We start from the raw sequence: 144179 nt of genomic DNA, 5'->3' as shown, positions 1-144179 counted from the left end.
ACCTTGAGGAAGACAGTGGCACAAAAGATGGGGGAAATGTGTGTCCCTTTGCAGTCAAAGCCTAGACACTGTGTCTGTTTTGTCTAGCTCCTGCCTTGCAGGCTCACGACAATGGACAGGCATGGAATGGATTCAAAAGAAAGACATAGTCACAGACTGTACTAAAACCTGGGGTAGGCAACTCACCAGGTCTGAATGCCCCTGCTGTGAGAGGTGGGGGACAAAAGGGGTGGACAGAATTCCAGTGCCACCTTGGGACAGAATTTTCACAGTGGTTAGAGTCTCACTTTGACAATCTCCCCTACCTTAATGCTGACCCCTTCAAGCCCCCTAATAACACTTACTGCTTGGCCGGTTGTCCTTGGTCACAGGGGAGCCCTCCTCACCCCTGTTTTGCCTATCAATTCCCATGTTAGGTTGAGTTTCACTCCAAAACCAGTCTCATTTCTAGGCACATGGTTGGGGGACTGTTTTCCCTCTAGTCTGTGAAACCTGCAACCACTCTTGTTTCCTTTGGGAAGAACTTTGGGTGCTCATCTGGCTGAGAGCTTTGCCCATACTGACGCTGTTGTCGGGGTAAAGTTTGGAAACACAAGCAAAGGAAAGCAAACCTAATTTTAGGAGCTACATCAGACAACGGGCCACACTGGGTCCATTAAAACAGTTCCTGCGAAAGGGATCAGCTAACCATGTCCAAAGGAGAGATCGATGGGGAGCCACGCCTACCAGAAAATGCACCTTCTGGGCCCCACTCCTCAGGGGACTTCCAGCATTAAGGAGGCTGACCCCAAGAAGGAAACTCGTAGTCACTTAATCCTTTTTTTCAAAGATGAAGCCAAGGATGGTGTTGATGCCTGACTTTCCCCAACATGGACATTCTTCTTATGTTTCTGCCATACCCATCACTATTTGGCCAAATCTCAACCTTTCCCCTTGCCCTAGAGTGTTGCCATCAGAAACAAAGCGTAGGCTGAGCATGGTGGCACACATCTGCAATCCAGTCACATGGAAAGTGGAGAGAGGAGGATCAAGGGTTCAAGGCCAGCATCAGTCACAGAGAGTCTGAACTCAGCCTGGCTTCTATGAGATCCCATCTCAAAAAAAAAAAGAAAGAAAGAAAGAAACCAAAAGTGAGGAGATAGCAAAGCCAATATAGTGCTCGCCACACGAGCACAAGGAGCTGGGTTGAATCTCCACAGCCAATGTGAAAGTCCTACACACGGTGCTGTATGCTCATAAACTCAGTGTTGGGAGGCACAGCTAGGCGGATCCCAGGAGTTCACTGACAGTCTGACCTACTCTACCATCTGTGATCTCTAGATCAGTGAGTGTCTCTGTCTCAAAATCAAGGTAGAGGGGCTGGAGAGATGGCTCAGCGGTTAAGAGCATTGCCTGCTCTTCCAAAGGTCCTGAGTCCAATTCCCGGCAACCACATGGTGGCTCACAACCATCTGTAATGAGGTCTGGTGCTCTCTTCTGGCCTGCAGGCATACAGGCAGACAGAACACTGTATACATATGAGTAAATAAATAAATATTCAAAATCAAGGTAGATAGACCCTGAAGAAGAATGTACACAGGTACATACACCTGTACACACACACACACACACACACACACACACACACACACACACACACACACACAGAGCGGGGGTGAGGAGGTCAACAGCCCTCAGTAAAAACACCCAAACACAGAGTCAGAGGCATGTCTGGTCACACACTCTGCAGGTCAGTGACCAGACACACAAGACGCCAACGGCTCAGCCACACCAAATGAAGAAGACACTTTCTGTCTGTCCCATCAGACTTCCCCCAGCATCCTCGGTGCAATGTTAAAGAGCAATCAGAACGCAGACTGATGCTGGGTAATGATAGCCCACGCCCGATGGGAGTGAGGCCTTCTGCTCCCATCCGGAGGAGGCCAGGCAGGAAGGAGGGAACTTCCACCTACCACAGCGGAGTAGACATGCTAACCTCTCACCTACTGTAAGAGGCTCAGAGGAAACAGGAAAAGAACATCCCTGTGTGAGGAGTTAGACATAATTGTCACACACACACACACACACACACACACACACACACACACACACACCAAACCTAGCACCTTCGTGGGGTCAGGCATCAGGAGTGAGATGAAGGACCATGGTGAGGGGCAAAGGTACACAACAGCATCAAGCCCCCCCGCCCAAAGGTCCCCTCAACATCTTTGGCAAGACCTGACACAGTTCCAAGAATCTGCAGAAATGGTGTTTTATCTCTTTTGGTTCATATGGTGCTAGAGATGGAATCCTGGTCCCTGCATGTGGTAGGCAAACACCCCATGACTGAACCGCCTCTCTAGCCCTTGACGCGGCCATTTTGAGCATACGATCTAGAATGAGGCTAAGAGAGGTTTAAGTGCAAACTCATCCAATATCCAAACCTTAACTATTGACTGGGAAATAGGCTGTGAAGATGGGGCTCTAGCTCAGGGGCTATGGACCTGGACACATGTCTATATTTTCACGACGGCCTCCGCATCCATGTGACTGTTTCCTAAACCAGCAGTGTGATAATGGGCAGGTGCAGAGGGTGTGAGGGAACAAAGGTAGCCTGCAACATCAAAGGTTTCCACAAGGAAGCACCAGTCAGAGCCAAGCTCCCAGGCCTGAGCAGGGTCTATGCCACTCTGTCACATCTGTTGCCCTACAGCCAGTGTCACAAGCTAGAGTCATCTGAAAAGAGGGAACTCAACTGGGAGAATGCCTCCGTAAGATTGGACCACAATAAAAAGCCTGCAAGGCATTTTCTTAGTGATTGACGAGGGAGGGCCCAGCCCATGGTGGTCCTGGGTTCTATAAAAAAGAAAGCTGAGCAAGCCAATGAGAAACAAGTTAGTGAGCAGAACTCCTCTGTGACCTCTGCATCAGCTCCTGCCTCCAGGTTCCATCCCTACTTGAGTTCCTGTCCCAGTTTCTTTCAGTGATGAACCATGGGTGTGGAAGAGTAGAGCAAATAAATCCTCTCCTCCCCAGGTTGCTTTTGGTCACAGTGTTTCATCACAGCAATAGTAACCCTGACTAAGACAGCAAGAGTCAGCAAAGTGCTTTTCTATGAAGAACTGGACAGTATTTTCAGTGGTAAAGACCACATGGTCTTGGTCACAGCTATTCAGCTCTACCACTGTAGCACAGAAGCAGCATGTACAGTATTTGAATGGGTATGTATGACTGTGTGTCAATAAAACTTTATTTACCAAAGGAAGTGTGGTGGGACAGATTTGGCCCTAGAGGTGCTGTATGCCAGTGTTTGCTCTAGAGTTTTGGAGTTTATAAAATTTATACAGCTAGCAACTACTGAACTGGAACTAAATGAATAAGAAGTCTATGTTCTTTCTACATGCAAGCCTGCCTTCATATAATGACTGGGGTTCACTGGGTCAGGATTATATGAGTCTCACTCAGGCCCAGTGTCACTTTTGTTGCCAAAAATCTACCCCCATCTCCAAAATCCTTGATGTTCACACACACACACATATGCACACACACACTTGTGCACACACACACTCGTGTACTCATGTGCACACACACACACCATATCCTATTCACACACACACACACACACCATATCCTATACACACACACACACACACACACACACACACACACACCATATCCTATTATAGATCCTTACTACTTCATTCCAAGACACACCTTCTTCCCCTAAGCCTGACAGGAGTTACTTATGGTTGTCAACAGCTAACCAGCATCACCATCAGGGACATATCTTTTTGAGGTTACCATCACAGGCTTTAAGCATGACTCCAAAGATTTCATTCCCAGCCGGGCGATGGTGGCGCATGCCTTTAATCCCAGCACTCGGGAGGCAGAGGCAGGCGGATCTCTGTGAGTTCGAGACCAGCCTGGTCTACAGAGCTAGTTCCAGGACAGGCTCCAAAGCCACAGAGAAACCCTGTCTCGAAAAACCAAAGAACAACAATAAAAAAAAAAAAAAAGATTTCATTCCCAAATGGCGTGGCTGTGAACCTGCAGGCTACCTTGAGTGTTTCCTTTGCCTGTGGGAATTGGTTAGGTTTTTTTTTTCTTCTTTTATTATGGAAAATAGTTTTCATCAAATAGAAGGAGGGTGGCCAGGAAATTGGCATAGTTAAGAAACCAGAGTGTCTCATTTCCTCAACATAACTTATTTTTACTGCCAGCCAGACCAGCATCCCCTGAGCCAGGACAATACCTCACCCTGTAGATACTGCAAGTCTTGGCACCATGGCTAGCACACGGGGAACACCTCAAGAATATATGGGGCTGACAGCTGCTGTTCCCTGGGGAACAGCCATGACTAACCCAGCTGCCAAGCTACGGAGTCGGCAAGTCGTTCGAACATACGTTCACATTCTCTTTTATGATACTGACTACAAATGGCTGGAGAGAAGTCAGGGCTTCTCTTTATCCCTTCCACCTCCTAATTTAGTGAGCTTCTTTGACTACAGGCTAACGATTCCTTCCTGTGTTCTTTCCGGGAGAGAGTCCTCCCTAGAGAGGACTAGCCACTGTTATTTTATCTTGCAGCGCTCTCTCGACATAAGGAGGTGGGGAGTTTGGGTGGTGTTTTATTTCTCTTTTTTTTTATTTTTTATTTATTTATTTATTTATTTATTTTGTTTCACAAAGGAGACTGAGGATCTCATGGCCTGATTTAGGTCAGGGTGCTTGAGAAGGAGGAAGGATAAAGCCCCAGGGGACCCAGGCACTTTAGAAATCTAATCAGCCTTACCCCAGCAACCTCAGAGAAGCAGGACAAGTCTCAGCTCTCCTGGAAGGAAGTCACCTTCCTAGATAAAATATTCCACAGACAGATGGAGGAATGGGAGTTTCTCAATCTCTGCCGTAGGGCAGACAGGAATGTTCAGCGTTTCTATTTCCTCCCATGGAGTTCACTGAGCCCTCCCTGCAGAGCAAGAAATCCACGCAAACCTATACAACGGTGCCCACCATGGACTAACTTATTTCACCTTTGCAACGACCCCATGCGAAGCTGCCTGGTATCCTCCACCCTACAGATGAGAAGACTGGGCACGGGGATGCTAGAGATCTTGTCTGAGGACAAGCAACTTACAACTTATAAAAGCAAAGCTGGGACTCCAACCTCGGTTGTCCAGCTCGAAGCCCGCACAGGCCACAAGTTGCTTCTCTGTGCATCCTGTCTTGGAAACGAGCAGGACTTTGACACCTCTCCCAAGCAGCACTCCTGAGAGCACAGAGCCCTCGGTCTGGGCGGAACAGGAAAGCCTGAGTCTAGTTGTTAGTTTTTGTACCTAGAGTGATATATCCCAGAGATGGATCATCCCAAGGTCCTGGGATCACCCATGAAAGTGTCCACATGACTCAGCCCGACTCCTAAGACAGTGGTCTTCCCAACATCTTCCTGAGACGCAAGGCAAAATACACAAATATACTTCAAACTCAGTTCTTTCCTCAATCAAAATATAAACAAATAGAAGCAGAGGAACAAGCACACGAGTTCTGATGTCGCACCTGAAGTATCATTTGTGGGCTCCCGCTCGGGGACCATTCCACACAGAGCCATCTACCCGTGCCCGACCTGAATTTGTGACCAATGCACACCTTAACAAGGTGGCTGGCATAGCTTGTGACTTCAGTGATGGCAACTCTCCCCTTCTTCTTAAAACACCAGACAGACCTATGAGCAAAGGCAGCCCGAGAGATCCCCTAGCGGAGTCAGGCGCCAGAGAAGATGCGATGTGGGCATTGAAGCCACTCCAACAGAGCCTCAGGCATGGCTGCTGCAGCACTTGGGATCAGAGGCAAGGGACAGAAAGGCAACTCGTCCAGGACTGACTGACAGTTGTCCCCAAAAGGTGGGTGCACTCAGCGCTCTACCTTATCTCTCTGGGCACAGCTCCCCTCCAGAGAAAACAAACAAAAAGAGAAACAGGGACTCTCGCTCATCATGCCTCATGCCCCCGGGGTAGCTTCAAGTCTCAGAGTCAGGCCTAAAAAGTTAACCACTTAAAGTGACAAGTGTCAGCTATCACATCCCAGGTTAGTCTCACTCAGAATAACATGGAGAAAGATCAGACAGCTGTACATGCATGCATGTGTGTACACACACACACACACACACACACACACACACACACACTAACAGACCTCCACTACCAGAAGACTGCTTCCCATCCTCTGGCCACATCCTACCTGCTTCCATCAGCTGGCACTGCTGGCCGAAGACACGGGAGAAGGTTACCCGGCCCGTGGGGGAACTGGATGCTGTCAGCACGGTCTCCATGGCCGTAGGTCCTTGCTGTTGGTCTTGTGGCTGTGATGGGATGCTTGGTGTCCCACCAGCAGGATTTATCACAATCCCAAGAGCACTAGCAGATTTGGAGCCACTTGTCCCCTTCAAAAACAATGTCCTCCCCTCCAAAGTTTGCAAGGCGTCTTGCCCTCAGCACTCTGTTCTGTTTCTTGCAGTTTTTTTCTCAGAGCCCAGCTAGGTGAGAAATGCTGATACCCTGAAGGTTCTGCAAGCCTGGGGAGCTGCAAGGCTTAGCTGTAGAGCCCAATTTAAGGTGCCCCGACTGGAGTTACTTCCTCTGTTCAGAAAAGGAGCCTGGATATGGATGGGCCTCTCCTGTGACTCGAGACAAATTGCTGCTCAGCCCTGGGCCACGCTGGCTAAAGAGGGCTCCAGTCCGGCTGCGTCCCAGCAACCAGTTATAAGCAAAACGCTGCCCAGGCTCCCTGGGGAGCTGGCCTCACAGGCGGCAGTCCTGGGCTCCTGAGTGCTGGCTGGATCTCCGCGGCTCCAGGGTCTTCTGGGTCCCAGGGACCGCTGCAGCCTGGGAAGATAGCAAGAGGTGTGCGCTGCAGCTTGAGCGGGCGCTCGGCAGCTGGGGGCCACCGTCGTCGCTGGCTCATCCTTCACTTCCCCAGATGCCTTTGCCGTTCAGTTCTCCGCAACCTGGCCTGGCAGTGGGAAGCCGCGGAACGACACATGCTGACAGAGCTCCTGCTGCATGCGACTTACTGCAGCGGGTGTCCCTAGCCCGTTTTGCTACCCCCCTTTCCGTGATGCAAAAGGGGCTGTTGCTTGGAGAGCTCCTGAATGTGGAGGGGAAGTGCTAACTCAGCCCAGCAGGCTCCAGGGCTGGAGTAACCTCTTCATGTCCACAGCCCAGGAAGCGCCAGACCTGGGACACGAGACTGCTGGCAATGGAATTCATAGGTCCATGAGAGGAGACCTGAGACATGCCATCCATTCCCAAGGACCCCGGAGGGAGAGAACAGAAAGAGGGGTGCCTCTCAGACACCCGAAGTCTTCCTGGGCTAGGAGCGGAATGTTCAGCCCCACTACTCCAAACAGACGGGCAGTTTGGAAAGAGGGGTGGGGAGAGGGAGAATACCTTTTACAGGATCACAACCACCACCTGGGTGGGCACTGGGTCTTAAAGTTGCCATCCCGTCGACCGACCACAAAATGTTTTTAAAGACACTGCACCCACCTCACTCTGACAGTTCAGTCAACTCCAGCACTGCTGGGATTGGCGCTGGCAGTCACCTGGTTGGGCGGAGACAGGAGCACCTGGAGCGGAGAGGAGCTCCAATCAGCCCCACCCCCACCCTACCCCAGTACGCAGCCATCTCTACACTAGTATCTCTTTTCTCCCAGAGAGGGCCAAAGCCTCTTCTGGAATGAAAAGTGCAGCTGCTTTTGTATACACAGGCCCTCTGACGGGAAGGAGCCTTTCCCATGTCAGCCCTTGGTTGGCAAAGGTGACTTAGCTAGGTGTTCGGGGTTACCTGGGAGCCAGAGGAAGCAATGAAATACGAATAGCCCAGATGAAGTCTGATTTCATGCCCGTGCCTTTTTCTGTTTGTTGGTTTGGTTTTTGAGACAGGGTCTCACCGTGTAGAGCAGGCTGGCCTCTGCCTGCCAAGTGCGGGAGTAAAGGGGGGCCCCACCACTCCCAGCCTTGTCTTCAGGGGTCTTAAACGATTGACCGCCTCTTTTCCCATTATAGACGAGGCTCTCTTTCGCATTATGAAATCACAGGACAACAGAGCTCGCTCTCTGTGACAGTGAGGGAGAGAGAGGGTCCGAGACAGCCACAGGCTGGGGTCAGAGGAAGAGTTAGACTTTGGTAGGAGGGGAAAGGGGCCACTTTCCGGGGACTAGAGTAACCATGGTGCTGTCTAGTACTCAAAGACATCAGGCTGTGCACTGTCCAACTGGATAAATGGAGGCATTGTGAATAATTACCAGGGTAAGCCGCATGAGCCAGGACGCCTGGGTCTGCACGAGAGCTTCCCTAGCTGCCTGGGTCTTCCATACCGAGGCATGGGATTTCACTACCCAAATATACATACAAATTCTAGCTCATGGAACGCTTCCAGATACCGCAGAGTATCTGTGCTAGTTTGTTTTGGACTAATCCTGTGAAATTAATATTATCACACACCCATGTCTTTGACAGTAATTGCTCTTGGCACAGAGGAGCTGGGAAGTCCAACAGGTGTCATCCACGGGAGTTCATTGTTTTGCTTTGATCTTTCTTAATTACTAAACTCCCCCCCACCGAGCACTTCCCGGAAAGTGCTCAGGCCCTCTCAGCAAAGTTCCTGTTCAAGCTCTTGCCCATTCTTCTGGTCCTGTTCTGATCCTGGTTTTTCCCCTGATTTACAAGAGTTCCCTTGTGAGTGCAGCACATTAAACACTTACCTGTCCCTAGGCTTTGTCAATGTCCTCTCACTGCATTGCATCTACCTGCAGGTTTTTGCCGCTGGTATCCATTAGTGAGAAACAAGTGTGGACAGACTCACTGAGTTTTGGACTTACAGTCCAAAGACATTCTTCCTTACACCCGGGTCACAGAGCTAGCCTCTTTTGCAGTTTTACCTCTCATGATGTGATGGTCAATTTTAGTGATCATCTCAGCAAAATCTAGAAACGCCCTGGATGAGAGTCTCCCTGAGGGGCTGTCTAGATTGGGTTGGCCTTGTGGGCGTGTCTATGGGGAATTATCTTCATCACGTCAACTGAGGTGAGAAGATCCCACCCACACCATGGGTGGCGCCATTCCCTAGGCAGAAGAATCTGAACTGTATAGGAGTATGGAAAGGGTGCCATCTAGACAGCACAGTTGGTAAGGACACTTGTGCCTCAAAGCCTAACAACCCGAGTTCAGTTCCTGGGAAATGCATGGCGGGAGGAGAAAACCAAGCGCCACGAGTTGTCTTCTGATCGCATTACGCCATGGCAGGTGCACATGCACACAGAGAAAAATAAAAACGAAAGTGAAAAAGGACATTGCAAAGGGGAGCAGAGTGTAGACGCGGAATACATTGATTTGTTGCCCTCTGCACTGGGTTGTAAATGTATTGTGACTAGCGGCTTCAGTTTCTTACCACTTTGATTTCACTACCATGATGAACTGTAACCTGGGATTTAGTGCTGAACCTTTTCCCCTCCAAGGTGTTTTTTCCATGACATTTTGTCACAACAATGGGGAAAAAAAACCAAGACATATACGGAGTGTTTTTAGTCTATGGGGGGCCTACTTAGAGATCTGGTATTAAATAGTGGCAGGTTCTACCACCCCTAATACTATGAACCAATTTTCTTCAAACCATCTTTTTCTCTGCAATGGACTGAATGTGCCCTCCCTGCAGTGTTTTATATTAAAATCATAACAGCAAATATGAGGCTTCTAGAAGCTAGGGTACTGGGGAGGCCAATCAGATTCAGAGGGTGGGGTCCTTGTGAATGGGGTCAGTGCCCTTATAAAAAAGACACCAGAGATCTCCTTTGCTCTCTCCACCATGTGAACACAGTGAGAAGTAGGCCGTCTACCACCTTAGAAGAAGGGCCTCCCCGGAACCAGACCATGCTGGCACATTCAGCTCAGAGTTCCCATCGGAAGAATAGCAGGAAACAATTGTTGCCGTCTAAGCTACCCAGCCTGTGGTAGTTGACTGAGGCCCTACCGAGCCTGCCCCTCTGTGGCTTCAATATCATCATACAGCCCTATTTCAACAGATGTGGTATGACTTCTCTGCCGTTCTATGGAGTTCAATACTGTGCTATCAATGCCAGCATTTTAAACCAACATTTCTGTGTATGTGTGCACATGTGTTCATGTGTGTACACATGTATTTTGTTTTTTCGTTTTGTTTGTTTGTTTGTTTGTTTCAAGACAGGGTTTCTCAGTAGCTATGGAGCCAGTCCTGGAACTCACTCTGTTGACCAGGCTGGTCTTGAACTCACAGAGATCTGCCTGCATCTGCCTCCCAAGTGCTGGGATTAAAGGTGTGCACCACCACCACCCAGCTACATGCATGTTTGTTTATACACAGGGTTAATATCTGATGCCAGCCATTTGTTTTTTGAGACAGGATCTCTTCATTGACCCAGAATACAACTGTTCATCTGGTGTATGAATTCCATGTCTGCTGTTGCCATGATAAGATTCCCTGATAAAAGGCAACTTTGGGAAGAAGGGTCTAATTTTAGCTTACAGTCCAGAGGGGAGATAGTCCATCATAGCAGGGAAGACATGACAGCAGGAGCAGAAGACCTGCCTGTGAGTTAGGTGGTGATATTTTGTTTGTACTGGAATAAATAAAGCTTGCCTGGAGATCAGAGTGCAGAGCCAAGCCACTAGTTAGCCACAGGGCATTGGAGCTGGCTAAGAAGCAAGGAAGAGCTACCCCTATACCCCTATAGAAGGAGGAAGATTGTGTTAACAGAGAGGATCTTGGCACAATCAAGCCCTTTGTGACAAGCCAGTTTAAAATGCCATGTTACGCTGAGAAGGTTTGAAGGCCCACTTAGGACTTCTAAGGACTGTGCATTGGATCATGTCAGTGCACAGATCCACATTTTTATGCATTCCCTGGGCACCTTTTCAGTCCCATAAAATTCTAAATTGACTTTCCCTAAAGGGCTCTCTTGACCTTGCTTAGATTCAGCAACCCTTGAGAGCTAAGGACTGATTCCACAGGTCAAGGCAGGCTCAACAGGTCATCTGCTTTCATCTGCAACTCCTGGAAAGTGCGGAGAAGCAACTACAGCCCCGGAGCATGGACAGGGCAAGGTGGAGGGTCATCTACAGTAATGCGATCCTGAGATTAGAATCAGCTATTTTATGATATTTCATTTCTCATAGGCGAAGAGTACTCTGTCAGTCTGCTCCATGTGGGTAACAACACTGTGTGTTTATGGATATGTTTTAAATAAGGAAATTGTCATTGGGGATCGTGGTTCTTAGAAGACCAAGGTGGAGCGGCTTCATCTGTGGCAGCCTTCATCCTAGTAGAGTCCTGGGAGGCGTAGGTCATCACATTAAGGTTTAGATATCAAATGTGTGCCGCCCCCACAAAAAGCTCATTCGCAGATTGAAGGCCTGTCTCATGGTGTCACTGAGAGATGATTGGTTCATGAAGATGCTAATATGTTCAATGCTCAACCTACTGTTGAGTTCATAGGTTGATGGGCTCTTAGGAGGTGGGGCCTAGTTAGAGGAAGTTGGTCACTGGAGGAGTGCCTTTGAAAGATTGTCTTGCCCTTCATCCATTCACAGACCTTGTTCCCTCCTCTCCTCTCTTCTTTTCTGTTGCCAGGAGGTCAGCATCTCTCTCCATCACCCTGTCATCACCCTGTTTCGCCAGAGGCCTGAAAACAATGGGGCCAGCTGACCACACCTCCCAGCCTCTGGTAATTTGACCACAGACTAGAACCTCTAAAACCATGAGCCTAAATAGGCCTTTTCTCAAGTTGACCTGCATAGACCTGAGCCACATGTGGCAATGTATCTCTCTGGTCTCTCTCCTCTTGTAGAGTGCCCAGTATCCCATCATGGGGACTCAACCCTCAGGACCTTTTCTAATCCTAGCCACATCCCAAAGACTTTCTTTGAACACCATAGTGAAATCAGGTTTTCATCCTCTTTCTCTCTTCATGATAAGAATTAAACTCTAACACAAGTTGGGGTGAGGTCAAGGGGCACGTAGCACATTCCAGACCTTTCCAGACCTTTGTGAGCACTAAAGAGAGGCTGCTGTACAGCAAGGCAACTGTACTATGAGCTCTACATTCCCATGTGGTAACAGATGCTCATGCACCTCTTCCCAGAGAGGAGATGTGGATTTAGAAAAATGCATGCGCTTTGCCAAGATTCCCCAACTGTGTTGCATGGCTGCGAGTTGGTCATTTACCTCCACGCCACATGGCTTTCCCACAAGCAACTGCCTGTTTCATTGAGAAGCTGTGTGACAGCCTAGCCACAGAGACCCCATCATGACTCTAGTTGTCTGGAAAATCACAATGATGAATGTCCCTTCAGATGTTTTATTAGCAAAATTCATATGCCATATCATTCTTCTAGTTAAAGTATATAGTTCCGTGGTTTTAGTATATGCACAACCAAGACACAGCTAGCATTAAGACACCGTGGAGGCGGGGGAAATGGTTCAGTCATAAAGTGATTGCTGCATGAAGACCTGAATTCAATCTCCAGCCTCCATGTGACAATCCAGGCATGGTGGCTGCCCTTGTAAGCCCAGAGCTGGAAGGTGGTAGCAGGTGGATCCCTGGAGTTCACTGGCTTGCTGGTGTAGTTCAGTCAGCAAACCCCAGGTCCTACTAAGAGAACCTGTTTCCAAAAACAAGGTAGATGACTCCTGAGAAACAAAATACGAGGTTGACTTTGGCCTACACACACACACACACACACACACACACACACACACACACACCCCTGCATACACAAGCGCATCTATGCACACACAAAATATGCTCAGACAAAAAAAGAAAACAATAGTCTTCTGTTCCTGCCCCCGACCCTCAGCTCCCTCCAAGCCTGAGAAGCTCTTACTTTTCCAGGTCTATTCACTTCCCTGATATGGATTTCCACATGAACAGAATTCTGTAATATGTACAGAATAATTATAAGCTTAATAATTATTAATAATTAATAATATTAATAATGATAATGTAATCAACTTCTATCTGTTTGACTTCCTCTGCTTAGCCCAGCATCCTCAAGGCTTACCCAAACTGGAGCATAGAGAAACACCTGACTCATTTTTATGAATAACTATAATCTATGTACGTGTGATGGTTTGAATGAGATCGGCCTCCATAGGCTCATACCTGGCTTAGTCCCCGTTTGGTGAAGTGTTCTGAAGGATTAGGAGATGTGGCTTTGAGGGAGGAAGTGTGTCACTAGGAGGTCAGTTCTGAGATTTAAAAACCCACACCCCTCCCTCCCTCCCTCCATCTCTGCCTGCTGCCCAGGGATTATGAAGTAAAACTCTCAACTACTTCTCCAGCACCAAGCCTGTCTAATGCAGCCAGGCTCCCTGCCATGATGATAATGAACTAAGCCTCTGAAACTGTCGGCCAGCCCCCCACCCCCCACCCCCGCTAGATGCTTTTTTTTTTTAGAAGAGCTGCCTTGGTCATGGTGTCTCTTCACAGCAACAGAACAGTGATTAAGACGGCATGCACGAACTTCTTTCTGCGTATCCTTTTGTGTGAGGATGGACATGCGGGCATTCCACCAACTGACAGTCATGCTATTCATATAACATCATATCACTTATACATTATTCATGCTGTTGTGAACACTTACATCTACTTTTTGGCGCAGGCATTTCTTGTCATCTCCCTCGGGTATGTATCTAGGAGTGGACTCTCTAGGTCATGTGGTAATTCTATGTTTAGCTGTTTGGGGAACTGCCCACTTTCCAACGGCGTCATCGTTTTGCGTTCCTGCCAGCCGTGTGAGAGGGCTCGGATGTCTTCACAGCACTACCAAGGCAATGTCTTGATATGGGGCCAAGGACTAGGCTTAAAGGTAGCAGAGCCTGTGTGAATGGATGGATGGATGAGTGGGCGAATTAGCATGCATGTACAGACATAAATAAACACATTCATAAGCATTGAGAGAGCTGGAAGCAAGTGATTTTCTGTGTAGCAGGATGCCAAACCAGAAATGTGCACAATGCTAAGCTGGGAAGTTGGCCTTCTGACGACAAACTTCCTTAGTTCCATCTCACACAAGAACCGGCAGTACTGAAGAGCAGACGGGGGAATGGGGAGAAGCACTGTGCCTACAGTCTCCAGCAACACCCCACCAAAGGTGTAACAGTCACCAAAAGAGAAAGGAGAGCTGGGGGTGAGGCCTCAAGCCTATACTCCCCATACACATCGGGGTATTAATATGTGCCAGTGCTTACAGGCTATATAAATTATGGTTATTCTCGATTATTATTTTACTCTATGCTAGTAGTTAATGTACTGTAGTATTTTAAGTACATCTAGAAATAGAATACAGAACAAAAATAGCTTAGATATTGGAACAATGTAAATGATATCAGAATAGCCTAAGGTCCTTTCATTGTCCATTTTAAAAAGAAGGTATTAATTTATACAAACCCTTGGTAAGTCAGAGGCATACTTTAATCTCTTAGACATTGAACATTCTTTAAAAATTTGTAATCTTACCATGCTAATAGGAAAAATGAGTATAAAAAGAGTGTAAAAAATGTAAGGAAGAGAGAGAAAGCTGAATCACTAAGAAAGCTGGTATAGGGTCAGGCAGGGGTGGGCATCATTGTCAGCCAGCCTAGTGCACAGTGTTATGAAGCAGGAAGAAGAACACAAGTTCAAAGCCATCATGGGTTATGTAATAAGACCCTATTTCCAAAGATAGGATATGGGGTGGGGGTTAGAGAAGGAGAAGGAAGAAGATGGGAAGGGTAGGGAGGGGTGAGGAAAGGTGAGGAGGGAAAGAGGAGGAAGAAGAGGGGAAGAGAGGAGAGGGAGGGAAAGAGGGGAGGAGACTGAAGAGGAAAGGGGAGAGGAGAGGAGAGGAAGAGAGGACGGGGAGGGGAAGAGGGGGGGAGAGGAGACTGCAGAGGAAAGGGGAGAGGAGAGGAGGGGAAGAGAGGACGGGGAGGGGAAGAGGGGGGAGAGGAGACTGAAGAGGAAAGGGGAGAGGAGAGGAGGGGAAGAGAGGACGGGGAGGGGAAGAGGGGGGGAGAGGAGACTGAAGAGGAAAGGGGAGAGGAGTGGAGCAGGAAAGGAAAATTAGGGGAGGAGGAAGAAAGCTGTTCTATTGCTATCCGGTTGGCCAGAAGACAAACGGCAGCTGAGGCAGACTGAAGCACCTTCTTCATAAAGAAACAACCCAACGAGCCTCAAAATGTGAAGCAAAACAGGAATGTATTACAAGGAAAATAAACACACAAGTGAAAAACAGAACTAACCAAAAACTAGACGATATGCTAAAACATTGAGCACAATTAGCACGTTGACAAGGGACATAGACAGATCATTTGTGACCACCGTTTCTTTTCTACAAAGAAAATGAAGAATGACGCCAAAAAAAAAAAAAAAAAAAGAAGAAGAAAAAAAGAAAATTGCTCATGTGCCAGACTAGTTCAAGTCTCAGAAGAGTTGTCAAAGGAATAAAGTACAAATTTCTGGGTTTTTAAAAGATTTATTTATTTCACTCTTATGTGTATGTGTGTCTGGCCTGCATGAATGTCTGGGCTCTATGTGAGCACAAATGCCTGCGGAGGCCGGGAGAGGGTGTAAGATCCTCAGGAACTGGAGTTACAGATTATTACAAACCACCATGCAGGTGCTAAGAATTGAATCCTGGTTCCTCTGGAAGAGCAGCCAATGCTCTTAAACCTCTGAGTCTCTCCAGCCCCAAAGGACAACTTTCTTAACCTAATAAAGAGTTCCACTAAGGAACACATCTTGATTGGTGATAAGTCAAGAGCCTCCACACAAGGGCAGAAGGAGGGTCAGTGGGAGAGATGAGACCCAAGGCTTGAAAGAGAAAAACGACCCCCAGCATTTGTTCTTGACATAATCATTGTAGAAAACTCACAAACTGGGAAGGTGGCTCAGAGTGTAAAACACCTGATATGTCAACATGAGGTCTGAGTTCACACCCCACATGTGAAAATCTGGGGGTAGCCATGTCCGCCTGTGGCCTCGGCACCAGGAGGCCAGCCACTGAACGCATACATAAGTGCAGATTCCCACACAGATACACACACCACCAACAGCAAAGTGAAGTGGTTACCCAAAGAGGCACAGATGGTAAGATGACAATAAGGGGTCTGGCAGCTGAGTCCCCATGACATTATGACAAAGATGCTACACCCAGTAGTGGGAGGGCTCCCTGCTGCTCAATCAGCTGGAAATCCTTATAGGAAGATGCGAAATCTGACTTCTCGGCCCTCACGACATAGACAAAAGTCAAAGTGGGTGACTTAAGGGTTCCCATGTGAAATCTAAGCCAAGCCTCTTGGCGATGATGGAAAACAGTTTTATGACGATGGAGCAGGCGACGACATCTTAAATAAAATATGAAAAGCACTGACCAAACAGAAAGACTAATAAGACCTCAAAGTTAAGAACTTCCTCTGAGGCTAGGGAGATGGGCTCAGCGGATAAAATGCCTATGTTATCCATAAGATAAAATAAGTAAGAGTGTGGAACTGAGTTCAAATCTCTAGCGTGCGCACACACACACATACACACGCAATGCCAAGCATGGTTGGTACACATCTGGAATTTCAACCCCAGGTAGGCAGAGTAGGAGGCTGCACCAAGCCCACCAGCCAGCCAACCTAACTATCAGTGAGACCCAGGTTCAGAGAGACACTGTCTCAAAAAACAGAGGGGGAAAGCAATCGGGGAAGACACCCCGTGGGAATTTCTAGCCTCAAATATGTATGCTACAGATGCCTTTCTACTCTCCTAATGTGGTCCCTTGATGATGAGATAAAACCGGAAACACCTATAACCAAGAAAAGATGCTGTCTGAGCTTTCTTTCTGTTACTGTAATAAAACACCCTGGCCAGAAGCAACTAGGGAAGGAAAGGGTTTGTTTGGTCTAGAACTCCCTTCATGACACAATCCATCATCGATGGAAGCCGAGTCAGGAACTCGGGGCAAGAACCTGGATTCAGAGATCATGTAGGAAAGCTGTTTACTGGCTCTCTCAGCCTCAGCCAGCTTTCTTACACAGCCCAGGACCACATTCCCAGGGAATGGTGGAACCCACTGGGCTTGGCCCCACTACAACAATGAACAATTAAGGCAGTTTCTTGCCAACTGCTTATGGGCCAATCTGGGCAATCCTTCCATTGAGGCTGTCTTCCCCAGTGACTCTAGGCTGTGTCGAGTTAACAGTTAATGCTAACGAGGACAGATGTGTACTCTTGTTACAGAAAGAATTCCTTCTGATCAGTAGGACAGGTAACTCTTACAGCACAGAGAAGAAACCTGGACAGGCACCTTGCAGAATGATGTGCCCCATCTGGTTCTGAGATGCTCGCCAGGGCCATGTTAAAGGCTCTTTCCACCACTTGGTGCTATTGGCTGGTGATGGGACCTTGAAGAGGTGGCCTAATGTGAGGTCTTGAAGTCCCTGGCATTGTGACCATAAAGGAGACTGTGAGACCTAGGTCTATTCCCTCCCCTCTCCCCTTTGCAATCTGTCCACAAGCTGAGCAGTTTTGTTCCATCGATCTCTCCTTTCATGGCAGGCTACCTCACAATAGGTCTGAAACAATGGGGTCAACCAATCATGAAGGTGCCTCCGAAGCCACAGCCGGGATAAAAACAGTCTCCTGATAAATAATTAACTACCTCAGGTCTTTTAATATGGGGATGGTAAGCTGGCTAACACATGGGTATTTAAAACAGACACTATGAAAGCAAATTAACGTAAGAATGGACTCTAAACAGGTACCCACCAGGATAGCAAGCATTCGAGATTGACATTGCCAGGTATTTGCAAAGGCGGAACACACTGGAACTCTATGTGGCTGGTGGAAATATACAGCAATCCCCTTAGGATACCGTGTGGCATTTAATGTTCAAGTTAGGCATCCCCCTATTTTGTGACCCTGTGTCCTAGCTTTAAGTGTCAGCCTGATCATAGTCCAGGGTCATCTGAGAGCCTCCGTTAAGGGACTGACCTGTGATCACGGCTGTGAGAATTGTCTGTGACAATTAATTGATGTAGGAGGGAGAAGCCCACTCTAGGTGGCATCATTCCTGGGTGTAGCCCTGAGCTGTATAAGAAGGGGCTGAGCACATGCCTTTGGGTGAGCCAGCAAGCAGCCTTCTTCCGCGTTTTCTGCCTCAACGCCTGCCCTGGCTTCCCTCAAGCATGGACTGGGATTTATAAAGCTGAAATAAACCCTTTCCTCCCCAAGTTGCTGTTAGTGAGTGTTTTATCACAGCAACGGAATGGAAGGAGAACACCGAGCAAGCCTTCTAGGTGTGTTCAGAAGAGAGCATGAGGACATCTGCCCAAGATTCCCGGAACCATTCATTATTCAGAGCGGCCTCAAGCCGGAAATGACGCAAAATCACTAGAGGTGCCCGATTCACTCCAGGTTGCCAGGGCTGACTTCCATGAGACTGTGAGGTCAAAATCACAGCTGAGAAACAGAAGGAGTTCATCAGAATCCAGAGGAAGGGCAAGAGCATGGCAGATAAAACGCACCTCCTCATATACCATGTTCCAGATGATAGGACAGCATGGAAATCACTGTGCCACGTGAGTCCGCCGTAAGCACTCACTCAAGTCCTGCCTGAGACCCAGTTCCTCCAGCCTTTAACCCCTCAGCATCGCAGCCTGAGAGAAACAACGGGAGCAGAGTGAGGTGTTGCTTTGCATTGGTCATGATGGTGAAGCACGCCCCCAGAAAGGGTCATCTGGCACCCAGTAGCTCAAGTAGGGAAAAGCACAAAAGGCCACGGGGCTCATGAAAGATGCATCCGGTACAGGTGTCTGCTTCCGGGCTAACAGCGTTAGCTGCTGTGTAGAGAGCAAACTGAGCAATTACCACTTTAATAGCACGCCAGGCGACACAGCCTGATCCCAGGGGGAGACCGGCTTATGTTTAGAAGTTCCCGTAGAGTCAAGTTCTGAATTCTGGCAGCCCTTGCAATCTTACCTCCTTGTCTGCTTAGAGCAGCCCTGGATTATGCCCGGGTAGTTACATTAAAACCTAGCGTAGTGACGTAAAAAATTCTGCAAATGAGTACACTACCATCATTTAGGTTTTTTTCCTATAGTCTGCATGTGGAGAGGTGTGAGTGTTGGGGAATGCTTGCCATTTTGTGTGTATTATAGTCACAGGCCAAGTTTCAGGAGTTGGATCTCTCCTTCCACCACGTGAGTTCTGGGGTGGAAGTCAGGTGGTCAGGCTTGGCAGCAACTGCTTTTACTCCCTAACACCTCAGTGGTCCCAAAATCTTAATTAAAGGCTGGGGACTGAGCATGGCTTGTCAGAGTATAGAGGGTTGAGCAACACCCCAACACACACACACACACACACACACACACACACACACACACACCAGGGACTGAAGAGATGGATCAGCAGTTAAGAGTGCTGGTTGCTCTTCCAGAGGACCTGGGTTCAATTCCCAGCACCCAGTTGAGTTGGTGGCTCACAACTGTCTGTAGCTCCAGTTCCAGGGAATCCAATATCCTCTTCTGGCCTCCTCAAATACTGCACCTGTGTGTTGTTTAGACATACACACAGGCAAAAGGCTTATGCACATAAATTAAAAATAAATACAAAAAATTATAATACCAAATATGGTGGTGAACGCTTATAATCAAGCACCTGCCTTTAATAGAGCAGAGATAGGTGGATCCCAAGGACTCACCGGAAAACCAGTTCCCAGCCAGTGAGATACCCTGGCTCAGAAAACAAAGTGGGAACCGAGGAGATGGCTCTGTGGGTAAAGGCACCTCCTGCCAACCTTGATGTCCCAAGTTCCTTTCCCCAGGGCCACATGCTGAAAAGAAAGAACCAACTCCTACATGTTGTCCCGTGACCTTCACATGAGCATCCTGGCACATGTGTGCATGCACACAAGGAATAAGCAACTGCAATAAAAATAATCTTTTTTCAAATTAAGGTGGTAAAGGAAGTGGGGGGGGCATTTAATGGGAAAGACATTAGTTCCTTATACTGCAGCATACCGTGGGGACACATGTGTCTCAAAGCTCATAGCTCACTGCTACGTGAACTCTCCAAGTGGGAATGGGGCATTACTCAGTGGCTGACCTGCCCCACAGAGAGGTCAAGAACCGTCTCTTTTACTGTGTTTCCTTCAAAATTCCCTTGTGGAAACCCTAAACCCACCCTGTCTACCTTTGTGTGAGGCTATTTGGGGGGCAGGGTCTATCAGAAGACCATTAAGATTCATGAAGCCCTAAGAGTGGACCAGAGCCAACCATCTGACATCCTTATGAGAGGATGAAGAGGAGCAGAGGTGTGCCTGAACGAGACAAACATATGGAAGGGCACAGCAAGAAGGTAATGACTGGCAAGCCAGAAAGAGCACTGCTCTGCAACTAGTCTTACCAACTCGGCTTTTCCTGGACTTCAGCCTCCAGATCACAGGGAGATACAGGCCTGTGGTGTATGCTGTCCAGTTAGAGGTGTTTGTCATGGCCCCAAAGAAGACTGACTGGCACAGTCAGCCATGCAAGCCCCTGACCTTAGAAGGACAGCCATGTCACAGAGAGCCAGTAACTTATCCCAGTTAAAGCAGAGTCCAGTTATGAATGAATCCCCTCTAAGCTGGGCCTGCCTGACCCCTACCTGCCACTGAAGACGACAGTCCTGGAAGGGTATTATTGTGGGATAATCTTTTTGTACACTGTGAAGATGTGTCTGATGTGGGAGTGTCATATATCAATCTGTTGATTTCATTGGTTAAGCAATAAAGAAACTGCTTGGCCCTGATAGGTTAAAACATAGGTGGGAGGAGTAAACAGAACAGAATGCTGGGAGGAAGAGGAAGTGAGCTCAGAGACGCCATGCTCCCCTCTCCCGGGCAGACACCGATAGCTCTGCTCTCTGAGGCAGACGGCGGCGATGCAGCCAGCCACCAGGTCAGACATGCTGAATCTTTCCTGGTAAGCGCACCTCATGGTGCTGCATAGATTATCAGAAATGGGTTAAGAGGCTGAAACTAATGGGCCAGGCAGTATTTAAAAGAATACAGTTTGTGTGTTGTTATTTCGGGGCATAAGCTAGCCAGGCGGCCTGGGTGCCAGGGACGCAGCCCCGCGGCTCATATTACTACATGTGTCTCCACCAAAGAAATTTCTGATTGGTTTAATAAAGAGCTGAGTGGCCAATAGTTAGGCAGGAGAGAATGGGTGGGACTTCCAGGCAGAGATAGAAACTCTGGGAAGATTCACCAGCTAGGCATGGAGGAAGTGGGACATAGAGTATGGAAGAGAGGTAATGAGCCACAGATTAATATAAATGGGTTAATTTAAGTTTTAAGAGGTAGTTGGAATCAAGCTTAAGATAAGGCCAAGCTTTCATAATTATTAAGTCTCTGTGTCATGATTTAGGAGCTGGCTGTCCAAAGTCTGGTTACAGAATCTTATGCCACTCACTGTAGACTGCTATATGTCTCCTGACCTGAGCTGGAATCACAGCAGCCTCAGATTCCCTCCTGGGCCTGTTTCCTCTAGACTTGGACTGTAAAGCAGCAAGGAGCCCATTGCCTCCCTGAAAGGAGACAGGACTTTCATATGCCTCAGTGTGGAGGGAAGGACCTCATGGAGACAAGGGAATCTGGGTGGGAGGAACACTGCATTAAAGGGAACGTTCATCCATCAGTGTCCACCCTTGAAGCAGAGGTATTGGCACTGCTCTCATTAGCCCAACCAGGGGCGACCTAGCTTGAGGCAATGAGGAATTCTTCCTTCCAAAGAGCTCCAGGCCGGTGCAGATTTTTACATGACACGCCAGAGCCGCCTGCCATCCCTTGAGGCACCCACAAGATCTACACTTGAAAGCGCTTTTTCCTCTTTCCCAATTTGAGCCCCCTCTTCCATCAGGATGACAAGTGACAAGGGCGGATTTTTCATGAGGCAGCGGCCTGGCCATCTTGGTCTTACTTCTTTTCCTAAATAATCAATCTACTGGGATCTCAGCTGCAATAAATGTCAGGTCATGATTTGTGACTAACGTCACTGCCAATTGGTTCTGGTGGCTCACGGCTGAGGCTGCTCCCACCTCGCTGCAGCAGAGAGAAATAAAATTCTCAAGGCCCTGGGGACATTTTTCTTCCTGTCACATCTCCACGGAGGAGGTTTGTGATTCCATTTAATCCCACTCCCTCATAGGAGAGAGCAGGTTAGTCAGGGCTGAGGATTTCCACGATGCTCAGTTGACCTTGAGATGTTCAAGGTCTCCAAACGGATGGAGAACACAGGGGCTCTGGTCTTAAGAAGGATAAATCCCTGGGGGAATGCTCTGTCGCTCTTAGAGACCACCAGGGAAGAGTTGGCAGTGTGGAGAAAGAGGAATTATGATGCCTTGGGGCCCCTGAACCTGCAGATGTCTTGTTTGTTTCCTCTTACTCCTTGGCACAGATAACCATGTTCCTCTTTATGTCATTCCGGCTTTTGCATTCTTTGTATAGTGCAGAGATCTGAACACAAGGCCTCCCCCACACCAGGCAAGCGCCCTCTAAGCTGAGCTACAGTCTCACCTACAGTCAATTTGTTTGTTTTGTTTTGAGGTGTCTTCTCTGACCCTTGACTGGGGTGTGAACATTTCTCTGTGTCCTCACAGTTAATAGGATCTTGGGGCCTCACCCAACAGCATGTATGTCTGTTGGAGTCAGAGCAACTATTGGGTAGCTTTAACAAAGCGAGGACCAACGTCTACATAGACTCCAGAGCCCCACTGGAGACCCAGCTCTCTGTTCATGCACCTCTCTGTCACTTCAGCTCGACAAGATGCCTCAGAATATCTGTCCTGCAGACAGAGTTGTCCCATCTGCAGGTTTGTAAGTTGAAATCTTATTTGTCGAAACCCTGTATTTTAGTTAGTGATAAAAAACACCATGACCAAAAGCAACTTGGGGAGGAAAGGGTGTATTTCACCCACAGGTCCTTATAATATTTCATCAAAAGCAGTGAGGGCAGGAACTCAAGCAGGGCAGGAACCTGGAGGCAGCAACTGATGCAGAGGCCATGGAGGGGTGCTGCTAACTGGCTTGCTCCTTATCACTTGCTCAACCTGCTTTCTTATAGCACCCAGGACCAGCAATTCAGTAACAGCCCCACTCACAATGGGCTGGATCCTCTCACATGAATCACTAATTAATAAGATGCCCCACAGGCTTCCCTGCAGTCTGAGCTATGGAAGCATTTTCTTAATTGAGGCTCCCTCTTCTCGGATGACTTTAGCTTGTGTCAAGTTGACATAAAACTGGCAGCACCCCCTGCAAATTTTGACTCTATTTGGAGAGCAGGCATTTAAGGATGTCAGTAGGGCTGAAGGAGGCGATATGGATGGGTGTACCCTGACCCACAGGACTAGCGTATCCATGAGAAAAGACCAACCGCATTGTGATCACACACAGAGGTGACCATACAAGGATATGGGACCTAGGCAGTCATCTGCAAGGCCAAGGAGAGAAACCACAGGAGGACTCTACTCGCCATCACCTTGATGCTGGAATTCCAGCCAGCAGAACTGTGAAGCTTGTCACTTGGCAACCCACAGACTCCAGGGTCCAGGGTAAAAGCGGTCCACTAAAGCACCAGAAGTGGATGCTGAGGTAGAAGGAATTGGCTGGGCCATCTGGCAAAGCATCTTCTGAAGACTCGGGAGCTGACGTGCCTCATAGTAACAGGACAGGGTGAGGAGAAACAGGAAGCTTAGAACAAGTACCAAGAAGAAGAAGCAGGGGCAAGAGCAGGGTTTCGCCTGGTGGCAGAAATTCTAAGAACAGGAACAAGCGCAGGTTCCAGCATGTTTGTTCCAATCAGTAAAGACCACTTCTTTCTTCCCTCCCCCCAAGAGCCGTCTTCACCAGCTCAGCTGTGCCTTCTTGCAGCAGACCACCAGGAACGGGACTGTGGACCGTTAACATCCCATCCTAGAAGCAGGGGGTGGGTCATTGGACCCTTGCTTGAGATTCCAGCCACTCCTCCCCAGCCATTTGTTTAACTCTGTGAAGCTGTGATTCTTTGCCTGTCCAAAACACCTGATGGTCTAATAAAGACCTGAATGGCCAATAGCAAGGCAGGAGCAAGGATAGGTGGGGCTGGCAGGCAGAGAGTATAAATAGGAGAAGAACTCTGAGAATAAAGAGGAGCAAGAGAACAAGGAGAGGAGGACATCCGGGGCAGCCACACAGTCAGCCACAGAGTAAGAATGAACTAAGATATACAGAAGTGACAGAAAGGCAAAAGGCCAGAGGCAAAAGGTAGATGGGTTAATGAGTTAAGAAAAGCCGGAAAGAAACAAGCCAAGCTAAAGCTAAAGCCAGGCATTCATAACTAAGAATAAGCCTTCATGTGTGATTTATTTGGGAGCTGGGTGGTGAGCCCCACAAAAAGTCAAAAGAGGAAACCATCACACAGTAGAGTACCAATGAAAGCCTCCTTTCTCAGTTCCACAAGGCTGGCCCTGACCTGCTGCGTATTTGGCAAGGTTTGTCTGTAATTCCCATCAACATGATCATCCCACTTGGATACAGAGCACCAGGCTACAAGCAAGACAACATAGGAGTGTCCTGCCTGAGTTCATCTGAAAACTCAGAAAAAATCTGAACACTGCCCATAGTAGGATCTCCCATCACTAAAGAAACTGTAAAGGCAATGGCAGTCTAAGAGTTAGTTCACTGAGGGTCTTCTGTAGCTCAGGCTAGCCTTGATCTAGCCTTGTAGCCAAGGATGACCTAGAATTCCCGATTCCCCTGCCTCCACCTCCCTGGGCTAGAATCACAGTTGCACACTACCACATCTGGTCTATCTCTGCCCTTCTAGGACTGGAACCCACGACTTCATGCTTGCTAGGCAAGCACTCTAACAACTGAGGACATCCCTGCCCTGACAGTTTAAAAATCAGTATGGATACATCGCCACTAACAGTTTGTACCTGAGGCCAGGGTTGAAGTGCTTTTGTTTTTAAAAGAAAAATTTTCCAACAGCATGCTAATACAGATAAGGAAACAGAGGCACAGGAGGCACAATGGCACCCCAGGCCCACACATCAGTTGAGGGCACAGTTGTTGCTAGTGTTTATACCCAGAAAAACCTGGAGATTGGAGACTTCTTTATATTTTCTCTATTTTTTTTTCAGTTAGTAATAACAAGCCCTCTCATTTAAATGGAAGCAGTGTTTTGGTAATGACACAAGAATTGACCCAGTGGCTGGGTGCTAGGGTGGGTTACGTGGGCGTTAGCAGGTAGGGCAGGAATAACTGAAGCCTGAGAAGGCACAGAGAGAGGACCAGGTGGGCAGGCCGCACTCTTCTGGTCTCAGGATGGTCTTCTGTGCACCAACCCTGCTTCCCTCTCCTTGGTCGGCAGTCCTTCTTATAGTACTTAATAACACTCGGTTGTCGCAGAGCAGATGCTTCTAATGGCAGCTCTCAGGAACCCTCAGCAACAGCTGGATAGAAGCCACTCCTCAGCGTGTCCCTGCACAGGAAGGGAACTCACAGCTGGTGAAGCCCTTTCTTGCCCGCAAATGGTTTTATTTTGCAACATCCTGCCAGCCATTGCCAAAACAGATCCTCTTTCTCATCCTTCTACCTAGGTCTTTGTATCAGATGGCGAATCAAAACCGAAATTAAACCCCACGCCTCAAGCAGGAGGCACAGCCACAATCCCGAGATGTAAGTGGCAGGTGTCAAGAGTCACTTGAATACTCTTTAAGAGTCCTAGGGCCCCACTTGACATCCAGTGACCTTCACATTCAAGGCAGGAGCTGCTTTTAAGAGCAGAGGAGAAACCGGCCCAGCTGCTGGGCTGAGGGCCAGCTGACCGTTGAGGACACACAGTCAACTATAGAAATCAAGCTGACCCAGAAAAGAGGGACAACATTAAGGGCGTTTAGACCTCTGCACGGGACTGCCACACAGGGAAACATGGGATGCCCAGGCACATTGGAACGTCACATAAACAGCTGTTATAGTGTAAGTGTGCCCTGTGTGATGTTAGGGGCATATTTGCATTGCAAAGTCTTTTCATGGTTTTCTAAAATTCACCCATCATTGGGCATCCTGTATCTTGTCTGGCAGCTGCTGTGGGAACTGTGAACTGTTTCTTTCTCTGGGAAGATACAGACAAATGTGTACTTCTGGCTGTTAGTATTTGAAAGTCTCACCCAACATAAACTGTGACTTTCCCAGAGCTGCCTTTATCTAGCCCCCCCCCCCCCCACACCAAGCAGTCAACCTTCTGGTCTATACGCACTAGCACCTCCCAAGACCTCAAGGCCATGTGCAATTTTGGACAGAATTACATACGGGAAGCTAGAAGGTACAAGAGGGAGTGATCAGAATCTCAAATGGGGGACCAGTGACCCTCCCCATACCCCTTGTTCTTGTGGTAATGCCAACAGTCAACAAGCCCAATCTCGGGGGTCTCTTGTGAAAGTCACAACTGTAACAAGGATGACAGTCGTTGCTCTCAGAGCACAGCCCTCTACGATAACAAAATACCTGCGAAGCAGCAACATTTATAATACAGCCAACCTCATCTGGCCCTTGGACCAAAGGTGAGCATACAGAAAGTCTATACAGTAGCAAGGCCAAGGACAGAGGCCATGTACAGACGCAAGGACAGCAAGACCCAGCCCAGAGCCTTGATGAGCACTGGGCCAGATATTCTACCCAGCTTGGCAGCTGTAAACCAGTCATCTCCTCCTGTGCATTTAACAGCAGCACAACCAGGGCTTCTTTGAGGTCTCATGCTCGACACACACAGAGACAGACCTCCCTGGCATCCTATGGTGGCTCAGAGGAACTACTAGGGCCAGAGGCTGCATCTGATAACAGGATACAGAGCCTGTAGAGTTGATGTTTGAGAGAAGCTAAAGACTAGAAAATCCCAGCCGGACGGCGGTGGCGCGCGCCTTTGATCCCAGCACTCGGGAGGCAGAGGCAGGTGGATCTCTGTGAGTTTGAGGCCAACCTGGCCTACAAGAGCTAGTTCCAGGACAGGCTCTAAAGCTACAGAGAAACCCTGTCTTGAAAAACAAAACACAGACTAGAAAATCCCATCTGGGACCAGTTGCAAATAGGAGGCTACAGCCAGCCAAGTGGAGTAGGAGGGATCCTAGGGAGATTTAAGCTGAGAGCCACGTTGACTACTGAAGGAAAAAATCATTAGCGGGAACAGAATTAGCTCACGCCATGGCAGAAGATCGCTTATCCATCCCTGTATATCTTAGTGAAACACAGCTCCTATGGCTGGGCTAGGAGGGCAAGGTACAAGTGGAAATTATTACTACTCAGACCAATAAACATACAGCAGCCAGACCACAACTGGGGGAGACAAGAAAGTTGCCTGGGGTGCAAATAGAAACATTCAGTTTCAGATTCCCTTGAGTTGGGAGGGTGAGATGGATCCGTGGGTAAGAAGTTTGCTGCCAAGCATGACGACCTGAGTTCAATTCCCAAGGCTCAAATGGTGGAGATAAGCAACCCCTTGTGCACAAAAGCACAAGATAAACAAATGTAAGAAGAACTATTTTAAAATAATTAATTTTCCTATGATTGCCACTTCTCACTCATAGCTCTTTCTGTGGAAGCTGAGTGGCAGTTGCCACCTGGCCAGGCATACTAGCACCAGCCTAAGCATCTCAGAAAACCCGCCCACATTCCCTGGCTGATTGTCAGAGTGTAAGGGACAGTCATAAAGGAGGAAGAGAAGGAAGATTTGATGTGGGATTCCCTTCTGTATACTGTGAATACCATTGGTTAATAAAGGAACTGCTTTGAGCCTATAGAAGAGCTATAGAGGAACAGAGCTAGGTGGGGGAAACTAAACTGAATGCTGGGAGAAAGGGGGCGGAGTCAGGGAGAGCCACTGCTGGACACAGACGCACTGAAAATTTGCTGGTAAGCCACAACCTGTGGTGATGCACAGATTAATGGAGAGGGGTTAAATTAAGATGTAAGAGTTAGCCAATAAGAAGCTGGGAACTTGGTGTGTTTATTGCATGCGACTGAACAAAGAGGCAGGTTAGCCAGTCCAGGTAGGGGTACATTGTAGGGAGCAGTTTCTGACTGCACTCATCCATGAAGAAGAAGCTGTGTATAGACCTTGAATTTAAAGAAACCCACCACAACCAAAAGCAACTTGAGGAGGATAGGGATTATTTCATCTTACAGCTTTGTACTCCATCGTCCAGGAAAGTTGGGACAGGAACCTGGACATAGGAACTGAAGTTTACTGGTTTGCTCCCTATGGCTTGCCCAGTCTGCTTTTTATACCATCCGGGACCACCTGCCCAGGGGTGGCACCTGTCAGTGGCTCCACCCACAATGGACTGAGCCCTCCCACATCAATCAAGAAAATGTCCCACAGATTTGCTCACAGACTAATCTGATGGGAATGTTTCCTCACTTGAGGTTCCTTCTTCCCAAATAACTCTAGCATGTGCCAAGTTGATAAGAAACCAGTCCACACACCATCTCTAAAGACACAGCAAACTCTTGGGGAAGAGACCCCGAGAAGCCTTGCTGCTTGGAGGAGACAGTTGCCGGTAGAGTTCTTAGACCTATCCAGCTGCCTGTAAGCAGTGCAAAGAGCCCCGGGCTTGCGGCTAAGTGAGCCATCACCCATGCTGGGGTGGGATTTTCGGAGATGCAGCTGCTCCTGTATCATCCTTGCTCCTGTAACCCCTCATTCATGCTCGTATTAGTAGCCTCATTAAAAGCCCATTAGTTCATCAGGAACAGCAATGGCTCAGCGCTTAAGAACACCGGCTGCTCTTGTAGAGTACTGAGGTTCAAATCCCAGCACCCACGTGGCAACTCACAATCATCTGTGTCTCCAGTTTTAAGGGATCTGGTGCCCTCTCCTGGCCTCCCCAGGCTCTGCATTCATGTGGTGCACAGATGTACACAGATAAAACACCCACTTGCATAAAATTAAAAAAAAGGATCTTGACGCACCCTAAAATAATATATATATATATATACAACTCATTAGTTCACCAAGTTTGTTTAAATATAATCATTATTTTGTTCTGTCATGGGCTCCCTTTCTAGGATGAGTAAACTGTGTTGCATCTGTCCCTAGGGAAAAGTCTGTCACATAGCATTGCTATACCAAGAAATTGCTTCTGGTGCCCAATATGGAGATTGGTTGAGACCTTATCAGCATCAGCCAGAGTTGCTGTGTCTCCTTCTCATCTAGGAAGCCCTGACAGTCAACTCCAAGCTCTCAAAACCAACAAGACAGGCTAAAGCTTTATCATGTCAAATGTCATCTTAATTAGGGTTCCTATTGCTGTGAAAAGACACCATGACCATGGCAACTCTAACAAAGAAAACATTTCATTGAGGGGGCTCACTTACAGCTTCAGAGGTTCAGTCCATCATCACCATGGTGGGGAGCACAGTGGTGTGCAGGCAGACATGGTGCTGGAGAGGTAGCTGAGAGTCCTACATCATCTTGCAGCCAACAGGAAGTCGACTGACACACTGGGCGGTATCCTGGGCATAGGAAACCTCAAAGCCCACCCCCACAGTGACACACTTCCTCCAACAAGGCCACACCCACTCCAACAAAGCCACACCTCCTGGTAGTGCCACTTTCTATGAGCTTATGGGGGCCAGTTACATTCAAATCTCCATAACTGTTCTACTTTATCCTGCATAAAGTCTGTCAGCACCAAGCCTGCCAGCACGAAGTCTCCTGGCACGAAGCCTGCCAGCATTCTCCTTGCCACCACAACTGTGTGGCCCCAGAGTGAAGCTGAGGTGGACTTAGGCATGAAGTCCAGGGTCAGGGGCTGAATGTATGAATTTCACATGACGGGGTTCACCTTCACTTTCTCTTTGCTCCAGAGAGTAGGAGGTTGTATGTGGTGACCAACATCACATCTGGGTGGAAGTGGACATGGGATCAGGTCGAACCTGATTTCAAGGTATCTATGAGGTCTTCAGATGAGATTATCACTTCAGTCTTGGAGGATGTCCTCAGTCTGGCGGGGCTTGTCCAGTGTATGGGCAAATACATTGTCCATATTATTTAGACAAATCTATGTCTAAATAGAACAAAAGTGACCAGGAAGAACTCTGCCTGTCTTAGCATGCTTATCAACCTGATCTAGTATAAACATTCTGCTTTTACAGAGTCTCCGTTGAGTCGGTGGTTTTATGAGGCTAATCTGTGGACATGCGCACAAGCTATCCTCATAAATGACATAGGAGGGTCCCACCTACTGTGGGCCACATCGTTCCTGGACTGTATAAGAAAGCTATCTAAGCACGATCCTGCAAGTGAGCCAGCACTGTTTCTGTTGGTGCTTTAACAGATAACGCTTGCCTGGAGATGCACCAGAAGCTGGGGATTCTGTGTGTTTATTGCATGCAGCTGAATGACAAGGCAGGTTAGCCAATCCTGGCAGGGGTACATTGTAGGGAGCGGTCTGACTGCGGTCACCCATGAAGAAGTGGTTGATACTTCCTGCATACACTGTCAACGTGGCTACTCAGACCAGGGAAAGGCCCTGCCATTCCCGGGAATCTAAGGCATTGTTGTCTTTGACACGGCTGCTCATGTCAACCACACATACATTCAGGATTTCATCCACAGCCCCTCTAGGCTTCATCTCCTCCCAAGTGCCCAGGATGATGGCTCTGTTTCTCTTTTAGACTGGATCGATCTCTTGTAGCCCAGGCTGGCCTTGAACTCACAGAGATCCCTCGTCTTCTGCCTCCCAAGTGCTGAGATTAAAGGTGTGTGCCACCACTGCCTGGCCTTTATGGCTAATTAGTGGCTAGCTCCGCACCCTGATCTTCAGACGAGCTTTGTTAAATCACAAACAAAACATCACCACAGCAGTTCTTCATAGTTCCCACACCAATTTCCATCAATGGGTTGTAGCCTAAAAGTTCAAGCCAAAAAACCCTATCCCACCAACTTGCTTTGAAACATGTGTTTGAACACAGCAACAGAAGGAAACTGGAATAGTACCCCCCCACACACTTGAGGGGCTGATGTAGCTCACCTCCTCTCCTGCCCCAGTTCCCATAGGCACCCCTGGTTCTCAGGCCCTTTGGACTCAGACTGAATGGCATCTCTGCAAGCTTCTCGACCACCCCCAGCTTGCAGACAGCAGATCGTGGTGCCTCCCTTTTACATATATGGAAACCTCCAATTTGCCCCATTTCTCTGGAGAACCCTGACGCAGCACTTCTGCCTTTTAAAAAGTAATCAAGTGAAAATATAGGACTCTCCTATCCTCAGGCAGATTTGTGCATCAGTGAAGATCTTTGCTCCTAACGCAATACCAAACATTGATCTGCGAACTTATGTAAGTCTATTGTATCCAAAACAAATTAGATCTCAATAAACAAAAAATTTTAAAATGTACTCTTAAAGGTATATTGGAGGGGCTGGTGAGATGGTTCAGGACTTAAGAGCATGAGTTGCTCTTGCAGAGGATCTGGGTTCATTTCCCAGTACCCACAGGTGGTTTACAACCATATGTAACTCCAGCTCTCTCTCTCTCTCTCTCTCTCTCTCTCTCTTTCTCTCTCTCTCTCTCTCTCACACACACACACACACACACACACACACAGGAGGAGGCTGTCCATTTCCCAGTACCCACAGGTGGTTTACATCCAGCGCGCGCGCGCTCTCTCTCTCTCTCTCTCTCTCTCTCTCTCTCACACACACACACACACACACACACACACACACACACACAGGAGGAGGCTGTCCATTTCCCAGTACCCACAGGTGGTTTACAACCATATGTAACTCCGACACACACACACACACACACACACACACACACACACACACACACACAGAGGAGGAGGCTGTCCAGTCCTAGCACGATACGGGAACTTACAGTCCAGCAGAAGGATAAGGGACTTGGAGGCAGAGAAATCTTGCTTAGCACAAGGACACACCCACCAGCGGCCTCTATAAGCCTCTGATTTCTCTTGTTCCTAATTCAGAGTCTGCCCACCCCTGCTTCCCCAGCCCAGAGCAGGGAAAATGACCACGCCCACGCTTGTGTTTCACAATCGCTCTGCACTTTATTTGTTACGCTCTTCACATGGCAGATACAGAACCGTCTTCTGGTGTGACCTGGAACCGCGGTGGAAGACCTCCACTGACCAGGAAACACCACTCTTGACAAAACTTTCTCCTCGTTTTCCTGACAACCTGGGAAGTGTTGAAGGGTGACCCAGCACAATTTGCACAAGCAGAAAGACAGAGAGAGAGAGAGAAAATCCCCCATGAGCCCAGCAACATTTTCCAGAGTTTTCCAAAGTTTGGCTAAAAGCAGCTTGCAAGGCTTCGGATTCGTGAGTTTTCCTGGCTGCCGGGAGAGCCTGAGATCCAGTCCGCGTGACCGGCTGGGGGGCATCTTGTGTCAGTGGGGTTAGCAACAGCCACGAGCCCATGCTTGCAAGAACTAACTGCAGGGTGTGGAAAAGGAAAAATTCCAGTAGAAGAAATAAAAGAGGGAAGAGCAGAGTTTAGCTGGGTGGGTAAACAGGAAAACTGTACCACTGGACAACGATGGATGTCTTTCTGCCCATGTGAGGGTCTCGAGGGAGACTCCTTCTCCTGGACCAGTCAGTCCCCTTACTGCAGCCGGTCGACTGATTAATTAAATAACACATGTTATAAAACTTTAAAAATGGAACATTTACAGTCGGGGCCATAAATACGTGCTTTGAAAAGTGTCTACATACATATTTACAGAGTTGTAAGATCAACCATAGTAGCCCTGAAAAAGAAAACCCCTTTCATGTATGACAACTCTCCCAAGTTCTGTCCTCCCACTTTGACATGGTGGGACCAGAATGGAGCTGAGGAAACAGCACCGAAATCGTCTCAGGCATCCTCTGCCCCAAAGGCACAAACCCCAAGGACCTCAGTGACCCAGGTCTGAACTCTGAACTCATTCCCACGTTTCAGACTCCACCTGTCCACCAGAGCAGAGGGTCAGCAGGTGGTTTGATGGCATCTGAAGATCACCCATTCATAAACTCCCGCTTGGCTCTGTTTTCTTCACCTGTTCATGTTTTTCATTTCCCTTTTTATATTTTTTTCTTTGCTTCCCTTTGCAGCTAACTTGCACAGTTCAGATGCTAACAGCGTAGGAGGTCCTACCAAATGAGACAAAGACGGGCACAGGAGAGTCAGTCACCCCTCCACCTCGCAGTCCTTAACCACTGCTTCTCCTAATCAAGAGATGAGGTCTGAAAATGGGCAGAGTCTGCCTCCTGGGCACATGGGCTCTAGGGTTCCCTGCAGACACTTCAGAGCAGTGGACTCTAGAACTTCAAAGGAGGAAAAGACTTGAGAGCAGGCAGCTCCAGCTGCTCAGGGAGAAAGGGGGTTTCCGAGTGCGAGGGCCAAGGTTCAGGCTTAGCCCCGATGGATCTATATGCTATTTGCTATTGATTCCCAGAGACAGTGTGAGGAGAAGGTCGGTGAGGGAGGGGGCGGCATGAAGGGGAACTTGGCCTCCGAAAGGATCCCTCCCCACCCCTCAGGGCCAGACAGCTCAAGAAGCACAAAGCAGGGTGAAGGAACTCTTTAAAAAATTGCATAGAAGGAGATGCCCCTCCGGGCAGGATGGCTGCACCACAGAGTGTGGTTCTGGGCCAAGTCCAAGGATCATCTGGAGGACGACGTGACGGCTGCCGCCTTCCTGCTTCCAAGGCTGGGACCTTAGCCTGAAGACCACATGCATGTTCCGGCACACACACGTGGACACGCTCGCGCTCTCTCTCTCTCTCTCTCTCCCTCTCTCTCTCTCTCTCGCTCTCTCTCTCTCTCTCTCTATCTCTCTCGCTCTCTCGCTCTCTCTCTCTCTTGCTTTCACAGCTCGGAAGGTCAGTACTCTCTGCAGGGCAGAATGCTGGTCCCTTTGGCTTCACTGATTCCAGGTCACTTCGGGTGCTGAGGAGACACAAAGAGAACATGACAGCAGTGGCCACATACTCACTGCCTTCCAGGGCTGTTCATGGCTCCCCATCTGATTATTACACTAAGCAGTTTAATAAAGTATGAAAGACATATAGGTTTGATAAATTTTCATAGCATATATTGAGCATCATATGAAGATGCAGAATATGACGCCCAATCCACCCTGAGCCACCGTTTCAGGATATCTCCCCCCAGACAGCCATCATCCTGGTTTTTAACCACTTTAGATTGGTCTGCCCTTGCCTACCTCCCTGGCTTCCTTCTTTCCTTCCTTGTTGTGACACATTTGATTACACTGTGTAAAGATTCGGTCACTCTGGCCAGGTGGTGGTAGCACACGCCTTTAATCCCAGCACTTGGGAGACAGGCAGATGGATCTCTGTGAGTTTGAGGCCAGCCTGGTCTACAAAGCAAGTTCCAGGACAGCTAGGACTGTTACACAGAGAAACCCTGTCTCAAAAACAAAACAAAACAAACAAAATAACAGATGTCACTCTGATTGGTTTAATAAAAGCTGAAAGGTCAATAGCTAGACAGAATTTCCAGGCACGGAGAACACTGGGAAGAAGAAAAGCGGAGACAGCACGGGATGGAGAACAAGTTAGACACACAGGAAGAGGTAGCAGCCATGAGCCGTGGGGCAGCGCATAGATGAAAAGAGATGGGTTAATTTAAGTTACAAGAGCTATCGGCCAAGCTTTCATAATTAATAAGTCTCTGTGTTGTGATTTGGGAGCTGGCTGGTGGGACAGAGAAAGACTCTCGACAAATGGTGCCCAATGTGGGACACGTATTTTCACACCAGACCTGAAAAAAAAAAAGGTTCCAAACACACAAAAAAGGAGCCAAATTTAACTTCGTACTCCCAGTCTCTCGTGCGGGCCGTGGTAAAGAGATGTATCTTCCAGCTGCTGCCTGTGGGTTGGAGCCACCAGTCTGTCATGAGCTAAGATGCGTGATAATTTAAATTTTGCTCGTGCAAACAGAAAAGGTTACAGATACACAGCTAAGCAGATACAGGCAGGAAAATCATCTTTAAACGGGTTACAGTGTGTTCAAAAAATGTACATAGGCTTAAAAGAAAAGAAAGTGGGTATAGACAGTCTTGAAAATAGTTTATGAATAATAAGAAATTTTAGAAAATAAAATATTATAAAAGGATGAGCCACACAGAGAGTCTGGATCCTGTATGGTGTGGGGTTGATTTAAATGTCTTTGATGCTGACAAGCAAACAGCTGAGGGCACTGGGTTAGAAAAACTATCAAACACCAACCTATTTATTTTTAAAATGTCTTAACTTCAAAATGGAAGTCAAAAATATGCTACACTGGGGAAGAGGTTATGCTTTTGTTCTATAGAAAGTGAAAGGCTATGGACTCTTTCAAGGTTGATAGAGATCGAATTTGACTGGGGAAAGGCCCTGAAAATCCTGGCTGCAGACATCAAGAAAAAAAAATGTAAAAAACAACAAGACAGGTGACTTCAGCTACTCACACAGAAAACAAACCCTCTATAACTGAACTGTGCGCCCTTAGTGCTGGGATTAAAGGTGTGAGTGTGTCAGCTACTCACACAGAAAACAAACCCTCTATAACTGAACTGTGCGCCCTTAGTGCTGGGATTAAAGGTGTGAGCGTGTCAGCTACTCACACAGAAAACAAACCCTCTATAACTGAACTGTGCGCCCTTAGTGCTGGGATTAAAGGTGTGAGCCACCACCTGGATTTGTTTCTGTATTGATCTTCTGTAACCCAGGGTGGTCTTGAACTCCTAGATTCATCGCCTCTGTCTCCCAAAGCCTGGAATAAAGGTGTGTGTCACCACTGCCTGACCGCTAGTGGCTTTAGCTTTGCCTCTGGTCTTCAGACATGATTTATTTATCAAAATACAAGTAATACAGCACTACAGTGGGGCTTCAGAGAGTGGCCTTTTCTCCTGCAGGGAGCAGCTCTCCCTCCCTGGGGCAGTCATCTACAGTCCACTGTCCATGGCGGAAGTCAGAGGACCACAGTTCTGATACACATTCTACCCTCAGCTTCCCTCTTGAAATAGGAGGGTGTTGACCCGTGTGTATCTTCCTGAGCTCAGATTCTGTGCCGTGGACTTTCAAACTTTCCTGCACCTGTGTCCGATAGTGTCCTACACTGAATCTCGTCTCCCTGAAAGCCCTGTGGATAACCAAACCTATGCCATAGATCAGGACCTTTTGGGAACAATTAGGACCCCAGCATGTGAGGACATCATAAGAAGGAAGATACTGTCTACAATCAGAAGGAGGGTCCTCACCAGAACCCCGATGACAACCATCAGTCCTAAAGTTGTTTTTTGGCCTCCACATGCATGTGTACATGCACACACATGTACAATGCACACGGCTCTTTTCATTCCCCACCCTCCCGTATCTCCCACCCACCCCCTCCAAGTCCCTTTCCTATATTCGACAGTTTTTGTTTTGAGATCCAGAGAGTGTGACTGTGGGTTTGGAAGGCTCCACTAGAGAATTCCAATGGAGCTCACCAGTGGGTCCTCAACTGACAGTAGCGATTCCCCATTTGCAGAGCCTAGCAGTGACCGCAGCTTCCGCAGTGGGGTACACGGGCTGCAACCTCCCACCCATGGGTGAGTGTTGGCAGTCTGGTTTGGGCAAGCACATTTCCACTGACCTTATGGCTGGAACGAGGGTGCTACACAATTTTAAAATAAGCATCCTATTACCCGAGTCTGTTTGAGATGACAAAGCAAAATACCACCCAGGGGCAACTTCAACAGCGTTTGTCCCCCACCACTCTGGAGGCTGCAAGTCTCCATGCATACATATGGAAGTTAAAACTTGGAGAAATTGACAGTCAATGAATGGCAAGCTGGGGTTTGAACCTTGGTGGTCTAAGGTCTACACACTAAGCCATAAAACTCATGCCTGCAGAAGGCCCCATGCCAGCCTGGAGGGTCCTTGACATGCCATCTCTCCCACTCGCCCACCCAAGACCTACCTCGGAACCCACTCCCAGACCCAAGAGCAACCCAGACGGTGCCAGGGTGCCTCTGCCTCCTACCTGTCACAGAGCAGACAAAGTGCCTACTCTTTGAAGAAGGGTCCCTGGAACTGAGTTGCTGCTGCTGAGGTCTTGACCTTTCTGCATTGTCTGGTGATGTAGGGGGCTGCTGAGGAGGTGCATCGGGCTGCCAGGCGAAGACTGTAGCTGTATGGAAAGGAACAGCACGGGTCACATCAGGAACCAGCTGGGGTCTCTGGAATCACTGAAGGCACACAGATGTCCCTGCTGCCTGTATCTCCCAGGCCCAAGGATGATGGTCCTTCCTTTCATGCCAGGGGCGGGGTGATGGGGCTTCCTAATGGAAACGTAAGCCCCGGCCCCCTTGACATGGCAGAGCTTTGTGTGATACGGCAGCCTACTAATTGGAATTCGTTTTTTCTTTTTTTTTTTTCAAGAAAAGCTTTCTTTTGCTTCCCGCCTATTACTCCTCCTCCTCCTCGTTGACTTGTGCTCAGTTGGGTTCCCGCCTTCTCTGGGAAACCTGCCCTCCTGGCCTCCTGTGAGTCCACCCCACCCTTCCCCCCTTGTGTCTCCCCAGGTTTTAGCACTCAGCACACTAAACGGTAGAATACAGGTGCTGTCTTCCTTCTGAGTACTAGGAGCCCAAGGTCACATCTTAGCTGCTCCCCCCGTTGGCTTAGCACAACATAGCAGGAATGGCTAAGTGTGCCTGTAACTCCAGCAACCCAGGAGGCTGAGGCAGGAGGCTGGTGAGATTAGGGCTAGCCTGACTTATATATAGCATATGGTGAAACTGTCTCAAAGTGATCGGATGGCTATAGGGTGCTTGCTTTGTGCCTGGGCGGTACTGGGCATTTCATGTAGACCAAGCATGCTGAGTCAGACCCTTACTATCTCAACTTCACAGAAGGGAAAACGGAGGCACAGGGAGCCTGCGGATCGTCAACTGTCTCTGTGGGCACAGAACACGGTGTGAGCAGGGTCTGGGGAGATTGATGAGATACAGACGGCGGAAGTGGACAGGGCCAGCGCTTCTCTACTACTCCTGCTTGAAGCTGGCAGTACCTGGGGGGCGCAGGAGGTGAGAGCAGGGTTCACCCCGGAGCTGGCAAATAGGGGGGTGAGAGTCAGTATTCTTTAGCCAGGGTCTGGCTTTGGGAATGTCTGGAGATTTTGGGGTTGTCATAACGGGAGGGGGCGCTGCAGTCTGCATATACTGGGCGATGCTCAGGAAGTTATGAAACATCCCACAAGGCCCAGGGAAGCCAAGTGCTATGCAGCCAAAGACTAATACAGTAGCATCCCTAGCCACAAGGGATTTGCTCTAAGACACCCCATGCATGTTGGGCGCCGAGAACAGACAATGCTAAACCCAATACACACTCTGCTTGTTTCTGTACATATGTCTGTAGTAAAGTGTGACTTAAGAGACCAAATGAGCCAGGCCTGGTGGCTCATGCTTGCAACCCCACACATGGGAGCAGGAAAACCACATGAGTTTGGGGTCAGCCTGTGTAACATAGTCAGCTTAACAGCCTGGCTAGAATAAGAACTCTGAATGTTTTATTTCTCTTAATATCTCATTGCATGCTCAGCTTCCCTCTGAGAAGAAGCCTTGACAGCTCCTCTTTGGCACCTCTGTTGTCACTCTTTCTTGTATATCTATCAAACATTTAAAACCAGCCCCTAGACTCTGAAATTCTGCAGGCCCCACCTCTCTCTCCTCCCAGGCAGCGGCAACCACAGCCATTTCCACAAGGGGGCGCACTTTCTCCCCAGTCCTGGGCATTCATTCACCCTGGTGTTTCTCAGCAGCCCACAGGAAGGGCCCTCTCTGTCATTACCCCCAAGTACATCTGGCCTAAAGGGAAGACAATTTCAGCCACATTCATATGGCCCCTATGAACCCCATATTCCTTCTCTCCTAGGAGTTAGGAAAAGCAAATGACTCTATATTCATCTTATAGATGAAAAAATGGACACAAGACACAAGGACAGGGGCTTTCTTGGGGTGGCAGGGCCCAGGCCTTGCATTCCCTGACTGCGGTGAACAACGGTAACGACCTCGACGTCTCCGGTGTCTCCCATGAGGACTGGGTAAGAGTTGTCTACAGGATAGACGCCTTGGTCCTGAGAGGTTGAATGCCCACGGTGTCTCTGGAACGACACTGTAGCGAGTTGGTCCGGTCGCTATGGATCTTATGAGTCTTGAGTCCAGCTGTAGGAAGCTACCAAAATTTACTCGGGGGTAAGCTTGGGAAGCTGAAGTCTGAACTTAGCTCTGACTCCACGCCTGTCACCTCTGACCTCGTCATCCTCCCCAGGTGACCTCATCCACATCCTCCTAGAGATGACCCCAGTGTCCAGGCCCAGACCACACCTGGATGTAGCCTGAGTCTCAGGATCAGGCACCATTTCCATGCAGAGGAGGCATTGCCTGAACATTTGAGAATCTCCTTAAAGTCAGGCCCTGACCTCTACTTGTGACACACCCCTTGTCTCTCTTTCTTGGTGACCAGTACTCTCCTGACATCCTGAGAGGCAGATCCATGGAGTCTTCCTGTCCCCTCTTCTGCTGCTGTCAGGGGTTCACTGTCCTCCCTCTGTCACCACCACAGACCACCTTTCCCTGGGTCTCCTGCAATGCTTTCTCTCAGGGCTTTCCGTGGCCACGATGCCTTCCCTCCAGCCTGCTCTGCTGTGATCTTTCCCCCAAAGGGCACACAGGTTATGACACCTCTTCAGGGCACCTACCCCTTGCGCCACTAATAGATGCAAATAACCTCCCAAGCATCCGGGCTGCTGCTCTACAGACATCCTGGGACCTAAAAAGGGCCAGTTCCGTGTCCAAAGGAATTGGGTGCTAGGGCTCAGGCCTCAGGCTCCCAAAGGACCAGGTTCCTTCTCAGCGCCCAGGAATCCGTGTGAAAGACATCCAGGTAAGATGGACTGCACAGGAGCAGCGGAAGTGAGGTCAGAGGTGGGGCAAAGACGGTGAGAGGTGACGCTGGAACACACAGGAGTAGCCAGGAGCAAGGACAAGTCTCGGGCTGACAGCACCACATGAGCCCTGAGGGACTCAGTCTGCTTGTTTGTCCAGGGTGCCTCCAATGAGGTGACAGAGCCCCAGCGGTTGGTTGTCCTGGTGCTCAAGCAACACTGAGCCTTGGGAGCTAGGGAAGAGGTGAGGTCACAGCACCCAACCTTCTCCTCTCTGGTGCTTTCTCAGACACAAGGGAAAGCTGAAACCAAGGTGAAGGAAAGCTACAGCAAAAGCAAAAACTACAGAAATAAAATAAAACTCCAACAGGGGTGTGGCCCAGTCGGTAGAGTGCTTGCTTAGCTTGCTGGGAGCCATGGGTTCGAGTCCAGCACCACCTAAAACCCGATGCGCTGGTACAGGGCTGTCATCTCAGCACTCTGCTGGGGAGGCAAGACGCCCAGAGAGGGTCAAGGTCATCCTAAGCTACAGGAGTTCAAGGCTACCTTCAGTCACATGAGACCCCATCCCAAATAAATAAGTAGAAGATAGGCAATTCCATCAATAAATCATTAAAAAAGAAAACTTAAAATGGGCAAAAGACACCAAATCACTGAGTGAATTTCAACTATAAACATTGCTGAGTGGCATAGCAAAAGAACAGCATCTTCAGCACCTTCACTGTCCAGATCTGGTGGTGTACACAAAGACCACTGTCCAGCACAGCAGGAGGCCTGGAAGCATAGGGTGTCACAGCCTGGCTCCCTGGACTCATGTGCACTATACATAACGCGCAAAGCAAACGAACACACAAGACTCCCAAGAACTTAGTGATCAAGTGATCACTGTGGACAGAAAAGAAGCCAAGGGGGGAGTCCTAGGGATGGTGGAGGGCGGGAGAGGGCCGCAGAGTAAAAGAGGAAGGCTTCAGATGTAGCTGTGTGTGAGCTGCCACACAGGGATCTCGGAGACACTTGGTCCTTACAGGGGGAACGGCAAGTGCACCTGAAGTAAGGTGTGTCTAAAACACAGGCAGGTAAAGGGGAGCAGAGAGGAGGATCTTGTAGGCCCCAGGAAAATGAGAGCTTACTTGTCCGTGCCATGACAACTGTAGGTTTCCAGGGACAGAACTGGGGAGACCAGTTTCGAGGGACCTGATGCCACCCAGGCAGAAGAGATGGAGATATGGCCTTTTCGGACTGCTGGAGGCTGAGCTGTGAGAAGCGGCAGATTTGGACACGCTGAGGTCATGGCAGAGGGAGACATGGCCTCTGGCAATGCCAGGGTTGGACCCGGATATGAAGAGGCATGCAGTCTAGCTTAGCTCCAGAGTGGGATGTGTGCATCCTGCTGCATGGGGAGGGGACTCCAGGCACAGCCGGGACAGCTGGGAGCATATTCAACTGGAAATGCTGACCAGGCACCAGAGTGTGTCAGGTATGTGGCTGGCTGATCCAGGACCCAGATGAGAACATGCATCTCGAACTTGTCAGCACCTAGAGATGGAGGAGGAAAGGTCCAGGGGCCAAGGGTGCCATGGGATGTAGGAAAAGCAGGAGTGAGCTGGGTCAAGGAATAAACTGTCTTGGGGACAGGCAGTTAACGGTGACCACCATTACGGTGTCACAACACCAAGCCCCAAACCCACCACGTGCTATCTCTCAGAGGCCAGTGTTAACCTTGGGAACAGGGATTCCACAGCTGGCGGAGATAAATGCCGGCCAGTGACTTCAAGAGAGGACTAGGGGGAAGCACATGTAGGCCCAGACTAGGTCATGGGAACAGGGTGGGGACTTGGGTGGGAGCATGAGGGCATCTGCTGGGTTTCTGCCTGGCTTTCCCCTGGCTCTCACCTCTTATGCAGACTACATTGGGCCTCACTTCAGAGGTCTTACCCAACTCTATACCTGGCGTGGCACAGTTCACTGGGAAACCAGTACAGGATAGTCTCAAGGAGGCAAGGGAAGACAGGCCTGAGACTAAGCGGACATCCCCTGCAGACTGGACAAAGGAGCCATTAGTCACTTCCAGGAATGTCAGTCAGTTGGCATTGTAGGCCCCTCCCATTCACATAAAGCCTATTGGGCTGGGAGTCCAGAGATCGGGAACTGCAAGAACTATGCCCACACTCAGGCCTAGCTCTGCCTCTGAGGGCCTCCAAACGCTACCTCTCTCGCTCTCTCTGAGCCACAGGACACTCACCTACAAAATGAGTATTTCAAGCAGGGGTGGTGGTGGAAGAACATCCATGACCTACACACTGGGGGCGGGGGAGGGTGCTATTTTAGGTTCCTTCAATCCCCTGTCCTGCAAGGCCGGGCTTCCATGATCTTGTTTTATGGGGTGGGGGTGGGGGGTAGAAGAGGTTCCACTTAGTGAAGGCACCGGCTGTCAAAGCTTACAGGGAAGCAACCAAGATTTGAACCAGAACCATGTGCTCCTAAGCCTATATGTACCCCTAATGCAGGCCTCACAGTGGTGGAGAAGAAGTGTTCTTCGGTGTGGTGTTCCTCTTCCCTAGACATCACATGGAAACACTTGTTGGTGACAGCCCTTTGGATATGCGAGATATCGTTAGCACCTGTCTTTTAGAGATGAGCTTAGCCAACGATGTTTAAGATGAGGTCAGCACCAGGGACAAAGCAAGGCCCAACCCTTCACAGGATTTGCTGCTGTTGGTACAAAGGTTCTCATGAGCTTTGTGTGGCATCGGTGCTGGCTCCGGGACTCCAGAACTTGGCATCAGATGCCAGTGTTGAAGATGGTTCATCCCAAGAACAAGCCCAAGGCGGATCTTACAGAGCTGAGTAGCTCATGCAGGACTTTCTACTCCCGCCTCCATGGAGAAGCCCCATGTCCCTGGCTGGCAGTGTCCCAGCCACAGGGCTGGCACCGTCATTGCAAAGGCACGCTTACCATGTGATTGCATGGGCATTAGTCAATGGGAAAGGAGCTGCCAAAGAGCAAGGAAACTATGGGACGGGGGCCAGGTCCCGCCTTCGGCTTCTGCGCCTTTCCCCGAAGCCCTCACCCAGTCTGGCGCCAACCTCAACAGTTTAACCTGCTCCACACACTGGAGATGATGTGGCCTCAGGTCATCGGTCCCACCCTGGGCTGCTCCACCAGCTCACTGGGTGGAGGAGACCTTCCAGAAAGTCTCCTCCTGGCTGGGGACAGACAACCTGGCCCAGTTAGATGCTACTCAACTTGGAGAGCCAACCGTTTGCAGCTAGGTGGAAGTAGGTATAGAATGACACACCCCAGCCCCGCATGTGTCCTCCCTGATGCGCGCTTGCTAAAGGCATGCAGGGGGACTTGTTCCCTGGAGTTTGATATTCACCAAGAACTGAGATGGGTGTGCCAGTATTTAGGAGAAGGTGAGCACCTGGCCCAAAGAACAAGGACTGAAGCAGTATAGTCCTAAGGATGGCAGACAGCTCATTACTGACCTAACTTGTTTCCCCCATTTATCTGCCAACTAACTCACTGGCACTATGGGATGTAGCCGTGAGCAAAGATCAAACACTACACACATGAGAAGTTCTTCTCTAAGGAGATGAATCTACTCGGGGCCTCAAGAGGAAGAACATAGGGTTTAATTGTGTGTGTGTGTGTGTGTGTGTGTGGATTGCAGAGCGCTGGGGTGACACCACAGGCAAATGAGTCCCAACTGCGTCGTTCTGTCCACAGCTAGTGTCATAGCAAAGGGTCCTATTTTCTGGGAGCATTCCTACTGTCCCAGCACCTATGCTTCAACTCCTTAGGCAACAGGGGACACGTGACATCCAGTGACTGAGGAGACCTGTTTCATTCATCGGCGGCACCATGCTTTGATCCTGTCAGCTGCCTTATTATAGCAGCTCTGACTCGCAGGTGTGATGGGGACATCACTGGACTGTGGATTCAGGCTTTGGAAACATGTCCAAACACAGCCCAGTCAAGTGTGTACAGCATTGGAAATCGACCAGAAGGTCCTTCCTTATTCTGGGTGAAAATCGGAAGACACAGGAGGAGTGGGATCCCCTGCAATGCATTCTGGGTGCCAGCACTGGAAAGGAAGCCCATGATGCTAAGCGTCAGGACTAAGGTAGGCGATGATCCCAGTGTTGGGAGGACACAGCAGAAAACTGCAAGCCCATGTGGGTAGCTTAACTCCTGAGGCTTGCCTGAGGTCAAAACTTGCCTGTTAGAATTCAGGTCTGAAAAGAGCAAGTTCATGCACTAGGAATAAATACTGGTTCCGCTGCTAGTGGTCCCACAAATTGCCTAAGCCACACAACTGTCACCTACATTCAGAGGGCCTAGTTCAATCTTATGCAGACTCCTCAGCCTCAGCTGCCAGTCCAGGAGGGGGCGGTGGCTTGGCCCTACCTCAAGTGATGTGACATTTCTTTGACGCCTCTCTGAGGAGTGGATGGGGGTAGGGGGTGGGGTGGGAAGAAGATGGGGAGAGCAGGAAGACAGGAGGGAGAGGGAGCTGGGATTGGTATGTAAAATACTGTTTTAAAAATTAAAAAAAAAACCAACAAAAATTCAGGTTCTGTGCTATGTACCAGTGTGGACTGTGAAGGAAGAAGCCAAACTTACTGGTGCCTCTGAATTAACAAACGGTGCTACGCCGTTCTGCCAGCACAGTCTGATCAGCTGTTCCGGTTTGTATGCATGTACACGCGTAGGGAACACACATGGGTGCACGTGAAAGCCAGAGGACAGATTTGAGTGGCATCCTTAGTTAATTCTCATTGGTCTGGAGCTTGTCAGTTAGGTTAGAAAGAACGGCCACTGAGTCCTATGGAATCCACCTGTGTCTTAGGTTAGACTGAATGGCCACTCAGTCCTGCACCTGTGTCCGTTTCCCTGCAGGGTCTACGAATTGAGCTCAGGTCTTTGTGCTGAGCCTTCCTCCCAGCTCACACCACAAACCCTTACCCTCGGGAACTGCACACTGAGTGAGGCATTAACCCTTCGGCCAGGTTTGTCACCACATCGCTCTGGGAAGTACCCACTGCCTCTCACTGATCATTCCAACAGCTCCAAGAGTCACGTTTTAACCCAAAACCTCGGTAGTTTCATCAGGAGATCTTTGGGAAGTGGAGTAGTTCATGCTATAACCAGCCCTAACCACTTCTTTTTCTTCCATTATCCCACAAGTATTTTTTTTTTTTTTTTTTTTTTTTTTTTGGTTTTTCGAGACAGGGTTTCTCTGTGGCTTTGGAGCCTGTCCTGGAACTAGCTCTGTAGACCAGGCTGGTCTCGAACTCACAGAGATCCGCCTGCCTCTGCCTCCCGAGTGCTGGGATTAAAGGCGTGCGCCACCATCGCCCGGCTATCCCACAAGTATTGAGTCTTTATAGGAGCTTGGGCTGTGGCGGGTGCTGGGGAGGCATGGCAAGGGGGGGATGCTGCACAAGCCAGCCCAAGGAATGATTCAAGTTCCTATTTCCTCCTCAGGAAAATGCAAAGGACAGACAGACGAGCCAGGGAATTCTAAGTTCTACCTCGGCTCTGACTTACTTTAGGAGAGTCCTGGACTTTGAAGCTGCCCCTGACTTACCGGTCACCAGTGGGCTATAAAGACGATGAGGAAATATCTGTAAAAGAGCCTGAACAATTCTCTATCCCAAAAGAGAGGGTCAAAGCAGAATGCAGAGTGAAAGCTGGGAGGAAAGTACATGAAGAGAAATAGATAGCCTTTTAGGATAGAAGGGACTCACTCGGGAAGCCAATTCAAAGTCCCAGGGTGACGGTTCAGTATACTTAGAACTTTACATAAACTCCTCGGGGCCCTGGCACACAGTCAGAAATTAACGAGACTGGTCATACTCAGCAAAATACTACCCTCACGTAAGCAGGTGTCAGCCATAGCTCCAGATGTCATTCTGTACAACAGTTACTCCAACCACCACGCTTGGGCTCAAACCTTACACCACTGAGGACAAACCACGTTAAAGACCTTCAGCAGCTTCCCCCCTCACGGAGTCCCTCAGTGACCATCACTATGGAAGATTGCTCAAGGGCATCCCACCCATTTCACAGGGAGTCAGTTCCTGAAATGTTGCCTGATAGTTATGTTACCTTGGTGGGTGTTAACAGTCACCAAGTTGCCTTCCTAGAAGTCTGTGTCACCTTCATTAACATTCACAGTTCATGGGTGGAGGCCTCACTCCACAGAGCAGGCAACCCAGGCTTGGCCAGCAAATGCTCATTACTGATAGAACCAAGGGAAGCATAGTAATTCAGCTGGCTTCTCCAACTCCACCAAAACAGAAACAAGTTCTGGACAGTGACATGGGTATCAAGCCGTATCAGGCACAGCTATATAAATGAAGTGAATTTAATACAAAACAACCAGGTGGCTCCGCACTGCAGCCCAGCACAACAGCTTGGAGATCAAACTGCAAGGTGTGAAGTCCCCTTACACCAACGTGGGACAGGATTCAAATACTGTCATCTTTCCATCTGGGTTACCTGTAATGAGAACTCTGCCTCCCTCAGGTCCCACTATGAGGTACCCAGAAGAGTTGTCATACAACTCAACAGGACTGGCATACCCCAGTGGTCATCTTTAAGTCCTGGGCACAGGAATGCTCTCTGGCTCCACAGCAACATACAGAATACAGCCGGACATCTGATGGCCTACACTGATGTTTTCTGATTAGCAGGAGCTAGGGGGAGGACATCCAGTCATCACATGGAAACAGAAGCCATCTGAAAACGCTCCTGCAGCCTAGCTGGGCTGGCGAGGGCTGGGCCTGATGACAGAGAGTGAGAAGAGGATGCTACAACAACAGAAACTAAAGCAACGAGGCTTAGAGAACGTCATCCCAATAAGGAATACTTAAATGCATCCCCACAACCTAGTCAATCTGCTTTCCATGGAAACTGTCCCTAAGCACTGCATATGGAAGCCGACATACATTCTTGTTGCTAACCACATGTACCTCAAAGTCTAGGATGCTATGAAGTGAGTCCTATTTAAAATTTACATTTATATCGATGCTAAGACTCAATAGATTATTAAAGTACAACTCCAAAAATACCCAGTAAATGTCTGTCTAAACACTGATAGATTCCCGCTCATAATATAAACTTGCATGTCACAGTCCCGGACTCTGTGGCTACCCAAATGACATCAGTCTTGTTCCATCCATCCAACATCTCGCCGAGACCCTATCACAGGACCCCTGAAGAAGCTGCTTCTTTGGCTGGCTCTCTGCTTTGGTTTGGTAGCTGAACACTAAAGTCTTCCATAAGATGTCTAGGCTTCTTGTAACATCTGCCTGGATTTCCTCTCCATCAGAGGCTTGAAAATGACATCCAGCCAGCACAAGTGAGGCAGAAACCACAGTGCGCACAATTCCAATTACACAAGTATTTCCAAGACCCTCATGGCTCAAAATTAAATCTGATTTTTGGAATTGCATTAAATAATTTAATGCAGTCACGTGAGCTTACCCCCATCTCTAGTCCTCAGGCTTAATCAGAAGTAAATGAAGCTCATAGAGACCCTTAAGGCCCTAGCACTCTATTAAAATGGAGAGGAGGGGCGCTGGTTCAGTTAGCACGACAGCCCACCACTGCTGGAAGAGCACCCCACACGCATGCACCCCTGTAATATGCATCAACACAGGCAAAACTCTCACACACAAGACATTCCTGAAATAATCTTTAAAACAATACCACAGGAAGATCTGACTGTGCATGTCAGACAGTTTGCTGAGGTGGGACGGGTCTAGACCAGCCGTCTTGGGGGTTAATACACAGCAGGTCATGGTCTGCTGGCAGTCCTGCGCCTGACCTAAGAATAACTGTCCTGAAAAACCAATAGACAAGACAGGCAGACAGGTAACTGTCAAACGCAAAGGGCACGGTGTAACAGACTTGTTTTTACATGCATGAACTCGGTTCCTGCTCTCCAGTCAACCGTTGAAGCAGAGGATAGCTCTGACTGCCTCCTCTGAAAGGAGCAGCAGGATGAGGGAGAAGGGGGCAGAACTAGAACTGCCAGCCAGGGCAGGCCTTCGGCCCGATCGTGGTCTATGTTTACTAACGCCCAAGTCTAGTGGAGAAGGTACCAGGATGGCTCCTGAGAGCCTGAAGGGGAAAAGGGGAATGTGAAGGTAAGTGATGAGCAGCAGCTGTGAGGCGGAGGCCTGAGGCACAACCTCAAGGCTATGGCGTGCAGCAGTTCCTGCCTTCCTAACCACACCCACTCACAAACCCCAAGTTCTGTCCTAGAATTTTCTTCCTGTAGGACACTGTGTGCTTTTTATTTATAATTTTATGCAACACAGATGTCATCTTTACCCTCAACCTGGACCTTTCTACTATTTGGTATTTCATAGCACTGTACACTGAAGGTTCATGTGAGATTCCCCTCTGTACGCTAAGCTCACTGCCCCTGCTGAGTGGGCGTGGTTAGGACCAACTCCAGAAGGTCCTGGTATGCAACAAGGTCTGCGGCAGGAAGGCTCAAGGCACAGAGTGGCTTAAAAGGGTCCTCAGTCTGAGGAGGCTCCACACACCCAGTCCTGTGCCACCAGTGCTTTAAGTCCAGAGCTTAGGGCTCAGTGTCTTCTGGTGTGTATCCTACAGGATGGTCATATCCTGCATGTGGTTTAAATCCACAGACCCTAAAGGGATGAAGCTACACACTCAAACGTTTGTTTGTGGGCTGAAATTAGCCAGAACGTTTAAAGTAGAAACTGTCCAGCAATCCAGGACCTCATGGTCTACGCTGATGAGGGCTCGCTCTTCCAGTCTAGCATCAGGGGAGAAAAGCTGGGGCGGGTGTGTGTGTGGGGGGGGGGGGGGGGGGTCCTGCCAGAACTGGAAAGCCAACAGGCAAGACTGTTCTCCTCAGTCATCAGTCAGGTCCTTAGGGCACCTGCAATGTGGCCTGTGTATTCACATAATCCTCTCCATTTACTGTGTTCTGCATAAAGTCTCCTATAGACACCAATCTAGTCAAAGTGAGCAAACCTCACTACCCGACTGCACGCAACACATCCAAAGTGAGCTTGGACGTCATTAGCATTTAGATCTAAGTGTGAACATTTCCACTCCCCAGTCATCAGCACTCAGCAGCAAGCTGGTTGCTCCTTTCTCATCAATCAGCTTTGGGGACTATGACATAACACTCCAAATAGGAAGTATGACACCACAGGGAAGATCGCCAGGGAAAGACTCACAGAGGTCGCAAATTTTTGCTCTGCTTTTTGGGATAGGGTCTCACTATATAGCCTTGGCTGGCTAAGTAGTCCTCTCTAGTCTCTGCCTTTCGAATGTTGGGATCAATGATGCCACAGCACCACATCTTCCCAGTGTCAGAATTTCTGTTCATTCTGGTTGCTAACATACAGTGACACACCTAGACCAGGGCCTGGCACATTCTAAAGACGCAAAACCAAGCTAACTCTAGAAACTCTTGCCAGGAAGAACTTGCTACAATCCAGCTCACGACAGCCAGCACTAGATTTACCACCAGAAATGACGTGAGGTGCCTCTAGACAGTCAAAGGGACAGAAAGCTCTGGTCATTTAGCTTTTTAATGTTTAAAAGCTGTTTCAGTCTTTATGCAGACTACACAGAGGGTAAGTGGGACTGGACCGGAACAGCTCCTGCTTTACCAGATAGACATGGATGGCATGGCTTCTTGGGAACGCTTCCATTTGGCAATAGTACCCAAGGTTCCAGCACCTGTCAGAGCCAGGGACATCATGGAGATCAGAGCACATACCCCGCTGTTCTTTACTAGTGCGGGTAGGGCAGCATGCAGGTCAGCAACAGTCCACTCCTTGCTTTCTGCACAGTGAAAACTAAAATCCAGGAAACAGCACTCCCCCAAGGCTAAGTCACCAAACACTAGAAAAGGACAGGGTCCGATGAATGTAAGCTAAATGGACAGGGAGGGAGAGATGCTGCTTCTCAGGGTGCCTTCAAGATCTGGCTTCCTGGCAGGGCACTGCGGTTCATCTGTGTGCTCTGGTGTACAGCGTTTACAAGAACTGCTGAAGGGCACGCTCCCCTCCTTCTCCCTGGGTTTGTTAGAGCCTGCCGGGTAGGTAGACAGGTTGTCAGGCCTGCGGTCCTCTCCCTAGAGGAAGGTCAGACAGTGGGCTCTAGGATACAAAGTCACAGAGTGTCTGGCTACTGGAAATGCCCCCTATACTTATGTTAAAGCCCCTGGAAGAAACACAAGCTTCTTTCATTCATGCCTGGGAAAACTATAAAAGTCAATCTGAAAATTAAAAAGCAGACAGCACAGATGCAGTTGAAATCTCAGGTAGCACCCTCAGTCCTTTGAACTGTTCTCACAATCTTGATCCAGCTACGTGTCTACCCTCTGAAAGGAAGCAACTGCAATTAACAGAACTCAGCTGATGCCGCAAAGACACGGGTGGAGAGAGGTCCCAGGCAATGGCTGACTACACAGATACACACCAAACAAGGTCCAAGTAGTCTGCTCCCCTTATGGACAAAATACAGTCCTTTCACAAGTGTTTACAACGTGTTTATTGGTTACAATGATATAGAATGCATCATCCAATTTCCCCCTAGTTATCAGGTGTTTTAAATAACATGGAAAAAAATCTTTCTTAGCCATCTAACAAGCAGAGGATGTATCCATTCTAAGAGGGCAAAATAGCAAACATCACTCTTGTATGTCTGTAATAAACTCTGTCAAGGCTACATTGGTTAAAAATCAATGAACAATCCCTTTTGTAGGTCAAATAGTAAATTTAATGTTTCCATTAGAATAGTCTTTATGGTACTCTGCAACAAGAAGCAATAAAATAACTAACAGCAAACTTCAGTACAGCAGACACTGTCCAGATTAACAATGTGAACAAAAATATAAGATGTAAATTACATTAATACAATTGAAGCACCCAAAACAATTTAAATAATTTTAAATATTTTATTTTTAAACGGCTACAAATGCTTTATACAGTATTTCAACATGAAGTCTCCTTAACAGAAATGTAACAAAATGGGAATGATAGTGAAAGGTTAAAGTGGCACAAATTCAAACAAGTATTAAACTACAAATTTTAAGAGGTAGATTACTTTTAAGGTTAAGTACAAAACACAGCATGAATAAAACGTAGCCATTTTCCACCAACTCAGTCATGAATCTGGGGGCATCAGGACTCATGGAGAAGTGGTAGTGATCCACTTCGGAAGGAAGAGGCCAACCTTGCTTTCAATCTACTGAGACTGAAGTGTAAGGCCTGGTGTGCTGACACAGACAGCTATACAGGCCTGGATGCTTTCCATACTAACACACTGCTACATAGCATCTCAAATCTAACAGTTCTAAACTGATGCCAGGCAGTGAGAGGAGAGATAAACAGGACACTAGCAGAGGCATAAAAAGGAGTCCATAGCCAATCTGGTTTCCTCTGCATTGTGCTAGCAATCTGCTTGTGATTTTTTTTTTAAAAAAAGGGCAAGGGTAGAGATCGGCTAAATGCCTCTCTGTGTAAAACACACGAAAGAAAGGCATCAAGGGGCCGGTGTGTAAGCAAGCATTTTGAGGTGAGTGCACCCGATCTGTTATCCCTGAAACTATGAGGACCACAGATGAAACAAGAGCACTTGCTTTGCAAGGTTCAGTTTGATCACTCCCTTATCTGTTCTCTGCCAGACTCAGAGCTGTGCTGCCAATCCGGTGACGAGGAAGGAGCCAGTCCAACTAGCCCATCTTACGGCACCCTTCTCTTTGGATCTCAATCCCCCGAGAGCCCAGTACACATGTGAGCACACCAAAGAGATGGATGTCTAACCCTAACCAGGGAAAGAAGCCTGCTGTTGTACAGCTTTCGAGTCAGCTTAAACTGGTCTTGCAAGCTGGGTAGAGTTCGAATCCTTTGCCGTAGTGCTTATCCTAAGTTGAGCATGTAATATAGTCAGTTAAGGTTTGTTTTGTGGGGGTGGGGGTTTTTCTACGGGAAGTTCCTAGAAAATAAGAAAACTGAAGATAAATGAACACATTAAGACAACCTTATATGAACTGAGCATGTTAAAGAAAAAGGTGAAGTGACTCTAAGACAAATGTTGCCAAGACAGAAACACATACATGACTCTAATAGTTTTAGAAACACCACGCTGGCTCCCAAGATGTAGGGCTGTTTCCTACCCACAGTGGGTGAGGCTGTCAGGGGAGAGGGATACTTTGTTAACTCAGCACTTGGTATCTATCCCAAAGTTGCTTCTTTTCTAGCTTTCGAACTTCTGGACATTGGCAGTGGAGGATGGGGTGTTATGGAAAACGAAACATTGTTTAGATAGAGCAGCCCTTTGGATTACAGGGGGAGTACAGTAAAAGTCTGACTTCCTTTCTGGAAAGGAGTCCTCAAAGCATATCCAAAGGCAGCAGCAGGGCCCAGGCAGACTGTGCTACACACCCAGGGCAAGGCTCACCTGTTTTGTTTTGGTTTTGGGTGCATATGTGCACATGTGGTTTTGTTGTGAGAAAAGCATTTGGAGTACATGGCTTTTTACCCCCAGAACGGCATACCAGCCGGTGCTTCAGGAAGTGGTCAACTGATAATATGTGGATTCCTGTGCTCAATGCTGTGTTCTGGTTATGCATGTGGCTGGTGGCAGCCATGTCCATGAAAAACTAAAGAACCCTACACTGTCTTTCAAATAATTATGGTTTGCTGCAACTAACAAGCAGGCAGGAGTGAGTTGCAAGTTATGCAGAGCTGAGGACAGCAAATCACTGCCCACAGGAGCTCCATGAACAACAGTTGCTTGCATCATGGAGTCTCCTTTAAGTCAACTGAGAGAAACACTGGAACAGAGAACCACTGTCAGTAAATGTTCCTCCCTTGTCAGCATACAACACAAGCTTCTGAGAATGAACTCAGCCTAGCCTGTATGAGCCCTGAGTTAGAAGACAGCTGGTGTACATATGCCAGCAGCCAAGAATCCTACTGTTGTCTACATTTGCTATGGGATACTAATAACTAAACACACTCTGCATACACGCTCAGTCTTATGTCTAGACAGTCAACCATCATGTCCCATTGGACATTCGGTTTTTAATTGTCCAAAACAATTCACGAAGTTGTAGCCCCATGGTAAGTGCCTTGGATGATGCCCCCATTCTGCAAATCTGTCACCAGGGACATCTATTGCATCTCCTATGTTTTCATTAGCTGTTGCTTTAAGTGATACTTTTAAGTCAACTTTAACTCAGCAATGTAACTCTGTTAACTATCAGAATAGTTTAAAGTTTCCTGGAATACAGATACATCTGGGGGCAGCTTAGCCTTGAGGAGTCTTTACAATACCAGCGAGAGCGTGAGTGAACTTTATACTCACTCTCACCTTTTCACACATCTACTCCTGGAAAGTCTCAACAGGATCCAGTATGAAAGAGGAAAAGCTTTTAGAAAATACTAGAACAGGACATTCTAAAGCATCAACCACCTGGAGGTGTTCTTAAAGGTAACCCACAAAAATGATGGTTCAGTTATGTTCCGTTTGTGCAGAATTCCCAAGAACAGAGGCCAATAACAAGAAGAGCGTGCAGACAACTGAAAACAGTGCTTTCTATCCCCACAGCCAGCTCCACAATGCCACCTATGCACCAGTATGGTCAAAGATGACCAGATCTATAGCAACTAACACTCAGCATGTTTTGAAGTATCTTCAAAAAATTCCAATCATTCAGTCCTACAGTGAATTGTTGAAATCAGCCTTTGCTGGTACCTACTGTCTGGAGCTTTGTTTTGCTATGCTTCAAGGCACACGAGGACCAAGAACCATATGATCAGTCATACAGTGACAATGGAACTGCGTGCTTAGGTCTCTAAAACAAGTCATTCCACAGCTGTCCCTAATTTTGTCTGCTTCCAACACCCAGAATTATAGCCATGACAGCCCAGAATGAAGACAGGCCGCATATTAGGTGTCCAAGCATATGTCTTCTGATGGCCACTGACTGGAGACATTGGGACATTATTTGGGAATTCCAAGTGTATAGCAACTCAGCCTGAGAAGTCAATGTAACAGTTCAAACTAGGGCCACATCATCCTGTCTGTCCCTGAGAACCATTTCTAATACGGGGAGAACATGGAATAAGGCAGTAAGGTCAAGTGAGATGAAGTGAAACCTAATGTTACTGGGGAAGGCACTGAGCCTCAGGGCCACAGGGCCCTGCCTCCCTGCAATCTCAGTGCCGAGTCCACTCTTCTTGCCCATTAGAACCTTGACTGCTGGTCATACTAAGGCTGGAAGCAGAGGGCTGGAGGGGGAACATAAGGCATTTTTAAGATATATGGTATTTTATTTAAGCAATGTGGAACAAATTTAAATTTTAAACACTAGCAAATGGAAGCATTAATAATAAAGAGTCTTAGACATTAGCAACTATGCTTAAGTCACAAACTATTATAAGAGTGTACTGTGGTTGCTAATGGACTTGTGACCCACTTCACCCTAAGGAACCAACATGAGTGACATTAAACCACTGCCCAAGATATGAATTCAGAGAACCTTATCATTTCACACGGGGAAATGGGTTCAAGTTCCATCCACAAATTAAAGAAATGTACCACTTTGTGAGTACTAAGTCTGAAATAAAATGTATTTATTCATCTGTACAGCAGTCAAAGCAGCAAGGGTATACTACAAATTATGCAATTGCCACTTTGCTAAAAGGCTCGCGTCAACATTCTATAGGAGGGGAAACAAAACATCCTCCAGGCCGGCTACAGCTCTCCTGGCGGTCCTCACCTCCCCGAGTCTGGGCTTACCTCAAGTCCTTCAGCTCATGCCTGGCACTGCTGTCCTCTCTCCTGCTTTCACTCAGGTCCGCAGCAGCTGCCAGCTGAAGGCTTCTGGTGATTGGGCCCCCACTCCGCTCTCTAGACTTTACTACGAACCGGTCTGTTCTTTTCTTACTGGCCAGAGCAGTCTTGCTTTGTAGAACAGCTTTGTTCTTCTGCACTTTCAAGTGCAAGTTTCGGGAGGATTTGCTTGAGAGCTGAGCAGAATGACTCTTGGCAACAGCTTTGGATTTTTTGCCCTCAACATTAGTAACTTTGGCCATTCTTATAGGACTGGAGTTCCTCAAGGAAGAAGAACTTGCTTTTTTGGATTTGACTGAAGCTGCAAACTTGACATTCTGTCTGGATCTGAAGGATGAGGAGGGCAGTGAGGCTTGGGCAGGGCCTGAGCTCCGAGCTCTGGTCTTGCCCAAGGGTGCCTGTGTGCTCTGCATCTTAATCTCCGTGTCTGCGGTCCGTCTCCGGGGATTGCTGCTGTTGTTTCTGTCAATGCTGGCAGGTGATGCGTGACTACCTTTCTTAGACGAATGGGAAACTTTTCTTTTGGAAGGAGAGAGGGGTTTTTTAGGACAGCTGAAAGCAGCATGCTTATTCAGGCTGCCAATGTACGTGAACTCCCTGTCACAGTAAGGGCAGATATGCGAGGATACCTCAGCAGTGTCCTTCGGGTCTGTCTTCTGCTTTGCAGATCTGTTCTTCTGAAGGATCGCTTTCTGTACCAGCTGGGTTTTTTTCTTCAGTGCACTTAGCTTGAGCTTATTTGGAGACATTTTGCTGAGTTCAACATTGAAGCTCAGTCTCTTGGGCTGCCCCATCCGTCTGAAGGCATTTTTCCCAGGGTTGTCTAAAACCACCACTCCGTTTTTGGGTTGCACAGTTTGTTTCAGGGGCACTGGGTTTTTCTTAGGAGTGTACCTCTTCTTGTCACTTGCAGATGCACATGCCAGGATATGTTTATGCAGCTCAGGCATATTATCAACCCCCTTTCCACACTTTGTGCAGCGAATGGCAGTAGTGAATGTCTGTGGAATATTGTGGGTAGTGAAGTTTGTGGCCGTTACGCCAATCCCCATGGGGTTTCGATGGTGGTACTGAAATGGAGGTGGTTTAAAGCTTGGGTAGTGCTGATTGAGACCAAGTCGAATGTCTGGATCTTTCGTCTTCATTCCAGAAGCCATTATTTTGATGGTTGTGTAAAGCTCTTCAGAGGAATCATTTAACTCCTCCTCTCTGGAAGTTTCCAAAGGCTCTTCTGGCAAATTCTGCATATGCTCCACACAGGCCTTGCTGGGGTCTGTGAAGTTCTGGGGTCTCAGGGTCCCACTTTCAAACTCGTGATGTGTGCACTCCTCATCTGGGTGGAGATCTCGTTGGTGCTGCTGTAAATTGCATAAGAAGGCAAATTCTTTCTTACATACAGAACACACGAAGATATTCCCAACTCCGTGAAGCAGAAGCCTATGCTCTGATAGATCAGTCTTCAGCTTAAAAAGTTGCACACAAAACTCACATTTGAAGGGCCATTCTTCAGCATGAACAGATAAATGCTTAGTTAGATCTTTAATGGAAAGAAAAGGTGATTCACAGACATTGCAAACAAAGCTTTTGCTGAATGTTTCATGGACAACACTCGGCCCACCCGTGGGCGGTGCCTCTTCCTTGGGTTTCAGACCTTCACTCTCTGACTCCTCCTGTTTAAAAGTTATTGCAGGGAGAAGTGCTTCCAGGTTGTCCCCAGAGGAAACCACAGACGACACTGCCGAGAGAGGCGGTGGTGAGGGGGATGTGGAGGAGCATGAAGAGGAAGAGAAGGAAGAGGATGAGGAGGAAGAGGAAGAAAGTGTTGGAGGACCAGGGGAAGCAGCAGACATGAGTGGCTCCACAGGAGGAATGGGAGAGGGTGAAGGGGACACTGTTGGGGAAAGAATTGGAAGGGGAGACTGGGCAGTGGCGTTGGAGAATGGAGAGGGACACTGTTGAGGTGATGCATCAGAAGAGGGAGTGGGGAGGGGAACATTTGGAAGGAGGGGAGGTGGTGGAGTGGCAACTGTTAACACAGGAGGGCAGGGGGGCGGGGAAGAAGGCTCTGTGGGGATCAAGAGAGGAGGCAGCTGACTCGAAGATATGGAGGCTGTCTGAAGAGAGGGTGATGAAGGGCCATCAACTTCAGGTGGGGACTCAACAGTAGGGGCTGAGCAACTCGAGTCAGGACCAAGTTCAGGATCTGGCTGCGTATCTAGGGATTTACAAGGACTTGGGCTCCTGGTCACCTCTGGTGTGGTTTCTGCAGGTAAGCTAACACCATTATATTCATTGAGAAGAACCTTTTGCAGCATGCAGGTGGTTGGTTTCTTCTTCTTTACGGCACCACACGCTGGTTGTGCTGAATGGTTCTCTTTGAATTCCTTGCCTTCAGCATCACAAGGCTTTTTATGCACACTGAGATCCAATACAGATTCCCATGGGACTGGAGTCTTGCTTGTACCCTCTGACTTCTGTTTGACTCCACTGGATAAATCCAATGGCTGTTGGTTGCACACACTGCTGAAAGGAGAACTGGCTGCCCATTCTTTTGTTAGTTTGTATTCGTCAAAGCAAGGAGGGCTTCCAGTGTCTCTCTCATCTCTCCCAGACAAGCTCCATGCTGGTGAGTCACTACGACTTTCTAATTTGGGTTTCTTGGAAGTCAGACTTGTGTCTGTCCATGCTGCTTTCCCATCACTTGGTTTCCCACCAAAGTCTCGAAGGGCAGGACTGTGCTGTGGAGAACTGGGTGGAGAGCTGGTGCGCCTCTTAAACCGACTCGAGGGCACAGGTAACATGGATGCAGGAGCAGATACACACACGGGACCCAACTTAGGGATCTCAGCTGCTGAAATCCCTGCAGGAGGAGTCAGTTTGTCCTGGGTCTGAAGAAGCTGCTTGAGCTTTGAAGACAAATAGACACCCTTCTCTTTATGGAAAGACACCACCTCTGTTGTTGATATGCTCAGAGGCAAACTTAAGGAACATGAGGGCGCTGTGGAGTCAGAATCTGCCTCAGTTTTAATTTTGGGGAGCACAGGTGGACTGGCAGTTCTCCGTTTCTTTGATTCACAATTTGTGCTACTGGGAGACTCTTTAGGAAGTTCATCGTTTACAGAGACCTGGGTACTCTTTATATTTTGAGTAATTTCTACCGCTACTGGAGCGAGCAGACAATCTATGCCATACAAGTGAGCAGAATTAGACTCCATCTCAATCACATCACAATTACTAGTGCTGTTGTTGGTTTGAATCTTACCATCAATATAGTAATTTAGGTTTTCAGAGATGTTGCTTGAAATGTCCATGATGTAAACATCATCAGCATCTCCTTCCTCCTCCGGCTCTGTGCTTGGTACATAAACATTCTGGGAAGGTGGTGCCTGCTCTGCTGGTGGGTGAGGCTCCTCCAGGAGTCCTCCTTTTCGACGGACACCTTTGGGAATCATGTGGCGTTCATGAACTCTGCGCTGATGTCGTCTCATATTGGTGTGAGTTCCAAATACCTTCTTGCAGTATTTGCATGGATGAAGTTCTTTAACTTCGCCGTTCTCTTCCACACTAGAAGAATTTACTATTTCCTGGGGAGCTTTTTCTGAGTTCAGTATCAGAGAATCTTGTCCAAGTTGAGGTGGACTTGACTCATCTTTAGAAGTGACATTATCTCCCTTGCCATCATCTAGGTCCTCTGAGGGCTGTAGTGTCATGCTGGGTCTCCTCTTTAACCCCGCTTCATGGCGACGTTCATGCCGCCTCCTGTTAATCTGTGTACCAAACGCTTTCCCACAGTACTTGCACTTGAAAGCATGATTGATTGTAGACATGTGGATGTGCATGTGACGCTCAAGCCCCTGCTTGGTTGCAAATTTTCGTTCACAATGCTGACATGGAAACATAAACGTCTCAAACACATCACCGTTGGCCTCCTCTTTCGTTCTGGGGATGTGAGGAAGAGGGGCCATGTCTGGAGAGTCTTCAGAAGTTTCATTTGAAATGCTCTGTGGTTCTTCTAATAAATCCTCTGGCTTTTCTTCACATCGTATTTCTGGCTCTTTTACAGAGCTTTCATTGGGTATGCTAGATTCTTCCTCCACATCTTCTTCCAACTCCTCTTCTTCCTCTTCCAATTCCTCCTCCTCCTCCACCTCCTCCTCCTCTTCCTCTTCTTCCAGATCATTGATCTCACAATCTGTGACTTCTTGTTTCCCATCTGGCTCTGGCTGTGGTTCACAGGCAGGGAGAGGGGTGGCCACCTGTGGAACTGCATCCTGGTTGGTCACCTCGGGAAGAAGGGCTGGCTGTTCAGGTGCGGAAGCCAAAAGCCTCTCATCCTCTTCCTTCGGACCTAGGGAGCACAGGAGAGCAGAAGCACAGATATAAGACCACACTGGCTGCTGTGGGATCAACTCCTATGACTTTATTGCTGGGAGGCACTAAGATATGTCAGCAAGAACATCCCATTTATAGGGGTGAGCTGGCTGCAAATCCCTTCCACTGACTTAACAAATGAAAGGGCCTGCTTAGGATGAGGAAACATTTGACACTTCAGGACAAGCAGATCCACAGGGTACTGAGCTTCTTTGTTTATAAAAACTATAGTGCCTACAACAGTATTGGAACAGTCCGTGTTAACTGTAAGGAAACTAGTTATAAATTAATTTCTCATGATTCAAAGAACCTGCTAAACCTATCAGGTTAGATTCTTGACACTGTACCTGAAGGATGGAACTAGAACTCATTCTAGAATGATATAGTCAGTTCAAGGAAACTTCCTATCTCTTAGAAGCCTAATCCAATTGTTATGAATCAGGAGCACTTCACTAAAGAAAACAGCAATCTCCAAACACTTCTGGGTCTGTGTGCTCATTTCCACCTAAAGTAGACAGTCCAGAGGAAGGCTTGCTAATGAAGCCACAGTTGAAGAGACAAAGCAAACAAGCCACACAATCATCTGGCAGACAGAATGCACTGGGTAGAAGCAGCAGCAAATACATGAGCTCTAAATCATAATGGTACTAAGCAGCTTCAAGGTTGGGAATAGGCACCAGGAGATGAGACTAGAGGTAACCTAGGACCTAGAGATCATGAGAAGCTGGCCATTACCCCAGGTCAACAGGGAGGCGGTTCTAACGGAGAAGTCATACGGCTCCACTTTAAAGAGAATCCTATTGTTCACTAGAAGAAAATAGAAAACCTAGGTGGGCGAGGAAGGGGGTGGGCAAGAAGAGCTCTCTGCTCTAGAAGAGGTGCAGGATGGTGACATGCAGGTAGTAGGGTGAGGAAGGTGGTGGAATTAATCAGACCTGGGGTACATGGATTGTAAAAATGAAGCTGACGAAACGTGCTTACTGACTGGCTGTGGTGAGAAGCCAGAAGACTGCAGGAGACTGCGATAATCCTGCTCACATGTGGCAGAAACAAAGCATGAGTTTCCTTAGGATGAGCTAAAGTTTAGGGTATGGTAATGTACGAAGTAGAATTTCATAGGAATCTCGAGGTCAACACAGAGCCTGGGGTACCTGCCTATACCCAAGTACTCAGGGGAAAATGGTTAATGAGCAGTGAACTTCAGACTAACTAGAAAGTGAACAGATAGGGAAGGACTATACCCCCAGACACTGAGTGGATGTGATGGCGAATGTCTTTGTCAGCCTGACCTATCAATCAGGGAAGAAGGAACATCAACTGGGAAAGTGCCTCCATTACATTAGCCTACAGACATATCTGTGAGGCATTTTTTTTGATTGATGGTTGATGTTGGAGGGTCCAGCCCACCGTGGGCAGTACAACCCCTGGGCATGTGGTCCCAGGCTGAATTAAAAAAAAAAAATGTAGCTGAATTTGAGACTTGAAGCAATTCAATAAGCCAGAGTTCCTCCTGCCTCGGCTTTTCTCATTAACGCGCCATAGAACATAAGCCAAATAAACTGGTTGTACCACCAAGTTTCTTTTGGTTGTTTTATCACAGCAACAGAACACAAAGTAGGATTGAGTGCTAAATGGCCTTTAGGCCAAGAAACAAGTCACAATAAGGAATGGTCCACTCAGTCCAGAGCTGCAGGATGCTGGGTAAATAAAGGACCAAAACTGGTATATGCCCCATTTGCCAACAGGGAGGTCTGGGGACCAAGAAAACAGCCACAGCAGAACAGTGAGGACAAATCCTCAAAGGGAAGGAAGGAAATGGAAAGACTACTAGGAGCTCTTTCAAGGTTTCTATAAAGGAAGAGGATGGGCTTGTAGGTGGAAGAGAACAGAAGACTCGTCCAGACCAGATCTTCTGCTACCGGGGTGAATGCTGGTAGCATGGTCCACAATGTCACCTGCCCAATAAGAAGGACCAACTGCTATGCTACTGAATTCAGCCTGTTCTCTCATGGTCACTCTCAGAATTCAGAAGACTGTAAAAGAGGCAGAGATATAATTTTTCTACACCAAGTAAACTGGCCAACTCAAGCTTCCTGACAGATCCCCATGAAGCATGCACAGTAGACAGCATGGGTCACCCCAGACTGTCAGGACCCTATGCCCTACCTCCCACACATATCCTAAGTTTACAGCAGGATAAAATTATTACAAAGGACAAGTTTTATTCTGGCAGAAACTACACACAGCAAGCAACGAACTATTCTATAATAAACTAATTGTCTATCTGGCATGAAGTGTGCTATGCAGGCTAAAGTCATCAAGGATGGAGAGGGAAAAGAATGGGATCATCAAAACGAAGGACAAAAAGCATCCAGTAAAGCACCTGAATGCAGGAAAGAGTCATTTGGGAAACTCAACTATGGGATGGATGAAGAGATGGACAAAAAGGCTTTTCTGAATACCGAAACTAAGGTGGGAAAGGTGCTGTTGGACCATAGGCTGAGACAGAGGCAGAAAAGAGCTGTCCAACTAAACTGTCAGGATGCAGCAGGCTGTCCACACAGAACCACTGGCGCGAGGAAATGCTCAAGGGTGGACAAGTGCTCCAAGCTCTGCAAATACAGCAAATACAAAGGTAAGAGCACAAGTTCACCTAAGCACCTGGGCCTGGCCCTCTCATTATTTCCAAGAAACAGGGGTCCTACTTCTACCATCTGCTGCCTACCTCATTAGCAATAGGCTCCTGTTTCTAAATAGAAACCAGCCTTCTCTCCCGAAGACGCATTTCATATTTTCTGTGTGTTCTCAACAAGACGGGAGAGCCGTCAAAATGGTAACCTGTGTGTGGTTTCCTTCGTTTTAAAAGCTGTCTGCAATTAATCTGGTCTGACACTGCCTCAGCAGAGGTTCTCAACCTTCCTAATTCTTTGACTCTTTAATACAGTTCCTCATTTTGTGGTGACCCCTAACCATAAATTATTTCTTTGCTACTTCATAACTGTAACTTTGCTACTACTATGAATTGTAATGTAAATATCTAATATGTAGATATCTGATATGTAACCTTCAGTGAGGTCCCACAGGTTGAGAACCACTGGTCTAAAGTAACAGCTGCACACTCTCAAGGTAGGCCCATAAAGCAGTATCTATGTCTTCTTGGTCTTTCAAACATAAGGGCTGGGAGACCTTGGGTCAGCAGCTGCACTAGGCAAAGAGATCCTCACACTGATCAGCAGTACCAAAAAATGAGCCTGAGCATCAAATGTCTTTCATGGTTTAATGGTACAACAAGAAACAGTAACTCTTACATTTTTCAAACTTTAAAATAAAAATTGTTTAGCATTATTTGTATTTTTCAAACAAATGTCTTAGCAAATTTGCTCTCAGAAGGCAAAAGTTAGATTTAAGACTGTAAAATGAACTCCTCTCACTTACCGCACTGTGTAGTGCATAAAGGGAGGTGTGGGGATAGAGGAAGTTCGCCTCTTTCTAGTTAGTTCCTTCTGGTTTAAAAATCACACTGACCTTCGACCTGACTCACTTGGCCGCCCTAAAGGTCACGTACACAACGAACCCAACCATTTCTGAGTTACAGAAAGGGCACAAAAACTGATTTTTTTTTTTTTTTTAGTGTTATCATCATCAACGGGGCAAATTAAGTGGCCATAAAAAGTATTCAAAATATTGATACTCCCCCCACATACACAAATATTTCTTGCAAGAGTCACAAGTCTATATTCTGAAATCTGTCTGTGTCATAATGAACAATCTTGGGCAAGCTCCTGTCTCTGTGAATTTGCCTGTAACCGAGACACATAAGATTCCCAAATATGGAAGCTCAGTTGTGGTGTAGGAAGTCCTTTTGTCTTTGTGTTGCAGGAATGCCATGGAGCTGCCAGAGTCAGACATGCTCAATCTTTCTTGGTAAGCCACTGCCACATGGCGATATACAGATTAATAGAAATGGGTTAAATCAAGATGTGAGAATTAGCCAATAAGAGGCTAGAACTAATAATGGGCCAAGCAGTGATTTAATTAATACAATTTCTGTATGGTTATCTTAGGGCTAAGCTAGCCGGGTGGCCAAGAAGAACAAGTGGGCCCTATCGGTGCAACACAACTGCATTGAGCAGGGAAAGCTGACTGCTATCATGAAAGATCTAGAATATCAATGCTCAGAGACGTCTATTGGGGAGGGATAACAGGATTCCGTGAAGAGAAACATAAAAGACATAAATCATGACCCAACTATACAAAATCTAAGGTATCTGATATTTGTAAGTAACTGTTTAATAAAAGACACACAAACATAAATAAGGTATATCATTAGGACAATTTCCTTAAATAAATAGTATCTGTGTAACCACTGAGCAGATCAGAATGTCACATTGCTAGTAACCTACAGCATCTTCATGGCTTGCCAGCCTAGCTTGTTATTACAGATTTGTTTTCAAAGCATTCAACACGCACACACACAATTTGTTTTGAAAAAAGTAAGTTTTTAGTCAGTCTCACTATATAGACTATATTGAGACCGGCCTGCTGCCTGTGCCTCTCTAGTGCTGGGATTAAAGGTTTGAGCTACTACATTCTTTATGAATGCAACTATGCAGCATGCCTTACTTCATTTTAAGGGGATAATAATTTTATTTTGAAGAAGATGTGGGGTATATAAAATTCAGTTTACTATACTTAAACTCAGATAGTTTTCTTGCTACTTGGGCCCTCTATAGTTCTTGAGATGAAAAGTTAGATGAGGAACACAGATACTACCAAGCTCTAGATCACTCTTACCTTCTGCAGACCCTCTCATGTTTGCAAAGATGGAATCTGGCTCACTTGCCTTCAGCTGCGCGGCCTGGGTTTTGATGCCTTTGTTTTTGTTCTCTTGGGATTTCTTCTTCCCTGAAACACAGCATATATCTATTTACTCATTCATTCACGACCACTCTGATCCTTGAACGATTATTAACTGAAGCAAAGTCAACTGTATTTACAGGCAATTCTAAAGAAAGCAATGGATGACTGACTATAAACACCATCAAATCCTGTCAGAGGAAAAAATTCGTAAGTTCTACATTTTTAGGCACTAGGTCCTTAGTTTCACAGCTGTGACAGCTATCAAATTAATGAACAATGTATTCTCAAATGTTACTAACAGCCAGGGTGTGGCGGCAGCATATGCCTTTACTTCCAAAACTTGGGAGGCAGAGGCAGGCAGATCTGATTTCAATGTCAGCCTGGTCTACAGAGCAAGTTCCAGAATAGCCAGAGCTACTCAGAGAAACCCTGGCTTGCCCCCTCCCCCCGCCAAGTTAATAAATATAAAAGAAACTTTAGAATCAATGAAGTTTGAAATCATATAATATGAGCAAAGGCATACTGGAGAGAAACAGTAAGGTATTACTTAGAACCTTTTGTTAGTTAAGATAGGATAAGCCGGAACTGCAGCTTCTACTTTACAAGTAAACATTTGTACTACATGATGAAGGATAAACATGGCTCCAACATCAAATGCAGAGGAATCAGGAATAACTTCAGCCAGCTTAGCCCATATTTCATTACCATGGGGAGAGGCACACACAGTTCAGGAAATGCTAACTGCATTCTAAATGATCCCAAACCATAGAAGGCTAAATTAAAACATGGCATCTACTGAAAAGTTACAAGAAGGAACTGAATCCCCAAAGGAACACAGGTGAGACCACCGTAGGACTGACCCCAAACTGGTAGTCAGTCCAGGTGAGGGTCAAGCTCTTTCCCCAACACTTCCCTCTCTTCCAGCACTGTTCTCACTGTCCAGCCCCAAACCCCAGGAAAAAAAAAATGTTTCTTGCTTTTCATAAACAAGCCTTCTACTACCTTTATATCCACCTCAGCTGAAGACAGACAGAAACCACCCATCATTGCAACACAGTGAAATCACATTCGACAGTCTCAACAACAGATGATCACAAGGGGAACGGTCAGCTAAAATGAAGACAACTGATAGCAGAAACTCAAAATGGCATAAAACAAAAGTACAGAAATCAACTATAATATAAAGTACTAACTAAAAAGATTTTGATAAAAATTTAATAGATAGAACAAGAAAACTACGCGAAACAAGTCGTTTGTTCATCTTCAAAAGGAAAATCCTAAAATAAGTGCCTAAATCTTTAGCCAGTAAGGAAACAGGCTTGGCTTTGTTTTGTTTTGTTTGGGGGAGTCAGGTTGTTCTTGTAACTGTATGATTAGAAGTTCCTTACAGTATGCTCACATGTTCTTTTCCACCTGCAGCTGACATGGCTTGGAACACAAGCACACACGACCAGAAGAACCACCACTCTGGTGTGAACGGAAGTCAAAGGGCAGAGGATCATGGCAATGGTGACCCCATCTCCAGGTGAAGAATTATACTAATCAGCACCACACGAGGCAGACTCCCATCTCTACCTTACAGTGCTATAGCAGACACACAGGCACCTTCCACAGAGGGAGGGAGGCTCTTCGGACTCCCCGCTGGACTGACCTTACACTGTTAACTTCTGACAAAGGCTCTTGAAGGATCTGTGCTGAACAGAATCTGCACTCTTTCCCCTTTCAAGAGTTCCTTATCCTCAATGTCTATGTCCTTCCTGTATGTGATGTTCAGTCTGAAAGAGTGAGATTAGTAACTCCAAGCAAAACGCATGCCACACACACAAACACAAATGACAATCTGACCATAGGATGCAGTAGAACTGCTCCACTGTCACAAGGCCAGCAGCAGAACCTTCAGAGAGTGCACTCAAAATTTAGGTACAGAGGTGTTTTTCTAAAAAGTACTACTAGTACTTAGTATAGTCAGTACTATCCCATGTCCTCAAGCAGGCTAAGAAATAGGTACGACCCTTTACTATAACTGTCTACAAGTTTTTAAACGGAGAACTGTAATTTCAACATGGCCTCTGCAATATGCTTCAGGGACATTAGAAATAAAGGCATACTGTAAAATTTACTACAAAAGCAGGAGTCAATCTGTTGACCAGAATACTTTGCCAAGGCAATTCAAAGATTTGACAACCCAAGTGCTGTTCCATGCCCAAGTAGCACAAGTAGAAATATGAAGCAAACCAGGCGTATGGAAAACATTAAATATGCTTCCATTATAATAGAACCTACAGTGTGATACATTCAAAATGTAGCTGTTTAAGTATGTGAAAGACAAATGCTATTTACATTGTATTCCCTGCCTTAAAAAAAAACAAACACAAAACACCACTAAAACAGCTAGTTCATACACATGTCCATTTCTGGGCTCCTCATCAACAAGTTACTTTGTTTTCTACTCCCTGGTTATTCACCCTAAAGCCACAGCAGGACATGCAATCCATTGTGAGGACATACCACATGAGGACGAGCACCTCCTGAACCTTCTTCAGATGATGAACAAGAGCACACCACAGTCACAAACAGAGCAATTAGCCTGACTTCTCAAGCACAGCACAATGACACTCTCAGTCACAATTCTCTGAAGTACTCTGACCAGAGTACGTTTCACAGCACCTTGCAGGGGGGCAGGGGCACTCTACCCACAAGATTCAGCAACAATGCCTCCTTTCCCAGTGTGACAACCTAAAACTCAGAGCACAGTAAAACCTCCCCTGTTCTCTGGAGGAGCTCTCTCAACTGCAGAGTACTGGACTGTACCAATGGATTAGATTTGAGGTCACAACACACATACAGGAATCTGTGATCTAAAAAATTATGCAATTCTATAGATGAAAAATTATACCACCAAGGTAACTTAGTGAACAATGTGGCAACAGAAAATCTAGTAAGACTATCATTTATTCAGGGAGCTAGGACTAACATCTAAAGTTTCTCAATCAGAACCATTTATCAAGATACTTCTCCTGAGGTCCTCTGACTAGAAGAGATGAAGGGGCTACCAAAAAACCATATGCCTGTCCCATTAGAGTGCTATTTTATGAGAGAAACTGAAGGCTTGAACCCAGAGGAACAAATACATTTGTGACAAATTAATTCGGCTCCCACTTATTGTGAGAAACTGTTGTCACACACCAGCACTGTTGGACAGATGGGACCTGCCATGTTTCCTTAATCAGAGAAGTTCTCTCCAGGCACTGGGTTTCTGTCTGCTACATTAAAGAGATTACAAGAGAAAACACAGTAACTCATCAAAACTTCAAGGGGACAGAGGACTTGGAGCTTCTCTCTGAAGCAAAAGGTCCCACTGGGTGGTTGGCAAGTACACGAGTGCACTTACCAGGGGCTCCTGAAGGGTCCTACATGGCGCTACTGCCAGCTGGCTGCTCCACTTGGTCTAGACAAGAAAGATACAGGAAGGAAACATGAGGAAAGTGAAATGGAAATGGCTCCGAAGAATAGCATGAGGGACAATATCTGATGTGCTGAGGGGAAGGAAAGTGCACATAAAGAGGAAGAAAAAGAAGGCAAAGAGCAATTATCTACTACATCAAGTCTATCATATACAAAAAAAAAAGTTAGTTGCTGAAGTTAGGATCAATGCATTAGGTTGTCGGGCCTGTATCATGCCTATGTTATGACACCATGCCCATTCCATCTAGGGGCCATTCTTCTAGAACTCAAAGTACCAACTCATGCCTCTAATATCATAGAGACACCCCTAAATCAGAGATGGGAGGTGTCTACCCAGGTCTTTCAACTACACACTCAAGAGCTAGAATTAGTGACGACAATCCCATTCAAAGTGCTCTTTGGGTCTCTTGCTGCCATCTCATAAGCTCAGTGATGGCTCAGTCAGCACATCCATCCCTAGCCTGATAGATGAAGCTCCTATACACTGAGCATAAGGGCAGCAGTTGGAAAGAAGCACTCTTCCATTTTCATTCTACCCTTACGACACAAAGTATCAGTTAACCACACAGAACCCTGCTCGGAACCAGTATGATTCACCAAGGAAACAGGCGCTTCTAGTCAAACAGCTCCATATAAAGACACTCAACAGTTGTAATGGCTGCTTTCTTAGACAACAGACAGTCTTATACTGCTCGTACCCAGGGTGGGAGTTACAAAATCAAAACTGCTTAAGGCAGCACATGAATAATTTAACCTAAATCTGGCTTATGTTCTAACTATCTGAATAAACTAGACAAACAACAGGAAACTCTACAGAATGTTTCACTTAAAGATGTTTAATCAGCACAACAAGGAAGCACACCCTGTGTGCTGTCTCCTTACTGGGGAGCTAGCCATCTCTTCAGTATCAACAGAATTAAGACAGCACAGAGGCCATCCTCAGACTCTAATTTAGAGAGTCAGGACTGCCTGTGAGACTCTGAGGCTCAGTGAACACATCACAGGAGATGGGGGTGGGAGAAACTGAGCTGCTGTAGTAAAGGCGAGAACCACCATAACACCATGGAGCACAACTTCCCTAACCTCAAACGCAGCTCTAAACTTCACATTATTATATGAACTGCCTCAAGACACAACCCACCAAGTCAGTACCCAATCTGGAACTTCAAGTCCCATGCAATTTTCCCCTTCATCCTCTATGTTCCAGGAAGCCTGCTAATGACATTTTCTGGGTTCTAATTTCACATAAGACTCCTTCTGTATCTCAAGCAAATTAAAGCACTTACGTTTGTTATACTTTTTTTTTAATTTTTTACATTTCTATAAGAAAAAGCTAGCTGTGCACTGACTGAGGAACACTCAGGACATGGCTGAGATACAAGCTTAGGTCCCAAAAACCAGAAAAAAAGTTTACCTGAGAGAAAGCACCAAGTACATGCTCCAGTAAGACTGTTAAAGCTAAAACCCCCTTTGATTGTGTTAATAAGGTAGAAGAATAAATAGATAGAGGCAATGCTGAGACCTCAAATAGCCAGAGTTATTTAAGACAGTAGTGGGCAGGAAGCGACAAAGTATCAACCCTGTCTTACCCTGGAGGTGATTTAATAATGGTCTACAGTGGGTATGGAGACAGAGATACACTAGGAACACATATGAAACTAAGTTTCTCCACAAAGGATCCCAGCCCACGGCAGTATCTGTGTACCTTTAGGCCACAAGTGACTCAAGGGAGAATCAGGAAATTGCATTGGCAGAACTGATGAGGACCAGTGTCTGAGACACTGTGCCTGCCCAGAAGGGCTTCTGCAAGTCACAAAGCATCACACCCTGGCCCTGGTACCAAAGTCAACAGTGGCCATGACATGCAGTCACCAGGGAAGAGGTCCTGTCAGTCATGATTATGCAAAGAAAAATTCATGAGTGGGTGACTTCCAAAATGAAATATACACAAAAGCAAAATTAACAAGATAGAATTAATATTTCTGTAAGACTGACATACATAATTTTTTTTTTTTTTTTTTTTTTTTTTTTTTTTTTTTTTTTTTTTTTTTTTTTTTTTTTTTTTAGTTTTTCGAGACAGGGTTTCACTGTGGTTTTGGAGCCTGTCCTGGAACTAGCTCTTGTAGACCAAGCTGGCCTCGAACTCACAGAGATCCTCCCGCCTCTGCCTCCCAAGTGCTGGGATTAAAGGCGTGCGCCACCACCGCCCGGCTGACATACATAATTTTTAATCCTTTGGCAAACATTTCTACTTTTCATTTTGAACAAATCATCTATTTTCTCCCTCCTACTTGTATACCCAACAAAACTGTTCAGAATATAAACACATTCTTTGTTCTTTAGTTATTACACCTATCATTATCTAGTTGGAATATCCACACTGAAACGATCATGCCGAGTGCCCACTGATAGCAGAGAGGGTCCTGGACTTAGTCATCAGCTAGGATGAGAGTCATGTTAACTAGCTTTTATTTGCATTTTCTTAAACTTGGCAAGTAGGCCACTGGCTCCACTACATTTAGACAGAGGGCTACAGACACAGGATCCCTTACAGAAACACAAAATCTTTTCATCGCATGGCCCTATTATGGAGTAAGGCACTTTGTTCTAGCCCAACTGCAATAATAAAACACCATTATTGCTCAACCTGATCTTATCTCTGGCATGTCAGCAGTCATCAAGCCGCCTTCATGCCTGTCTGTTACCCTATCACAACTAAAGCACAGCACATCACTGCTTCAACAGGAATCTTGGCCATGTTCACCTCAGCAAGACAAAGCATTGGGACACACGAGAATGTGTGTCACAGTTATTTTCAGATTATAGAATACATTGAAACTCAGTTCCAAACTTTTCCTATAGTTCTCTGATTCATTTAATAACACATATTCTCAGATGCACCAGGAAATCAGAGCAAGCTTGTTCTTTCTAAGTTTAAAAGGTCTTTTCTCTGCTTTTTCCTCACTTCATAAAGGTTCTAATGCAATGGCAGAGAGACAGTTTAATGATTTTCTTGGGTACTATTAGCTACAGGACACTATTAGAAGCCACAAAAAATACAGATATATTACTACTGAGAGATCTTCTATGAAGGAAGTTAGAGCCCTCCGCAAAAAGAACCTACTGATAACAAAAAGCCAAATGTGTAGAAAAGTTGTTCAAGAGTATTTGTAGTTCACTGAAAAGGGAAGGGATGGCTGGAGGAAGGAGGACAAAGGAGGGAAGGGAAGGAAGTAGGGGCTGTTGAAAAGACTCAGGAGACGAGGCAAGGCAAGGCAAGCAGCTCCAGAAGTAGCTCTAACAGGTTCCAGCACTGGTCTCGGGGATTATCCCACATCATCGTCAATAGATATTTCTTATTCTGCCAAATCAGGAGGGTAAAAGAGTGCTGGTACCAAGAATGGGAGGACAGCTAAGCCAGAGCTAGGTTTAGAGTGTGGGGGGGAGGGTGCTCTCCAGGACCAGCGCTAATGACTGAGGAAAAGGGTGTGTCTCATTCTCAACCCAGTTCCAAACATCGCCTGTTCCTAGGTCTTCAGCAAAAGAAACCCCAAACCTACATGAAAGTACTGCACCACAGCCCATGACCTGAGAAATAAGAAATAACACTGTTGCAAGCAAATGGGAATCACCTGGGTACAGGCTGGTGGTCTAACAAGCTGACACTAACACCAAGAGGAAGCAGGATCAAGCATACAGAGGAAGCCGCTCATAGACCCTGAGAACAGATCATCTGTAAAGGGGACCCACTCAACAAAACATGGAATTCCCCACACTTGGGAGTCTAAGCTACCAGCCTATGTTCCTTCTTATGCATCCTCTAGCAAACTTCTCCATCAGCCATTTGTTTTGTTCATTAGTTTTACACTGAACAGGAACCCAGCCTGATATAATTATGACCTGTACAAATCTAATGCAGCCGGAGAGAAAAAAGAATCCCATACTCGTTAATGCTCCATCAATGCATGCCAAGGTCCTACCAATATAAGATACAAGTACATTCTATCTTTATAAGTATAAGATACAAGTACAGTCTACACTTATGGACTTTATTACTCTTCTTTTGATCTTTTTTCCTAACTTGAACATCTGTTTTACAGTTATTAGTGTGCGCATGCATGTGTGTACACGATGTGTGTGGAAGTCTGAGGACAACTTTTGGGAGCTGGTGCTTTCTTTTCACCATGCGGTTCCAGAGATGGAACTAAAGTCATCAGCATTTTTTCTGCTGAGCCGCCTCTCTGGCCCTCAACCTAAGCTGTTTTGTTGTTGTTGTTTTTATTAAACATATTGAGTTCACTTTAGTGGTTTTTAATCCTTAGGGAAGGATATCTTGGACCCCTTTGAAAACCAGGTAAAACTGAAGGCCCCTCTCCCAAGTTAGTCACACTGGGCATAATCTCATTTTGTATCCACACTAAGGTCTGGGCCTCCTCTTACTGGAGTCAGGTTGTAAGTGCATGCAAGCACTGAGTATCCACAGAAGAACATGTATGTGTTCTCTAACTTCTCAGAACTGTCAGATCCATTTGCTTCCCTTAAACCAAACTTTATCAGTAACTTCTAAGAGAGTGGTTCTTTACATTCTTGCATTTCTCTAACTTCACACCCAGAAAGAGAACAAAGAAATTTGAAATGTTTCCATGGCTGTCTAATGATTTCTGGGAAATGTACCTAAACTTCATCCAAAATGTCTAATGCACTAAAATCTGGTTAAAATGCACAGCAGTTAGGAGTGTTATGAGCAAGGTAAAACAAAGAAAGAAGACAAGCCAAGGGGCTGGAGAGATGGCTCAGTGGTTAAGACCATTGCCTGCTGTTCCAAAGGTCTTGAGTTCAATTCCTGGCAACCACATGGTGGCTCACAACCATCTGTAATGAGGTCTGGTGCCCTCTTCTGGCCTGCAGACAGACTATTGTATACATAATAAATAAACAAACAAACAAATAAATATTTTTTTAAAAAAAGAAAGAAGACAAGCCAATGACAGCCAGGTATGTGCGATGTCAAATGCCACAGGTCCTCTGACCTCACTCACTAATTCCACATCTCCAAAGCAAAACCAAAGATTTTTTTTTTTTTTTTTTTTTTTTGGTTTTTCGAGACAGGGTTTCTCTGTGGTTTTGGAGCCTGTCCTGGAACTAGCTCTTGTAGACCAGGCTGGTCTCAAACTCACAAAGATCCGCCTGCCTCTGCCTCCCAAGTGCTGGGATTAAAGGCGTGCGCCACCAACGCCCGGCTCAAAACCAAAGATTTTTAATGTCCATGTTTTAAAATGCTGCAACTTGACTTCTTAAGAGTTTTGCTGGTAAGCCCAAGGACTAACAGTCTCACACAATGACTCCTCCATTACTATGGAAAAAAACCAAAGATGCACAGCAACCAGCAAGGGAAGACGCATCCTCATCTATAGCTGTTGCTGTTTTGAGACAAGAGTCTCTCACTTTGCAGCCTAGGCTGGCTCAGGTGGCATGAGCTATCACAGCCAGTTCATCTCACCCCATTTTACAGAAAGGAAAACTAAAGACAAAAACTTGTAAAGCAACATTGTTTTTAAAGCAAGGAGTCGATTTGGCCTTCTAATTCCAAGGCTATGTACACTATTCTTATTGCAAAACAGTCTAAGCTTCACACATTTAACACCTGAGGTACAGAAGTTTGTAATTTTCCCTTCCCCCTCCACCTAACACACACACATAAAAAACACAAAACACACACTTTGGACTCAATTTGAAACAGGGTAAACTATGCTACTACAACTATCATATATACATATTATGTATATGAATAAGGTAATATACTACTACCTTAGCATAGTTTATATTTATCTTTAATTCCCTAATTTACAGTTTGATGCGATTGTAACTGCAAATAAATAACAAAGTTAAAACATTCAAACTCCACCTTGTCATCAAACATACTTATAACTCAAATAACAAGGAAAAGATACTTCCTGTGATAGTTCATGCAGCCACTGGTAAAATTCCTAATGATGAGTACACATGGAATTTTGGGTTCTTAAAAGGTCAAGCAACTGCAGCTAATGACAGCCTGATCCTCCTTTATGTGGTCTAGATGTGGGTGCCATTGTGAACTGCACAATCTAGTCTGTGGAAACAGAACAAGAGGCTGTCTCATATTAGAGAAATCACAAGAAAAACTGACCACCAGGGCACCCACAGTACAAACCTGTCCATTTAGGGAGAGTCTCCACACTACCCCCTGGCCCTGTCAGCACTTAACATCCTCACGGCAAAGGACCAGAGGAGCAGAGTGAAACTCTCATTCTTTGAGACTGGACTTAGCTTTTAGCAGCCAGTCACTCTATCCCACAGTAATCCTAAGATTAAAAGTATAAACAGCCACCAGGCCCAGAAAGGCATATTCTACACCTCAACCTGGCAAGAAAATGAAAGCCAAACCTGAGAAGCCAAACAGTAAAAACAAAAGGCCCAGAAATTGAATTGGTGTTCATCCTCAACTGTTCAACTACAACTTCAAACGCCTGTAATACTGTTCGTTCTTAGATCTAAATGCAGGCAAACAAACCAGTTTGCCTTCATTTTTTGTAGCATGTGATGTCAAGAAACCCACAAAAGACTGCAGTCCAAGAGGTGGGATTATAAACAAGGGAGGAAAGATTTTCCTTTTAACCAAAGCAGAGACAATCCTCTGCTTAACATGGAGCTCACTCATTAAATGTGAAACTGGTCTCGGTCAAGCCAACACCGTAGAACCAGTAGCACCAACTTGAAAATGTCCAAAGAAAGCAAAGACTCCATTCTCATTTCAGAAACCAGAGAATTTTTATATATCACACTTAAACAATATCATTGTTTCATCATAAAATTTCTTACCTCTGAAATTATATTTCTGTACATTCAAAACAAATGTTGTTTTGAATGCTGAGACATGTAAGACAACTCTCCATCAGCTGGTGAATAAAATTTCCATCAAGTACTCTGAAGCCAGAGCAGCAGCACACACTTTAACCCCAGCACTGTGGGGGATGAAGAGGATTTCAAGTTCAAGGCCAGTATGGGATACACTGTGAGCCAAAAGATCTTTTGAAATTTCCAGATCATAACCAGATTCACAAATAGTAAACAGCTACAATCACTGCTTCAGAGCCCTCAGAGTTCTCAATGTTCTCCTAGGGCTTAACATAGCACTGTTTCTTGACACTGTAGTGAAAACACTCCCTCAGATTTTCTGGAGAAGCAGAGAAAGGAAAGGTTTATGGTATTTGGAACCTGAATGCAAATATTAAGCTAAAGCTCTACTCTGCCCATCAGGCATGTTTGCCACTCTATAGGAGCAACTGAATATTCTCAGCCAAAGTTCCCCAACTCACATTTATCACATCGTATTCCAAATTAAAGATGGAAAAAAAAAGAGTCTCCTGTGTGGCAGGCCACAATGTGAGAAAGCAGTAGCCCAGCGGTATGGTAGAAGATTTCAGTGTGTCTAGGCCTGATCTGAGTCCACGCTCCAGTGCTCCAATCAAACAAAACACTATGCATACAGACACACTTACAAAATGAATCACATTTTTTTAAATTACTGGAGAATGGTGCACACTGTCATTTCAACATTGGGAGACAGGGGTAAAAAGAACTGGAGTTCAAGGCCAGCATGAATCAACAAGAAAATCATCTTAAAAACAAATTGAATCTACTGTGGAATAAACACAATAAAGAAATGAACTTCAGCACACCTTAAGAAAATTCAATTACCACTGCAGTTCATCCAGGCCTAATGGCACATGCCTAGAATCCCAGCACTTAGGAGGCGAGGCAGATCAGAAGTTTAAAATCCAGTCTAGATTACATGAGAAGTCCAGAAGAGGGAAGGCAGAGAGAGAGAAAAGAAAGAGTAAGGGGGTCATGTCCAGGAGAGGTTGGGGCAACTCTTCCTACTAAGTCCCCTTTCCTACAGAATGAGTCAAGCAGCTAGGACAGGAACGGCTGCATCAGCAAACCAGACTTCTGGAGATGCCACTTCAAATAGCTCACACTTGTTCCAAAAAGCCAAAGCGAAACACAAGAGAATACCCTTCACAAATAAACATTCAAACAAAACACAGAGAAAACGAGAACACTTAACTACATCCTAAGACAGGGAAGGAAACTAGCAAGCATCGCTTCCTTCTACTTCAGCCACACATCAGAGCTGCACTAAATCAGTTTCTAGATTTAGTTTTCAGACTGACTATTAAAGCAGGCTGATGATCCTTAAACTTCAACCTAAGGAAACATAAAGTACATATCAGTGCAAGGGGGACAAGACCTCCAGAGTGTTGCAGAAGGATACTAAACATGGTTCTTCCTTGAACTGGTCAGTAACAGGAGGACAAAATGAGGGTCCCAGTCTGTTCCCCTCTGCCAACTCTATCCAAGAGGCAAGTAAGTGGACTGGACAGCAGGGTCTTACTCTGCTCTTGTGACTTCATGACTGATGCCAAGATAATACAAAATATTTAAAAATCCCATGCTGGCAAACACGCCAATAGAAGCAATCTGGAAATAGTCTTTACAGTTTAATTTTGGACACTCAAAAGAACGAAGGTAGTTCGACTCATAACCTCTCAGAGCTGAGATAATTCTGCCATGAGCTCTCATTCTAACTTTGCTTTCTATACCAAAGACGTTAAGTCAAGCACTGTCTTCTCATCTGGATTTGTACAGATAATAAGTAGCCCAGTTCAGCAAAGTCAACTGTTCACCATGAGCCTTTCCTATTCAGAAATGCTGAGGGTGAAAATTGGGCTTAGGCAAGACAGAGCCACAAACAGCCCAGGCACATCAGTTTCTTCAGTAAGAATAAAGATCCCTTTTTTTCAGGGTTACTGGTAATAACACATATGCAGCACCAAGCACAGAGCTAGAAAACAATAGTAGCTGCTGTCACCGTCAGCGGCAGTACAAGTGATGCATCATATGGCATGGTATAGAAATGAGTGTCAAATCCTGACATATGTCTGTATCAAAACTCACCTAATAAGTTAATTCAACAGAGAATGTTTGCAAAGGATCAAATCTGTTTGGTCAGAACAACAAAAACAGCTGCTTTCAATATTATCCTTTTCACTTAGAGTAAGCACAAACTTACTTCCATACTACAAGCTCCCCTAAATTATTAATGTTAATAAAAATCAAACTCTGAACCTGTTTCTGGCAACATGAGCTACACATACGGAATCCAGTACCAGGCCAGGAAACCTGAAACACAGCTCTGCACAGTCTTCACTCAAAGACGTGCCTATTGGTGGCCAACACCCAAAGTGTGTTCTCTTCTCACTCAGCCAATTCCTGCCTTCTTTATTTTTATTTGTATGTATGTTTATTGAGACAGGGTCTCTATGTAGTCCTGGCAGTCCTGGAACTCTGTAGACCAGGCTGGCCTTGAACTCAGAGATTCATCATCAGTCTCTGCCTCCAGAGTGCTGGATTAAGGGCATACACTACTACAGCTCATTCCTGCTCTTCTTAGAAGCAACTTCAAATATAAAACCACACCCTCCTTTCTGCCATGCTTAGGAACACTGAGTTCACATATCTAAACACCATCTGTGTACTGGAATGAGAAACTGCCTAGGAAAAAAGCACAACTAGTTTTAAAACCAATTTAAAAATCAGTTATTTAAGTAAAGTACTTAGTGTTCATACTGGAGGTTTTAACATTCAGATTATAATCAGATTTTTAAAAAACTAAACTAATTTAAACTCGTTACAAGATCTTTCTTATCTTTTAGAAAATGCAATTATAATCAACCCCTTTTTCTGTATTAGACAAATCACACCTTATAATTTACCTATAGACAAATCACAGCACACAGCACAGCTCCTAATATATTCAATCAGATGTCTCAAATAGTTTTTGATATATTAAGATTCTGGGTTGGAGAGCGAGATGGCTCAGCAGGTAAAGGCATTTGCTCCCAAGCCTGACAACCTGAGTTCAATTCCCTGACTCCTCTACAAAGTATTCTAATCTCCACCCCTATTTCACCTCCTGGGATGTGCACAGAGACACACACACACACACACAAACATAAAGAAAATGTACTTGTGAAGAACAGTTCAGAAAAGTCTGGTTATTCCACACAATTGTAAACAAGGTTATATATAACTAAAAATCAAAGGCACAGAAACAAATAGTTTTCAATATTTAGACTAAATCTCGAGTATCTCAGTAATGGTACAAGTAGAATTAGAAAAGGTAACAGAAGTTTTCTGCCTCCTGGTGGAAAGCTCAACTTAAACCATACTGAGCATTCAGACACAGACAACAGCAGCAAAAGTGGGCAAGACATATACTGCTAAGCAAAGGTATCTCAGGTAGATGAACGGCAGCCAGGGCTTCAGGAGACACAGATGTATAAGACCCACCATACACAAGACAGCCCGCTGAGCCCAACACGACAAACCTGAAGCCCTAAGCACATGAAGGAACACTGCCTCTGGCTCCCAGAAGTCCTGCTCCACACCTGTAAACAGGTGAAGGCCCAGTTAAGTCTATGAACATAATAAAAACTGCCTATAAGGCACTAGGAGGTTCAGGATTTAACCACCATAAGGCACCACAGCCAGAACTGTCACTCAGCTCCAAAGGAATCTGAAACAGAGCTGCCAATTGCTAGCATGGACCAAGAGATCACTTCGTAGAAGCCCATGTGTTCTCTGCTTTTATAACATGTACTCGTGAACACTAACTTCAAATCCTTTTTACTGCTGCCCATTTCATTTACAATAGCATGGACACCTCCCCACCCCACACCCCCACCCCTGCTCAAGCTGATATCCATCGGCAAAATAATCTCAAACAAGTCCACAACTCTTGCCTGAGAAATACCCATTCTTCATCTGGAGCTAGGACAAAGCACTCCACAAATGCAGTGTTAGAGACATCTCTGTTAGGGTACTCAGGAGTCTGCAAGTCTGTTCAGGAGGCTGGGTACCACCATCACACCCTTCCTTCTGCACATTTCCTACATGCCTCACAATGTCCTTCACAGGGAAAACTCAGGCCTTGCTCTTTCTCCAGACCCTTCCTGTGGAGATTAGGAAGCGCCAAAGGGCAGCCTCTGCTGAGCTGTATCAAGTCCACACACCAGGGCTAGCTTGCACTTGGTTGCAATCAGGGGAGACCAAGAACCTCACAGAGCATCTAATCATCTCCTGAATTCCCCCAGCCAACCCACACAGTGCCTGGCAAGAAAGAGGCCAATACAGCCATGTACAGAGCTGTGTTCCTCAATTCAACAAATTCTCACATGGGCCTCTATATAGGCACAAGCTTCCTCTGACCATATGCTGCTCCTCTGCCTACGGAGCCCACAGTGCCCAGAGCTTCACGTCACTTAGGACAGAGGTGCAGGAAGGCCCTGACAACAGCTGTGTCACACCACACCCACTTCTTATCCACACTGACGTTACTAGGCCTTGCTCATCAATAGCCAATGGTCTGTCACTCTGCGAGTGCAAGAACCTCTCTCATCTCTCATCACACCCCTATCTGGACTGAGTCTCTGCATATGGAGCTTTTCAGTTTCCTGACCTAACCTAACCTGAACTGTTCAGCATCTCTGGAGAAAGAATGTCAGATATGTTTGATTTCAAAACACTTGAGTATTCTTCATTATACCAAGAGTTTTCATTTGAATAACTCTATGTGGAGACAGATGAAGCCATTTCCTTAACACCGACCATAATTTAAATTTGGTAGTTGAAAGTCACCTAGATAACTAGATAATGTTATCAACTGGAGAACCGAATCTCCTGACATTAAGGACACATCCAGTGCAGCCTGCTATGGCTGTAGGATGTAGTCCTCTTCGCCATCCATCTCTGAGGTCCCATCCAAGGGACTTCTTGCTGCTATGAATAACTCTTCTGTGCTAACTTGCTGGGACAGTGAAGTCAGTGAGTTACAGAGGCCTTTAGTAAGGGCTAAAGGGGAGCGAGGCAGGGCCCAGTGAGGATAACGGGGAAGAATCCAGTACTTATGGCTAGTTTCTCTTAGGTGGTCACAACATCCACTTGCTGAAGAAGTCCTCACCAAGAAACCCACACCAGGATGTGGCACTCGCAGTTTCCAAGTGTCTTCAAGCTTCAGAAAGCATTCCCCCTCTCGTTAACCCGCTTGTTCTTCTCAGCACCAAGAGGTTAGGGCAGACACCTAGGTGTCTCATCTTTCCCATTCCTTCCACCAAGCCCATCTGGGGAATGCTCCTGTTGCTCCTTCAGGCAGGGCTTGACACACACTGCTACTGCAGTCAAGCCTCGGAAGAGCATTCACCAGAACTGCATTGAGTGCAGTGGCACAGTGCTTGCTTATTAACGCTACAAGACCCTGAGCTTCATCTCCTGCGCTACTAAATAAGCCAGGGAAAGGTTCGACAACAGTCATTACTTAAGGCTAGCAAACTGTTTCATTTCTCAGTCATGGATAGGGGACAGAAATCACGAAAGTGGTAAAAATTCTAAACATGGCTTTTGTTCTATTACATTACAGATTATACATTTCATAGTAAAACAGCCAGAGACAGCCAACACTTTCCCTCCCACTTTCTATCTGAAAGCTTTAAGCTATCCCAACCAAGGCATTTCTGACATTCAACCTTACAGAGGCTGCTTAGGCATGTATGCAATTGAGCAGAAACACAGAACTGAGAACTTAAAACATTCCAGTTTAAAAAAAAAAAAAAGTGACGATGGGGGAAATTGCAAGCTCCTTGGCCAGGGACAATATGAACTCTCTTCTTAAAGCACTGTGTACTGTTCTTTCTTTATACACTGGGTGTTTACTGGGGGCCAACCACCTGCCAACCAGCCAAGTGCTCATCACTGCCTTTCTGATGCACCCTCTTCCCAAGTCTAGGTGGCAAGCACCAACCAGAGAATGACTGCTGCCTTTGTGTTCATGAGGAACAGCACACAGCAAAGCCTAACGCACATTAGTGTCAGAAAGAGGGAAAGCATGGGCAGGGTTGCCAGTCTGTGATAGCCATGGGAACCAGGGCTTTCCTTACCCAGTACACCCAACAGTCCTATGATCCACCAACAATCTGATGAGTTCTGAAAGGGTCCTCATGCAACGCACAGATGTGGGCACAGAAGCTGTCATACAAAGAAGCTGGGGTCCAGAACTGTGAAGAATCCAGTCCTTTGTTTCAACGTCACTCTACCAGTCAGCTGTATGTCCCAAACAAGTAAGCAACACTGCCCCCGAATCAATTTACTCTGATTCTCTCTGACACCCTGCCAAAGAAGCTATTATTTAAATGTCTAAAGTCATACCGGGTTAACAATAAAAACTTCTGCCTTCAGGTCTTCTGAGCTGTGAAGTAGAAAGGTTTGATTCGCTGCTCTCAGGTCACATTCAGCAAACAGGCCTCTTCTGAAGTAAAGCCGCCCACAGCAGAGTGGCTGTATGTGCTGAGCATGAGCCTCGCTCACGTCTTTTAATTAAAGCTCAAGAACGACTCAGTGAGCTGTCTGCTGTCCACGGACTACTAAACAATATAAAACCCAGCAATCTAGCCATGAAATGTGTACGTCTGTGTATTACTAACATAGGATTAGTTTCAAGTTTTTCCTCCACACTGAACTAACTGAACAGAACAGTACAGAATAACTAAAGGAAACAAATGACGAAACGGGGTCTGAACACACACCCAGTTCACCACAGAGCAAAGTGAGAATGCCATCAAATTACAGACCTGATTAAATGTCAGAATTAAGTTTAGTGGCACAGTAAAAAATCCCCAGGTCCCCTAATTTCTGAACTCCACACAAGTCATAGTTTATCTAAGAAGGCTGGTAACATGACTGTTGTTTACAAACAAAATGTACACTAAGTAGAAAAATAAGTTAAATAATGGAGAAGAGACAGAATGGTAAGCCTTGGCCCAACAAAATCTCAACACACATTTAAACACTTGGCGGAGGGCTGGAATTTTCTAGACTTTTATCATCTGACCCAGAATCAAAGTATTTAATGACCTAAAGCAGCAAGTAAATCACCGTCAATAGAAAAATGTAGTCAGTAAGCGGCCTACCAGCCATCCTCGGGTGTGAAATAGAAAGAATAGGAAATTTAAAAGTCACAATGAGCTCATCAAATATTGCTTGAGAGTTTTCCAAAACCACGTTTATGCTTTTATTTATAGCCTCACTCCCACACATACTTTGCAATGTTCTGGGAAAAGGACGAGCTTGTTCGGATTTAAAAAATTTACTAAGATCTAAGGGAAGAACAAAACACACACAAAAAAACCAACAAACAACAATTACAAAAACGAGACCCAAAGTTCTTGTTTTAGTAAAAACGACTGTACCGTGCTTTGGCCTGTTTTCAAACTAGGCTCAGTCAGAGTCTCAAATTCGCGTTAAAGTTTTTCGTAAAAATATTTCAGCGACGTATCTGCATGCCAGCTGGAAATATGATATACGCATCCAAACTATTTTCCTACCCACAAACTATCCCCTCCCTTTTATAAGTGTGACTACATTCTACCTTCTGTTCAAAACATCGTTTATCGCCAAACTGTAAAAACTGAGGTCACAGCAAGCCTCCTTAACTTCCACAAAGCCCAACGCATCCTGTGCGGCAGCTCACCGCCGTAGGCCCCCGGTGCACCCCATCTTTGTCTCTCCCAGGTCCGGCTCTCCCTTCCCGTCTCTCTCCTCTGCCGCGTCCTGCGCTGTCAGCGGAGCCGGAAGGCGCGGGCGGCCCTCCCTCGCAGCGCGGCGGGCCCGATTCCGGGAGCAGGGCCGGGCCCGCACTCGGCGGCAGCACGCGCACTTCCCGCCGCGCGGGCGCTCAGGCACAAGTTCGCAAACAGCCCGAGTGTCCCGAGATCGCCGTGATTCAGCAGCGGGCCGGGCGGGGACGGCGGGCCAAGCCCGGAAAAGGTCACCGCGACGCCAGGGGCGACGCCCGGCCTTCAGCTCGTGTGCCCGCGCGGGTGCGGCCCGGCCCAGCGGCGGTGGCGATTCCTACCTCTGCGGCTCTTAGGAGAGCTCCGCTTGCTCCGGGCGCTGGCTCGCTCTTCCTCAATCGCAGCTGCTATCTCGGGGTTGTCTTCCCCATTGTACCAGACCAGGAGCTCCTCGCCAGGCGCGATTGGCTGCAGGATAGACGAGACAAGATGCGAACCAATCAGAGAGGCGGTTGTTGGCGGGGGCGGCGCGGCGACCGCAAACAGCTGTCGGGAGGGCGCCGCCGCAGCAGCGGGCGCGCACGGAGAGGAGGCGGGGTCAGGGAGCGCGCAGGGAGGAGGCGGGCCCTCGAGCGCGCGCCCGGGCAGGAGGCGGAGCCGAGGCCCGGGCTAGCAGAAAACTCCTTGGCTGGCAGGCAAGACACTCAGGGCAAACAGGAGGACCTAGTAGCTTGTCACGGAGGCTCGCAGGAGTGCGTGTACCGGCTGATCTGGGACTAGTAGTGCTCAGCCTCCACCACTAGATTCTTACAGCTAGCTCCAAGCCTCATGCCACCCACACAAGAGAAAAAAATAAAATACGAGACCATTTTGCCCATGAAATTCGAGTGGATGAGAAATTGAAAGAGTCATTAAGAAGCAAATAGCATAGAAAGGAGTTAGCACCAAAGGTTCTAATTCCAAGCACAAGTTAAGCAGGAACGCTCTGCACCTTAATCATGCACGCAACCGCTATTTATAATAACAGAAGCGCTGAGCTCAGGCAGAGCCCAACCTAGCATCCTCAGAGCAGTCACCTACTAGCTCAGGCCTGTGAAAACATTTCTAGTTACAGAATGCCTAAGAATACCTCCTAGGCATTATGCTCCTAAAACATTAAACTTTTCACAGTCGCTCCCACACCATCATCATCATACAACTACATCTAAAATATACCGAAGAAATATTTAGAGAAGAGAAGTGAGTCCTGAGCAGGGCAGTGGTGGTGCACGCCTTTAATTCCAGCAAGCGGATCTCTCTGCGTTTTGAGGCCAGCCTGGTCTACAGAGCTAGTTCCAGGTCAGCCTCCAAAGCTACAGAGAAACCCTGTGTCTCAAGAAAATAAAGTGGGGGGGGGGGGGTACTAAGCAGAATCAGGGAGGTGGCTTAGAGTTTTCATTCACTCTTGGGGACCCTATCTGCTTAGAAAGCTGAAGTAAAAAAAGCCCACCTCCAACCCACATGCTGACACAGACGATCCAAGGAAGACAACTGAAAGGGAATGTTCTGACAAAGGTAGGACCAGTGGAAAGAGGGATTATAATAATCCATATGGCAATCATCAACACGGATTGACCCAGACTAGACTCCCCAGTGGACCTAAGGGTAATAGGTGAAAGTCTGAAAAGTTCCATAACATTTGCCTCCTGTCAAAATCCTCTCTCCCCAAACGGCTACCAGTCACAAAGGGAAGAAATGTCTCTCCAATGAGTCAGCCAGACAACACCTGCCTCCTGAGAGCATGCACAGAGAATAGGTCACTTCTGAGGTGCCCAGGAGGCATACGTGGGATCTAACCAGAAGACCAAATTGAGTCTCCACAGCACTAAAATGTTATCAAACAGTCTAAGAGTGATGGCTATTCTTGGTTGTCAGCTTGACTAACTGGTGAAGACCAAATTGAGTCTCCACAGCACTAAAATGTTATCAAACAGTCTAAGAGTGATGGCTATTCTTGGTTGTCAGCTTGACTAACTGGTGAAGACCAAAAATAAAAACTCAGAGTCAGAAATTGGGGTTCAACCTCAAGATCCAAAAAGCAAAACAGCCAGCCACTGTCTCTTACCTCAACCTCGATCCTGCCTCCTGGAATCTCGAAATAAGACTGCATCTGACAGTCTTATATTCCTATCTATGACTGGGATTAAAGGTGTGCACCACCTGATTTCTATGTCAACTAGGGAGGCTACAGGATTAAAGGTGTGTGTTCCCATAACATGGTCCATAAGGCTGACTAGTGGGACTGTTTTACTTTCAGATCTTCAGGCAGTCTTTACTTATTTATTTATTAAGTAATTTAAATTTATTTATTTATTAAAATACATTTGAAATGCCCTGACAATCTGAAATGAACTATAATCCAGATATGGAGGGCACACTTATGATCTGGATCTTGAGCTGGAAGACAACATGTTTTTGATCTGGATCTTGAGCGGGAAGACACAAGCTTTTGATCTGGATCTTGTGGCTGGAAGACACAAGCTTTTGATCTGGATCTTGAGCAGGAAGACATAAGCTTTTGATCTGGATCTTGAGCCTGGAAGACACAAGCTTATGATATGGATCTTGAGGCTGGAAGACACAAGCTTTTGATCTGGATCTTGAGCAGGAAGACACAAGCTTTTGATCTGGATCTAGAGCAGGAAGACACAAGCGTTTGATCCAGATCTTAAGGTGGAAGACACAAACTTTTGATCCTGATCTGGAGCAGGAAGACACAGCTTTTGATGCAGATCTTGAGGCTGGAAGACACAAGCTTTTGATCTGGATCTTGAGGAGGGATGACACACTCCTTTAATCCAGATCTTGAGGTGGGAAGACACACCTTTAATCTGAGCCACAACTTCTGCTGCTTGCCCATCCATTCCTTGACTGCATTAGAGCCTACTTCTTTGGGAGTCTAGCATCGACAGAAGACCTGATGAGACACCCAGCCTCAAAGGACTGAGCAACTGCTAGATTCTTGGACTTTCCATTCACAGCTAGCCATTGTTGGACTGAGCCTGTAAGTCAGTCCAATAAATTCATATTCTCTCTCTCTCTCTCTCTCTCTCTCTCTCACACACACACACACACACACACACACACACACACACACGAGAGAGAGAGAGAGAGAGAGAGAGAGAGAGAGAGATTCATTCCATACGTTGTATGGCTCTAGACAACCCTGACTAATACACCAAGCCTTAGAGTCAAATGAGAGCTAGAATTCTTTTCCTACAAGGACATGATTGCAACAACAGATACAATCTTGGCTGAGTGGACAGATCAGTTAATACAATATTGCCTAGGTGCTGGCTTCCTGATATGCCAGTGTACAGTGGCTATGTAAGAGTTTGATGTAGTGGCATTTCAATTGTATTTTAATAAGTAAGTTTACCTGGGAATCAGGAGAGTAAAATCAGCCACACTGGTCAGCCTTACAGCCAGGCAGTGGTAACACACACCTTTAATCCCAGTAGCAACACTAGTTGCCATAGAAACTGAGCAGTGCGTGCCTTTAATCCCAGTGGTGCACACCTTTATTTCCAGAACTAGAGAGGATTATAAAATGGGAGAAAAAAGTTCTCAGACACAGTCTCATCCTGAGATTCCTGGCGGCAGGATCACCATTTAGGCTGGCTGCTTTGTTTTTCCAATCTTCAGATTGAACCCCAATTTTTCTCTCTGAGTTTTTATTAATCGTGATTCAGTTTGGTCCTGAAGTTTTTGCGCGTTTGTTTGGTTGGGTTGTTTGTTTGATTGTTTTGAAACAATAGGCTGACCTTGAACTCTCTAGGTAGACCAGGTTGGCTTTGAACTCAGAGATCCACCTGCCTTTACCTCCCAAGCACTGAAATTAAAGGTGTGTCACTTAGCCCCTGTTTTTGTTTTAAAGAGGAAATTCCATCAGAGATGTCAGTTTAAAAACAAAATGATCCCTTCCTTCCACAAGGTTCTAGTTTAGATAGCAAGCATGGCTTTGGTTACTGTCTACAGAATTCCCACTATTTCAAAATATTCAAGTTGTTTAAAATAAAAGAACCAGTCACTGTTTACTTTTTTCCTCCAAAAATAGCTAAAATTTGCTACTTTACTGTTATTGAACCAATATCTCATATCCTTTTTTGCATCAGCTAAACTTAACCAAAAACCCTAATTTAAAAAAATCTATTAATGAGCTAAAACAGCCATCACAAATGCCTTTTGGCACTTTGATAAGCTAATCTGTTTTGTTTGCTTTTCAAAATTCAAACTGTTAGCCGGGCGGTGGTGGCGCACGCCTTTAATCCCAGCACTCGGGAGGCAGAGGCAGGTGGATCTCTGGGAGTTCGAGGCCAGCCTGGTCTAGAAGAGCTAGTTCCAGGACAGGAACCAAAAGCTATGGAGAAACCCTGTCTCGAAAAATCAAAAAAAAAAAAAAATTCAAACTGTTTTTAGAGCATATAAATTTTAGCTCGTTTCTCTTTTATGCAATGTATCTATGAAATGGTATTAAATGCTACTTGAAATAATTAGGATTCTAGAAAATATAAAAGCAAATCTTTAAAGTAAAAGGGAAAGAGTGAGGACAAATGTATACTTACCATGATCTTCAGTCAGCCACCACGAAACACTCGGGCCTCCAAAGACAAGAGCACCTGTCCCTAGCTCCTGTCTCCCTTTTCATTGATTTGTGGGTGTCAGCAGAGCTACCTGTACTTCACGATGGATGAGCTAAACATCTGCACAGGGGTGGATGTCAAGCTCAGTGCCTTGGGTTTGAACCCAACACCAACAGATGGAGAGGGTGAGAATCAGTACCAACTCCTTATATAGAAGGACACTCATGTCCACTCAAGTTAAAAATACAACTTAGAATCCGTGTACTGCAAATCAAACTAAAAAAATTAAAAAAAAACAACTTAAACACATTGATAGACAATAAGTATTGAAGAGAAACCTGGTTTGTTCAGTACACACAGCTTTCAACACCATCAGTTACTGAGATAGGGCTACATGCTAACAGACACTCTCTTACAAAAGAGAAAAACAATATTTTTAATATTTTTCTGTACTCCTTAGCATTTTCAAGATTTCATACAACAAATTCCCACACAATTCATTTACAAGGCCTGCCTCAGAGAACGGTGAATCTTGGAAAACACTGGTGATCACTGCTGAGGGACCCAAAAGGCCGCAAGTGACTGAAAAGCTATTTGTTCATTACAGCAATTTGGACAGAGGTATTTATTACAAAAGACAACCATCATCTGTCTTTCTACCCCAAAATTCCATTCTAGAACATTCCATGCATGGAATGTAGCTTTGTCTGCTACAGAAACATGACCTGTGAAAACAAGAGAGGAAGAGAGAGTCCTACTCACCGCAGAAACGTGCGAAGATAAAAAGCACCCTAGTAGTAAGAACCCACATGTGCTGGGTGCCCTCGTTACCAGCTCTGAGCACAACTGTCCTCTTAATCTCAATAACTAATGTCCCCAAGAAATACTTGGCAGGAGGAAGAAATATATCCTAAATTCTATCCTAAATACAAGCAAAGGAAAGGGGAAGCTAACCCAAAGCTTCACGTGCACTAAACACTATGAGTGTGCTTTCTCTTAACACACACCACCACGGTACTGATACTACACAGTAGGAGACATCTGCCAGACAGTCTCCAATGCATCTGGGCCAGAGGAGGAGAAGGGGAGCAGCTGCCATAGATAATCAGCGTATCAAAAAAGATGCAAGCTGGGCAGTGGTGGCGCACGCTTTTAATCCCAGCATTCGGGAGGCAGAGGCAGGCGGATCTCTGGGAGTTCGAGGCCAGCCTGGTCTACAAGAGCTAGTTCCAGGACAGGAACCAAAAAGCTACGGAGAAACCTTGTCTCAAAAAACCAAAAAAAAAAAAGAAAGATACAGTCTATAATTACTCAACACAATCTTCCTGCCCTACTTCCCTGACATATGCTAGATCTCAGCAACCATGTGATTAACACAGAGCCTTGGGTGTGTGGACGAGCCACTTCAAACGCCATCCATTCCAGGTCTGCAGAGCTGTTCTTGTCAGTCACAGCTAGACCACACTGAGAGAAATGCACACAGAGTAGCCAGGAGTAGATTAACAGCAACACCGTTACCTTTAAGGTTTTATAGTAAATGGCTCTGTTGATTTCCAGTGGAAATAAATTCTGCTCTTCACCTGAGCAAGCCCAGTTCACATAGCGCAGCCAGTTGCCCTTCTCCGGGTCAGTGGCGTCAATGCACATCCACCCCAGGTTTGGGTAGTACACCTATGGACAGACAAGAATGAGCTCGTATTAGGACAGGAGTGCCTAAAAAGTCTCATCTTCAACTTTCCAGACATCTGTTTTTACTGTATGCAAGCACTCTGCAGCATTTCAGAGAAACAAGATAGAGAACCAATCCTCAAAAACACAGGGAGGAAACAGAGCTGTGAAATCTTTTCATTCTTTAGGTTCCCCCCCCCCAAATATAATTGATCTACAAATATTTCCTGTACATGAAAACAGGTTACAACTACATGCTCTCAAATGTGACTTAGCAAAATGCCTTCTCAGATATTCTGTCAGTTCAACCTAGGCCCGTACAGCTAGACTACACAGTTCCGAAGTCTTCTTTCTGTCATGATTTACAGGGACTTCGCAAACGAGCACACGTAGTGAATCAGCTTGGAAGTGACAAGCTATGATGGTTTTATCAACCTCACTGTCCCTCAACACCTACACCATCCAGCACATGTATCAGAACTAAGGTCCAGCGAACATGTTTGTAAGGTTCTGGGATGCTGCAGACAAGTACCAGAAAACCCAGGACACAGGATCTACTTTCTTAGGAAGCTTCCCTGAACTTCCATCCATGCTTGCTCCTCCCCTGTGATGCTGCCAATAAACACTTAGCCGGTCATGTCTTCATTTTAAAGAACATCAACTCTGCAAGGAGTTTGACATTCATATGTGCACATATGTGCATTTATTCTTCCAAGTGCCTGAGTAGACACTGAACCAGAACTACAAATAGGAGTTCTTTTTAGGAAGAAAAGAAGGATTCTGGGTGTCTCTCTTTTCCCCACACACCTGACTCATTCCATTCATTCCTTTCTTCCTCTCCCATCACATTAATCCCTTTTAGTTAGGTCAACGCTCCTGCTCTCCACTGATGGCTGGGAGGCTGACTTCCTGATCAAGCCTGGGCCCTTGAGACTGAGGCTCTAAGTCTGTTTCTCGCCTTCCAAGACACTGACACTACTAAGCTACACTCTCTGTGTCAGATCTCCCTTACTAATTTTCCCCTTCCACATGTGGAAATCAGGGCTTGAAGGTAAAACAGCCTTCCTTTCTAAATCACTTGACTGGAGGAAAGACAGTCTTAGGCCCAGGCTTGTTTGACCTCCATTTGTGGCTGTTTCCCTGACTACCTGACCACCCTAGGTTAGACTACAGGCTCTTCTCTTCCCACCAGCACCCCAGCCTCCTTCAGTTCTTCTAAAGGTGGACAGATATACATACATACACTCTTTGCCTTTCAAAACAGAACACTCCTCAAATGGTATGTTATGAAGAGACAGTCAAAAAATTGTTAAACACAATACATAAAACAACAAAAGCTGCTTTCCAATGTTTGAGAGTGATGATCGTCCCACCTGCCGGCACAATCAAAGAGATAAGTGAAGTGAATGATCAATGAACACCACCAATCCTCTGGTCAGGCCGCTGACTTGCACGGGGATTATTATTCCCTTTGCCCCCAGGCTCAGAGATAGTCTTTTTCTCTCTCTTATTTTGGATGTATATCGGTAAACATCAGGATCCTACTGGGTCACCACCAATACATTGGCAGTATCACCAGGTATCAATGTGATGACAGAGACAGCAGCAGCTGCCAGGGAAACACACCAAATGGAAAGTAAAGGTGGCAGCTTGACTATCCATCTGCTTTTATAACAACTCAGGCACTGCTGAAACTTCCTGAATCTTCAGTCAACGTAAACCTCTGTAAAAATAAAGTGTTCCAGGTGAGTGAATTCTTTATTTATATATTCCTCATTGTATCTCAATGGAAATAGGGACTGTTCTAATTGCAATGATATTCATAAAGAAAAGAGTTCCATAGAGATAGATGAATACAACAGAGGGGATTGGGGAAGGGTATATGGGGGGGGGGGCTTTGTTTAGTTTTTTTTCTTTGTTTTCTGAGAGAAGGTCTCACTCTATAGTGTCAGACATATACAAATACATTGCTGACTGAACAAGTCACATTGAAAGAATGAACTATTTATTTTTAGCCTAAACATAAAAATATATGAAGAGAAGATAATCTAAAACTAAAGGTAAGAAAATGTCATTAATGCTTTTCTTTGAGAAAATGGGCTAATTCAGTATTCTCTTCTTTCGTTTGTCTGAACTTTCTGCCTCTCCTCTACTGGAATAGCATTTACACTGGGGTGGGGATAGAGGAAATGGGCAAAATACTAACTGTCCTGAAGATCTACATCTGCATCTGCATGAAGTGCCCAAGGTCTGCTGGATGCCAAAGGAAATGGTGGCACAAACCTTTAATCCCAGCACTCATCGTTTGGGATACAGAAGCAGGCAGATGTCTGTGAATTGGCTGCCAGCCTGGTCTACATGATAAGTTCCAGGGCTTTATAAGACAGGCTACATAGACCCTGTCTTAAATAACATTGAAAAGGTGTGCAATGTTCTTATCACTGAGCTTTAGTTTGTTAGTGGGGAACTAAGATGAGAATATGGTTTGATATAATTCCCATGTTTGCTCATCAAACATCCATTTCTAATCACATTAAATTCAGCGATTGACAGAAATATCTCTAAATTTTGCTTAACTACTAATTGCTAAGCTAAAGAAGTGCAACTTATCCTCAGACAATGGTAGTGGAAGGGCAGGGACAACCGATTATGATCACTTCCTCCATCAATCACAAGGCAGGCAACCCTCCTTCCCTAGTTCAAACCCAACAAGAGACACTGAAGAAGTCTATTTCCACATCTCCATAACGACTACAAAATAGGCTCACCTGATTCCAAAGAGGAATAGCACACAGAATTAAAAGCTTTATCCTGATGCAATCCATAAAGCAGCCTCCTCTACCACGCAAGGGTACTGGAGTACACCTGTCACGTTCAGCCCTCATCCCGCAAGGATGACACGACCACCGGAGCTCTTCTCACTGCAGTTTTATTCCAGGACTTTTTACACTTCTCTCTCTTTTCCTTCCTCTCTCTTTCCTTCCTCTCTCCTTTTTTCCTCTCTCTCTGGGCAAACCTCTCCCAGCCCTTAAGTAGGCATGGGCTGCCAATCCCGGATTGCCAGGTGGGCACTGCCCATAGGCCCACGCATATGCAAGCAGCTGATGATCATTGCGTGATCAGGCATAAGTCAGACTTTAGCCATAGGAGTTGATTATCATCTCCATCAGGTGTGGCTCTATGCTGCTCGCTACATACACCCTCATAAGAACAGCTTGAACAAACTGACTTCCATCCCACACCCCATCCCTCGACTCGAGAAGAGGACTGCAGAAAGCATCGTGTGCCAACTCTGGGTAAGCTGGCTGTTTTACAAATTATTTTTGTTCCATCTTTGTAAGGGTCTACAGAATAATCTATAGATATTATGCCTTTGACATTTAAGTTTTTATATGTGTGTATGTGTTTGTATTTATAGGGAAGGTGTAGGCTGTGCACGAGTGCTTGTGCCCAAGGAAGCTAGAAAGTGTCAGGTCCCCTGGAGCTGGAGTTAATGGAACAGAATCTAAGTCCTCTGCAACAGCAATATGTATTCTCAACCACTGAACCATCTCTCCAGACCCTATGAAATGTTATTAAGTCCCTTTTTTATATATATATGAAGAAGTAGTAGATGGGCAATTTTAGTAGAATAGCCAAACCACTAAAAATACTGCCAGGACTCAAACTTGATCATCTCATTTCTTCCTTACATCCAAATGAAACCGATAAGAAGACAGGGAGCAGGGAAGGAGTTTTACCTCAAACCCCTCTTTATAATCCTTCTTCTGATGGCTAGGGTGTAACTCATGGTAAAGTGCTTATCCAGGAGGCTGCCCCTGCTGTCACCTCCAGCAGCACTACACAAAAGCACACAGCTTTCTTCCTACTCCTGACTCCTCTAGGTCAGGGTTGTGAAAGCCATTCCTGTTTCTCATTGAGCAGACAGGGTGCTAACTCTTCTTCAAGGACAGCATAAATGTCCTGTAACTTAATTAAGTTCTATTTAATTCAGTCATTTAAAAAATAGTTTTAAAATAATCAAAATTCAAATGCAGTACACATGCCCCTTTGAATATGACACACTCAAAGTTGCATCTCTATGCCATTTAGGAAAAAGAATTTGCAAAGAACAAACCACATTGTATCTTCCTTAATTATTCATTACTCGGTAAGCATACTGGTTAATGTTGGAAGTATAGGACAAAACTTTGATTCACTTTATGAAACATAACATCACTTAAACTCTCAATTGTTCACCTACAACATCCTAACTCATAATAATAACAATAATAATAATAACAATAGCAAATTGCCACAGACATCACAGGCTAAAACTGAGACAAGGCAATGACAAACTCTCATGCTGGGTCAACTCTAATATCAAGTTGAGTATTACACTTGATTAAACCAGCTCTCTATCATTACAGCCTACAATGACAAAACCATGTCCCTGGGCTATTGTTTGGACTTCCCTACAGTGTAGGTACCAAGCATTGCTAACACTTCACAACCAAGACAGACCCTCTCTAGGAGGCCAGGTACTCACATCAGGAGCCCCAGTCTGCCTATACTGTCAGAGGCTCCTTTCCATGCCTCTGTATCTTCCCTGAGGATTCATTGCTGAACATCAGTAGGAAGATCTACAGCAGCGATTCTCAACCTGTGGGTCAAGACCCCTTTGGGGGTCAAATGACCTTTTCACAGGGATCGCCTAATACCATCAGAAAACACAGATATTTACATTATGATTCATCATAATAGCAAACTTACAGTTATGAAGTAGCAATGAAATAATTTTATGGTTGGGACATTCATACACCACACACGAGGAACTGTATTAAAGGGAGGCAGTATTAGGAAGGTAGAGAAACACTGCTCTAAACAAGCTACAATTTTTAGAAATGATTTTATCCTTTACAAGATCAAATGTTTTTCTTCACTGCTTAGGTTCAAACCGTCTTACTGAGAATAATCTCAGCAACTCATTTATAAATATCATTGAACCTGCAAATAAAGCTATGAAGACAAAAAAGAGAAAGGTAACCTCAGTTTGTATGAAAAGGTAATAATAAATGTATCTTTGCAAGTCTTAAAGGATTTTACTAATACTACCCACAAAAATACCATATCTTTGTGACATCTTCAGCCCCCAGTGGCACTTCAGTGACAGAGCTGGCTGCCTGCAGGTTTCATTAAGGATAAGCAGACTGCTACCCTGTAGAAGAAACTTTCTGGGAGCTACAGACTAAATGGATCATTGCTATCATCTGCTCCATGCCTCATATTACTTTAGAAGCTCAAGGGCTTCTAAAATGTTCTAAACATTTGACAATAGAGAGCAAGTCTAACAGGTGGTGGCACATCTTAACAGAAAAGGCCCACTCGTCAGAGGACAATTCCAAGCATACAGGCTATCTGTACTGGCAAGTCTAAAACAGAAATGTAACAACAGTTGGCTTCTCAGGTCCTCAAAGCCCAGCCGCTGTCCATCCCGTCTGAGCATGCTTACGTGACTGACCCTCTTTTGAAATTACTGGGAATAGGTCTCAGTTATACAACTGCATAAATGTTTGTGGGAAATCCTCCAATAACAGATGCTCTACAAAATATAAACTGCTTCCCAGCAAGTCCCTAATCAAATTCTAGTGGGTAGGCAAAATAGTTTATTCTTGTTCTTAAATCAGAATTTCTACCCATGACCATGGATGTGTAAGAATTCCATAAACCACTAGAAGTGGCAGCAATCTTTCCCAGTATGCAGTTCCACACTTTCTGGGGAGGCTTGCAAGAGGGTGGGTGGTCTGGCTGTACCTCCTCTATGGGGTGCTACTGAGAAATAATGGACCTTTGAAATGTGGGGTCTGGTGGAAGGTCCTTAGGCCACAGGTACCATAACCTCAGAAGGGACTATGTGGGGCCGTGCCTAGCCTTCTGTTTCTGCTTCAGTCTGAGAAAGAAAACTTGGGCTCCTACGTGTACTCCTGTCAGGATATGCCACTGTCACCAATGGCCCAAGCTACATGACCACTTAATTTTGGATGGTTACACAAAGAACTGTGAGCCAAAACCAAACCTTTCTATACTTCAGATAACCTGCCTCTATCATCCTGTCATAGTGATGACACACAAGGTTCCATACCACAAAATACTCTTGTCTGCGGCCTTTGCTATAGGAAGAATACTGACAACAATCCAAGTGCTTAGTTTGGTTTTGACTCCAGGTTAAACAGTTTGAGGGCCTCAAGCAAGCCCCTTGGTATCCAGACCTATCATCTACTTACTTGTACTCCTGACCAACAACCTCTGAGACAAAGCCAAGAGTTTATAAAGCGTGTGTATAAGCCAAGATCAACACACAGGAAAGGCTTGACAGAAAGACATTAAATGAACTTCCACGGGGGGTGGGGCTACACCACACCAAGCTGCTAATCTAAGTAATAGTTAACCTGTTTGAAAAGATTACTTAATCCTCTGTACTTCAACACCCTCATTTATCTTGAAACTCCTGAAACAGCACGATTCATGACTGGCTCTGCTGTTACTACAAAAGCCATCTCTATAGTTGGAGTAGCAAGTTCTGCACACGGCTATAACCCAGTCTCAGTAAACCTGAAACATTACACAGCTCCACACTCACCCCTCTGGCTTCTTCTCCACACAGCCAAGAAACAGCAAACTCTCTATAAAGAGTAACGTGAAGAAAGTATTTGGGAGAGCAGGAAAGATGGCTCCGTAGTTAAAGAGCACCAACTGCTCTTCCAGAAGACCCACGTTCAATTCCTAGCAACCACATAGTGGCTCACAACTGTCTGTAACTCCTGTTCCAGAAGATCCGACAGCCTCCTCTGGCCTCCGCAGACACTGTACAAATGTGGTGCCGAGACACATATGGAAGCAAAACACCCATACATTTTTTAAGTATTTTTGACCTTACAGGTCATACAGCCTGTTGCCACTGTTCGACTCACCAAATGAATGTGGCTGTGCATAAATAAAACTTTCCTCATGAATTGAAACTTCAAATTCATAATATCTTCATGTGCCACAAAGTTTGAATCCGTAAAGGTGCTTCTTAGTCTTGGAGCTTTAAAACACAGACTATAGGCTGGGATCTAAAGACAACCTTTCCTACAGTTGCCCTGACAGAATTCTCTAGCTAGACAACAGCAATGAACATGACTAGGACTTGCTGAAAACAGACTCTGCAGAATCTGCTGGCAGCTTCCAAGTGACAGCCAAGTACAAGAAAGGACACCGGAATCGGCAGCCATCACTTCAAGTGACATCCAATTACAAGGACACAACAAGCACTGTCCCCACTCACACACCAACATGAATTTTATTCGCAATGCTGGGAACTCATAAAAAGAGGGCTTGCTTCTTTTAAAAAAAACTATAGTAAAATCTTGGAGCTATGCAGAGAGCATTTATGTATCTATTACAATTGATAAGCTCTTCTACTTCTTCCCTCTGTCCTCTAGACTCAAAATTTTTTGTATTAATTTTTTAAAACTTTTTTTTTAAGATTTATTATGTATGTAGTGTTCTGCTGCCTATATTCTGCCTGCATGCCAGAAGAAGGCACCAGGTCTTATTACAGATGATGGTGAGCCATCATGTGGTTGCTGGGAATTGAACTCAGGACCTCTGGAATAACAGTGCTCTTAACCTCTGAGCCATCCCTCCAGCCCTAGACTCAAGAAGATCAAAACACAAATAGAAGTAGTGATTGTTCACTTAAAAGAATAGTTTGAGGTTTTGGCTATTGTTTTGTTTTGGCTTTTGTTGTTATTTTTGGTTTTTTGGAGGGTTTCTCTGTAGCTTTAGAGCCTGTCCTGGAAATAGCTCTTATAACCCAGGCTGGCCTTGAATTCACAGAGATCTGCCTGACTCTGCCTCCCCAGTGCTGGGATTAAAGACATGCGCCACCTCCACCCAGCAAGAATAGATATTCTTAAAGCGATTAAAAAAAAAATACTGGGTTTCAAAGCCCTAGAAAAAAACATACTCTTGCTGATTATACAAATCACTACAATCTTTCTAAGGGCTTCAGGGCAAAACTGACCAAAAATGTATAGAAATTTACATAACATTTGACTTCATATTTACACTTCTAGGAATATATCTTCAGAAAAATATCAGACAAGTCAGCATATTGCATCCATAGTGAGTTTACGCTTTGAAGGACTGTACATACTCAGCAAAAGATTAAAGCTATCTAAATATCCAAAACAAGGTAAACTGTGGATGGTATACAGACAGAATTATGAGCAGCCACAGAAGAAATGGCCTAGGCCGCGTACTTGACAGACACATCCTTGGGACGTTGGTAGGAAGCAAGCATATGGCATTCCTATAATACACGGTGCAAGGACAGGAACTAGTGTGAAAAACAAGGATGGCAGAGGCCTTAGGCAGAGAAAAAAGAGACTGCACCACACAAGGGTGTGACCAAAATAAGTTCTTTAATTTAGTAAATTTTAAATGTAGAATTAAAAGAATGCTCATAGAGATGTCTGGGTACTGGGAGTTTAAGTGAATTTTAATTTTTGGTGAGCTTTTTCTGTACTGTCCATACTATTATAGTTTGTGGTAAACATAGTTTTGTGTTGGTGTTGTTTTAATTACATTTATTTGTGTGTGTATGTATGTAAAGGCAGAGATCAACTGGGGAAGTCAGTTTTCTCCTTCCACCACGTGGGTTCAGTGATGGAACTCATGTCATCAGGTTTGGTGGCAGTACCTTCACATAATGAGACATCTTGTTGACCTTGTTTAAAATTTTAAGACTTATATGCTGGGTTGGGTGGCACATATCTTTAATCCCTGTACTGAAGGAGCAGTGGCAGGAAGATCTCTATACGTTCAAATCCAACCTGGTCTACCTAGCAAGTTTCAGGACAGCCAGGCTATATAGATCATTTCAGAAGAAAACATTTTTTAAATACTCATTAGAAAATATATACCAAGAAAAAGTTAACACAAACTATGAACATTATATGATAACAGCCCTAGGATGCAGGTTTAGTAAAAATAACCAGTGTCTCACTCTAGGGGAAAGGCTGATGGTTGGAAAATCTGCAGTTACGCAGAGGTAGGGTTCTACAGACAGAGTAGGAATGGCCCCCAAATGCACATACTGTGTACAGACACAGACTTAATGGGATGTCCAGATTCTGGCAGCTCTGGCTCTCTGAATGGAGAAACACAAGTTCTAAAAGAGTTTGAGGCCACAACTTCCATCTCTGGCTCTGTCTTGATCTGTAATGCTTTCCAGCAATGCTATAATAGATTAATAAGTCCCTCACCACGTATGTACAGCTCTTTGATCTTAGACTTCTTGGCTTTCACAATAAGCTTAGGGACTCTACCCTGGCTATGGTATTTTATCAGAGCAGCACAAACCAAGGCAGAAATGATCTCCACCTTCCAATCAATTTTCTCTGAATCTAACACTGTTCTAAAAACTTAAAGTTATATAATTAATAGTTAGCTCGTGCCTGTATTACCAGCACTTAGGAGGTTAATGCAGGAGGAATTTGAGTTTTTGACTAATCTACAAGCAAGGCTCTATTTCAAAACAATACAAGTAAAATTTTAAAAAATCTATTTTTAAAGGATTATTAGAATAATTTTTACTCAGATAATTGCAAAAACACTGTTTATTAGCAGCAATATGAGCCTAAACTTGAAAGATTTTTTTATCAGCTAGGCATATAGTAGGCCATGCTTGTAAACCTAGCACATGGGAGGTAGAGGTAAAAGGATCCTAGTTCAAAGTCAACCTAGACTACAAAGCAAGGTTCTGCCTTTAAAGGGAAGGACAGTTTTTTAAAATCAGGAATTGTTTCAAAATTCTGATATTGCACAACACACCAGGTGGTCAAGAGAAGTGTCCCAGGCAGTCCAGCATGTCAGGTCCCCAGGGTCCTGCTAGTGGCAGATCAAAGCATGCTGGCTTTTCTGTAGGAACCTGCTCCATGCACTCACCCTGAGCATCACACTCTTCTGCATTTAAAGGAATGTGAATGCTTTCAGTGAAGCTTGAGGATTTATGAAGTCAGACAGTCAAGGGCTCAAGAAAGGCAATTAACACTTCGTCTTAGGTTAGCACACAATGGTGAACTAGTTGGTGTAAAATTCTACTGCTTCGATGTTCTAAAAAGGTCTTAAGGGGCTGTGATGGAAGAAAAACACCAAGATGGAGCTCTGATGATAAACTCTTTCTGTGACATTAGGAGATTTTCTGATGCAAATCTGAGGATAAGACTAGGGTTAGAATCAATTAATAGTAAATAGTTTACCTTGATTTTCAACTTATTTATGAGAAATATGCCCATTATAAGTGATATTCCTGATACCTTGCCATATGTGAGGGTATACACCTGTCAACTATATTCTAACATTTTTTTTTTAATGAAAAACCTTTCAGATGTGAGAATAAGTGAATAAGATCCTGACTTTTCTTCCTTGCAAGGAAAAGTCAATCTTAACAAGAACAAGATGGTAAACTTGAAGCTGACTAAGAGGAAGTGGTACTTCCATGATGGGTTAAACACTAAAGCATGTGCGTGTAGAGAACCTTACATTATTAGCACGAAGACGATGTGTGTCTAGAGGAAAAGGAGACCCTAGAATCTCATGGTTGAAAGTGACTCTCAAGCCACACTAGGTGTGAATTTCAGTGCAGATGGTAACTCCCATAAGACATGGGTGATGGTTCATACAGCCGTGTCCAACTGTTACAGCGCAGAGAAGGTGCCATGACTTCACTAAGCAGCAATGGCATTTATTCTACTCGCTCTGTATATACAGGACGTCGAGTAAGCATGTGACTCCCTGATACTCCCCACTATGATTAATGCTATCAAAGTCAAGCACTCCTGTTAGCTTCTTTTGGAACCTTTTAAAATTAAAACTGTGATTTATTTGAGAGCAATCTTATACAGGCAACACATTGTTAATGACACAAGTACTATCCTTAATAATGAAGACTTTTTGTGACCAGACAGTTTTCTACAATTACAAATTTCTTTCAACTCTAGTCAGATTCTTTGGGTAAATCCTTGTTTCCTAAAGCCCCCAGGGTTCACTGTCAGACACTATCACAGACAACAGACTCACAAAGACACAAACACAAAATGATTAAACTGTCAGATCAAGCTCTAACCTTTCCAGCCTTAAAAGGCCCCCTTGCCCTGAGCTTCCTGGGGGGATGTGGCCACACATTTGACTGTCAACAAGAATAAAACAGATGGGATTCCTTCTCTTTCAAAATGAAGCTTGTAAAGGAGTCATGCCCTGAGGGGCTTCCCCAGGGCACTGACCTGAGATCCCATACAAACCCCAGAACTCGATCAACACGTGCAGTCACAAGCACCTTAATGAAGTGTTTTTAGTGACTGGTTTTTTCAACAGAAAACTTCACAGCCCATAGGTTAAGAAAGTCAGGAAGCTGATGGAGAAGCAGGACCTGGCCCAGGCAATCCGGAAGAACATGTGTAATTGTCCCACTGTTCCCCTGTCCCACTGTTCCCCAGAGACATGGCTCTGACTACATCTGCCCCATTCAGGCCTAGGGCTGCAGAGCAAGGGCAGCTCCTCTTTTTCTGGAAGCTTCTATTAAAAGGCAGCCACTGCCCTGCTTTGTCCTCCAGGGCTGTTGAAAAAATATGAAGTAGAATGAAAACCTTTTACAAAATTAAGAGTTCAGGGCTATAAAGACAATTCAGTAGTTAAGAGCACCAGCTGCTCTTCCAGAGGACCTGGGTTCAATTCCCAGCACTCACATAGAACTCACAGCCATCTGTAGCTCCATTTTCACGGTATCCAACACCCTTAAACTTGCAAGCAAAAACATCAATGCACATAAAATAAATATATCATTAAAAAAATTTAAAATTAAAAAAAACTAAAAAAAAATTTTAAATTCAATGTAAGTGTGTCACATGCTATATGTTTACAGTATTTCAGGGACATAGAAACTACTCTCTGATATACAGAAAGGAATCTAATATGTTCTTGGCAGCCTATGAAGTGTATTTTGTGGTTATATCCATGTCATTTGTAAAGTGACAGGCCACCACACAGAAAGTCAAGGTCTTAGGGTGCAAGGTAAAATGCCCTGGATAAGGAATACAAAAAGTAAATGTGACACTTACAATCAAGAACATCCAAGCAGCTTCAAACTACACACACATATGCAAATAAGTCACCAAAAAATTAATATTGTCATTTAAAAAGATTTTTAAAGAACATACTAAAACATATGTTTTAAGTTTAAGATGTAAAATTATATGAGAACAGGTAGCAGCCTCTTTAAAATGTTTGAAAGTCTCTTACCTCCCACATGTACACATTATTCCTAACCTGAGATCGTTTCTTCTTATCACCAACAAATGGCCCAAACTTTTTCCCTTTTAAAATTGGTTTAGTGGCCCAGACACCTAGAAAAACAAAACCAGTATTTTTTATAATAGTAGTTATTTTAAATATTGGAAGCATTAATGTCATTCAACTTTACAAAACAATTAAAGCAAGGATGCCTAAGAGCAAGATAACTATGAGTAAGTTCAGTCAAATAGAGTCCTCCAGGGGATTCTGGGTTTCCTTCTGTAGCTCCTCGGTTTCTCTAACTAGTCTGTAAAAAATCTGCATTGTTTTATCATTTTTAAAAGTTCATATTAACTTTTATATGTAAAATAGACCATATATAGTATAATTACAAAACTTGAAAACTAACATAAGGAAAAAGAAATGGAATAAAACTACAAAAACTTAAATTCTTCATAGTCTGCCTATAGGTTTCAAACTGACCCTACTAAAGACAAGCTCTTCTTATAGTGGTTAGGACTTGGTTTTTATTAATAAACACTTTCAAGGCTGATCTGCCTAGTTAGATTGGAAAATCCTTCCCTCTCACTAGTTTCATGAAACATAGCTCATGGGATAACTTGCTTTCAGAGTTTCAGTCCACACACATGCTCACCCGTGGCGTCCCTTGGGATTATTTCCATCACTTAGTCACCTATCATAAACACACAGATAGGATAAAGACACAGTCAATGGAATGACTGGAGCCCAGGAGTCAAGAGAAGCACACATTCTGGACAGGGTCCTTCATTTCTAGAAGGAGAGGTGGAGGCTAGTCCTGTGGTGTGTGACTAGGACGTATACTCTCCACTCCCACTAAGTCAGCTTGGAACTGCACCTGTGAACACTAACAACCCGTTGGCTGAGCTGTGAGATAACCACTTTTGCTCAAACAAAATAAAATAAAATCCCCAATGCTCACTAAGCAAATTTCCAATGAGAATTAGAGAAAGTGCTTGCCAGGTCACACACACTGACTGAGCATCAGAAGAGCATCTAAAAGACAAACAGGAGGGTGGAAGCGTGATCTACTCAAGAGTACATTCTTACAAGATTTTAACAACCTACTCTCAGCCTTCTCTCTAAAACTATCTATGTAAATCACAAAACAAAAATCAAATACATACAAGCTTGTGTATTCAACAAGAAACTCTAGCCAGTTTATGTTGTTTATTCAGATATCTCTAGAGGGTTCCTAAGTATAAAAATATGGGTAAAGCAACAGGGATATATATATATTTTTCTGGTTTTTTGAAACAAGGCTCCTCTGCATAGCCCTGGATGTCCAGAAACTCACTCTGTAGACCAGGCCAGCCTGGAACTCACAGAGATCCACCAGCCTCTGCCCCCCGAGTGCTGGGACTAAAGGTGTGCAGCACCACAACCCTGATGGTTTCCTTTTCTAACCCAAGTCCATCCTGGAATCTGATGTGGAAAGTCATATACATCACAGAATTTAAGGGTCAACCTTTCCTTTATTGGAGTAACATTTATCTAACACGATCCCTGCTCCCAAAGGAAGCAGCCTACTCTTTGCTGCCTGACTCCTCTGATGAGCATACTCACCGATTCGGGTCTTGTCAACAGCAGACGGTAAAAGCCTCACTTCCTCGGGAAGTCCTCGCAGCACGTGTTCAGGTACCTCAGCCAGAGTCTCAGTGGCGGCCACAGACTCCGTATTCTGTAAGTCAAACGGAAGAAGGATCATAGGAAAAGGAAAAAAAAAAAAACAGTAGTGCTTTTTGTTTTGTTCTGCATTGCTTTTTAGTTTCTCATCCAACAAGCAAATGATGAAAACTAACTAGAACTGTGTGTACAAAGCAGACTGGGACAGGCCGTTCAGCAGCTCTGGAGCTACTCTGCCACTCACTGAGTCTCATAATGAAACCCCAGCAACCTGTAAACCGGAATCTATCTTGCTCCAGCCACCTATATCCAGTTTCAAAATATGTAAATCCTTAGCAATGCACTGCTCTTTAACCTCAAACAGAATCAGGCAGCAAAGTACAGCTTACCCCTGTTTCTAAATCAAAGGCTACCTACAGTATACCACAACCCTAAAAGAATAATTTTGGCACACTCCATGAAGACCACTTAACCAATTAGATGCTGCCCCCTCCTGAATCCCTCCAGCAACTTGAACAGCTTGGACATTCCACAGAGAGTGACGGTTTACTGTTAACACTCACTTCAAGTGGGGCTGGGGCTTTCCAAGAAGAAGCAATGGCTGATATTAGAAGTCACTAGACACCAAAGGCATAACATCTCAGAGTTGACAGGAAATGAAGAATGTTATACAATTACCTCTCAAATTTTAGACTGGAATTCATGAGAATCATAAGAAATAAGATTAGTATTAGATATTTATGTAAAGAATAAGGGACTGATGTCAATGAGAAGAACAAGGATATATCTTTTAGAATAACTTGCAATTTAATCAAATCATAGAAAACTAAAAAGATTAATTTCCCACAACAAAGCAGCATTTGTAATTCTTCTTTGTTTGCTTGTTTGTTTGCTTGTTTTTTGAGACAGGGTCTCTCAGTGTAGCCTAGGCTGTCCCAGAATTCAGTATGTTGACCAAGCTGGCTCTAAACTCAAGAGATCCACCGTCTCTCATTTCCAAGTGCTGGGGTTAGGGCCACCACCACAAGACCTGAAGCATGGTATTGCATGCCTTTAATCCCAGCACTGGAAAGCAGAAACAAGAGTGTCTCTGTGAGTTCAAAGCCAGTCTGGTCTACATACCGAGTTCCAGAATAGCCAGAACTACATAATAATGTAACAGAGACACCCTTTCTCAAAAACAACAAAATGTTAGGTACCAAGCTCCCCTATCCAAAAAAAAAAAAAAAAAAAAAAAAGTCATCCAAACTCAAAACTCCTGGAGTTTCAATTTAAAAAGAATGGGCTGTTTTAACAAAAATCTATTTCAGTGTTCATGGACTACTCTCTCTGGCCTGCTTGGAGCCAGAAAGCCCAAAAGGGTACCCACAGATGGGTCACCTGCAGGGCAAGGCCAAGCTACCAGTGTGCTTGCTTCAGAAGCACAGATACTTTGCTCTGCTCTGACTTAGATCCTCTTCAACAAATCACCCAACACACTTTCTAAAACTGGAAGTTTCAAACTGCCCCAGAAAACAGACTCCTGTACCTCTAATGAGCTAAAAATACGAATAAACTTAGCAGACATTTTTCACTTCTACATATGGTATTTCCATTTAAAAAATGTTTTAGTCTATAAGCTGGGCATTTGGAAAAATTAATAAGCTTTTTGCCGAAGGGAGAAAAATACTGACCTGACAGTATCCTATAGTGTGATTTTTTTCTAAGGCTCCAATAAACTAAATAATACCAATAAATACCAGCCAGAATCAGTGGGTGCAGCTGGCCACTTAGAATAACCAATGAGAGCCCTTCTTCCCTCTCTAGCTGTGGTCCACCTATCCTCCCCAAGAGGTAACCCATTCACACACACACAGCACACACACACACACACACACATATATATGTACACTCACACACACACACACCGAGGAAACTAAGGCTTAGGAAAGTGGCCTAAGTTGCTCACAGTTGACTCTGAACCCTGGTCTAACTTTGAAACCCAAATTCATAGTCACTGTGGGTTTCCATCAATACTTATGGGAACCATCTACGATCCTCTGCCCCACAATTTCCAGACTCATGGGAACAGCCACAGGAGTATTGCCTAAGGCAGGGATGGTCTCCCATAGGAAATGTGTCAGTTCAATGGAGATGTGTACTGAAACTCCTGAACTACTTGTGAATATAAAGGGTCTCAGCAGAGCTGCCAGAGGTTAAGCCTGTTCGGGGTCAACCCATTACCTGGAGTGTGTCAAATGTTTTGGTTTGGTTTTGGTTTTGCTAAACAGCAAAACTCAAACTGGCTGGACTCAAACTCAAGATCTTTCTGCCTCAGCCCTGGAAGTACTGGGATTACAAGGATGAGCTGCCACGACCAGAGGACCTACGTTCTTAATGTGGGCTCATTTTCAAGAAGCTCTCTCTGCTGTCCACTGTAGTTTTCTTCAATGAAAATAAGATTCAACTAAATTCACAGCAAAACACTCCAGAGCCTGTCAATCATGGCTTCCCCTTTCCATCTGCCTAACTGCTGGAACATCTTCATGGCTGCAAATTGCTCAGCACATTCTTAGATTCTCAAGAAATGGCTTAAGACGTAGAAGGCAAGCTCCACCACCTCCACTTGCCTTTTTTCCTTTAAAGTCCTCAGGCAATTTTTCCTACTTGTCTATCGTGTTACTGTGCATCCCAACACTGGCTTTGTGTTGACTGTAGATACAGGGGGTGTCTCTCTCGTTTCCAATGGGAGACGCGAAATGCTTGTTTGTGTCTGTTAAGAAAGTATCTGATTCTTTGTAAGATAACTAATGTAACATCTTTAAAAAATATTTATGTGTATGTTTGCCTGCATGTATGCACATGTACCTCATGTGTGCTTTGTGCCCAGAGGCCAAAAGAAGATGCCAGATCCTTTAGAACTAGAGTTACAAAAAGTTGTGAGTTGCCATGTGGGTGCTGGAACCCAAACCCAGACCCTCCCCAAGAGCAGCTGTGAACTCCTGAGCCACTTCTCCACCAGCACCACCCCACCTCTCTTCGGAGGGACAGAACTAAACCAGCAGAGTCATCTCTCAGGATACATTTCTCCATGTATGTGGGAATGTCTTCAATTTGTGATAGATACTCAACCCACACCCCTCTCGTAACAAAATCCCAAAATGCTCGAGTTCCTTATATAAACAGCACAAACTTTGTGTGTATGACCTCCACACAGCCTCTCATATACTTGAAACGCACCCAGTATAAGTCAAGCACTACGTAAATAGATGTTAAACCTTATTATTTAGAGAACACAGGAAAGAAAAGTCTATACTTGTTAAATTCAGAGGCAAGTTTGCCTTTCACATATTTTCAACCTGAACTTTGTAAAGTAAGTTAGTAAGTTACCGAGTCTTAACTATTTCATTGATTTCTGTTGTCTAATGCCCTCAACTTTCTACTACCTCAAATCAAAGAGGGCCAATTTCATGCTGGCACTGTGCTGGTTGGCAAGGAAACAATGACTAATAGCACCAATCAAGACCTCCATCTCATGAAGCTCACCCATCGGGGAACCTCTGTTCCCACTGCCTAACCAAGAAACCTTAAAGATGTGATGGTCCATATCTGACCTTACTGGGAACTGTGAAGAACCACATGCTTTCTCCTGCCATCTGTCCCTTGACCCTAGATGTCTTTCTCATGCTAGATGGATGGGAACCTGAGAGAGGATAAGATACACTGTTCCCTCTGAGCAAATATGTGCTCGGTGTTATATGAAGGTCCCTTCATTTCGTCACTGTAACAACCACAGTCAAAGTGAACTCAACAAACACTACTCCAGGACAGTTCAAGCACAAAATGTCTCACTCACTCACTGTGCTACAACCTGAAAAAAGAAAAAGAAAGAAAGAAAGAAACTTTTATGACCCATATTTTACAGAAGAAAGTGAAAATTGCCCATAGTCACAGACAGTGTGTGGCAGAACTAAGTGATCCAAGCCAGACACAGTCAGACTAGGGTGGGCCACAGGGCAGTCATAAAGAATCACTTCCACACTACACAGTATGATATTGCAATCAGATAAAACCCAGATGGTCCCTATTGCTCCAACCTTTCTGGGGTTCACAAAGTCAGATCTACTGTTATAATGACACCAAAAAAATCATCTGTCATTTTTACCCTAAGGTGTGGAGAGTGAAATATTCTGTAGGCTGTGACTGTGATGAAATCATCATTCTAACAAATGTGGGAATTCTTAATCCCTCAAGCTTTTCTGATCTGTGACTAGACCCTGTATTCTAAAATTATACCAAACCAATCAAAGTTTTGATATTCTACTAGAGCTGTGTGCATGCTACCCCTGGAGAAGCTGAGGAAGAAGACAAGGGATGATGCAGCATTCCAACGTGCTGTTGCTAACCTCTGAGAGACCAAACTAGAACACTCTGGGATGTGGTGCAGTGCTTCACAGTCCTAAGCACAGTGATCTGCCGTCAGTGTTGCAGTCAGACCCAGGAGGGACCAGAAAGCAACAGAACAGTCTCCCCCATCACTGTCAAGCCCAGGGGGGGACCCACACACAACAGTAGAACTAGTACCTAAAGGTCCCAATTTGCATTTGTACTGCTGACCTGTGCACTTCAGCCAGGCTTCTTCGAGCCTTGCTCCACTCTCCTCCCCTGCAGGACTTCCCACGGCTGGCATTTAGCAAGTCCTTACTGGCTGGTGTATTAATCAAGAGCAGGTTCCTGGTGTCTGGCCCAGGAGAGGAAACACAAAGAAGTGAGGGTCATGAACAAATAAGCAAAGGTCTAGCTTCAACGCCCAAGAGATCTGTGATAGTCTGAATGCACTTGGCCCCCATAAACTCATAGGGAGTGGCACTATTGAGAAGCAAGTCCTTGTTGAAGTAGGTGTGGCCTTGTTAAATGAAGTATGTCACTGTGGGGGCAGGCTCTCAGGTCTCTTGTTTAAACTTCACTCAGTGTAGGTCTCTCAGTTACTTCTCCAGCACCATGTCTGCTTGTACACTGCCATGTCCCACCATGATGATAATGGACTGAACCTCTGAACTGTAAGCTACCACTTCAATTAAATGCTTTCCTTTATAAGAGTTACCATGGTCAAGGTGTCTCTTCACAGCAATAGAAACCCTGAGTAAGACAAGGTCTGAGACACAAAGGGATAGATGAAGACTACATGGATCCCTGGGAGTGCAGAAGAGGCTTCATGGGAAGCAGAGAACTCGAGATGCCATTATCCCAGAGTGAAGCAAACGTAAGGGAGAAGTGGATGCTTGTGTCAGAAGTCACAGCAGAGGTAGAGGGATCCCTGAGCTTATGTCAGCAGAGCGGGAAGGAATTCTAGTAAGGAATGTGGGCTATGAACAGTATGACTGTGACTTTGAAGTCCACGGTATCTGAGGCTCTTATCCATGGCACAGCCTCTGCTGCCCTGAAGCCTGAAATGGTAAGGCCATCTCCACTTGGCCCACACATGCACAGCGAATGTTCAGTGGGTCAATGAAGTAGGGCAGGCCTGACCTGTCTGAGGCCCACAGGCTTATGTGAAACATGAAGGTATCTCCATCAATATTAACAACAGCAAGACTCATAAACCGAGTTGGGGATGTGGTTCACTGGTAAAGCTCATGTTTAGCATGGGTAGGGTCCTAGGTTTGATCACTAATTATGTGTCCACTCCCTCCCTACGTTATACACACACACACCTCATACAAATTCAAGGTCCTGCCCCCCTGGAGCCAAGGTTTAAATTGCCAGTTTTAAACTATTTCCATCAAGGCTAGCAAACAGGCTACAGCTGGACTGTCAGATGGGGTTTATCTGGTCTACTGAATGCTTTAAAGGCAAAAAAGAAACAAATAAACAAAAATCTCATAATTCTGGGGGGCGGGGGAGGTCCCATCTTGCCCTGGCCCCTGACAAACAGCAGGCATAGCCTCTATGTTCTTTCCCCTCTGAATCAGGGGATCTGTCTTAAGGCAGGCCTTCATACTGCTACTACTCCTAGGCCTCCATTCTTCCAACCAAGCAGAGTGCCCTGAAGCCCAGCTTATTCATGAAGAGAAAACAGCCGGCTCTGAGCACTCCTTCTGGGCTCCTATCAGTTTATGTCGGGTACTCACAGGACACAAGGTCGGTGGAAAAGCTGTCAGAATTACAGCCCATGAGGTTGCTGTAATGGAACAAGCAAAGGTCTGAGCTCAAGTTGGCAATGAGAGGGATCAGAGGTATTAGAGGGCCAGCAAGACAACTCAGCAAGGAAAAGCAGTTGCCATGCAAGCATGATGAGCTGAGTTCAAATCCCAGAAACCACAGTGGAAAGAGAGAACAGACTCCCCAAAGTCCTCTGATGGCCTGGAACATATGTGCCCCCCAAGCACACATTACACACGCATACCAAGTAATGATAAGTGAAGATTTAAACTAACAACAACAGAGGCACTAGAAGGCAGAAGCAGTGTAGCTGCTGGCTGAAGTAGCAGTAATCATTTACCCAGTGTTCCCACTTCCCAGGCAGCAGCCTTACACTAATCTACTTACCACTGACTGTAACCTCAGGTCCATCCTTACCCATCAGGTAGCAAGCTAAAACCAAGAAGTCAGGCAGGTCACAGAGGGAGTGGCGTTCAGAGCTGAGCATGGGTAATGACTAAAGACCACAACGATGAAGTACAGTGAAACTGAGCTACCCTTGTCTACCACATCATCCACGTCCAAATAACACAAAAAAGCAAAATTTTCCAATTACCTAAAGAAACACAATCCAAATTGTTGGGTTACCCCCCGCCCCGGTTTTCAGATAATCTAATAGTTTCATTCAAAAACCACACTCATGTTTTATAAAAACTGCTATCTAGCAGAACACAGGATTTAAAATGAGATTTAAGTACCATCATTAGAATATAAATTTCTGAAACTATACATTTATTTAGGTCTTCCTCATGGACGTCTTTTTAAGGCTGAAGATTAAATTTGTATTTATAATTATTAACATTTGTCTCACATGCTAAGAGACTAATTTTAGTGTTAGAACAAAGAGGGAAGAAGATAATGAAAACGAAAGCAAGACGCCACCACAGAGCTAACCACCTGGTAGACTCAGACCTATGCGCAGACTTGGCTAAATACTCAGATGGTCTCAAAAAAACTGCAAAGGAAATGAAGCCGCAATGCAGGCAACCACCTGGACAGATTGCAAAAGCATCAGAACATAAACACAGAACACGTTTTGTTTGACTACATGTCTGTGACACTCGAGAACAGGATTAACCACTCCATGGAGACACAGAGCTGATCAGGAGCTGCTAGGGTAAAGGACTAATCGGCAAGAGAAGCCTGGAGAAAGAGAATGTCCTGGAGCCAGGAAATGGCCATAACTCCATGAGTGCAGATGTGTGTCAAATGGATACACTATGCTATACACAAGTCACACCTGGGGAGAAAATCTAGAGAAAAAAATGGCCCAAGAGTCTCATTTAATATCAAACAATTTAAAATTTAAGCTCAGAGATAAATACCTGAGGTAAAACGTTAATGAGATACTGGGAAAACAGGAGAGCAGTAACAGCACACAACTGCAACGGAAACCTACGGCAAACATCAAAGGGCTCAACTAACACTGCAGAGGACAGTAATGCAGAGGACAAACATCAGCAGCCCTAAATTTTAAAAAGGATGAAGATGATAGGAAAATATTTTAAAGCACAAAATAGTATCAGACTTTAAAAACTGAACAAATGGAATAAACACCATGTGTATAATAAAGAAAACCTAAAAGAGGAAATCCAAGTATGCTTATTAACACCATGCAAGAACACAGTGACCAGGGGTTGGGAGAGCTGGCCCAGTCAGCAGTCAAGAACAGCCTTCTTTGTAACCCAGAGAGCTTCCTCTAACTCTGCCTGCCATGCTTCCTCCCAGGCACTTGCTGCTGCGATTGTCACACTTCTTTCCCTATCCACTGGAAACTGCCTTGCCTGTCTTTCTGCATATAAACTGCAGAAGCTCATCTACTTGGTTCACTGTGGTGCCCACAGCATGCTGGGAAGTATTCTGTGCATGAGAACAAGCAAACACCCAGGACAGCAAGAAGATAAAGGGAACTGCAGATGGCTTAGAACAGTGCCCAGAGCTGAATGTGTGATGCTGAGCGGGCACAGCTTCTTTGTTGTTTTACTGGTTTTTAAAACTAGCGCAGAGAGCTAAATTGTCCTGGTTAACAGCAGTAGCATACGTAGGTCACTGCTTAGAACAGGGAGACGCTGTGACTATAATAATTATATTGCCAATAGAGTCACTATATTGCAAATATTAATAATAATTTGAGCTATGCAAAAACTCCGGGGGAGGGGCTTGTAACTCAGTAAATTAGTAAGCCTCCACTGTCCGTTGTTCTTGTGTAACTATAGCAGCATAGCACCAGACTGACCCACAGGGTTTGTAGAAAAGACAAGTAAGCAGGAGCTATGCTAAGCCACTGAGCTGGGGAGCTGTTTGCTACCTCTGCACAGCCAAGAGTATTCTGGCTGCTATAGTAGCAGGCTTTACATCTGAAGGGATGCTGACTGGAAGCTCCTTTTCTCCCTGGAATGGCCATCTCTCTGACCATCAATGTCTTTAGAAATAAAATGGGAATTCTAATGCCTGCATGGGGTGTTTTACAAATACTGTATTAACAGGAGAATCTGCGTGCATTTTCTGTTTGCTTTTGTTTTGGGTTTTTGCTTATTTGTTTATTTTGTTTTGTTTTTTGAGACAGGGTTTCTCTTTGTATCAGCCCTGGCTGTCCTGGAACTAACTCTCTTTGTGACCAGGCTGGCCACAAACTCACAAAGATTCACCTACCTGCCTCTGCCTCTCAAGAGCTACGATTAAAGGCATGTGCCACCATGCCCGGCATAAACATTCTTAACAGAGTACTTGGAAAGTGTGCTAAGAAAGAGTGCTTGGAAAGGCACAAAGTGGAATTAAAACTCTACAGCATGTCTAACTTAGGCTCCTTTGAGCCTATTTACATTGTTCCAGTAAACAACCTAGGAACCAGGAGAACATCACAGAGATGATCTCCAGTTTACAACGGTTTGAAATACAAAAGACAAAGTTGTAATTTCTTAGGCTTTACAGTGAGTTTAGCAGGATGTTACCATACTGAAAGCCCAGGAGCAACTGTGGAGGGTTTGTGTAGAATGTCAGTGAGGATCCAAAAAACGGAGAAAATAAAAAATGAGGGCGAACGTGACCCTGACTGCCAGCCAGGCACAACTGTGAGGAGGAACAAGGACTCACCTGCATGGCAAGCTGTGCTCCCTCTCAAGATGAAAGAGATGACAAGAGAGTAAATACTAAACGAGAAACAGGGACAAGGAAGAAACATAAAGAACTCATGTTCTGGGACATGTGGAGCCCCATAAATGGCTTCAGATGGAGAGCCTAGCAAACTACCTCTCTAGGAGGGACTTGGGACACACCAACACAACAGGGTGACGGGGATGTGTACAATATGGACAGGCTTTGGACTCTGTTGCTCCTCCTAAAGGATTCTCATAAACAACGTGGCCCTAGTCAGATTATCCCTGTGTCTCAAATAGCTCGTTCATGGGAGAAAAATGAGTCTGTGCTAATGTCTCTGAGATCACAGCCATTATGAGAAGCTTTGACTGCTGAAACACAACAGAGAGGCGCCAGTCATTTCCTAGAGGGAAAATTCCAACCAATCATAAAATAACTTTAGATTTTAGTTATAAATCAGTCTTGTTCGAGTTCAAACTTTTCCTGAATGTTATTGTACAGTTATTTGGAAAAATTTAGTACAATCTAATTGACAATGATAGTGATAAATGCAAAAACAAAAGCCATAAACTATCTGAATAATTGTAATCTTTATTATACTAACAATAGTGGAAAATACTAATGAACATAATATTTTAGCATAATAAAGAAAATTAATTTCTTTAAAATGCTAAAAGTTTTAGCCAGGAAAAGTAGAAAGGTTTTATAATCCAAATAAAACCTTTCTCACTGCCAGTCCATTTAAATTACACACAAATCTGAAATCTGCTGGCCATTAGAACACACATGAATCCTTTCCTCCTGATACCTGGCACTTGGCATCAAAGGAAGCCCTGTATAGATCTATTATTAAAACGTGTCAAATATAAAATGAGACTGTTAAAGAGCCAAAAACCAAAATGGTTATTGTTACAACTCTTCTGGAATAGTGTGCACACTCTTTGTTTGACACAATTGGGACATTAAAACAAAATGCAAAGTACCAGAAAATAATAATAATACGGCCCAAGGACACTGATACCTTACTAACTCAGTAGGGAACGAAAATCAATGCACGATTCAGCCTAAGCCTAACCGTCAGCTCTCAGATGAATGAACACAGAACACAGTAAGAACAAAGTCCACCTTGGAAAGTCACCAGCACTCTAGGCCAGGACTGACTCCTCTAGCAAGCCCCAGACCGCAGAAAAGCCACTGCCTTTGAGTGACCAGGTTCACATTAAGAATCAATCTTAAAATAATAAATAAATGAAATGCATACATAAATGTACCTCTGATGCATGAGGTATATATTCCCTACCCCCTCACCATTTCAAATATAATCTGCCTTCAAAGGCATGTCAGTAAATCTTCAACTATTACTGTAATAGAGACCATGTGCCCATGTGCTCACCGGACTCGTGTTTATGAGGTATAGCCCTCTATATTCAAATAAACGTATTTCTGATAATGAAGCAATAAAAAGAAATCAAAATGATCCACTCCAACAATTTCACCTCTCTCAATGCAACACAGGACAGAATGTATTAAACCCCATCACCTCACAAAATGATATTTGTGGTTTCTAATTAGAAGCACCTGGAAATGGCAAACAGGTGTCTAAAGCTTCAATTGCTAAGACACAAACTGGTTTCAAGTCTTGAGAGTTTTAAGCTGTGAAGTAAAAAATATTTACACACTTTACATCTTTGCTTTTCATCTCTTTAAAAGTTGCTTATGAAAAATGTTAAGAAAATGTTTCTGACAACCATAAATTATTTATTTATTTCTTTTTGAGATGAGGGTCTCTCTATTTTATAATTCTTGCTGTCCTAAACTTGCTTTGCAGCCCAGCCTAGCTTCTAACTCATACAGATCCACCTGCCTCTATCTCCCAAGTGCTGGGATTAAAGAAATGCTTACAAAAAAATTTGGGAGAATATTTCTGGCATTCATAAATGTCTGCAACTGTGAGAATGAGACAAAAAAATAAGACTAGGGCTAGAGAGATGGCTCAGTGGTTAAGAGCGCTGACTGCTCTTCCAGAGGACCCGGGTTCAATTCCCAGCACCCACATGGCAGCTCACAACTGTCTAAAGATCCAGTTGCAGGGGATCTGACACCTTCACACCAATGCACATAAAATAAAGTTAAATAAACCATAAAAAAATTAAAAAAAAATAAGACTATTGCTCTAGAATGCTTTAAAACCACGAAGCTAGCACTACCTATCAGAACACCCTTTAGGTTACAGAAATATCCAGAGCAGAATAGTTTAATCTCCCAGCAATCACATACCCTCCTGCAAGAGAAAAGCATCTTACATTTCAGTATCTGTCTTCTGTATTATATACAAAGGACTTTCGAGGACAAATACTTGAAAGTTTCTGTTTGATCAGCTGTAGTCTCTAAAAATGATTTTTTAAATATTTATTTATTATGTATACAATATTCTGTCTGTATGTATCTCTGTAGGCCAGAAGAGGGCACCAGACCTCATTACAGATGGTTGTGAGCCACCATGTGGTTGCTCAGGACCTTTGGAAGGACAGGCAATGCTCTTAACCACTGAGCCATCTCTCCAGCCCCTCTAAAAATGATGTTTAATCTTGGAAAACTATAAAATAAAAAGTTCAGAAAATAAAAAGCTTAATATATACACACACACACACACACACACACACACACACACACACATATCAAACAAAGACACACTGAACCTTCACAGTGAATGTGGCAGAAGAGAGGTTAAAAAAGAAAGTCTGAGCTAAAGTTCCTAAGAGTTAGTCTCCCTCAGGAACCAAAGAAACACCAACCCACACCAAGCAATGCACAACACATGCCATGCCACACACAAACTCACAAGCAGTGGACAAATAATGGTGTTAGAAACAAACACAAACATCCAAGGGGAAGGAATGAGGGTGTGTGTGTGTTTCTATGTTTTAAAATCAATAGCTGGACTAACATCTAGGTCATGAATTTGTATAAATTTTTATTGTTAAACTCACCTGATACATTTTCAGTTCCTGTTGTGTTCTGTAAAGACACACACAACAAAGAAACTTCTTTGATTACATGAGCCCTAAAAAGAAAAACAGACAATTGTAATATGCACCTGCCTACAAGTTTACAGTGATTTAAAACCACATATGAACTATAGAGTGTGCTCCAAGAGCAAAGTCATAAAGCAACCCCTGCCAGTCAACCTCAGTCCATACTGACAACTAACTTCTCGGATTCATTATCATAATAAATACATTTCTGGCACTGATGAAATGGCTCAGAGGTTAAGAGCCCTGGCTGTTCTTCCAGAGGTCCTGAGTTCAATTCCCAGCGACCACATGGTGGCTCACAACCATCTGTAATGAGATCTGGTGCCCTCTTCTGTCCCATAGGGATACATGCAGGCAGAATATTGTATAATAGATAGATAGATAGATAGATAGATAGATAGATAGATAGATAGATAGATAAAATACATTTCTCACTAAACCTTACTAGGGCTTCACTGTACTCTACAAACAAAGCAGAACCATCAGAATGACATCATATTTTTGGTTAAGAATTGCATCACTCCCAAGGAGAAATAAATTGGCTTTGTTAATAGTCAGAGGCACAAAGCCTAGAGGAGTAAGTGGCAAGCAACTCAGGCGTCCTTCTTTTGCTTCAGTATTTGCTGCACGCAAACACAATTAGACTCCATTACTCTGTTTTTCAAGCTCCTGAAGCAGAAAGGTGGACTGACTAAAAAGGGCCACATGAAATTCTCTTCAAAGGGAAGAATAAAAAGCAGGCAGTATCATGCAAAGCTTTTAAAAGAGGTCTGGAAAGAACTATAATTATGCCTCACTACAGTGTTGTGTTTGACACAGTCACGGCATAGAGAGACATGACAACACAAGCTCTTCTGTAAATACAGATGGCACACAGTTACACACCTCTTACACTAGTACAGTCAACAACTGCTGCCTCGTGGTGAGCACTGGTCTCAGCCATGCCGTACCAGTACATTTATGACATTCAAAAATAAAACTGCCCAATAATGCAATGTCAGATCATACCCTTAAGTGGTGTGTGACTGCATTCACTTCTAAATAATAATCTACTAGCCAAGTGTGGTGTCACACTGTAATTCCAGCACTTGAAAAAGTGGAGACAGGAGGACTTGGGAGTTCAAGGTCAGCCTGAGCTACATTAACACTACTTTAAAACTATATTACATTATCTTTTTAAAAGTCTATGCAGATGGTTCTTTCTATATAATGTATGCTCATGTAGGCCTGGTGGCTCATGACTGTAATCCCAGAACTTGAAAACTAGCGGCAGGAAAATCAGGAGTTCAAGGCTACCCTGAGCTACATTACATTAGATAGTATCCCTCCCCCAAAAAATTAATTTGTTAGAGATTTTAAAATAAATTAAAAGTATATAGATATAGATACAATGTATGTTCCAAGTCGGTTAGTGCCATTCACGTACACAAATCCTGGCACTTTCAGCAGCCCTTCCACTGTAGCATTGTTGATGTCCCCAGTAAAGTACATACATACACACGCACCATGACATGTAGTTCTCTTATTTTCTCATGCACTTCCTTGATCCACAGTATATATATGGTAATTGTCTGATCTGACTGGCAATCATACAAGGGTATGTGATGTAAAGCACACACCAGAATGGACAGATAAACGCCTGCCCCATCAGAAGCAATGGTGTTTTAATGGGCTCCATTCTTGGCAGGTTCTTTAGGATGAGCTGACTTTCTGTCCTTTCCTTGAGCTGCTGGACCATACTCACCTGATGACATTTAACCATGAGGTATTATATTTAAATCTGGCCCTGCTCATCAATTAATTTTATGTATATTGTACCCCAGGAATGCATTCCGTCTTGTTACACAGGTCAGTGGCCAAGCCAATATAAACTCTCAGTATATTTGATAGAGAAAATGTCAAGGTAAATGAAGGGCAACCCATGCTGTCAGTTCCTTCAAAGAAGTAGTTCTCAACCTTCTAATGTTGTGACCCTTTAATATAGTTCCTCGCCTTGTGGTAACCCCAACCAGAAAGTTATTTTGTTGTGACGTCATAATGCTAATTTTGCTAGTATTATGAATCGCAATGTGTTTTTTAAGGTCTTAGGCGACCCACATGAAAGGGTGAGTCACCTCCCAAAAGGGTCTTGACCCACAGGTTGAGAATCACTGTGTTCAAGTTTAACACTTAGCATGTTTCTCACAGATATTCAATATGACCTCTCCCAGGATACATACAATACAGTAAGCAGAACTAATCCTATTTTTTTTTATTTTATTTTTTTGGTTTTTTGAGACAGGGTTTCTCTATAGCTTTGGAGCCTGTCCTGGAACTCCCTTTGTAGACCAGGCTGGCCTCGAACTCACAGAGATCTGCCTGTCTCTGCCTCCCGAGTGCTGGGATTAAAGGCGTGAGCCACCACTGCCCAGCTAAAACTAACCCTATTGCCTGAGACTTAATCTGCTATTCTGAATAGTGGCTCTGGGGTATGAAGAGTTACTAATTGTCTCTTAGACATGCATACCTGGCCCCCATAGAAGGTTTACTGGCAACTATCAGATCCTCTAGGCCTGTGTGCCATCTTATGCTCCGGTTTCTCTTCTTCAAGCTTTTATATGTGAGTTTATGAATATGGCCATGGGAGATGTGTGGAAGGACTGGACTTCCATGCCACTTCCCTCAGTTTGGTTTTTCCTTCTCTGAAGACTCAACAGCATTACTGTAACAATTACATACGGAGCTTCTTCCAGGAACAGCGGCCCCTGCTGCCTTCACATACTTATACTCTGATGATCTGTTTGGAGGGAAGCACTGGCATCTTCAGCTAACAAGACCTAGCTTTGGGCTGACTGAGAAAACTCGGTCATGCTATGCAAACCTGGTTTCTTCTACTACTTAATGGTATGGTGCTTGCTACTATTCGATTTTGTTTGGGTTTGCGTTGCAATTTAACAGTTTTACTGGGCTATTCATGTATCATGTAACTAGCTTAATTACAACACACAGATCAAAGTATTTCCAGACTGAAGAGATGATGCCTCAGTAGTTAAAAGTACTTGTTACTTTTGCAAAGGATCCAATTTCCACTCCAAATACCTAATAGCGGCTCACAACCTTCTGTAACTCAAGAAATCCAACACCCCCTTCTGACCTCTGCAGGCATCAGGCATGCACATACATGTATGTATGTACACAAACATACATGCAGACAAAACATTCAACCACATAAAAAGAAATAAATCTTCAAAGAGAGAGAAGGGGGAGGGAAGTGTGTGTGTGTGTTTGCCATGCTGACAGAGTTGTGCAACCATCACCACAATCACTCATGGGACATTTTCGTCAGCACAAAAGGAAACCTTAGCAATGACAACATCCACCCCTAACTTTTTCTCCTCAGCATGCAGCACTCAGCAACATCTAAACCACTTCTTGTCATAAAGATTTGCCAATTCTGAACACTGTACTTTGTAAAGAGAAAAAATGACAATGAAAGACCTTGGTGGGATTTATTTTAAGTTCCAGAAATTAGGCAGCACTTCATTTCATACAAGAGAATAAGTATGTCTTACTAGCCTGTCACTCCTCCCACCTTGAGCACCGACAATGTGTCAGGCACTGCTCATGGGCCATAAACAGGGAACGTCCCTAACCTCTAAGGGAGAGGCCCACAATGAGCAAATACAGAAAATACCTGCAATATGAAGAAAGTGCTATACAAAAAAAGCAAGGAGAGGTTTGTCAAGAAGATGGATCACAGTCTCCTGTCTCTACACCTGCCAACCCAACAAGCTGGTCTAGGGAGAGGAAGAAGAGCTGTGACCGAGAAGGTAAAAGAAGGAAGAGAATGGGCACCAAGAAAGCTAGAGTGAGCTGAAAGTCTTCAGTTGGCAGATCTGGGTGCTTGGGCACTAAGGTGAACAGCCTACAGCGGCAATGTCAGGCAAAGGACAATGCTGGTTTGGCGTGGTGGATAAGGAAAAAGAAGAGGCTGGATCCTGGGTACAACTGTAAACTAGAGCCTCTAACTGCAGCTGCCAGAGTAGCAAGAGATGAACTATGAAAGAAAGAGTAAGTTGGGATGAAACTTAGGTCCCTATCCTCCCAAAACTGTGGGTGGGAGGGTACTGCTTCCTAGGGTCCCCTTCCCATCTGTTTTGCAGCTGGTTTTCCCTATTTCACATTTTTCTTCTTTCCTTTCCCTCAGTCTTTGTTGCTAGCTCACAGGCACAACCCAAACAGAAGTTATCTGCTATCTGACACTCGACCAGGTAAGACAGTGCAGCACTTAAAACATTTCATTCTTTGAAGCGTTAGCTTAATAAGTGGCAACTTTTTCTAATGGGAAAAAAAAACCTACTATGTAACTCGAATTGTTACATCATGAAGCATATTCTAAGACTTCCCACACTACCTGCTTCCTCCTTGTCCAAACAAAAGCCCATTTGATGTGGGATTCCCCTCTGTATGCTATGGATATGTCTTATTATCATTGGTTAATGAATAAAACTGTTTCAGACAATGGCTTAGCAGAGCAAAGCCAGGCAAGAAATCTGAACAGAGATATAGAGAGAAAGCAAGTAGAGACAAGGAGATGCCATGTAGCTGCCAAAGGAGAAAAACCCAGAACCTTTCTGGTAAGTCACAGCCTCGTGGCAATCCACAGATTAACAGAAATGGGTTAATTCAAGGTGTAAGAGAAATATGCTTGGGTCATTGGCTGAACAGTGTTGTAATTAATATAGCTTCAGTGTGTTTATTTGGGTCCAGGAGGCCAAGAAAAAAAGAGCAGCCTCCATCTACAAATGGAGTCCATATATTTGGGGCTAATATGCATGGCCAGCAACACACTTCGGGTTCCGGTGTGTGCCCACTCAGGGTTAGGAGGGAAGTAGCTGAGAGCATGCCTGCCACTAAGCACCCCTGCCTGGGCAAGCAGCTGAATTGGGTCTGCTAGGTGTACACAGGCATAAATGCATGGTGGATTCCCTCTACCATACACAAAGACACGTCCAGGCCATGCAGCACACTACATGATAGATTTAGCTTTTACTCAGACAAAAAGAGTTTATGTGCTGCATGTTCCTTTCCAGAGTTGAGGTGATGAGCGTGGCTCCTACCCAGTGGTCCCAGAGCTGATGTATGGTACCTCTATTGAAAGGCTGAGGGAGGCAGAGTCAGCATCCAGGACCACTGCAACCACACTTCTTACCATTTTAAAATGCTCCTTGTCAGAAAAGATGTGCAATAAAGACAGATTCAGACAAAATTAACCTCTGAATGGGTCATAGACTTGGGAGAGAGAAGAAAAAGAGTATAGAAAGGGGTAAAGAAAAATAAGCTATGTAAAGATGGAAAATATACAAAGTCTGGAATATGTATATTATTGTGTTTTCTTTGAATTTTTTGACTACAGAGACACATTTGATTCTGGGAGTTGCTAAGTTAAACCAACATAAAGGTATCTTGACTGCAAAATTTAAGTCTAAGGGTATGTTGCTTTGGAAAAGAGGTTCTGCTTTTGTTTCCACAAAAGATGAGAACCTGTAGATTCCTTCCAGGCTAATGTGGTTTGATGGAACAAGACCCCCTGAAAGTTCTCTGTAAATCCTAAAAATACTTTGCTCAACAAAAGGCAGGAAGCAGTTTAGAGAAAATTACACCCAAATTTCCAAAATGATTGTTTATAAATGTTTTATTTATTTTCATTTAAAGGGGAATATTATATAGAGATAAGTACTTTACATTGGTATGGACTTTGGTGTATTGATACAAATTTAAGGTCAATTTAGTTATATGCATATTTATACTCTTCTTTAAGGCATTGTATTTGTACAGCTCATTTAAAAATGCAATATATAATTTAAAAATGCAGCTTAGTAAATAGTAATTTATAATAAACTCTTAGTCATGTTAGGTTTTCCAGATATGCAGAGATATATTTCAGTTAGATAAATAATCTTCAATGCTTCAAAGACCTACAGAATTGGCATTTAAAATGTTTTAAGAACTTAGACTTTTCTGGACAGTGAGACATGTCTGCTTTTGGCAGCACAAATTACTTCAAGAGGAAGATGGGCATCGAAAAGGGTCCTTATGGAGTTTGTTAGCCATTTGGGCAAGAAACTGCTCTTGCCTGGACTGTTTAATTACGGTGTGCTGTATAAACTGGACATGCAGGACCCACAAAAAATGACTGCTGAACTTTCCAAAAGATGGGATGGTCCTTCAGTGTTCCCACTTCACAGAAAAAATTGCCAGATATTCTGCAGGATACAGAAGAAAGTGACAAACTAACTAACAAGATAAACCAAATTTTCTGCTTCATGGAAAAGTCTGCCAGATACTATGGACCAATAGGCTAAAGATGGATGCCCCAATGTGACAGAAGAACTTTGGGTGACTGTCCAGTCAGCAAGATGTCTCTTTGTCAATTCTAGAGTTTTGAAAGTGTTTGAAAAGTAAACACTTCCTGTTTACTTAGGTAATATTAAATCCGTCTGGGGTCATTGAAGAGTTGAAGACATATAGTTTTCTTTGTTATGACAAAAGATAAATTAGACATGGGGCTGGAGAGATGGCTCAGCAATTAAGAGCATTGCCTGCTCTTCCAAAGGTCCTGAGTTCAATTCCCAGCAACCACATGGTGGCTCACAACCATCTGTAATGGGGTCTGGTGCCCTCTTCTGGCCTGAAGGCATACACACAGACAGAATATTGTATACATAATAAATAATAAATAAATATTAAAAAAAGAGAAATTAGACATAAAATTTTGACTCACAAAGATAGGATAAAGTATTTTCCTTAATTTGCCAAATGTAACTGGACTAAATATTGTAGCTATAATTCTTGCTTGATAACTGTTTTGTATATGTAATTTTACAATGTTAAAGTTAAAACCTTTTTAATTAGACAGGAAAGCGGAGATGATGTGGGATGTCCTTCTGTATATGTGGTTGTTTTATTGGTTGATGAATAAAGCTGGTTTTGGTCAATGGCTTAGCAGAGTAAAGCCGGGCAGGAAATCTGAATAGAGATAGAGAGAGTACATGGAGTCAAGGAGATGTCACGTAGCTACCAAGGAAACAAGAAGTAACAAACCACAAGCCTCGTGGGTAAAACATAAAATAATAGAAATGGGTTAATTTAAGATGTAAGAGTTAGTTAATAAGAAGCCCAAACTAATAGGCCAAACAGTGTTATAATTAACAGAGTTTCTGTGAGATTATTCAAGTCTGAGCGGCCATGAAACAAAAGAGCAGTATCCACCTACACCCACTGATCATTTCTTGTTGGAAAATATAAGGATCTTAACACCTTTTATTAAAAGTTCACTACATACTTATGTTCAAGGGACTCCCTTCTCTGTCACTTCTAATCCTAAAACCGCTAAAAAACACATCTTTTTTTTTCTTTTTCCCTCCTGATTCCCAACATGATAAATTACATACCTAAAACTTCAAAACCCAGGGAGATGGATCTGTAGGTAAAGGCACTTACTGCCAAGCCTGACCTCAGTTCAATTCCTAGAACACATGTGAACAGAAAGACCCAATCCCTCCAGTTTTCTTGACCTACACACACACACACACACAGAGGCATGCATGCACCCACACATAAATATACACAAATAACATAAATAAGCGTACCTTTTTAAAACAACATTGTGCAGTATCAAGGCTATTACAAGCCCAACAGACTACCCAGCTGATTTTTTAGTATATGTATGTATGTAGTGTGTGTGTCAGGGGTGTATACACATGTTCACATGTGAGGGGCACAGCTGTGTGCAAGTGTCTGTAAACTTGTGTGCACGTTTATGCAGAGGCCAATGGGTTGACATCAGGTATCTCCTCAATGGCTCTCCACTTTATTTACTCAGTCAGGATCTCTCACTGGGCCCAGAACTTGCTGACTCAGCTAGTCTACATAGCTGGTTACCCTGGGATCCCACTCGACTGCCTAAATGCTGAGATTATAGACAGGGAAGCCACTATTTGTATATGGGTGCTGGGAATCCAAACTCCAGTCCTTACATGTTTGCAGAGAGTGTTTTATCCACTGATGCCATCTCCCCAGCCTTCCTGTTTTTCTAGGTTAAATTCTCTCTAAAATATGCTAAAGTAAAGGCATGTACAGTAGTGTGTGCCTGTCACCCTAGCTACATAGGAAACCAGGTAGGAGGATCACTCTTGAGTCTAGAAGGTAAAGACAAGCTTGAACAACCTAGCAAGACCCTATCTCTAACAACACCAAAAGGGAGACTTGGGCAGTCTCTCTACAAGTATCACTGTGTACTGAACTGAACAGCCCCTGGCCTGAGCCTGTCTTTCATTATAGGTATTTACCCTGGCCCATCAATGCCAGGGGTGCCACAATCATTTTCACAACCTAAAACCTGCATACCTTCCCAAACACAAGCTAAGGAGCTGAGAACAAGGGTCTGTAGGAATCACGTGACTAGTGGAATAGAAGCACATGTGCTATCTGTAGCAATGACAAAGTCCAAACACTACTCTGAAGTAACTTTCTTAAGGATCCACCAGCACTGCTCAAAAACCCCAAAGCCCTGGCAGTACTTTGACCTTAGCACTGGCTGGGAAAGCGCCACTTCCACATTCCTGCTTAGCTAATGTCCGGCATCTCAAAGGCAAAGTTTATCCACAAGAGATCCACAATGGATCCTGTCAGTGCAGAGGCAGGGAAGAATCTTCTCACACATCTTCAAAACCATTCCAGCACAGGGTGGTGGTGGCACACACTTTAAATCCCAGCACTTGGGAGGTAGAGGCAGGTGGATCTCTGTGAGTTCAAGGCCAGCCTGATCTACAGAGCAAGTTTCAGAACAGTCAGAGTGTGTTACACAGAGAAACCATGTCTCAAAAAAAAAAAAAAAAAAAATCCAGCAAATGCTTTTTTGTAACTTTTTTAAGATTTAGTTTGTATGTATGTACACCATACGAATGCCTGGTGCCCACAGAGGTTAGAAGCAGGCACTGGATATTTCCTGCAAGTGGAGTTAGAGCAGGTTGTGAGCTACCACGTAGGTGCTGGGAACCAACTCCTGTCCTTCATAAGAACAAGTGCGCTGAACTGCTGAGCCAGCTCTCCAAGCCCGCAAATTCTTTTTTAATACTAAAAGCTTCAGTGTTTCTGACTTTCTACATACTACTACATACTGAAAAGAGGTAGAAAAAGTACAGTAGACAGATGCCGTAGTCTGAGCCTGTGAATCAGTCAGTCACAAATAGCAGGGACCACTGAAAAGGCACATACTTCAGCTCCACCTTGTGTTTCTAAAGTTCTAATCACATGCATGCACTTATTTCCTTCTTAGATTTATTTATTTTGCTTTAGGAATATGGGTGTTCTGTCTGAATAAATAAATGTGTGTACATATATATATATATATATATATATATTCATACATCATGTAGGTACCTGGTGTCCACAGAGATCAGAAAAAAATGTCCAATCCTTTAAAGCTGGAGTTACGGATGGTTGTGAGCCACCACCATACGGGTGTTGGGAGCTAAATCTGGGTCCTCTGAAAAAGCAACAAGTGATATTGATCACCAAACCATCTCTCCAGCAACTGTTTTAAAAACAGTATCTGGTCTGGGCTACAAGAGACAAGATACATATTTAGAAAAAAACAAAAAACAAAAAACCTATCCTCTTACTTCTGCCATTGGAGAATTGGGACTACAGCGTATGCTGCCCTGCCTAGCTTATAAAGTGCTAGGGATAAAACCCAGGACTTCCGGCATGCTAGGCAAAGAACTTGAACACATCCAACTATACTTTTCAAAGTACTACTTTCAAATTCCAGAGGAAATCATCTTTACCAATATTAACTTGTTAATATATAAAGGTGACTTGAGTATTAAGGTTCAGTAGCAAAAAAACTAAACTAAAAATTACTGGTCTCTCACAGTAACAAAACAATCTGAACAACTGGCAACACGTTCCAGAGACCTGAAAACGGAGTGATAAGTGACATTCCAGCCCCTGGGTGTGCACAGACCCATAGGCACTCAGCGTCTTCTGCAACAGAGCAGAGTCTACCTAAGGACAGACACACCAGCACAAACCAAACATGTGACACTGCTTATGCTAACTTTGTGCACATCTGCAAACTTAGGAGTTTTACAAAGCTAGAGGAAAAGCAATCATTTTTAAAAACTCAAAGTCTAGAAGAAAGGAAAAATGATGAAAGTGTGTTCACTCACAAATCCCTCATTGTAGTTATTTCTGGGTCGCTTTAGCTCTTTGGTTCTTATTTGAAAACTACTGTAATTTCAAGGCTGTCACTTTTAAATTGCATTCATTTACTGCACGTGTGTGCTTGCCACTGTGTGCATGTAGGGGTCAGAGGACAACCTGCGGGAGTCAGTAGATTCTTTCCTTCCAGAAACTTCCAGGGACCAAAGTTCAGTCATCTGGCTTGCTGGCAAATGCCCTTACTTGCTAGGCCATCTCACTGGCCTAATTTTTCCCACATTGTAACATCAAGAATCAGTAGCAATTACTGAGTTGTAAGACTCCGGAAGCTCGTAGACAAAGAATAAAACAGACATCAGCATAGGAGCCAGCATGCTGTGCCAGAGTTAGACCAAAATGCAATGAAGACAGATGAGGTACAAGGAACTAAAACACTGTTAGAGCTAGGCTAGAACTGCAATAAACACAGACAAGGTAGGACAAGGGAAAGGTCTGGAAACAGCATTTTGTGAAAGGAGTCTCACAAGTCTAATAATAACAAATTATTATAAAAATAGTCTAATCACTACAAAGTAAGCATCATGGCAGCAAACAATATGGAGACGGAGCTTTCAGCCTAGCAGATTTCCTAACTGGTTTACTCTGACCAAAACACTCTCATAACCCAGAAACTTAAAAATGAAAAATTAAAATCATGCTGACTTCTCAAAACCAGATTTTATCAATTTACAAACACCACCAGAATCGTCAGGATCCCTACCAGGAGGGTGGCACCAGCAGGCCACGACGGAAACAGGCACTGCTCACACTACACCTGCTCAGAAAAAAACACGTCCATCTTCCTTTCCCAAAATAATATAATTTCACAAATCACTTAAGTTTCACCCTAAAAATACAAAGCCCCAATTTTTCCTTGAAGAGAGAAATTATATGAGTGGCTTGTCGATGGCATGTTTGCAGAGCATGTGCAAAGCTGCAGTGCTGCCAAAACAGAGAAGAAAATGCAGGCAGTATTACCAGGTTACATAAACTGCAGCAGGAACTATACTGAAATGTGTAGCGCTTTAAGAACAGGGAGACCTGTGTGTTTGTGTGTAGATCACGAAAGCAGGAAGACTGAGCAAAATCTGACTCACTGGGTGTGGCCTCTGCTGAAACCTGTCTCTCCCCCTCCCCAGGACTTCCACCCAATACCAAAGAGAGAGGTGGTAGAGATCACAGAGACAGCAGCAGATCCCTTGCTCAGCCTACAGAGGCTCAGGGACAGGCTGGTAACAGAGAGCCCTCAAATGTTCTCACACTGCAGTACACTGATTTCCATCACGTGGCCCAGAGCACCAGCAACTGCCCCAGGCTCCAGATCCCTCAATGTGCACAGCAGAGTATTCTGAGACACAAACCTGATTTAGGACGTGGGGTTTAGAGAGCTGATACAGGTGAACACCGTTTCCATGCAGCAGACTGAAAACCCCGGCCTCCTCTTCCCAGAGCCACAGACACAAATGAGAAAATGGGGCTGATTAAGAGCTCTGTTGAAAATATGTAAGTTACAGAGCTCTGAGGTCAACAGCCCTCGACTCTAGAGGGCCTTAAACAATTAAACACCATCATATTAAAATGTCAAGTAAGAGACCAGTTGACATCCTAAGAAAGTAATATAAATCTGCATTTAGACTGCAGGCACCCAGGGGCTTTCCAACCAAATGGAATTTTTTACTCTACAACAGTGGTTCTCATCCGGTAGGGTAATGACCCCTTTGGGGGTTAAATGACCCCTTCACCGTGGTAACCTAAGACCATCCAAAAACACAAATACTTATATTACAATACATAACAGTAGCAAAATTACAGTTATGAAGTAGCAACAAAAAATAATTTTATGGTGGGGTCACCACAACATGAGGAACTGTATTAAAGGGTGGCAGCATTTCATATGAAGGTTGAGAACCGCTGCTTTAAAACAAAAGGGGCTGGATAAATGACTCAACTGAAAAAGTACTTGCTGAATAAGTATGGGAACCTCAGTTCAATTCTTAGCACTCTTGTAAAAAAGCCAGGTGCCACAGCACACATACTTACAATCCAGTGCCGACACATGAGGGGCCTGGGTACTTGCTGGCCAGCCTGCCTCCTCGATCAGCAAGCTCCTGTAAGTGAGAGACCTTCTCTCGAAATATAAAGTGGGCTGAGGAAATGGCTCAATGAGTAAAATACTTACTTGTCATGCAGATGTGAGGACCTGAGTTTGAATTCCTAGAACCCATTTAAAAGTTGGGCACAATAGCTAGCACGCTTGTCTGTAATCCCTGCTCAGAGACAGGGCATGGAGATAGATTGAGTCCTGGGAAGCTCACGAGCCAGCTAGCCTGGCATACACAGCAACGAATAAGAAATCCTGCCTCAGACAAGGTAGAAGGTGAGGACCAACACCAAAGTTGTCCTCTCACTTCCTTCTGTGCCCACGTGCATACACTCACGAACACAAGCGTGCATGCACGCACACACACACACACACAAACACAAATAAAAAATAAAGAAAGTAGGTAAAAGCAATTACAAGATGTGCTGGGGTAAAGATGGTGCAGAAAATGTGGGCATGACCAACTGATGACTGGCCCAGCTGGAGATACTTATCCTAAGAGGAAGCTTACCCTAGAGACCTAGGAGAGAACCAAATACAACTGGCAAAAGTCAATGAAATGATTCCTGATGATATTCTGCTATATTCATAGACTGGTGCCTCAGTCAACTGTTCTCAGAGGCTTACCCAGCAACCGATGGAAACACAAGTAGAGACCCACAGCCAAATAGTAGAGGGAACTTGAGGAATCCTGTGAGAGGGGAAAATGGATTGTAGGAGCCAGCAGGATCAAGAGCACACAAGTAAATTCACTGGATCTACTCACCTGGCTCACAGGGGCTCAAAGAGACTGAATCAACACCAACCAGGAAGCCTGCACGGGACTGACCTGGGCCCTCTGCATATATGCTACAGCAGTGTAGCTTGATCTCGGCGGGAGACTACTAAGTGAGAGCAGGGCTGTCTCTGATTCCACTACCTGCTTTTAAGACCCACCCCTCCCACCAGATTGCTTCATTTGGCCTTAAGAGAATAGTAGGTTCCTAGTCTCACCGTAGCTTGATATACCATGCCTGGCTGATATCCATGGGAGGCTCACCAGTATCTGAAGAGAAACAGAGGATGGGGGGAGGGGCGCTGAGAGGAAAACAGGTAGGGAGAACTTTGGAGTACTTGCCTAGCATGTATGAAATAATGGGTCCAAACCCCAGCACTGTAGAGGGGAAAAAGGTCCTAGCACCCATTAACAGAGCTAAGCTTAGAGATAAATGTTGGCCATTGTAGATTATCATCTGCCGTGGAGAGTAAAGACATCTATTAGTATTCTCCCTTATTCCCTTCATCATATACCTAGGGCAGACGTCATTGGACATGGGATTTCCTCCGCCATGGGTCTCAAGCCTACTATACTATGAGTTATCTTATCTCTCGCTATAGCCGCAGATATCCCCTCACTGGACCAAGAACAAGATCAGTGTCAGTTTTCCTGGGAGAAATAATCCTATCCCACCAAAACATCCTTGAACCAAAATTTTCCTTATTTTAACGACTAATTGTCAAAAAAAAAAAACAAACAAACAAAACTGCATGGGCTGGAGAGATGGCTCAGTGGTTAAGAGCATTGCCTGCTCTTCCAAAGGTTCTAAGTTCAATTCCCAGCAACCACATGGTGGCTCACAACCATCTGTAATGAGGTCTGGTGCCCTCTTCTGGCCTGCAGACATACACACAGACAGAATATTGTATACATAATAAATAAATAAATATTTTTAAAAAAATTAAAAAAAAACTGCAGATGTAAAGATCAGCACAGAGGCGGGAACGGGGCAGGAGCACTTGTGCTTTCTGCTCAAACCCTGTGCTCTGCCTGGGGGCCACTACAAATCCAGAGTTACAAGGGTCCAACCAAAGAACTGCGACCCAGTGCTGACTGCACATTCTGCAAAACGGCACCAGCATAAAGAAGTTTCAACTAAAAGATTCCTGACATTTTGTTAGTTGTATAAAAAGTTGTAATTATTGGAAAAGGAAGTAAAATCTTCACAAACCCTCAAAAGACAAGCTTCATGAAGTGTAGTAATAAGGGCAGCGGGGCTGCATCCCCAGCACCCCGGCAGCCTGGCTAGCTTATGCTCCAAAATAACAACACACAAATTGTATTCATTTAAACACTGCTTGGCCCTTTAGCTCTAGCCCTTACTGGCTAATTCTGATATCCCGATCAACCCATCTCTAATAATCTGTGAGCACCGGTCTTACCGGGAAAGGTTCAGCATGTCTAACCTGGCGGCTTGCTTCATCGGCGTGCGTCTGCCCGGGAGAGTGGAGCATGGCATCTCTCTGAGGCATCTGCTCCCGAGAGGAGAGTTGTGGAGTCTGAGCTCACTTCCTCTTCCTCCCAGCGTTCTGTTCTGTTTACTCCTCCCACCTATCTTCTAACCAATGAGGGCCAAGCAGTTTCTTTTTATTTAACCAATGACCTTCCTCCATCATTTCCCCTTTTTCGGTTTAAACAAAAAAAAAAAAAGAGGAAGTAAGCGCAGACTCCACAGCTCTCCTCTCGGGAGCAGACGCCTCAGAGAGACGCCATGCTCCCCGCTCCAGGGAAGATGCACGCAATTGAAGCTCCGACCAAGGATGAACATAGGCTAGAATCTTCCCGGTAAGCGCACCTAGCTGTGCTACATAGAATATTAGAAATGGGCTAGTCCAGGTGTGAGAGTTAGCCGAGAAGAGGCTAGATAGAAATGGGCCAAGCAGTTATTAAAAGAATACAGTGTCCGTGTAATTATTTCGGGGCATAAGCTAGCCAAGCAGGCAGTTGGGGTGCTGGGGTCGCAGCCCCACCGCCCCTAATTACTACAATGAAGAATGTCTAAAGTGAGTCTAACTCATTCCAGTTACCCTACAAAGTCTCAGCTGATTGCCTCGAGTGACTTTTCCCACGAGAATTCCCAATACAGCACTGCCTTTATAGTTAAACACTGAAGAGTAAGAGATATTCAGGACTCCCGCTAAGAGTTGCAACATGAACATGGTGAGTATGTCACCCCAGTGCAAATTTAACTCAGAGACTCCCAAAGGTTTCATCTTCTCACGCTTCAGAGGCAGCTTGCAGCTCTCAAGGTTTTTCCACACACTGCGGAACACAAGAAAACTAATCGTGTACAGAACTCAGACCCACAATGGGTTTCCTGAGACTCCAGGTGAGAAGCCGAGAACTGTGACCTACACCGGCCACTGCTGCTGCTGGCACTGTGCTTGATCATGCTGCTGGCCACATGGACATCACAGGATTCATGTCACTTCAGTGAGGGATTTTTCATTTAGGACAGGAGCTAGTTTGTATAATCTGAGGTTTGGGGTTTACACTGTAAATGAGCAACCACTGTTCTCAAGACCACTTAAAAACAGTAGCAATACCTTCGGTCTACAAAGTGAATACAATGATCTACAGTTTAAGAATTGAATACACAGGAGTTGTTTTTGTTGTTGTTACTCTTTTAAGATAGGTACATTTCCTCAAAATAACTTACCAGACTGGCCTTGAACTCACAAAGAGCCACCTGCCTCTGCCTCCCAAGTGCTGGATTAAAGGCCATCACCAGCTGGCAATAGTTCTCAATTCAACATAAAAGTAAATGTCTAGGAGTTGATGATAAAAACATGAAATCTCTTGATATTGGTCGGCTATGTTCAGTAAAATAGTGCCCTGCATGCAAAGGTACAGAAAGAAAGAACAAAAAAGATGAGGACAGTTCTAGGGGGCTTTGCATTCCAGGGCAAATCTGAACTTGACCTTGTGGTACGCGTCCTAGTTTGCTTTCTGTTGCTGATCAAAAGCAACTTGGGGACAAAAGGAGTCATTCCATCTTACGCTTCTGCCCATCACTGAGAGAAGTGAGGATAGGAACTTAAACAGAGATCACGTAGGCAAGCTACTTACTGCCTTGCTCAGCCTGCTTTCTTATACAACCCAGGACCACCCTCGCAGGGCTGACACTGTCCACAGTGGACTGGACCCTCCCACATCAATTAACAATCAAGAGAGTCCCCACAGACATGCCCACACAACAGTCTGGCAGAGATACTTTCTCAGATGACATTCCCAGATGTCCCTAGCTTGAGTCAAGGCAACAAAAAACAACCCAGCACAGTAGGGCTCTCCAGATACTGTTGCCCTCTCAGCCTGCTCCCAAGCCCTGGAGGTCTGTCTGCAGGCTAAGTCAGAAGCGGGATTGCTGAAAAGCAAAGGCCACGTCACCTGGAGGAGGACAGATGGTCTCAGAACAGTCTGTTAGGAAGGCCTTATTTACCTGGGAGGAGCGACGGAGCCTTTCTGACTGAGGAGACACCATAAACAAAATACAGTCTGGTATTTAAGGAAAATTTACACAAAGAGACCAAAGCTAATAAGCTAGTAGAGCCTGAATCACACAAGATAACTGAAAAGACACACACACAAAAGTCTCCACACTACAGTTTACAGGAAACAAGAGATGGCAGAAATAATCTAGAGTGTGGAAAGAAGGTGACTAACAGGGAGGCTGTGAAGACACTGAAAAACACAGCAGTCGGGAACAGGGATGGACTGAAACGGAAAGTGCTGAGGGTGAGCTCCATGTCGGCATCTGATGCTCCCAAAAGGGCAGGCATTCCCAAAGAAAGCTACACCCGTCAGAGGAGAAAACTGGTCTCCTTGCAGACTGGCATGGAGGTCAGAGATAGAGTTGCAGAGATTTTTAGTCTCACTGGGGTGCCTCGAGAAAGAGGACTGCCAAGAGAGAAAATGTCCGTAGGGAGAAGACATGGATTTGACTCTGTGGGAAGCATGGAGATGAGTGAACAGTTGCCTCTTGTGCTACGTCCGGTGTGTGTGTGTGTGTGTGTGTGTGTGTGTGTGTGTGTGTGTGTAGGGTGGGGGTTCGAAAAGCCTAAGGACAATTTTCTCAACAACGTCATATTATCTCTCAAGACACACTGCACTGGAATATCTAAGGAAAATGTTGGTTTTCAAAAGCAATAATGTTGGTTTTTCAAAAACAATAAACTTCTTGCATCTTTTAAAGTGTTCTTTTTTTTTGGGGGGGGGGGTGGTTCGAGACAGGGTTTCTCTGTAGCTTTGGAGCCTGGCCTGGAACTAGCTCTTGTAGACCAGATTGGCCTCAAACAGAGATATGCCTGCCTCTTCCTCCCGAGTGCTGGGATTAAAGGTCCGGGTTTTAAAGTGTTCTTATATCACCGTGTGTGTGTGTGTGTGTGTGTGTGTGTGTGTGTGTGTATGTGTGTAGGCATCACAGGTTAAAGGACAACCCCTGGGTTAATCCTTTCTACTACTGGGTCCTGGAGCCTTCTTACTGGCCCTGCTTGCGGATTCTTTACCTATTCAGCTCAAAATATCCCGGGGGGGGGGGGGGTATTATCTGTCCCCCACTTTGCAAACATTAAGAAGAGAAAAGAAAGCTGGGCTGGGGTGGTGCACACCTTTAATCCCAATACTTGGGAAGCAGAAGCAGGCGTATCTCTATGAGTTCGAGGCCAGCCTGGCCTGTAAGAGCTAGCTAGCTCCAGGACAGGTTCCAAAGCTACAGAGAAAACAGAGCTATATGCAGACAATATCCCCATATCTTCTTATGTGGGAACAGGGCTTCACAATTAAGCATCTAAATTTACCTCCAAGAGCCTTCCTTTTCAAAACCTCTATCTTGCAAGCCAAGACTTGTCGAATTATGGCAAAGTCTTTAAGCCTCAGAGAACCAATTTAAATGTCATTTTTATGGTCTCCAAAATATGCTTAATATACATTGTCTGAAAACAGTCTTAAGAAACATACAGAATCCCAGCACTCAGGAGGTAGGGGCAGGCGGATCTCTGTGAATTCGAGACCAGCCTGGTCTACAGAGCTAGTTCCAGGACAGGCTCCAAAGCCACAGAGAAACCCTGTCTCGAAAAAAAAAAAAAAAAGAAAAGAAACATACAGAATTCATGCTCAAGTACATACAGGTTTGGGAAACCTCACAATTCTTTTCCAATTTTGAAAGTATCATTTAAATTAATTTCCCATGAGACACTCTTAGAAAACCTACATGTAAGTACATATAAAATATGTAGGTTTTACCAATTTCCAGATGGGCTGCCCACAGTAATCAAGCTAACGTTTCCATTTAGCTTTACATATTTCAGACACACTGTGCCAAGAAGTAATTCAGCTCTTTTAAAGCAAAGCTTAATATGATTTATTGCAAGGATTACAAAATATTCTTTTCACCAAAATAGTTGGAAAATATAGATTCAATAAAACTTTTTTATTGCACATTCCAGGGGCAAGAAATGAGAACATAGTATAGGTATGACATGAACCAAGATCCGAAGAACTACTACTTACATAGTATAATTAAGGAAAAAATAAGCATTTATCATTGTAGTAACCAGGCGGACTATATACAATGCCTCTAACTCATTCTTGAAGGAGGTGGAGAAGAAGACCATTCCCTTTAAGAAAAAATACTTAAATGATACATGTATTCACTGCACTGGAATTTTTCATATATTTCTGTAATTCAGAAAAACCATTCATTACTAATTACAGCTCCAAAGGCAGGGTTTTTTTTCATATATTTTATTTAATGGTGCATTCTGATTAAATATCATTTCACCACCAAAAATAAATAAATAAAAGAGAACCACAAGCAATACAATTTTGACTTAGAATGATTAAGAATAAAGATTTGGAGACATATTTTCTCCCCCAGTGGAAAGTGCATTAATGACACATTTCCCATGAAGATCAATTCCCTATTATTAAAATGTAATGCACTGGTGTCAGGTAAGCATTCCAAAAGAAAGCTTTCCTTCCTTAGGACAAGTTTCTGTGCATAACCCACACTGGTTGGGGTTTTTTTGGTTTTTTGTTTGTTTGTTTTTAAGGAAAGGAAAAAAAGGAGATTTTAGAAAAAGCACAATTTGGCTTTCATTATCAATCTTCAAGGAGTTGCTTCAAGTCTCATTTTCTAGAAGAAAAGAGTTATTTCTGTGCTATTCAGCATAATAGACCAAATGCTTAAATTATTCACCATCCATCAACTCTATGCAAATTTATTTAAATTTCATAATAATTTAATCTGCATACTGGGACTGCCAACCCCATGTCATGAAAACTTCATAATCTCCAGGCTATCTCACACTACCATATCTCTTGCCACAAAACGATGCCAATATTCAACTGCAGAGAGTGAGCTGCTCTGTAGTCACAAAAGGTGATGCTAAAAGGAATTTGGATAGGAAGCCCATTCCCTCCTTCAAGGTATAAACCATAGCATCTATTCTTAGAGCTCTTTGAGAAGCCTTAACTGCTGCCATGATTCAACCACCCAGCAAAGGAACTGTCAGTCAATGAGGTAGTTGAGAATCGTGCAATTTTTGTCTCCCCAATGGACACCTGGCAATGTCTGGTGACTTACTTCATGGCTTGTCACAACTGAGGGAGGAACCACTGGCACTTTATGGGGTAGGTTTGCTGCTAAGCATTCCATCATGGACAAGAGAGATACCTCCAACAAAGACACAGTAAAAAACACAGTCCAAATGTCAACAGTACAGTAGCTGAAAAATAAAGTTTTATTGGAACTAAATATGCTATCCCTACTAACAGACTCAGTAGCTTTCCCCAGCCTGCTCTATGAAAACCATGTTTTATAGTTCTAACTAAAAATTCCTAACTTCAAAAGGCAAGCATGAGGCCATGACACCAGGCACTGTAATTGCTGATGGCCAGCACACAAATTATGAAGGAACTAAATACATGTCAGCAGGAGCAGAAGCCACGCTCAGCAGGTACTTTCCCCTTCACACCCAGAAGTCCCTGTAGATGATCTCTACATGCAGGTTTGACATATCCTCCTCAATGTCCACATACTCTGTCGTTTTCTAGAGGATGCTGCAGATTTGCTGCCGGGCTTTCTTCCCCTGGTACATGTATTAAAACTAACATGGAGCTAGTCAAAAGACAGTAAATAATCCAAGGTGCTTTCTACTCTGGCAACTGTGATTTAACAGACCCTGAAAGGTGTCTGAGTCAGATCTAAACTTGAAAAGATAGCAGCATTCTGAAGAAATAGTCCCATGAATAAATAAGTAACCAATGTAAAATAATCATCAAAAGAAACTGTGTGCACATGCATGTGAGCTACACAGATGCGGCAGAGATAACGGGGAGCTGAAATGGACTGTTACTTCTTAGGAAGGTAGCTGAAGCAAAAAACGTGTAGACAGATGCTAAAAAGCAGATTTTTTTCAGTTTTCACATCTTAGGTAACTACAGAATTTTAAAGTTCATCATAGAGAGAAAACATACAAATTTTAATGAAAAGAAAATGTCAGGCTTTAGAAGCCTTACAGATCAATGTGGAATTGGTTGATAAGTGACAGCCCGCCCACATATCAGACAGCCATTAAACATCAAAATGAAGAACAGTTAAAGACAGATACGCACTTACAACAGCATCATGGAAGCCAAGCTACATCAATACACACAACATATCAATTCTGTATAAAATGTAATACAGACGCGAATGCTTCTATAAATGAATATGTGTGCATAAAGAAATGCAAGCAGGCACACCATGAGGGGCTGGTGACAATCTGCTACAATGTTAACAATGGCTATCTGTGGATGCGGAAGGTTATGTCTGGTTTCTATTCCTTCTTTGTGCTTTTCTCTGTTTTCCAACTGTCTTACAGTTAGACTACTTTGCTGTTTTGTGCTTACAGATCCAATACATTATTACAAAGTTGCCCCTTAGTATCTTGAGCACTGTGTAAAAACACAAAACAAACCCAAATGAAGCCAGCTCTTCCATCAAAAAACAGCAAACATTGAGCATTGTCGTTCTATCCCTGGGTCTAGGAACTTTCCTAAGTGCATCAACGGCCTAAAACAAAATAATAGATCCCTAAAATAACACCAAATGCAATCGGGTGTTGCTTCCAACAATGGGTTTACAGCTCTATTCCCAGGGCTTGAAAGAAAGGGGACTTACAAAATGATCTATAAAGGTCTTCAAAGCTAAGCTGAAATTTCACATGGGAAAGATTTTTTTTTAAAAATCGAATAAGGTGTTTGTAAGAAAGCCTGGAAGGTAGCAGCTACATTCGGTCTCAAAAACAGAACTCTACAGAGAAGAAAACAACATAATGACTCTTAGTTCCTCCTTAATATCTGGATGCAAACTTCCTATCCCTTTTTTAATACCACCGTGGGCAGGACGGATGATACCGTAGTCTGCGCTATAGTAGGTAAAAGAACCATTGGTAAATTCCTTTTGCTGTAAAATGTTACTTTAAACAATAATCCCGAAGTAAACAAAAACTTTGAGATACATCTTAAGTCATGCTCTGGAGACATTTTGTTCCAGACAGAAACATTCCAGGGTCTTGCTAAAGGGTTCTAAGGGCAAGGCACTGGGATTCAGCAAAAAGGCAAGTGCATAGGTCAAATACACCCAAACCCTCAAAATATGAAACATGGGGGGTGGGAGGAACCCCATTTCTCCAGGTGCAAATTCTAACTTCGTAGTAAGGGACAACGGGGCTTCCCGGTTCTCGGTGGGATTGTTCCCAATGCTCAAGAGGTCCGACCCAACGGTACCAGGCCGTGGGCTAGTGCTTCACGCGTGGATCGTGGAAGAACACTGACCTGTTAGGTGAATTTCGTGTCTCACTTGTCATCCTCAGTCAGAGACATGGTAGACCGCTCTTTTGACTAACCGAAATCAGTCACACGTATGTTAGTGCACACCTGTGACACACGCACATACGCACCAGTGGGTCGATGGGAAACACTCACGGGGACCACTGCCAGGTTCACGCCACACAGAAACTTATACGGGAAAACACAAAGGCTCGAGGCACAGAACCAAGTCGGGGGATGCTGATGCGCCCAGACACTCGGGCGGGACACAAAAGAGGAGAGCCGAGCTCACAGCCCCGCCGATGGGGACCGCCCGGGGCCCACGTGCGGACCCCGCCAAGCCCGCAAGCCACGCACCCCGACTCTGCCGCGCCGCCACAAAGCGGACCCCAAACTTGCCAGCGGGGGACTCGAGAGCCGCAGGGCGGGAGCCGCGCGGCGCCGCCCGCAGGCGTCGGTCAGCTTTCGCCACCGGTCCCCAGCGGTTCCGTGGGAGCTCGGAGGGGGCGCGTCAGCCCGCCCCGCAGCCCCCTTAGCGCCCGGCCCGGTCGCCCCCGCCGCGGTGGCCCACGCTCCTCACCGACACCGAGCGGCGTCCCCCGAGGCCCGCCCGCCCAAGTTCCGCCGCCCCTCACCAGAAAGCGACGTGCCAGCGCCTCAGCGAGCCCAGAGACGACGCCGCCGCCGCCGTCGCTCCGGCGTCCGCGGCCCCGCCGCTGCCATCTTGGCTCCGGCCCGGAAGTGACGTCGCGGGGCGCCCGCCGCCCCGACACCGACCCGAAGCGGAGCTCGTGGCTCGCGACCCCTCTGGGCCCCGACAGGGCTCCGCGGCGTGACCCTGACGGGCTGTGTTGGCCTGGCTGTCAATCATTGGTTTACTGTGGACCCAGAGCGTCACCCTCGGAGAGAAGCCCGCGTCGCCATTGCTGGGCCAGGCTGACCACGGAAGAGTTATAGCTGAGGGATTCACAGCTCCTCAGAGAATCCACCACCCTTCACATGGTCAGGGCTGCTGGGCACGGTGGCGCACACTTTAATGCCAAAATTCATTGAGACAGAAGCAGGCAGATTTCTGTGAATTCAAGGCCAGGCTGAGCTGCATAGTGACATCCAGGACCACACCATGAGCTCGCTCATGTCTCAGGCAAAATAAGAGCAGAAGAAAGGGTCCACTGTGAAGGCCATTCATTATACCTGTCGGGCAAATAGACCACTTCGGTTGTGTGCAAAGGAGCAGGGCAGCCACATGCACTAAAATGAAACTCCCGCAAGGCAGATGCAACTGGGTGGCTGCGTTCATCCCTTACCAGGGGGCATTTGTCAGCCATGGACCTGGGTCGATGCCAGGGAGCTGTGACACCTCAACCCTTGCCCTTGGAAACTAAGTCAATATTTACAGACAAGGTAGCAAACAGATGTCTGGACTGTGGTGATGGAAATAGACTGGGTCGAACTAGAGATCGCTTCTGCACATTCCCCAGAAAAGATGTCTGACAAGAACCCAGCTGCCTGCCTATCGATCTAAAGTTGTGGAAAGATGCAGCCAGAGGTGAAGGATACAGGTGTCGCATCTAACCTCTTCCTAACCTCTTCCTGCCTAGCTATTTGGCCATTCAGCTCTTTGTTACACCAGCCACAGCAAATACATCTCACACCGTGTGCAAATATCCCACCACACAGACAAGTTCATGAAATGTACTTGGAATTTAGAAAACATGTCATTCAACATGGATCTTGGCATACGCTGACTGTAAATAAGGGCAATGTAGCTGACCGTTTCATCAGTATTATTGACAAGTGAAGATAATGTTCCATGTCAAGGTCTTGAAAACGACTGGGTCACCATAGAGACCATGGAAAAGGGAAATAAAACATCAAGGGTTTGCTTATTTCACTCTTCAAGGAAGAGTTTGTAAACCTAAAAAAAAAAAATGTGTGTGAGCATGTCACTAGAGTATATAGGATTGTGATAGGGGTCACCACTGGACTCTTTACTTGGTTAATGCCTTACAACTTAACCCATGCATCAAAACCATCTGAGTCATCTTCTGTGGGAGTAAAAGGGAGACCAGCATCTTATCCACCACCAAACTGCCACAGAAGTCATCATTTTAGAAGAAAACCTATATGCCATGGCCAAAAGGAAAATAGGGGACTATCAAGTCAAAAGTGACATGGTAAAACCAGGGAGCATCATTCCAGGAGAAGGCCGACAAAGAAGTCAGTGGCTGTCCTTTCTGTCTTTAATCTAAAATGACGATATTATTTTTTTCCCTGGGGCTACTGTTTCAGATTTGATGTCTTAAAACAACGGAAATTTAATCTTTTACAAATGTAGAGGCTGGAGTTCAAAATCAGTATCAGTAGGCCAAAGCTAAAGTGTCAGCAGTACCATACTTCCTCTGAGGCCACTAGAGGAGACCGTTTCCTTCTTCTAGCTTCTGGAGACTGCCAACACTCCTTGGCTTGTGACCATGGCACCCAACACTTCAAGGCCAGCGTCTTCACACTCTCTGCTCTGCCTTCGTGTCACTTTCTCTTTTGTAGGTAGTCCGATTTCCCTCTGCTCTTCCTTTAAAAGAAGACCAACAGTTGCCCTGGGGATCCCCAGATAAGACACAGTTAACCTCTTCGTTGCTTAGTCATAGGCACAGAAGTTCCGTACAAGGCAATGCTTGAAAATTCCCGGGATTTAGATGCAGTGTGATGTGAAGGGATGATTATTTAGTCTACCACACTGAGTGTATCTTAGGTATTTCTAAATCAGCCATCATGCACTTTTGATTTGCGTATTCTGTTTGGACATGTTTCAATTCTTTAACCTGTGATACTTTTCAGACTGAATAATACTATTGAATCAAAAAAAAATGCTATCGAGAATGTAGCTTAATTTCATTAGTGATGATTTCCTGTGTGGTATGTTAAGTACTGTCGTTTTCCTCTTTGAAATGGTGAAATGTGTTGCCCATGAATGAGAGAAGGAATTGAGACCCCTCCATCACAACTTGTAAAAACCTGACGCGGTCCTATAGCTCCAGTGCCACTACAAGACAGTACACAAACCGGGGACTGGGCTGGAGACTTAAAATCACATAGGCAGAGACACACAGAGAGAGACACGGACACGGGTCATCCTTGATACAAGAATGCCAATGCCCACTGTATTGTGCTCAGGGGAAGCTTATACAAGGATTCTTGGCCACGTCCAGCTCTGGAAATCTTTCAGCTGCAGGCCCTCCAGCCTGCCATCAAGGTCTCCTGCTCAGAGCAGCTGTAGGCATAGGTGTTTTGCTCAGTTCACTTCAGCAGGCAAAGGGTCCAGGTAGGCAAAGAAAGTCGGAGGGCCAGAGATCTACAGCTCCCAACAGCAACTCACGCCTGTGTGTTAGGAGATGGAAGTGTGAGATGCACTCGCTATCAAAATCTGCAACAGGAACGAAACGTCATGCTGTGCAAGCCACCTGGCCCAGCTCTGCTCAGATTTTGACCTTGTGCGTTAACACGGCAATGCTGCTCAGGGCTCATTCTTCAGGGCAGGATCTCAAAGACCAGAACAATGCCTAAACACAAAATAGATCGTTTTTTATAAGGGCTTAAATGGCGTCTCCCTGACTCTCGACATGAATGGACTGAAGCAGATACGTATTAGCCCAGACATTGTATGTTTCTTTTAAAAGCATGTGGTTATAATTAGAACCACAGCAATATTTACAGAATGCCCCCTCCTAAAAGATTAAAACTTTTATAGCTAAGGTCAGAGAATTCAAACTACTCTTCAGCAGCAGTGCGAGTGAACGTCAGACTCCCTGAATGCTGACAGCCCTTGCTCTCTGCTAGGCTCTGCCACTCTGCACGACTCATCTCCTGCTCAGCAGAGCCAGGTGTGATGAGCTCATGGCCAGCTGTGGGAACTAAGACCAACAGCAATGAAGACATGGCCCAGCTACTAAAAGAGACCAAGGGGGCTGGAGAGATGGCTCAGTGGTTAAGAGCACTCACTGCTCTTCCAAAGGTCCTGAGTTCAATTCCCAGCACCCACATGGCAGCTCACAACTTTCTGATGGATGCTGTCATCTCATGTGCAGATGTAAGGGTATACAAAGTATTCATCTACGTAAGTAAATCAATGTAAGAAATGAGACCACGTTTTTAACTTGGACAGTTTGACTCCATAGGAAGCGACCATCTCATCCGTGGTGCCTGTATATGTGCATAGACACACACTTGAGAGTTAGACCAACAGTCATTGTGTGATAGCACACACACACACACACACACACACACACACACACATATATATATATATATATATATGCTCTCAAGCATTAATTCTAGTGTAAATGTTGTCATGGTGGCCAATCGAGCCGCAGTTATCAGCTGTCATCACATTCAAGAGAACCATGCCTTGGAGTAAGTAGGTAAAGGGAACAGTGTGTCTCTGTGTGCATAGAGAGAGCTAGGCCTGATGACAGAAGCCTCCCACCCTATCTGTTTGGGAGGCTGAAGCAGGAAGATCCTGACAGTTCAAGTGCTTGTTAGGCTCCTGAGTAAGTACAAGGACAGACTGGGCAATCTAGTGAGCCCCTACCTAGCAAGTTCAAGGTCCTAGGTTCAATCGCCAGTGTGGGAAAGAATGAAACAGGAGCTGCATAAAAAAGATGGCGCACATCCTAAATATTGCCCCCCCTCCCACGAACTGTCAGGCAAGAACAGCACTGAAAAGATCAAAGGTGCCATCATAGTAAGTAGCCCCAACAATGAGGAACCTGCCTCATAACCTTGCTTGTTCAGATAATGCACTGTTCACCTTAAAAACAACAAAATGGAAACAAAACAAAGTCTCTTTTCTTTTGACGACACGTTATTTTTCAACAGGAAGCAGTTCCTCCTTGGTTTGGTCCCTTTGTCCTTCTTTCTTTTCCTCCATCCCTCTGCACATCATTCACCCAAGGAAGCAATGACATCTTAATCACATGAGCAACCAAAAGATGTAAATCTTATTTTCTTGATTATCCTTAGATAAACATGAATAAAGTTAGCCAGGTGATGGTGGCACACACCTTTAATGCCAGCACTCAGGAGGCAATGACAGGCAGATCTCTGAGTTCAAGATCAGCCTGGTCTACAGAACAAGTTCCAGGACAACCAGGGCTACACTGAGACACCCTGTCTCAGGAAAAAAAAAAAAAATGAAGTTCAAAACTAGACATTAGACATCCTGGGGACAAAAGCTGTATTTTCTTGTCCGACAAACACTTGGAACAACACTGTCTCCTAAGAAACCTGCTGCGGCCCCACAATTCAGCTGCTGCTCACAGTAGTGAGACTGAGCTATAAGCAGGGGAAGGAAGTCACCTGTACTGAGTGCCTTCTGTTGACACTGTGTCTTCAGCCTTAACACAGTATTAACTCCTGCAGTTTACGGAAGACGCTGAAGCTGAGCTCGTCATAGCCAGACAGCTGGTATCAAGTCAGAGACTGAGTCAGAGACCAAGTCAAGGAACTGTGTGGCGTCCACTGCTCATGCTGCTTCCAGTCCTCAAGGTGCACCAGGGCCCGTCCCAGCTCTGCAAGAATGGGGACTGAGAAAAGCAGCTTACAACGTAGTCAGAGCTTAGAATTGCAAAGCCTGCTCTTGCCGGGCCCTTCAGGACTGACTCCCCACACTGTTTGGGGGGGGGTGGCTTTACGTGTGTATGTGTGTGATATGTATGTGTCCTTGCATGTGTGAGTTCACGTATGTGCTTGTGGAAGCCAAAGGCTGACATCAGATGTCTTTCTTGATTGCTCTCCACTTTATTAACTAAGGCAGAGTGTCTCACTGAACCGGAAGCTCATAGATCCAGCTAGTACCGTTAGTTAGAAGGTAACCTTGGGATCCCCTGTCTCAACCTCCAGGGCACTGGAATTTTTGGTGAGCGGCCACCCTCACCCACCACTTCCATGCATGCTGGGGATCCAAACTCTCATTTTTCAACGTCTACAGCAAGTTCTTTATCCTTTGAGTCATCGTTCCTGCCTGCCACAGGTGTTTTGTTTTATTTTGTTTTGTTTGAGACAGGCTCCTTTTGCCCAAGCTGACCTCGACCTTGCCAAGTGACTGGAGATAACCTTGAGAACTGCTACCACTCCTGCCTCTGCTTCCTGGAATTCTAGGCATGTGCCACCATACCCAAACCCACAGGCAGGCCCTCTCCCCTGCGAAAAATTAAACAGTATTTTTTAAAAAGAAGAAAAAGAGGGCTAGAAAGATGGCTCCGCAGTTTAGAGCACTGGGTTTTCTTTCCAGCACCCACGTGGCAGCTCACAATAACTCTAGTCCCAGGGGATTCAATGCCCTCTTCTGGCCTCTGCAGGGACCTGGCATGCATGTGGTGCACAGACATGCAAGCAGGAAAAATATCCATACACATAAAATACATAAATACATTTTAAAAATAGAATTTTCAAAGGAGAAAAAAAAGAGCAACTTCAAAATGATCAAATAGCAATTCTAGCAACGATAACTTTATTCCATGCCAAACAAGACACAGATGACAGATTCTTCATTTTTCCGTCGCATTCTGTGAGCCGAGCCAAACATGTTAATCAATGAGGTAAGAGGTCCAGCCTTTCCCACAAGGCTGCCCCTCAGTAGCCTGCTTCGCTCCTTTCTCAGAAGCTCCAGTGTGCCGGGCTCAAAAGCCTACATGGTTTGTTCCCAAGAACACAAAGGGAAGGTTCCATCTCCACGGTCCTCCAAGGCAGAATTAATTCGCTAACCAACCACCACGATGGCATGAATAAAACATATCCACCGGCAACAAAGACAAAGTGAAATGTTTTTCAGCAGGAAAGCGGCAGCAGTGTGGGAGGGAACCGAAGATGAATCAGGTGCAGAAATCCACAGGCTATGCTGAGGTGGCCACACTGGGAGGTGAGTCGGTTAGAAGTCGCACTCTCTGCCTTTGCGGGTGGGGGTGACTGCAGACAGGATGGGCCGTCCTCCTCCGTAGACTACTGCTCATTCCCTACACATTCTCAGCATAAACCATCTCTACACGGGAAATGCAGGGCTGCTTCTTTTGCTGTTCGGCTGAGAGTCTCCCATCACCCTTTCTATTCTGCACCCATAGTTGGTCTTCCTTTAGAAGCCAGCTTCTAGATGAGCGCTTCCTTAGTTGTGTGGCTTCTGGAGAAAACAGCACAGCGCAAAGTCGGTGGGTTAAAACAACACGCACGCTTCCTCAGCGGCCTGAGGGTAAGGGTGAGGTCGGTTTATCCTGAGGGCCCAGGGGCATAGCCTGCCGCGCGTCTCTCCGCATTCTGGGTTTGCCTCTGTACTGCCCCCAGCTTGTAGACCATATCCCTTCAGCAGCCTCTGCCTTCACAAGCCTCTTGGGAAGAATACTAGTCACTGTATTTGA

At 45.0% G+C, this 144179-nt stretch overlaps 2 protein-coding genes across 8 annotated transcripts in view; both read right to left on the bottom strand.

Moving 5' to 3' along the window:
• The window catches only part of LOC121441773, a 641711-nt gene extending 634658 nt beyond the window's left edge, over window positions 1–7053 (bottom strand). Inside the window, exon 1 of the mRNA XM_041643053.1 lies at window positions 6214–7053. Coding sequence (XP_041498987.1) covers window positions 6214–6304 — 91 coding nt within the window. The 5' untranslated portion in view covers window positions 6305–7053. The remainder of the gene's footprint in view (window positions 1–6213) is intronic.
• Window positions 7054–32098: 25045 nt separating this feature from the next.
• Window positions 32099–137508, bottom strand: LOC121441735 (PR domain zinc finger protein 2-like). Of its 7 annotated transcripts, XM_041642994.1 has the most exons (10): window positions 137409–137508; window positions 114755–114828; window positions 102429–102543; window positions 100833–100936; window positions 88359–88511; window positions 82560–82686; window positions 64022–64132; window positions 54803–59204; window positions 37087–37233; window positions 32099–34005 (listed from the first exon to the last, which is right to left on the bottom strand). In XM_041642994.1, the coding sequence occupies exons 2-9, from the start codon at window positions 114761–114763 to the stop codon at window positions 37110–37112; spliced, it is 5145 nt and encodes a 1714-aa protein (XP_041498928.1). In that variant the 5' UTR covers window positions 114764–114828; window positions 137409–137508; the 3' UTR covers window positions 32099–34005; window positions 37087–37109. The 7 variants fall into 7 exon arrangements, with proteins under 7 accessions (XP_041498928.1, XP_041498930.1, XP_041498931.1 ...); XM_041642996.1 differs by lacking the exon at window positions 88359–88511; XM_041642997.1 differs by lacking the exon at window positions 114755–114828 and having other exon boundaries at window positions 137409–137502.
• Between the last annotated feature and the right edge of the window lie 6671 nt (window positions 137509–144179).

Source organism: Microtus oregoni, unplaced genomic scaffold (genome assembly GCF_018167655.1).
Source record: "Microtus oregoni isolate MIOR12 unplaced genomic scaffold, Mior012 000081F_ref0000091, whole genome shotgun sequence".
NCBI lineage: Eukaryota > Metazoa > Chordata > Mammalia > Rodentia > Cricetidae > Microtus > Microtus oregoni.
The sequence above is the reverse complement of the archived record's forward strand: the minus strand, read 5'-3'. Positions and strand labels throughout refer to the sequence as shown.

What these genes read in the sequence shown, in the direction of transcription:
- LOC121441735 (XM_041642994.1), bottom strand. An exon ending in TTTACTATAAAACCTTAAAG is followed by an intron (nt 82,687 to 88,358) that starts GTAACGGTGTTG and finishes TCTATCCTGCAG; the next exon opens with CCAATCGCGCCTGGCGAGGA. An exon ending in CATGAGAGGGTCTGCAGAAG is followed by an intron (nt 59,205 to 64,021) that starts GTAAGAGTGATC and finishes TGTGCTCCCTAG; the next exon opens with GTCCGAAGGAAGAGGATGAG.